The sequence below is a fragment of the Numenius arquata genome, chromosome 2 (assembly GCF_964106895.1).
Source record: "Numenius arquata chromosome 2, bNumArq3.hap1.1, whole genome shotgun sequence".
Lineage (NCBI taxonomy): Eukaryota > Metazoa > Chordata > Aves > Charadriiformes > Scolopacidae > Numenius > Numenius arquata.
Genome location: NC_133577.1, coordinates 33,186,304 through 33,322,133, shown reverse-complemented (window position 1 = coordinate 33,322,133; position 135,830 = coordinate 33,186,304). Strand labels below are relative to the sequence as shown.

The 135,830-nt window shown below is 47.2% G+C and overlaps 4 protein-coding genes and 1 non-coding gene across 6 annotated transcripts; 3 read left to right on the top strand and 2 right to left on the bottom strand.

Moving 5' to 3' along the window:
• The first annotated feature begins 36,934 nt into the window (after positions 1-36,934).
• CCDC167 (coiled-coil domain containing 167) lies at positions 36,935-49,688 on the top strand. The gene is given in 5 exon segments (XM_074168687.1): positions 36,935-36,967; positions 36,970-37,062; positions 44,184-44,278; positions 46,706-46,758; positions 48,879-49,688. Coding segments are annotated over 5 exon segments (378 nt in total). The 3' UTR covers positions 48,983-49,688.
• A 593-nt stretch (positions 49,689-50,281) lies between these two features.
• CMTR1 (cap methyltransferase 1) lies at positions 50,282-78,165 on the bottom strand. The gene is made up of 23 exons (XM_074168141.1): positions 78,000-78,165; positions 74,441-74,583; positions 71,550-71,708; positions 69,531-69,623; positions 68,722-68,793; positions 67,973-68,067; positions 67,796-67,868; positions 67,393-67,591; positions 64,855-64,973; positions 64,503-64,599; positions 63,101-63,233; positions 62,378-62,557; positions 61,916-61,972; positions 60,932-60,989; positions 60,209-60,277; positions 59,902-60,033; positions 59,287-59,409; positions 58,491-58,582; positions 57,785-57,853; positions 56,350-56,397; positions 55,679-55,791; positions 55,018-55,126; positions 50,282-53,240 (listed from the first exon to the last, which is right to left on the bottom strand). Exons 1-23 carry the CDS (start codon positions 78,127-78,129, stop codon positions 53,108-53,110), a joined length of 2,496 nt encoding a protein of 831 aa, XP_074024242.1. The 5' UTR covers positions 78,130-78,165; the 3' UTR covers positions 50,282-53,107.
• Positions 78,166-81,578: 3,413 nt separating this feature from the next.
• On the bottom strand, positions 81,579-95,645 carry RNF8 (ring finger protein 8). 2 transcript variants are annotated; one of them, XM_074161556.1, is made up of 8 exons: positions 95,544-95,628; positions 92,823-92,951; positions 90,538-91,278; positions 89,426-89,488; positions 88,045-88,134; positions 86,757-86,864; positions 85,561-85,772; positions 81,579-83,693 (listed from the first exon to the last, which is right to left on the bottom strand). In XM_074161556.1, exons 1-8 carry the CDS (start codon positions 95,625-95,627, stop codon positions 83,654-83,656), a joined length of 1,467 nt encoding a protein of 488 aa, XP_074017657.1. In that variant the 5' UTR covers position 95,628; the 3' UTR covers positions 81,579-83,653. The 2 variants fall into 2 exon arrangements, with proteins under 2 accessions (XP_074017657.1, XP_074017649.1); XM_074161548.1 differs by having other exon boundaries at positions 81,580-83,693; positions 85,568-85,772; positions 95,544-95,645.
• Positions 95,646-95,882: 237 nt separating this feature from the next.
• Positions 95,883-116,096, top strand: AARS2 (alanyl-tRNA synthetase 2, mitochondrial). Its single transcript, XM_074161534.1, has 22 exons — positions 95,883-96,107; positions 96,382-96,570; positions 97,243-97,388; positions 98,177-98,371; positions 98,895-99,039; positions 99,495-99,640; positions 99,947-100,055; positions 100,641-100,679; positions 102,589-102,700; positions 103,253-103,380; positions 104,088-104,238; positions 106,251-106,420; positions 107,416-107,529; positions 107,950-108,090; positions 108,726-108,863; positions 109,271-109,380; positions 110,504-110,612; positions 112,127-112,249; positions 113,172-113,282; positions 114,131-114,214; positions 114,360-114,470; positions 114,858-116,096. Exons 1-22 carry the CDS (start codon positions 95,883-95,885, stop codon positions 115,020-115,022), a joined length of 2,961 nt encoding a protein of 986 aa, XP_074017635.1. The 3' UTR covers positions 115,023-116,096.
• On the top strand, positions 101,733-101,819 carry TRNASTOP-UCA (transfer RNA opal suppressor (anticodon UCA)). The gene has a single exon. It is a non-coding gene; the product is annotated as a tRNA-Sec (tRNA).
• Positions 116,097-135,830: the final 19,734 nt, after the last annotated feature.

Sequence of the window (135,830 nt, the reverse complement as noted above, 5' to 3'; positions counted from 1 at the left end):
CTCTAATCCAGAAGCCATGTAACTGGGTTATCAAGGTGTGACACTTAATTTCCTAAGCCATGCTGAGGAGACAGGTGCAGGACAGCTGAAGCTCAGCGCCCTGCGAGCAGGGGTTAACACCAGGGGACAACTGGCTCAGGTGTAACCATGAGTGGAGAACTGAAAGTATATGCTCACATTCATCCACAAGAGACTGTGCAGACACCCCTATCCTGTGGATGTGCACTGGGATGAAGATTTTATCCTGCCTTACATGGGGCCTCTCACCCACTCAGTGGTGGAGATCAGAACATAATGCAAGAGTGGAGTTTCCGACAGGGAAAGTAGGTGTTTTAATGAATCACTTGAGATGCAGAGCCATGAATGTCCAGACATTCTTGGAGATGTTTTAATAAATAACAGTGAAGATAACAATTTAAACATTGTGAGCAGGAAATGCATTATTGAACATGCATAACACAGTACAAACTTAGAGCCCTTTCAAAGCCTTCAAAAAACAGCCAGGCAAAATTCAAATGAACGGAAGCAGACAGGCACATTTGTGCTTTAAAGGCTGTCTGTGGCTTCCAGAAAACAAGTGCTGCAACATTGACCTGCAGCAACTTTATATATTCATGTGCCTGCCTGCTCTCCTCACCACTCTACAGGAACATACTTGCCCCCCAGATGGGCAGAGAAGCAGGACACAGGTGCACGCCTGAGTTTTGTTTTTCTGCAGGCTGTGCACCAGCCCAGTCCACCCATCAGACAGAAAGAAGAGGTGTCAGGACCAGGGATGAGCACAGGTACTCGTTGGGAGCTGCCTCTGGGTCCAGTCTCTCTTTGTACCCACATAAATTTTGGCAGCTTAACATCCTCTGTAGAGGAGTTCCTCAGCTTCAAAGTCCCACAGATCTTCACTGCTTTGGGTCCATTTAGAGAAAAAAATATATTTTCACATTCCTTCTGACTTTATAGGATCTCCAGGCCCCTGCTGGATGATAAAGGCCACAGGGGGATCATTCTTGAGTCATTTTCAAAGGGAGGGAAGGGTTGATACCAAAAATTCAGGAGGGTAGGAAGGTTACTAATTGCATGCATACATCTGCAGGGCATGCTGACTTTGAAGAATGTCACTTTGATTGCACAGCCTCCTAGGACAGGGAAGGATCCAGTAGATGGTGTTCAAAAGAGCCACGGCCAAAGCAGGGAGCTCTGCTGCCCCTACAGCCAGTGCAGGACTAGAAGAAGAATTCAAGGTCTGCAAAAAGTGCCAACGGAGCTGGCTTACTATGCAACAGTGATGCCAAATTAGAGCATGATCCTCAGCTTAAGGTCCCAGTTTTAACGTCCAAAGGTCAGCGCAAAGTGCAGACCGAGATAATTAAAATTTTGCAGTAACACAAAGGGAGGGAAATTCCTGAAAACAGCTTGCGATCCCTCACTTTACTTTCTGATTTTTTAATGACTATAAAACATGACCTGAGTGATTTAACTCAACACCTGTCATCAGCGGAAATCTAAGAACCTTAATGAAACTGAGCCAGGCACACAATCTCTGTAAGTTTCCTGTTTGTATCTGCTACTACAGAAAAGCCACCTTTCCTTCCAGCCTTCTACTTTTAACCACATCATGCTGCTCTCTCCCTAGAGGAGGTGGAGGAGAAAGGGGACTGTGTCCACTAGAAGAAGGAGGAGCAGTGGATGCTGGAGTTTGGAGGTAAGGCACAAGGCAAGTGAGCTCAGGCACTGGATGGCTGTTTGTGGGGCCAGGGGAAAGAGGTGAGGTGAGAAGTCTGTACCCTGCTGGGCACCTCCAGCACAGAAATCAGCGTGACAGTCTCCTGTTGGATAAAGGCCTCTGATGCTACTGCTTTGTATCAGCACAGCTCTGGTCTGTTTGATATGTCCTAGAGGTTGGTTTCCAAGACTGGGTTACTAGATGGGCAAGATTTTAGAATCAGTCTCTAAAAGGTCACTGTCCCATTTAATAACAGCAGGGATGCTGGGGGTGGTAGCGCAGGGCAGCAAGTGAACATTAAGCTTCTTCAGCAAAGGCATAGTGTGCACAAGGCGTAGTAACTGCCTTCCTTGCAAATCCTACCAGAGGTCTCAGTGTTATCCTTCAAGCTTTCATAACTCATCCAGGGGTTTCTTGGAGCACTGCCTGTGGCCCAGCTGCATGCCTTCTCCTTCCTTTGCTCAGATAAACCATACTCCAGTGGCTGGAGCTAGATGGGCTTCCAACCACTTCTATTCCCAGTGGGAAATAAGGCCAGACTTCCAAAAGACAGGCACAAGGTCCCTGAGATGGACTTCTATCAGGTAATAGCTGGAAGGACCCCACACCGACTTTGATCCAAACAAATTTTTCCCAGACCCCTAGACCCCAACTTCCAGACAAGGATCTGCAACAATCCTCCATACACTTGAGGGTTTACAGCTGAAAACGCTGCTGTGGACACATAAAGCATAAAACAACTTGACCCCCAGCAGATTTCAGGTGCTGAGATGCCACTAGAAGCTCAGTTTCAAAGAAGCATGTCTGATTCACTCATGACATTGTTTCTTTTGAAATAATTTCTCCTTTGCTGGAAGGTTCAGAGCTGCCTTTTTTCAAATGCCATTTTGTATTCAAACCAGCCTCAGGATCCCTTGGTTTCTCATCAGAGTTGCTTGGTCGGACCGAGGCCTCCCCTGAGAGGTAAACAGATTCCCACAGTGGCAGCCCTGGTATTTGAAGCCTAGCCCTGCCATAGCCTTGCTTTCCACTGAATAGCTGAGGAAGTTTTTATTTAAACTTGATTTCTATTGCCAACGGCCCCACTGTCTGGGTTGACAGAGAATATTCCTCAAGTACCTACTGAAGCAGCAATCTCCGACATGCTCCCAAGACCTTATCTTTGCCAATTCTTTCTAGATGGGGCTTGATTTTCCTCTCACTTACACCTGCTTCACAGCAGGGTAACTCCACTAAAAAGACTCCTCATTTGCACCCACGGAAGGAAGAGAAGAATCGAGGCCATTCCCTGCAGGAAGAACGCACATAAAATACCAGCTGCACGATGTGCTATAAAAAAACAATCCCCTGACTGCTTCCACCATCTCAGCACAGAAACTCCTCTCTCCAGTGTTGTTTTTAATAAAACCTTATGAAAAGGAAACTGCCTTCCCGAGCCATCCCGCACAGACTCAGGAGAACCGTTGGGTTGGATCATGACAGTATAAACTGGTTTATTGCCAGAACAAGCAACAGATGCCAGCAGTGTGACACGGAGAGAGGATTTGGCAGTTTGTTCAAACACTCTGACAGCAGCAGGCATTTTAGACTCTGACAGATAAGAAATTGGCCAGCAAAATGCATTGATAGAGTATGTGGGCTGCAGAGTCTGCCCTGCCGCCTCCCTGAAATAATGCAGGACTGAGTCCAGCGAGAGCGTGAGGCTTTTGCAGGGTAGCAGGACTGCAGGATCCTGTACAGCCAATAACTTAGTTTCTGCAAGAAGTCATTGTTTAGGGAGACAGCATCTGCTGTATGTTTGTTTGGGGGTTTTCAGAGCTAGAAAATGGTTCATCACCATATTTCACAGGAGCAGAGCACTTTCTGAGCCTTTTCTTGTGTAGGCAGGTATTGATATTGTGATGATTGCCACTACAGAAACACGTCTCAGAGAGGGAGATGCTACCCCCAAACAGTGTAACGGGGCATTTCTCTGCTAGAGAGAGATGAATGGATTGGTGTAACTGTAAAAAAAGGAAGGCTGGAGTGAGAAATGGATAGATAGATAGATAGATACATACATACATACATACACACATACATACGTATATATGTACGTACATAGAGGCATTCCACCATCCTATTTGCCATGCTGGCTGGACAGCAGCACCTTGATTAGCATCTGTCTCCTTCTCACAGCCAGGTACCTACCAACACGGCCAGGAGATGGCACACAACTGGTTCATTAGGTCTTTCTGGCTTGAACCCATGTTTCCTTGTAAGCACAGAGCCTTACAGGGTTTGTAGTTGAGGCTTTAGATTCTCCTTTAGAAGTTCAGTCCCTTCTACCTGGGCTGGCCTGTATCTCCTGCAGTGCAACAAGGAGAGCCTGCATGGGTTCCAAGGCCTCATGGGAGGCACGAGGGCTGGTGTACATCTAGGTGGGAAGCTGGATCACTAGAGAAGAAGGACAGTGGGTTCTTAAACTACAGCTCAAAGGGGCGATGAAGCTGAGTGGGAAAATGCATTGTCCTACTGAACAGAATTGTATGGCATATCCATATGTTTGCCTTTTGACAAAAAAATGGCATAGTAGTTCAAAAGCTTCTCTGCTTCCCTCCAATATCCCCAGCTTCTATATTTCGCCTCTACCTGAGGATGTAAGCAACTGCTGAAATGTCAGAAGTCCCTGCAAATAGTGGATCATGGTTTTGCTTGGTGCCATGCTCTGCCACTGCTGGCAGAGGCTCTGCAACCACGTAGCACATCAGAAAAACATTTCCAAGAGAAACCAGCCCTTTCTTGTGGTGGGAACAGCATTTGAAGGAAGACCACCGCAAATCCAAACCCACACCCCTCCCTTTGGTACCAGACCATTGCTTTCCAAGTCTCTCTGCCCTTCCTAGAAAAATCTGCCAGCAGCTCTCTGCAGCAAAGCTGCTCCCAAGATCCCTTCCCCTTTCACATAGGCTGCAAACAGGCTCCTGTTCACGGTGGGGGCCTTATTTTTCCCCAGAACTGCAAGATGCAGAGCAGGAACGTCCAGGACAGCCTGTGCAGCCACTGCCCCATCTCTACCTGTGGCTGCCCTGGCACGCCTGAGAAACTCCAGTCTTCTCTGCAAACAGGTTCCCCACCCGTTTCCCAGGCTTTGCCAGAGGGCAAGTGGCATAGCCTGACACAACAGCAATGACAGCCAATTACCGGCTTTAAAAATTACCCCCCAGGTGAGTGGGCTGCCCAGCTGCTGTCAGACTGATTTCAGGTTAGGCTGGAAATTGTCAGCTGGCTGACAGAGGCCCTGGTTAGTCTTTGCTGCCTGAGAAGGATGTGCCAGTGCTCCCCACGCTGTGCTCTGCTCGTCTTTTATTCCCAGCCCCAGCATTCAGGAGGAGGTTTTAGAGGGGATCGGAGGGGAAATGCACAATGCCTTGCCAGCCATGGTGGGGAGAGGTGGAGAGCCTGCACCATGCTAGAGAGAGCAACCAGGCAGGGAGAAAAACCTCCTTCTGCCTGCGGCTAGGGCCAGCCAGTGCTGGGCATGTGCTGGGGAGCCTGGAAAGGGAAGAAGAGCTGAGGGCCAACAGGAGGGAGCTGCTCTTGGAAGGGTACGTGGGCAGAAATGGCACAGCGAGCCGTAGCCATGGGCAAGCAGAGGGAAGGTGGGTAGAGCAGCATGGGTAAGGCTGCAGCAACCACACAGCCAGAGCCCCCCAGCAGCCAGGCCCAAGGAGCTGGGGACAGGGATGTGTTGGCACAAAGCCCAGCACTGGCCCTAAAATGCAGGTGGCAGTGGTGCCATTGAACACCATATGAAAGAGAGCACCGGGTGTGCTTCACCAGGCATGAGGGACAAAGTGGGAAGGGGCTGAAACCACAGACATGGACAAATGACCCTTGTGGAGTGAGGCTTCCCAGAAGGGAGGTTTGGGGTGCCACGGGGGGAGCTGGGGCGTCAAAGATGTTTGGGATGGAGATGCTGAGGGGTAGAGCCACACACAGGGTACATGCCTTACGACACAGAGACTGAACCTCCTAACCCCCGGGGCTTAGGGTGCAGCAGCAGCCATGGAGGGAGCCCATGCAAGGACAGGGGCAGCCCTGCCAGCATCACCCACCTCCAGCTGGTGCCAGCACCCCTCCACCCTGACTGTCCCTTGCCCCAGCCCCAGCAGCAGCAACATGTCACATTTGCCGCGTGGGGTTTTCCATTTCAGACACTGTGATTCAACTTTTCTCTCCAGATAAAGTTATTAAGGCAAATTTGATCAAAATGACACATGGATTACAGTGTGTTGCAGACTCTAATTCTGTTTACTGTTCTGGGGGAATGGGCAATTATTACAAAAGCTGGGACAGAGTGTTTTTAATAACATTTCTTGTTAAGATTTAATTACAGGAAATTGTATTTTCTTAATCACTGAAAACTCAACTGCCTGGGAAATTTTTTTATATAATTTTGTTTGCAGTTTATTAAATCCTTAGGTTATTCCTTTTCTGAGGCTTTGTTTTAGTCACTTGCTAAGTGCTTCGTAACGTGTAGGAGCAGATTGCTCAGAAGCACAAAGAAACTAAAGGGAGCAGACTCTGGGAGGCAGGGCTGACCTTGGACAAAGCAGACTTCTGAGCAGGATTTAGAGGTCCTAAGGTATTTTTTAACAGGGGAAAAAAAAAAATCTAATTCCACCACTTTTCCCCCAAGACCTGCTTACCCTGCAGCCCAACTGATGTTAGTACCTGCAGCTTCCATGGCTGCTCCCTCGCTTCCTTCATTCCCCAGAGCACCCCTCTGAAGTAGGGGTGATTCAGGGGACTATCTAAAATAAGGGGCAACTTCTAAATCAACATGTTGGGGCAGCGGGATAAATGACCAGAGAGAGTGAATGGAGTCCCTGAAATACATGACAGGGAAGAGGAAAGAAGGGGGTGAATGATCCAGTGTCCTGAGCATTGGTGCGCCCCAAGCTGAGCTATCACCTCACAGACCACCCAGGGAGAGGGGTTGGGTCACTTTTCCCTGTCCCTGAGGGGTGAATGGACACACCAGAGCACCAGTCCCAAAGAGAAGTGCAAGATCTTAGCACTCAAACTGGCGGGGGGAGGGGGGGGCCTGCCAGGTCAAAGCGTCTGTCTTGCAGGGCTGCTGAGCACCCACTGCCCTTCTTGGTACCGGCTCAGGGAGATGCGGGTGAGAAGAGGCAATGACCCACCTGAAAACCATGTCTTTGTATAGGACCAAGATTTCTCCCCCACCTGCTACAGTAGCTGTGTCACCATTTCAATGCTGCAGCTCTTGGTAGGAAGAAGAACTGCTGATCCAAAAGGAGCCAACCAGCCACTTCAAAGAAAGAAAGCGGCAGATCTCTCAGCAAGGGCCCCCCAACCCTGGGCTCCCAGAGCCCCAGGCTCTGCTCCCAACCCGTCACAGGACTCAGGATACCAGGAGCTCTGTGCACCTGGGGTCTTGCCCAGCCCTGCTTTGAGCTCTGCCTGCACAGCAAGGACCTCCTGAGCAGCTTGTGCCTTGACTCTGGCCTGGCACTTCATGAAAGTAGATGTATCTCATGAAGTCCCTCTCCCTTTGCTAAAGATGAAGCTGTAGGGTGACATCTGAGTCCAGATAACTCGCAAATCCTAAAAGTGATGGGCAATCCATAGTCTGTAATCTGGATGTAGCCTAAGTCTGCCCTTAGACTTGCCAGGGTCTAGGTTGGACTGGGCAGATTTCAGTGCATTTGCCAAAGCCAGAGATATTTGCTGTCTCTTCTTATACCAGAATTAGGTGGGGGAGCATCAAATGAATGTAGGAAGTGACTGATTCAAAGCAAATAAGAAGTGGTGGTTCTTTCTACAATGCTTTGATAAGCTGTGGGACTCCTTGCCACAGGGTGTTGGAGATGCTCAACATCAACATGGATTTAAAAGGCAGTGAACCAAAGTCAAAGAAGACAAACCTATTGATAGCTTAACCAAGCAGCTCTGGTCAGAGGCCCTGAGCTGCAGATTGCTGGAAGCTGAGAGAGCATTTTGGAGAAGCTGCACTGCACACTTGTCTTCTTCTCTTTCTCTTCTCTTTCCAAGCATGCACCACCAGACACTGAGATGCTGAGCTGGACGGGCATCTGGCAAGATCCCATACACCTGCATGGGTTGTGAGCCCCTACACCTGCAGGGCATGAATGCCCTGTTGTGCCTACTCCACAGCAGCTGCCATTGAGCGCAAACCATCAGCTCTGCTCTGGTCGCTCCTGCACTTCCATCTCCACGGGAGCCACACATCCTCGTAAGCCTGGGGCAGACAGGACAAATGAAAATCCCTTAGCTCCAGGATTTGAGTTGAGGCAGAATTGGCAAGTTTATCAAACAGGGTTTTCCTCTTGGGCAGCCCAGTCTGGCAGCCCCATGGTCCCTGCTGCACTCTGCAGGACATCCATGACTTATGCCACTGGCAGGGAGCAGAGGACTGAGACAACTGCATGAAGGAGGGCAGAGGGGTGCATTTCTTCCATGCCCGGCTTGCTGTGGATGGCACTGCCAACTCCTCTTACCTTGTAACTATTTGCACTCCTTTTGACATATTGATACTCCCCCTCCGGCAGTCAAGCTTGGATGCTTTGACACATAGAGGTAAGGGTGAGGAGGGCTAACCTCTCCATCCCAACCCTTGCCGGACACTTTGCTAAGTGCTAAGACTTTTGGCTACCATCATTTTAGTACAGGGCCATAGTTTTATAAGACCGTCCCCATTGCACTTGCCTCTGATGATTCTGAGCACTGTCAGCCTCAGTTCAGATCTCACAGTTCTGTTCCTGCTCCAGGACAGTGACAATCAATGACTTGCCAGCTTTCCCAAAACACCATACCCTTTATTTCAGGATATAAGCACTGAAAAGAAACAATACCTATAAAGAAACACGCCAAACACTTGTGCCAAGCTTATCATGTAGTGTAGATCAGGCCCAGCAGATCCTGGTCAGGTTTGACATGAATACATCAGTTCCAGCTCTGGCTGTGTGTTTTTCAGTCAGGGCTGTTTCTTTAAACCTGTCACCATCTTTCGTTGCCTGGTTTCTTAAACCAGAGTAAGTAATTTGTCCCATGAGAAATTTCTCCTGTGTTTGCAGATTAGAGACTTGTATTAATTAAACAAGGTGGATCTCCCTTATTTGGGAGGGGCATGGAGAAACAAGGAGGCAGAGCCCCGCTGTCTCCATTATGCTGCGCATTGCTCGCTGCAGGTGGTAGGAGGGGAGAACAGCTTTGCAGCAGCTTAACTCCCTCCCTGGCTGCAGCCTGCTGCCCCACTCCCTTCCCTCTCTCCCCCTCTACTCTGTCCATCCTGTGGGGCTGAGGAGCCCAACGATACGTGGCACTGAGAGCACCGATGCAACAGTCTCTCCAGTCACTCCGTGTTTGCCTGGCACAGATCACATCTCAAGGTAATCGTCTTTGAAGCTTCCTTGCTTCTATGGTCTTGCATCTGTCACGAAGAGTATTTCCCATCTGCTGGGATTTGCTCTGGGTTCCCAGGACCCAGCTGATTCCTGCCTGCCTGCCCTCAATCAAGAGCAGTCACATCAGTCTCTAACCTGGCTTCAACTAATATCCCCAGGGCAGGACCTGTCGCAGAGAGCGCGTGGGCTTGCACACCATGAGTTTCAGCTGGGAACTCTGCAGATTACTTTGCAGAGGCCATGGCAGTCTAAGGTCTTAAAAGACATCCCCTCTGCCTCCAGACCTCGTGCTACTGGGCTCCTGTAACCCAAGAGGGGAGGCACATGCCATGCTGAGGACGGCCAGACGCAGACTTGTGTGATGCTCTGGGACATGCAATACCTGCAAACCCTTTGATTCCTCAAGATGGAAGGATGACATTAGGAGCAGCCGTGTTTCCAGACCAGGCACCGGTGTGGGGCTAGTGCTGAGGAACCTAGTGGCACCTGCACTGCAACATGGACACACTCCCCACATGCAATGTTGGCAATGATTTTCAACAAACTCTTAACTTTGTGGCTCCACCGAGTCTAGTCACAGTGGCCTTTCAGCATCCATTCCTATCCATCCTAACTAGTTCGTTCCTCAAGACTCACTGCCAGACAGCAGCGATCAGTCTCAGCACCTGTATCTTTGCTTTCTGGAGCCCAGGGAGGAAAGAGAAGTGCCTCTGAGAATGCAGCCTCCTCAGATGCTCTGGACTTGTGGGCTTCCCTCTGTGAAAAGCCTCACTGGGAGACTGCAGGCACGCAGCAACATCTACAGAAATTCAGGGTGTATTGCAAGTTCTATATAGAGCAGCAGAGCCAGCAGCAACAGGGAGCCAAATCAGCGCTCTTTTAATATACATCAGCTTTCCACATCACCACCTTCCCATGGCAGCCAGAAATGTGACAGACACATCTCAAGCACTGAGCAGTAATTAGAAAAGGCGAAACTCGGGTTTGTTTCCATATTTTGCTTATCAAAGCTCTGAAGCGAGGGAGGCTTTGGTGCAATGAGTCTTGGAATATTCCCTACAACCTCCTGAGTCTAAAGAAGCAGCAGCAGCTCAGCCTGCTTCCGTGAGAAAAGAGGAAGTGATGGGCTCAGTGTCACCAGTCCTTGGCACTGGCTGGTGCTGGACTCTTCCAAGGCAGACAGAAAGAAACCTATCGCTGGGGAGGTCTCTCCCACTTCAGTCAGCTTGTGTTACGTGTTGTGAGAAAAGCAAGAAGTTTGCCTCTTAGGGCTCTGTCATCCACACACTTTTGTCCACAGTGCTGCTGGTAGTTCAGGCTTAAAACACATGTAATGTCTGTGGGAGGTACCAAGCTTGGGACATCTCTTGTGTCCAGGCTTGACCCAGTTTAGGCACAATTTATCTACAATATAATAACAGCCTGTTGATCTGGCTGGGCCAGTCTCCCAGCCTAGGCTGGAGTTTATAATGCAGATAGTTGCCAAGCCTGGAGGGGCTTTGGGCTATGGCTAAGTGAGGGCACAGACAGGCTCCAGACCTGGTCCACTGAAATGTGGTTCACCTGCAGGTTGCTCTAGCAGGCACCACTGACCCTCGGGGCATATAGCTGAATCTTTGTTCTCCAGTTAAGTCCCTTCTGGGCTGAGCTAGGAGATGCAGCAGCATCCTGGGGTAAACCCATAGTCCTCACCTGGAAAGCTTTTGTGCCTTCTAGGCAGCCAAGGATTCAGAGAAGTGCTGAGTATGTGGCCAAGACCCTGCTGTGCATCCATCTTCTGAGAAGGCACCCAGAGCACCCCAATAGAGGTGCACCCCCTCACCTCCAAGTTGTGTGCCATGCTGCCTTCATAGGCTTCTTGGGAGGATCAAATCCAGCCAGGGCTGTTCAAGTTACAGCCCACTGAGGGGGAATCTACAGATTACTGGATGGATCTGCTCAGTGACCCTCTACCTGTCACTGTCACTGGCTTGCACTGGGGTAGCACTTTGAACAAGTCAGCCAGCAACACAGCCAGGAGTGAGCTCTGCAAATTGCAAACAGTGAGGGGGGAAACAGGAGGTGAATAAAGTGTTTGCTAGTGGACTCATTACCCCCTTTTTACTGACCGGAGGACTGGAACAACAAATGTGCCTGTCAGCCCTTGGTCAAGGAAAAGAAGTTAGCCCGGAACGCAAGCCCTCAAAAGCTCCTCCAGCCTTCTCCAGACAGCAGACACTGCCAGGCTCATGGGTTGCTCCCTCTGCACTCATGTGGTGCACGGGGAGGGCTGGCAGCTCTGAGCCGCCCTCCACTTCAACCTCCCACTTTGACAGGGGTCTCAGAGCAAGGCAAGGCTGGAGAAGGCTCTGAGCTAGGGCTGCAAGGGGGGGTCCCCAGTCCCCCTGTGTGAGCCTGGCCAGGCGGGACTCTGGTCATAGCCACAGAATGTCATTAGTGGCAGGAGTGATGCAAACAGGATCCTTTCTCATTTTTCAGATTCTGAGTGTTCCCAGCAGCGCTAGAAAGCTGAACCAAAAGCCGGCATTTCAGCCTCTCTTACCCTGCCTCACTGGCTGACCAGACCACGTACCACAGCTGGGAAAACTGAACGCACGCAGCGTATTCACAGAAAGGAGAGTATCTCTGAGTAATAGCTGTGAGCACAATGGCATCATCACTCTGAGCTGCAGCATTTGGGCTACGGCTGTGGTGGGTTTTTTGTTCGGCTGGGGAGATGCACTGTGACATTGCTGTTATCTATGACGCAGAGAGCAGAGTAGCACAGATCCCCAGCGTGTCACGGATCATTGTCTCCCAGCACAGACATCTTTCTGTTGTTCTTTCACAGCTGAAGCTGTCAGTAAAATACACACCTCCGTACTAAAGGAAAAAAGAAATTATCCTTCTCAGCTGATAGATACATCAGTGTTTTGTTGTTTCCTTTGGCTTGTGGTTAACTATGCCACAGCTCCTCCATTAGCCCAAAATAAGATGTAACATTGACCAGTACCTGAGGGCTGGGCTGGACACTAGGATGCACTGATCACATCCTTGCCTGGATGAAGGTACCTGAATTTCCTCTCTCTCCCTCCTGTGTTTATAAACTTCTAACAAGAAGAGTTTGGCTGCAGTGGCTGGCCTAGGGTTCATGGGAGAGGCTGGGGTGGGTATGTCCAGACTTGCCTGGAATCAGCTTCTCCCTTGGAAACCTTGGCTCTGTAATGTTCTGCGTCCTGCAGCAAGCTGGCTGGTCTTCAGGAGGCTTTGCACTGCGAGGCACGTGCCAAGTTCCATGTCAGGTGTATAGAGAGGCACAGCAAGGAGACGTAGGGACAACAGAGTCCTTGGAGTCAGCTTACAGGGATGTCCCTTGACCATCCTCTCCCCAAGCTCTCAGGACCCATACATCTCTACCTCTCTCCCTGCCAGCCTCCCCTCTGGGCAAGCTATTGACAAATCCAGGAGATCAAAGAAAGGTGGAAGAAGAGTGACCCACAAAGGGTGTGAGCCATCATGCCTGAGCAGGAAAATTCCAAGTGGGAATACAAACATTTCCTGGCGCAATGTGCAGAATGGGGGGCTTTAGCTCACTGCTTATGCTGTCAGAGTTCTACTTTTCTTAGCAGGTTGCCCAAAGGTGTGAAACTACTGAACAGAGACATTTTGCCAGAGAGCACCATTAAAGAATATCTGTATATTACAGGAATATTGGTATATTACAGAAAAGATAACCCTCCAAAACCAGAAAATAGTGATCTAGAAAAGGAACGAATATAAAACATAACACTGACCTGCTGATGCCAAGAGACCCTCTCTGAAGCTTCAGATTTGGAGAAATACCTTAAAAGGTGGATTTGTCCTTCTTGGCAGTTTAAAAATACAAGTTTGCAATTGAAATACCTGAGCCTAATCCCCTGCTCCTTCTGGCAAGCAAATGACCATATTCCTCTTATATGTTGACAAGCTCCTTCTTAAATCCCACTGGAGCTTTTTCTCCCCATTACATCTGCTGAGAAAATATTGCAGAACCTCCCTGCTTTCTGATGCTTACCAAGCCTTTTTCCTGCCTACTTTTATTTGTAAGCAGCCCTTCTGATGGCAGTTATAATTCCCGCTCTTTGCAGGAAATGCCTTATTTGAGAGGACTGGCCTTTCTCCTGACTGTATCATTTCCTCACAGTATCACAGAAGGGTTGAGGTTGGAAGGGACCTCTGGAAGTCATCTTGTCCAACCTCCTTGCTCAAGCAGGGCCACCCAGAGCTGGTGGCCCTGGACTGTGTCCAGGCAACTTTGGAATATCTCCAAGGATGGAGACTCCATCAGCTCTCTAGGCCATCTGTGCCACTGGTTAGTTACTCTCACAGTGAAAAAGTGTTTCCGGATGTTCAAGAACCTCCAGTTTGTGCTTATTGCCTCTTGTCCTGCCACTGGGAACCACTGAAAAGAGTCTTGCTCTGTCTCCTTTGCACCCTCCCTTCAGGTATTTGTACACACTGATGAAAAGCCAATCATAATTTTTCCCAGCCAATATGATGCGGTAGCACCCCCAGGATCTCTGTCTTCCTGACTGTTGCAAAGACTTGGACCACCAGCTTATAGCTGAGCTTTTCATAAGCAGTTTCTCAGACTTTCTGACACTGCATTTTATAGTATCAGACCTTATTACCTCTCTATTATTCCAGTCTTCAAAGTGACCCAATTTCTGCTGCACGGTATTCTGATCCTCTTCTGTCCTGCTGACATCTCCCACCTTTGTGTGAATATCAAATTCTTCCAGAGGACACCTATGCTTCCATTAGTGAAAATATTAGAACAGTCCTAAGATTCATCACTAAGAAACACCACTAGACCCTTCAGCTTGGTCAGTACACTCTTGTGAAACACACTCTGCTGTCATCTCCTCTTGAGCCAGTTTTTTACCCTAATTGTCAGCTCTACTGATCCCCAAATACTTCAGCTCCAGTGGTTTCTCAGTGGCATCGTATCAAAAATGTATTTGAAGCATAAATAGATCTCACACATCTCTTTTGTCTAGAAAATCAGCTGTCATCTCAAACAAAGATATCGGGTTGCTCTGCCACCATCCGCCCAGGGCAAAACCCATGTGTCATTGTATGACCTTTTCTATTTACCTCTGCTAACTTGTCCATCCTTCACAAGTTGCTCAAAAGCTTTAAATATTGCTGAGGTCAGACATAGCCATTTACATGCCCAGAGCACATTTATCGCCTTCATTAACTAGAGATACTACCTTTGCTAATCTCTAATCAGGTGTTATTCACAGTTTGAAGGATGTATCAAAGCTCCCTGTCAGCTGCTTGTCATTTGCATGCAAGTATTTCAGAGTTTGGAAAAGAAAATTACCTGTGCTTCTCAAACTGACCACATCCAGCATTTGAAGTTGGCTTCTACTCTTATGTGGTTGCTCGGCTGTCTGGTACCTGATGCTCTCAGCTGTCCATCTAAAGAAGGAGAACTTGCTGATAGTTTAATACAGCTACCTCTAGCCGAAAAGCAAATTGAGAAGGACAGGGGTAGGAATGAGAAGGCAGCAGCCCTGGTGTCTCGTGCCCAGCAGATGCAGGATGCTCAGAGACTCTCCCAGGTGGCACCAGGACTGCTTTTCCTACAGGCATCACCCACGGGTTTGGTCTAGGGCTTTCGGGAACTCCAGCACAGAAGGATATGTTTTAATTTATTCCCTGCATTAAGAAAGGTTGTTCAGCTGGCAGATGGGTAACTGTTGTGGTGAAAGGTTGTGCTAGAAATAAAGTAGGTTAGGAGTAGCAGATCAAATTAAGAGAAAAACATGTTAGTAGCTTGGCTGAGGAACAAATGAGGACAGCATGTAGCATCGACAGTTAAAATTAAACACACTGTCCTCATTTGTCCCTTAGCTTCCCAGGCAAGTTTCTTACATGTTGCTGCCAGATTATTTTCTATGCGCACACAGAAAGAAAGTCCAAAAAGTATCTGTACGATAATCCAGCTCTCCAGAAGTTGTGTCATCAGTATACGTCCTCAGGACACTGACTGTGTGCAGGCACTAGGTGGATGGGTATAAAAGATGTATCCTGCACTCTGCTGGGGATATAAGAACATGCCTTTATTTTATGGATTTTTCCCCCCCTCTGTACTAGAAATCCTGTTGAGCAAAGAAGCAGCTTCTGATGCTTGTTCAGTGCCTACAAAAATGGGCATTTCTAATGGCATTCACAAGGACTCTCATTTTTAAGTTTGACAGCTCTCTACATTTTTTTTTAATCTTTTCTTCTCTACATTCAAACCAACTTGACATCATGCAAAAGGGTGAAGATGTTCAGATACCATTGTCTGAGTTCGTACTCTGAGATTATATCAACGCTTTCTGTCATTATATCAATGACTATGTCCACTTAACACTTGATGTTAATAATCATTTTCCCATCTTAAAATCAGGCTGAACCCAGCATAAGAGTTCAAGGTAACATATTTTCCACATAGCGAAGCCATTCACTGCTCTAGTATGATGGCTCTGCGGGTTCCTAGCCTCCCTCGTCTGCTTCTCAGGGGGCTGTGGGGCCAGTGAGAACACCCTGGTTGCCCCAAGGTGTCTCAAGCAGTAGGAGGCATCTGTATTTTGGCAACTAAATCCCACTCTTGCCAATGCAGCCTACAGAGCTGCATGGCTCACCGTGTGGCTTTTCCCTCTGGGGAGCTGCATTGCCCTCCAGACTGTGCTGGCTGCCTCGACTCCATCTCTGCTGGCTGAAATGGGAGTGCTAAGCCCTTGCTTGGCACCAAACATTCAGTGCCTTCTCCATCCTACCCCTAACGATTAGGCAGTCCAAGCTGGATGAGCTCATTGCCTCGTGTGGAGCACTGCAGATGTTAGTATTAAACCATGTTTGCCCCATTTCCAGACAGGTTTGGCCACAGAGGCAGGCAGCTATGACACTGCTGATGTCTTGGTATGATTTAGACGTGATTAGACAACATGGATTATCTTCTGCCAGCAAGACAGAGTATATGTTTAAATGTCATACTAAGAGGTCTTAGACACATACATTAAAGTCCGTAGGTGTGACATTGCCAGGAAAAGGTAGGAGAAAATTCAGCTGGGGGTCATCTGAGTCACTGTTTAGAAACCACCATTGGATTTCTGATGTAGCAGCCTACAGGAATGGAGAAGGCTGCTGAGAGGCAGGTGGATACACATACAAAATCAGTACATTAGGAGGAAAAAGACTCATTTGACAGATAGTGAGCATGAGAAAATGAAAAGCAAATGGGATGCTAAAATGTTTTACGCTACATACTCATCATAGAGAAGGGGAGTTGTGTTTTTAATGAGCAAAGATGTATCATTTCACTTACCGAGCCTTCCAGCTGATGATAAAGAGACTTGCTTTAGAGCAGCAGGATTAAACAAGGTGCAGATATGGATTATAAATTGCTATGTACCAAATGTGAACAGATTGCCCTTAAATGTCATTCTTATGTAGATAAATCAATCCTAGTTGAAAAGAGCAGTTCAGCATCGGAGGAGGTGAAGGAAAAGGCAATGTATGTGTCTCCTCTTATACCTCATACAGGATCCAGTTTTACTGAGATCTGCCCCAGGCTTTATTCACCCATAAGGTGGTTTAAGGCCCTTGGCATGTGTGTCACCTTCTTTGGGGTGCTAAAGGAAGCTGGACAACAACAATCTCTTGTGCTAGCTCCTGAAGTAGCCCATGCAAAGCTTCTTCAGCCTCCTGCACCGGGGCTTGGAGGTACCATGGACCACCTCATGCCTTCAACAGGAATGACTTCTGTCTTACACCCCCAGCATTCACAGCACAGCATTTCCCTTGGCTTAGACCTCCAGAAAGCCCTTCAGCCCTCCACTTGAGTCAGTCACCAAATCCTGCAGTCCTCAAACCCTGAAGAACTTTTCTTCTCTGAGGCTCTTCCCCTCACCTCGTGAGATCTCACCACTACTGAAGGAAGCAAGAAATAAGACAGCAGCAGTCTGCAGACCCAGTAAGGAATTTGATGGAGTTTATCCTCCCTTTGCTCCCACTGTCTGAAATGCAGGTCCTGCCTAGGCACCAGCCTGCAGCAGTTCTGCTGCCCTGGGAGCTGACCTGGGGAAATGCTGGTCCTGAAAGCCTCATAGAGCACCCAAAAGCGATAGCAGAGACTCAGCCTTGAAGAAATGAGCTTTGCAATAAGGCAGTTTCCCTCCACAGCCTTTGTGCTGTCCTTGGGGATATAAAGAGGAGTAATGAGTGTAGGCCATCTGAGGCCTACATCTGGTGAGTACTGGTCTGCACCACCACTGGGGGACCACGACTGTTGGTCCATGGATCAAAACAGCTGGGAAATCTCCGTTTAAGGCATTGCCAGGAGCAGGAAGCACTGCCAAGAGTCAGCTGCAGGGAACTGAAAGGGACTGCTAGAGTGAAGAAAGACACTGCAGGGAAAGGTGATCTCTCCTCAGCATCCCTCTCAGTAAGAGGATGAGGCTAGACCAGGACCACTCTTTTCAGGCAAAATGGAAAAGGGATTGCAAAAGATTGAGAGGCTGAGAGAATAGGTGTAGGAACAACCTAGTACATCCACAGATCAGGAAGGCACTGAGCCTCAATGGTTCATCCAGGTCTTCTAATGCTTATGATATTTCATTAAAATAAGCTACTATGTTGAAGGAGGATTAGAGGGCAGTAAAAGCATATCTATCTTTAAAATTGGCATTAGTGGTGATCCTGGGAATTACAGACCAATGAGCCTTACCCCGAACTAGGCAAATTAGCTGAAAAGATAATTAAAGCGCAAAGAATAAAACATCTAGATGACAGCGGTGATATAACAGGAACAAACCAACACTGCTTTAGCAGAAGTATTCATGCCTCACACATCTACTAGGACGCTTTGTGCATGTCAGCAAAACAGCAGATAAAGGAAAAGTGAGGTGGTTTATCTGGACTTTCAAAAAGCCTCCATCCACACTCCTCACACTGACTGGCACCATTTGAAAGCAAAGCAGTCAAAAGTAAGATGTAAGGAGCTATTAAAGATTAAAAACAAGTTCAAAGAACTGCTAAAACACAATCAGTGGTCAATCTGGTGAGGGATTTCAAATGCAGCATCACCTATACGGGTAACAGAATTAACAAGTGATCACAGAGGCAAGAAGACTTTAGCAATCTCCTCCTCTCTTTATGTAACTCTATTATAAGAGTACCTCTGCCACCTCTTCAGATCACACAAGAGTGTCTGTGTTCATCAGTCCTGGAGGAAGCTGTGGAAAGCCAGTTGAGCCTGTGTTATCAGTCTTCACCCTTCTTCTGTAAATCCTATACTATTTAGCGGATAGGAAAAGGGAAAGAATGAAATCCTCACTTCCTGGAGACACACTGTATCCTGAGCATCTCAGCTTGCCTTCTCCCTATAGATTTTCAAACCACATGATTATGGAAAAGAAAGCTGGAAGCTGCATTTGTTAAGCATTTTAAAAACCCAGATAAAAGGACACTCAATGAAAAAAAAAAGTCTTTACAGCAACAGGACTTTGAAGCCAACTTCATTTTGGAGCTGCCTCCTGCCTTGTGATGTGTTGGGGGACCACAGCTGTGATGGTGCAGGACTCTAATGACAAATGCGAGTGGAGCACAGCAAGCAATGCTGATAGGAAGCACAGTTTTCCTTGCTAGATGTGGCACCGCAAAGGCTGTCCATGAGGCCAATGCCATCTGGGTGCCAAGGTCAACACAGCATCTAGGTACATAAAGGATGACATACAAAGAACAAAAGCCAGATAATGGCCTGTCCCTGCTCTGTCATTGTGTCACACAAATGCAGCCCTATTGGATTCTGTGGGATTGAAACCTGGGACACAAAGGGGTGAGTCCCATCTTCTGGGTTTGACTATGGCAGCTCTGCCTTCAAAATGACACAGTAGGAACAGAGTGTGTAGAAAAATTATTAGAAGCCAGTAAAGCCTTCTGAATGGGGAGGGTAGGGAGATTGAGGCAGGGTAATACAGAAAGAAGATGAATACAAGGGATGGAAAAAAAAGGTACAAAATAACATTGGACAGGCGGAAGTAAATCATTCCCTCATATAGGCTGCCCAATAGTACCAGAACAGAGGACATAAAATTAGAGTGAAAGGCAATGCATTTTGAACTGATCAAAGGACAGACTATTCTTACACAATGAATAATTAACCTGTGAAGTTCACTGCCACAGGATTTTAGCGGGGACAGAGGCTTAGCAGCATTCAGAACAGGAAAAACCATTGACATGAATAATGAAAATATCCACTGTTACACTTGACAGAATAAAATCACTCTGGAAGGGATTTTAACTCCTCCCGGCTCAGTGTAGGACCTCTGCTGCTTGACTAGGAGGGGAGAAAGAAGATGTCTCCTGTGCACATGCTCTGTTCTAGACTATGGATGCCCACCATGGTGGCTGCCACCTTCTTCCTGGTAAGAGAAAGAGGACAGATATCAGGCTGAGGGACAGCAGAGCCACTCTCATATGATAATTCCAGTGTTCTGGTAGAAAGGATTTTAATCGCTTTTCATTTCCATCTCTGCATTGTTTAGCCATCTGCCGGTTCCCAAGGCCTAAGAAGTCTGATGTCTCTAGAGCAAAGGAGAATTCAGCCTGTTTTCTGCCAGATGAGGCTGTTACTTTATCTCTTTGAAATCTGACCAAAGTGTCCCTCCTTGACAGAAAAGTTGGCCAGTTTTCAGCTAGTTATCTTGACATCACCCATACCTTTCTCTTTTTCACAGGAAAGCCAAAGTTATAAAATAAGTTCACTTATCTGAAGCTGTAGAGTAAATAGTTAGGTGCTAACGCCTCTTTAGTGGATTTACAGAGGAGACTGGACTTGCTTCTGTGATATTTTGCATTCAGTATTTACCCTTTCTCAGAACAGCTCAGCCTCATTTACTGTAGCTCACTGAAATCAGAATTGATGGCTCCCCATGAGACGTTTTGCATTACCCCTTCTTTCCAGAAGGAGTGAGTGTGTCAGAAGGGTATGGTTCACCATATATCCCAAAGAGAAAAGTTGTAACAGATCTCCTATGCCATCACACTAAGATCACCTTTCCCTGCCTAGGGCTGATCACATTTCAGCTCTTGCCTCTGTGGACCATGTTCCATTCCAAGAATGCAAAACATTTCATTAAGATTACCTAGGCAGCCCGACATGCCAAGGAAGCAGGTGGGTGAATACCATCTCCATTTGGAACTGAAAAATTAACATGTGAATTAAGCAGCATGTGTGAGCACAAAATGCAGATCCTTAAAACATCCCTGCAGAGCCTATAAGCTACAATTATTGCTCCATGAGCAGCTAAGAGCACAGCAATACATCAACCAGGCAACCCTCCACCTGCCTCCTTCCCCCTGCAGAGGATACTGCAGGCCTTTTCAGAGCATGCTGCCAGAGCCAGCCACCATGAAGAGCGCAGCTGGGGGAAATGGTGCTGCTGCCTTCCTTGCAATACCGTAGGTAACAGGCATAGCCGAGGCATGGCAAGCCCAAGTGTGGCGTCTACCTGTGCCCTTGGAGAAGCACTGAGGAATGACCTATTGTCACCAGCTCTTGTGTTCAGCTTGGTGGCTCCTGTGAGATTTGGGCTGGACGCCACTCAGAGCGCACCACTGGAGCTGAACCTGTTTCCCCCATGGGATGAGGAGTGTAAGAAACACCCTGAGGCTGGCTCAGTCACACCAAACCCCATCTAGCCAATTACCTTTGTTTCTGTATATTTAGTAAACTAATTTGGATTCTTTCTGTATGAACCCATCTAACCTTCCCTTGAACATAAGTAAAGTTTCAGCACACACAGCACCCCATGGCAAGGACTTCTATTGCTTAGCTACATGATGTGTGAAGAACAGATGTTTCCTCTTTTGAACCTGCTAGCTGTCAGCATGGCTTGATGAGCTCCTGGTTCTTGCATTGGACACGTGAGAAGTGGAAGACATTGAGAAGAGGCTGTGTTTCAGGCACTGCTTTCTGCTCTCAGGAGAGGACTTCAGAGGCTGAAGTGCATGTGCAAATCCCAGAGGAAGGCTGGGTTAGCTGTGACCTTCTCTCTTCCCATCAGAAAACCAAAGTGCCTAATCTGGGGCTCTGTGGGGCCAGGTGCTTCTAGGTGAGGTACCAATCAACTCATCTTTGCAGGTCCAGGCAAGTAGTAGATGCTTGCTTGCTCTCATGCACCAAGCACGACAGCACCCAGTAGCACTTTCTCCCAGGTATTGCTGAGGGATACACCAAGTCGCATCACAGGGTCACCCACACAGAACAAATCAAACCTATCTGATACTAGAGGGGAAAAAAAATAAAAATAAATAGAAAAAAAAAAAAACAAAACAAAACTAAAGGAAGGAACTAAGAGCAGAACGCAAAGCAAATAAAAAACAACCACTTGTGATGGGGTGCTAGTAAAATATTGGAAGAGATGCTGAACTTAGCCTCAAAGAACAGTATATACCAGGCATGGGAAATAGTCCAACACCCATGGGGGTTGTGATAAACCCAGGAAATTATTAATCTGTCTAAAGAAAAAGGAAGAAAGAGATAAAAATATTCCTCCTGCAGAGGATAAAGTGGTTTTTTTATAACTCAAGCAGCAAGGTATCAGTGCAGTTTTTGTGGATTACTATAGGCGATTATATACACGGCTAAGTAGGATGAAGTCAGAAGAGGGCTGATCGTCTTCTGGGAAGACATGAATTAAAGGGATTTTAGAAAATGAATAAAGAACTCTAGATAAGGGCTGTAATGGATCAGAGGATACTGCAGCCATGCGGTTGTTACATTAGGGTAAGAGCTACCTGGGGGAGATTTTCCAGCAGCAATTAACCCTTAGTCAGTCAACCTTTCTAAAGCAGGTAGCAAAGGCATGGTGCTGTTGCACTGCTTGCAGACTGAGACTGTCAGACCTTGAAATGCCCCTTCTTGGGCTTTCTTGTGTAGCCCCAGACAAAGGTGGACAGCTGAAACCTCCAGAAAGCTTGTCATTCATCCCCAGAGAAGATAGGGAAGAGCATTTATGGTTTCCTTCCCTCTGCCTTGCCTTGCATTAGATATGGCTGCAGTTCTTAAGGCCCGAGATCCAAAAGGCCGCTGGATTCTTCGCTAGCCACAGCCAGGCAAGAGACAAGCTCCTGGATTCTGACACTTATACCTACACCTTAGGATGTGAAATGAGCTTGCCAAATTCATTTCACACAGAAGCTGCCATGCATTCACCAGGCCTTAATAACATAGCTGACAAAGAATTTGCAAAATAGAAAATAGACTATTCCAAGAGAAGCTCAAAGACCTGAATCTCTTCTCACCTGAATAAAGCAGAGGACAATTAGCCTTTCCTTGCATGAAAGGTTACCTTTACTGAGCTTAGATAAGACTGGAAAAAGGTAAAGCAAATAACTTCCCACCTCCCTCCAGTGACTAAAACCCCACTATCCTTCACAGCAGTGCTTACGCTAGGTCTCAGGGCAACTACTCAAGCAGAGCCCCTGAAGAACAGATTCTGCGGACGCAGTGCTCAGCAAAAGGGCAGGTGAGAAACACTGTGTCTGTCACTGTGGAGGTGAGGAAGCCAAGAATCAAATGCCAGGAACATTTTCACAGGAGACACAAATCCTCCCAGCCAGCAGTGAGGAACAGAGCTCAGTGGGGAGGAGTGAAGGGAGCAGTCTTTCTAGCTAATGTGTGTGACTATCTCTGCAGCTGCATACGATACAAGGGATCAGCAGAAAGTCCTACAACTTGTTTTATGCATAAGGGATGAGCTACTTGTTTGTCTGTGCCTGTAAAGCTCTGAAAGAGCAACCTCCAGAGTGTCAACAAAAGAGTCATTGCCTGCTTCCCATCCACATGTCCCTCTCATAGCCAGGTTGAAGCATGGGCAGGGAGTCAAACCCACCTCAGACATATCCAGCCTCACCTGAAGATCAGTGCCTGGTCACCTGGAGAGTATATCCCTGCTCCCAGCACTCTGCCAATTAAAAGCACTCAATTTTATGTCTTTGCTGAGTAGGGGATTTGTCTGTTGTTTGTCTGCTGTTGAATGTGCTGGGTTTGCAGCTCACCAAATAGAGGCATGTTGGTAAGTCCCAAGCTTGCAGTGAGGAAAGAAAGGCTTGTACAAAGAACTTCGAGAGAGGCACCAGCCACCCAGTGACAGGGGGTTTTCTTGTCTTCTTCACTCCTCTTTCCTACTTTGACTGTCAGCAGAGGACCTTTCAAAGCATTCTGGTAGGCACTCAGTTCAGCCTGTCTTTCAATAGACAAAACAGCTTTACTCATCTCTGCCTCCAGCTTTCTGCCAGAGAAGGGCAGCCAAAGCTACTGCAGTTCAAGCAGAAGCAGACAGTTAGGGTCAGGATTTCCTACAGTCCCGCAAGCTGCTCCTACAGACTCTGGGGCGGTTGTCTCAGGACATGGCTGCAGATCACCCTGTGCTGCCTGTGTTCCCCCATTAGCCTGCTCTGAGCAAAGAGGGCTGGTCATTTCCCCCACCCTGGTGCCTCCAACCTATTCACCTGCTGCTTCGTGCTCTCCTGGCATCATGTAGGAAAAAACACTGTCCTTGTGCCTCAGTTTCCCCAGGTACAAAAGACTGATTATTTTTCTGCTGTGTTTCCCAAGGAGCTGCAACCCATTACTAATTAGTGTCTGCAAAACTCTTTCAAGCTCCTCAAAGGAAAGGTACAAAAGAAGGACTAAACATCATTAACAGCTTTATTTTACACACAGCAGAAAATTAATGAGGTGTTGGCTCCTCGTGAACTGCAACTACCATCCTGATGAGTAAATTGTGCTTTCATAGCAGGTATTGCCCACATCTGTGTTCCTGGAGTGCTACCATTTGGGATGTTATCCTCTGAAATGAACCGCTACCAGCTCCTGGTGTCTGCTCTCTTGCCAAGGCCTGTAGATCTGCCACGCACGGCTTTTCAGTTCATTTCCCTGGAGGTGCCTGGGATGCTGGTGACAGGAGACGGAGACTGGAGGGGGAAAGCCGGGAGATATTTCAAAGGGGTGAGGTGTCTGCTTCCAGGTTTCTGATAATAAATGGCAAGGGGAGGCACAAATGAGTTAATATCAGCCTCCGAATTGAATGACTCCGAGGTCTTCTCCAAGCAGCTCATCCAGAGTGTTTCTGTTACCAGTCCCCCCTTGTCGGGGCATTCAAATGGCAGCTTTGGGTCCCTGCTGTTTGCAGGGCTGGCAGCCACTCAGGGACTGCAAGAGAAGTCATAAAAAAATTGTTCTTGCTAATTTAAAAGTCAGGTCTCCCATTGAGCACATTTGGAGTTGGAAGGAGTGTTGCCTCAACGCAGACAGTTCACAGAGTGTGTCTTACCTCAGCTGGAGCGTACCTGCTGCCTTCATATGCCAAACATATGCCTGCTGAGGAAAAAGTGTTTCCTTCAGCAGAGACAAGGACACGGTAGGTCCCATCTGTGCCCCAGGCTCCTCCAGGACAACATGCCCAGGGCTGGGTGTTGGGGACTCCTCCTGCAGGTAGGCTCTGCAGCACCGTCTGCCCCCCAGGGCCCTTCTGCCCCCGTGGCGGGGAAGCACAAAGCCAAAGGGTTTGCAGCCACTGGTCCCTCTTCCCTGTTCTTTCACCCTGACATCAACTCACCCGCATGCTCCACTACTCCCCACAGACCCCCAGGGCTGCCAGGGAAAAAACAGGCAGGCTCAACACGGAGTTAGGGCTGCCACAAGCTGGTTTCTCCATCACACTCTCTTTTTATTGCCCACACACCGGGCACCACTGGATGCAGAGCACTTGGAAAAAGCTGTCAGCTGCCAGGGCTGCCCAAAGTCGGAACGGCCTGCACAGGAAAGTGCTCCTTTGGTGCACTCTGATGGATCTGCACATGGGAAATCCCAGAAGAACAGAGAACCCTTCCTGGGTTCCTTGTCTCCAATCCGCTGCAAGCTCTGCTGTTGTCAGAGACCTCCAGAGTCCAAAGAGTGAAGCAAGGGAACAAAATATTTATTCAGGGAAGGAACCAAATGACCTCCATCTGCAAATTTCCCCGCATGGGAAGCAACCCACCTCACAGGAGCAGGGTGGCAGGAATGCTCTGGGATTTAACACTTCCATGGTATTTCAATGTCTCCAATACCAGCCTGGGTTCTCCTTCTTTAAAGGAAGTTACAGCAACCCTAACACATCAGAGATTGGTGCTCTGGGCTGAGGTCTCAACAAGTTCCAGTGAGACACAGGTCAGTTTATCTGTAAAGCCCTCAAAAGAGCATCTGTGAGTGCGAGTGAGGTCAGTAAGGCATGGCGTTTGCTCGGTTGCATGTGAACTGAGACAAAGCACTCCCCTCTGAGATAAACTGCAGAGAGGAACATGTGTGGAAAACACCCGAGTGCTCTCCACCTGAGAGCAAAATATGGCTAAGCCATGTTTGTCAGTCTTAGCAGCAGCTGGTACACAAAATGGCTCTGTCTATTTGTTTCCCCTATAGATGTCTTCCTTTGTTTCATGGCACTTCTCCAGCCTTTTCCAAACTCTGACAGCATTTCTGGAGCAATACACTTGATGTCATTTCAAGAACTGACCTTTCAGGGTTGGAGCTAAGCAGTTTGGCTTATCTCATTCTCTCTCTAGGTTGTGAAATCTGGGAACAGTGGAGTCCTTTTGTAGAGTCATCAAAAAGAATTCAAATCCCACCTGCATGTGCCTCACACAGTTCAAATCCCAAATTAGAAAAGAAAATGTATGCCTTATGCTGCAGCCTCTTTGCTCTACTGCTTTCTTTCATGCCCTGGTGTCCTTACTACCTGCCAGTGCTGTGCTCACAGCCAAGGTGATGGCTGTGAGACACAGCCTGGAGCAGCACAGCCAGCTATATCTGGCCTCATCTTGGAGATGTGCGTGCTGCCCCAGGTTCAGAGCCATCAGAGGAGCATAGAGTGGTCATATTCTTCCTGGGAGAGGAATGAAACCAGCCAGGGCAGCTGCTTTATCCCTAATAGGTGAGGAATGTGCTCTAGTTGGAAAAGACGAACTTTTGGACATTTAAACCTTTTCTCAGGTCCGAGACACAAGTAGAGAGAATGGTGCTGATGTTTAACTTCTTTACATTAATCAGCCAGACAATCTGAGAAGAAAAGGTAATAAGGCTTCATACAGCCACAGCCTCTGCTGTCCACAGAAAGGAAAACTTGCAGCAAAGGCAACTCCCCTTTCACACCAGCATCCTGATGGTTGAGGTACCACCCTTGAAAGAAGGCAGGGGCACATAAAACGGTGCCTGAACTGCCTCCCAGCTGAGCTAAAAAGTCTCTCGGACTGTGTCCACATTGCTCTGTCAGACCAGCCTCCAGAATCAGCAACAAAAGGTATGTTCCTGTGTCCCACCAACAGAGCTTGGATACAGGACCCCATCCAACCTTTAGACTGTGTTTAACCTGTATGCACAAGTTCACACAATCTCCTAGAGGATTCCATACTTGAACACAGTTTGAATGGGCTAAAAAAAAATATACTGTCAGTCTTGAAGCAATGCTGGGAGGCTGGCTGTAAGGGGAGAGCTGGAATGGGCTCTCAGCAAGGGCACAGACCCTGTAAGCATCTCATCCAAGTGTGGGTTCAATCCCAGTTCCCAGTCAGTACTGCTCAGGCCCAAGGAAAGGCAACATTGTCCAGCACAGCTCACACCCAGTGGCCTTAGCCCAGCTCCCTGCATGGGACAGGAATACAGTTGATGCTTTTTGTCAGAAACAGTCTTCAGAGTTCACCCAGAGCTGGTTCACCTCAGCATGAAATGGAAAATCCTCAGTTCTCAGCACTGATTTCAGGAAGATGCCTATCTAGGGAGGTGCAGACCACAATCTTGCATGTGGAGGGAAGAGAACTGGGGGCAGTCCTCCACAGTCTGCTCTGATGCTCCCGCTTCAGGGACTTGCAAAAGCTAGAGGGGGTGCGAAACATCTCTGAAATAGGGACAGTCTTGCATTGCCAGGAAAAGGGAGGAAGTGGAAGCCTGCGCCTTGTGAAACACAGCCCTCTCTTGCTAGCAATTTCACGAGAAGTGTCTTCATGCTGTGTCAGAAGAATCCCAGCAGCAATTGACAGGGAGGATTTCAATCAGAAATCCATCTCCTGTAAGGACTGCTTTGGGGGCCGAATGGAGAAAGCAAGCTGCAATCTACTTTGTATTGCTGAGCAATAATGGGGCCAGCTCTGATGGAAAGCAGATGGAGAGAAAGTGAATATGGCCCCCAAACACTGGGGAGAGTGGAAACAATCAGAGCACTGACTGCCACAATACAGGCCAATGCCACTTCAACCAGCTGTGCAATAATTAGAGCCCCAGCTCTCTCTCCCCTCTACATGTGCCTCATGACATTCAGCCAGGGAGCAAACATTTTCCTGACCACAGACTAGATTTAAAACCACTTTGGCTGCAGCTTATCTCAACAAATAAAAGACCAGGACCTGGTCTGAGTGCATGACTGCTCAGCTATGTCTACAGACAACTTGTGCACAGCTGCTTTCATTCTCCCTGCAAGATTAGCACCCACTATACTCACAACCTGATGGATAAGTTGCTGTCTGACCATTGCTCTGTGTAGTGCCTAAACCAGAGCCATGGCAAGCTGGTCCAGCTGTTGCTACCACTGATGAGGCAGAAGCGAAGGGAATATCTGCAGGGCATTTGGGAAGGAAAGCAACAACTCAGTCACCATGCACATCCCACCTCCTCTTGCTGAACATAAGCAGCAAGCTTGCTTCTCCCAGGCTCTCCCTCTCAGGGCTGGCCTTCGCTCCACCACTCACTCCTGCCAGGATACATCCTGCTCTGCCTTGGAACCTCCACCAGCTGCCTACACTGGAGAGAAGCCTGGAGCTGCCTCTCAGCTGGTCAACTGGGGACAGCGTAACCCGGCCAGCTCTGCCCAGGCACGCTCCAAAAGCTGCCTTGCAGACATATCGCCTGCCTGTCTCAGGTTCCCGAAGTAGAAAACTGTGATCTTTTTTGATAATCTCTGCACTAAATGGAAATCTGGAACTGATTTTATTCCTCAAATCCCTGCCCTAGTAAGTTCAAGGTTCAAGAGACAACTGGAGGGAACACAAACCATGGTTAGGTTGGAGAAAGGTTGGAATATATCAACTGAAGTAACACAGGAATGGCTTCTTTGTGCCCAGAAGTATTTCTGACTGAAACAGAAGGAACACAGACGAATTTAAGGCCCCGGAGTACCCCATGAGGAGAGGAGTGGCATCCTGCTCTCCTCACCATGTGCCTTTCATTCTCCTTCCCCATCAGGCACACTGCTTCCCATGGGGTCCTCCTGAAGAAAGCGCACTGGCCAGACTGGACTCCCCACCCACCCCAGCACCTCTGTTCTTCCTGAAGAGCTTTGGAAGGCCACAGACACATCCCTGTGCAGTGAGGAAAACAGGACTGCAAAATCTCAGAAAGTTTTATATAACTGCAAAGCCGTTTCCCAGGAAGCAGTATTTGTGCCATCGTTTTATATTTCAAGCCTGTTCCAGTTCTTATCTTCTTTTTTTTTTTTTTTCCCAGCACTAGCAGCAGCAGTGTACTTAGCCTGGTAAATAATGCATACTGCTCTCACTGCTATGCAGACAGGCAAAGGCAGGTAGTGTATCAAAGAATAAAATTGTACAGCGAATTGCGGTGTAATAGCTGTAATTTAGTGCCCTGTGGGTGATCAGAGATTCAGAAAGTATCAGAGACCCGTGCTCTGCGCTGACTGGCAAGGTGACTGGAGATACAGCACAATGTTTGACCCTTGGATTGTTTCCAACCTAAGCGGAGACATAAAAAATTCAGGAGACCATGCTGTCTCCCAGCAAAATGGTTTGTGGGGTGGATAAATAGATGGATTTTGTGTGTACGCACACACAGTATATTTATGTGGGCGCACAGAGATAATCAAAGAAACACTGATCAAGACCCGGACTACTTATATAACAGAAATGCCTGGGGAAGCCGGGGGTGTATCTGGGTTGTTTTATATTGTCTGCTTGCAAGAATGAAGGGAAGTCTTCTTTAGGGCGCCAGCTGGATCCCAGCTCAGGAAATCTCAATTCATTTCACATGCAGGCTAGCGGCTAATGATGTGAATGTGTGTGTCTATCTGATTTCAGCTCTTTGGCCATCTCAGACTCGGGGGCATTCAGATTCCTTGCCAGTTTCCCATTTCTGGAGCTTTTGTCTCCACCAATCACCCAGGAAGGCATTTGAGAAAGCAGAAATGATAGCAAAAGAAATAATACTATTTTCAGACTCCCTAGTAGTCCCTTGACCAGAGGCAGTGAGCTCCACATTCCCTTGGAGCTCAGCAGAGACCTGGAAGGATATAATCACTCTCTTTCTACCTAAACAACACAAGAGCATGCAAGGATGCAGAGGTTGTCACCTCCCGTTTGCAGACATCTTAGTGTAGGAGTAAACTCCTTTCTAGGAGCAAACTCTTTTCATTTCCCTGCTTTGGGAGCCCTGAGCACCTCCCATCCTCACAAGCCTCTCTCCCATTGCCCACAGGAAACAAGAAGTGAAGGGTCAGCCACGTCCTCCTAGGAGCATGGGGCTTGCCCACAAGCAGCCAGCACCAAGCTAAGCAGGAGGGGCTTTGAAGCAGGAAGGTGACTGGGAAGGACAGTGCTTAGCATAAATACTAGGCACTTTCCTTTCAAAGAGCATCCTGCCATCCAGAAAACCACAGGACACATTAGAGGGCAAGTCCCTTACTGTCCCTGCAGATGGGGATGGACACAGCCTGACTCCACAGCAAGCTGTCTGAGAGAGGGAATACATTTACATGGCTGTCCTCTCTCACAGCAAGTGGCAGCTCTGTTTGGATAGGCCACGGCGCTCAGCAGCCTGTCCACCACATGACAGGCCTGCAGAAGAGACAGTGTAGGAAGAGGCACAGGTTTGGCTTCTCCCACCTCCATCAGCAAGGCTATGAAACCCTTGAGCACTACACTACTCTAACAGCACCTGGAATCTTGTAGGACAAACACCTCATGGGATCCGGATAGAGAACATGGCGCTTTTGACAAGCAGCAGATGTGGCTCAGCTTCTTCATGCCTTTCACAGCACCATCAACCAAAACTGGAGATCTTAATGCCCCTGGGACAAGGAGATGGCGAAATGCCACACATAAATTGAGTGGGAAAGTCAAGATGGAAACAGAAGAGAATTGGGCACTGGCCCATTAACTCCTAATGACTGACAGGCAAAGGAGGTACAGCAGGTGAAAATGGGGTGATTGGGGCAAGAACAGAGAATGCAGTCACCAGATGACTGAGCTAGAAACCAGCTGCCCAGCACGGGACCAGAAACACAGTGGCTGCCAGCACAGATGCATGTGTGAGCTCCATCTCACCAGGTCAGCCTCAACAGCCTAAATCTCTGCAGCCCATTTGCCAAATGAGTATTTTCTGTCTCCCCGGACCCTGTTCAAGGGGATCAATCTCCAAGAAACAGCTTAGGCTCTTCAGAATGTAGCTGAGGGACCCCAAGGTGAAAACATGGCTATAAAGCCGCTCACCCAATTTTGAAGTGGCATGGAAGTCCAGGGGGGTCTCCTCAAGGGACTTTCCAAGATCCCCGACACAGCTCAGAAGCAAACCTGTCCTGGGGAACTGCGACAGCCACATTTCTCCTCCCCTGATACTTGTCAAATGTTAAAAGCAGGGCACACTGTTCCACTCAGCCATGCCCTGATTCAGAAATACACAGCTCCTCGTGACTTCCTGGGAAACCAGCAGGACCCTGTACTGCCTCTGCGCCACAGCACCCGTCTCTGTGATGGATGCACCTCTCCTGGCTGCAGAATAAACTCGGCCACGGGGTTGTGGCCCCAATAACACAGCACTTCATAAAGCTGCTTGGGTCTCTCTCTGTTTTCCCAGATATTTATAAGGGACTCATCTCCACAATATATCTGAGCACTTGATCAGATATTTCTTCTTGTAACTGTGCTCTTACCCTTGCTCAATAGATAGGAACTATGCCCACACAGTTTCTTAGACCTTCAAGGTGATGCAGTATGTTTTTGAGAGGACGGCAATGCTTTCATAAAACAAAGAACATAAATGGCTGGGACAGGCCCCTAAAAATGCCCCGAAACTGGCACCTGACATAAGAAAACTTGGGCTGACATGTCCTGGGGGAACAGGCAGAGACTAAAGCAGAGGGGAATCTCCAGTTTTCAGTAATTCATTTGGGCAAATTGGTATCCCTGCTTCTAGGTTTTCAGAGTGGGACGCACCCGCTGGAGCCGTGGATTCATCTTAGATCACATCTCCAAAAGCCATTGCTCCAGTTCTCCCCCGTCCTCCAGACTAACACAGCACGATTTGGAGTTCAGCTTCATTCAGCATCAAAGTGAGATCTATGATTACACACTGTGCCTGGCTCTGTGAAAAGCAGGACTCCATCTGTTCCCACTGCAATTACTGCACTGCATGGACAGTCATGATCTTGCATGAGGCGCACAACTCCTCAGAGCCCCTCATGTTTGACCGAGGCATGTAGGACACAGGATTTCATCCAAACAGAATCTATTGATGAGGGCAGGCATCAGCCCTGGCTAGAGAATCCCTTCTTGGCCCAACTCTGCATTTCACCAGCGCCAGTTTTGTCTCAGGGTAGGTTGTTTTGATTAATTCCATTTAATTAATTCTATCATCTCAAGCTGTTCCCAGAATCTGTGTGGAGCCTGTCAAGGTGGGAGCAGAGAACATGATGCACACAAACCGAAGATGCAGTCAATTGGCTTCTCTATGTTTATCTTCCCAGAGGAAAAAAACCACCCCACCCTACAGGAGCATCTTTCAGCCTGTAGAAGTCTGACTGTTTTCTGTCGCTCTTCTGTTCCCTGGTAGCACTTAATTCTGCAATTGTCCCTGCTAGGGGCAGACTTGTCTGAAGCGGAATTTGTGTTCCCTGGTCATCGTCATAAAGATGCAATTTCATCCCTGCTTATAGGGCTTAGGGAGAAAGGAGGGAATTTATGTTTTGGTCCTATAGGAAGGAAGTGGGGGAAAAACAAAGCTCCACAGTTCAGTTCTAGCTCACAGCACCTCTCAGCTTGTTGTCTGACTCCATTGCATTCAGTTTTTTCTTCTTCTGGGAGGTCAACATACAAACTCCGCCCCTGGTGACGCTTCCTGCTTATTCCTTTGTGCTGGGAGTTGTCCTGTCCCAGGGATGGCCCATCCTTGGCTGCCCTCACCAGCAAGATGTTTCCTTCCACCTCTTCACGGGTGCAAGTATATGGACAGAGGAAGACTTGCCCTGCCTGCTCTCACCTTGGCTTTTCCTGGCAGGCAGGTTTCTCCCTTGATGTGGGGCAGTGACTTCCTTCCTTCTGTGACACCAGTGACCAAATGCATTTGGTACAGCTGGGAGGGGAGACATGGCACTGGGCTAGAGCTGGACACCCACTATGGTGGGGAAACCTGTTCTCAGAAGGTCCCTGGCCCCACCTATCTCATGTTTCATGAGGCATTGCCTGACAAGCTGGGTAAGGACATGCTTGGGGGATAGGGGACTGCTCCCCATAGTGTAGCCAAGTATAAGAGGTTAGGCCCCTGGATTCAGTGCTAGCCCAGCTACCTACTTGCTGTGGAGACTGGGTCAGATACTGCCTCACTCTTCACATCTATAAAGTGAGATGTCTGGCCTCAGCTTCCTCTCAGACGTGTCATAGGACTGATTCATTTGTGCTTACAAAGCACAGTGAATCTTGCAGATGGAGAAGGCAAAAAGAGGTAGGAAGGCAGTAAATCAGGAGTGCCCAGGAACATTCTCCTAGACACATCCTGCAAACTAGCACCGAATGGCTCACATCCATATTATTAAACTCTCTTCACCTCTTAAACAGAGTGACATGCAAAAGTCTATCGGGAATGGTCCTCTGGCTATGGTAACTGCCAAATCATGCCTGGAAATTGTCTGGGACAGTCCTAGTGGGACAAAGCCAAACCATGCTGGGGTGTGCTGACACTTAATTCTGATGATTGAGTCAGTACTCTGGGAACGTTTCCTGACGTTGTTTAATTTACTAGTAAAGACTTAATTACTAGTGAAGACTTAATGTCTGTTCTATTAAATTACCCTCCAAGTCAGCACTGCCCTGATAAAAATCAGCAAGTGCCCCTAAACCTTCTTGAAAATGTTGATTCCTCAGCCCTCAGTCATTACCTTTCCATCTCCTCAGTGTATGTGGAACAAATTATTAAATAATCAATTTGTTATCACTTAAAGATAATCAGGTGATAAGAAAAAGCCAGCAGAGAGAAAGCCAAGAACAAATCATGTCACACCAGTTAATTTTCTTTGCCACAGTAATTGGAATAGTGGAGAGAGCTGGTGCAGCAATGCAGGCTATCTTGATGCATAGTAAGGCTTTTTGAAACAATCCTGTATGATATTTGTCAAGCATCTGCACTCTGAAACTAGTTATCACTAGTTGCAGTCAGACAAGGAGGACTTAACAGAGATCGGTCCCAGAGGTGCCTGGCCAGATCTATTAACTAGTTTCCTCAATGAATTAGATGATGAAATAAAGTATGTTTACAAAACACACGACTAGAAGAGCTTGCAAGACCGAAGCCAGGATAGGAAAAATTGATCTTGGCAAATTGGATAAATGGCTCATAATCAGTCAGCTAAAATTCCATTAAAATGGTTCAAAATACTGCCCTGAGAAGGAGAAAAAATTAAATGCACCAGTAAAGAAATGGGGAACAGCTGGCTAGACCACAGCACTGAAGAAATAGATTGAGGAGTTACAGGGCCATGAACCAAATATGAATTGCCATTGTGAAGGTATTGCATAAAAAGGCAAATTTAATTCTTGGCGGTATTACTAGGGCATGCTACCTATAAGACAAAGGAAGTAACTTTCTGCTTTCTCAATATCCTCAAGTTAGAGAGGCTCGGTGTGACAGGCTTAGTCTAGATTTGGACTGGAGCAAGGTAACAAACAGTGTAAGAGGTGCAAAACGCATAGTGTTGAAAGAAGCGGATTGAGTCTAGCAGGGAGAAAACAGAAGAGGGAATATGATAACAGACCTCAAATATATAAGGTTATTATAAGAAAGATGCTGACCAATTGTTCCCCATGTCTCCTGAGAATAGGTCAAGATGCAACAAACTCAATTGGGTTATGAAGAGGAGGGAAACCTTCCCAGCTGTCTGTCAACGAGCAGTGTAACAGGTACCAAGGAGGTGGTGGCATCTCTGGCATGTGTTAAGGGCAGGTAAGGCAAACATCTGTTTTGGTGTTGTCAGTGTCTGATCCCATCTCTGGGCAAAATTCTGAATGTTCCTTTCAGACTGACACTTGTGTAATTTTTATTTTCTAACATCACTTCATCACTCATTTTGGCTGCAGGGATGTGACCCCCAACACTGCAGGGACAGCTTAATCAGAGACCCTGGGCAGTCTCATCAGGGCCTTATCCAGCCTCATTACTGGATATGTTATTTGTGTTCTCCTGTACGTCATCACATCCTGCACCTTCCCCTTACATGCTTTATGTTAGACCATCCCATTCAAGAGATTACTAAAAACTATTTCATTCTTTTCCTCTCACCCCTCTTGCACAAGGTTTGTTCCATAACCTGATTGCTCTCACAGCTAGAAACTTCTGATTTCCAGCTTTAATATGCTTGTGGCCAGTCAGCAGCCACTTGATATGGAGTAGTTCAAATTAATACTCATGTCTGTGTATATTCTGAAATACAAAAGCTGATGTCATTGCATGTGAAAAACTTCCAGACCTGTTCTTCAGGTTTCAAGAAGGAAAAGATTACAAACTTGCTGAAGAAAAGGAACAGTTTTTCTTTCTTGTGTCAACACATAGATGACCTGAATGATACCACAAAAGAAACAAAGATGTAACACAGGGAAGGCCAAAGAGAGGGTTCCAGCTGAGGGCAGAATCAGGAGACCCAAGACCAGGTGACAGGCATAACGATGTTACCAGCTTAGTGTATTCAGGAGGGCCAGGAAGAGTAATATATGAACAGAAAACTACTGCTTGCAATGGTGAGAATAGCAGCTTGCTTGTAAGGGAGGAACCAGTTCCCCTTCCCAAAAGATGTGACAACAAAGGTGACACTTGTCTGCCTGCAAAATAGTATATGTATATCTCTCTGTGGAGAAGTGTGTATGTAAGAATTGACAGTCCTCCCCTGAATCAATACTCACCTTTGTAAAGGAGAAAATGTTTTCTGCTGAACTGATGGCTATTTCATCCCATTGCAAACCATAACAGATGGGTTTTCTTCAAACCTCTATGCATTTTAAGATTGCATTTACACTCACTAAGCAAGTCTTCTTTCTAAGACGAGAAAAAAATAACATTCTCCCACTTCTTCATTTTCTCCACCTGCCCCTGGTGCTGTGCTTTCCTAGGGCTGCTGCCTGGGTCTTACTCAGTTTCTTTACTGCCTTCTGACTGAGCTGCTTCTGCTTGGAAAAGTTATCTGTGTCTCACCTTGGAGGCAGGAGTTCTGGCTCCTTTGGGTTCAGCAGTGTAGGCTCCATAACATACAGTCAAGTACCAGATTGAGAAGCAGAGAAAAGTACAGCTATCCCTCAATTTCTCCAGAGAGAAAATGAGACTGATGCTGTTACCAACACAGGCCACCTCCTGTAGTAAAAATGTAGGTTTTTTTTTTTTTTTTTGAAAGAAAAGTGAAACACAAATTAGGTGTTAGTACTATCACTCCTTCTATGATAGGCATCTGCACTCCTGCCATCCTAGCAAAATTTCAGGCAGCAGAGTGTATTTAAGCTAAAATGAAAATTCAGTCTGTGTTTCTAATAAATGTTGCTGCTGCCCAACCTTCCATTTTTTGGTTAGCAAATAGCTCTTCCATTCTCTGTCATGTAGCAGTCAAGTCCTATGTCATACCCTGAAGACAGATGCATTTCAGTGGTGTTTCTTGCTGCTTCTTTTTTTTTTTTTTTTTAATACAAGACAGCAGTGTTTCACAAAAAGCTTTCTTGGGTCAGGACAAAAGCTTCCATGCATATGTAACGTTCTGATTAGCATCTTGCTAATGGTAAGTGTGCACAAAGCACTGTCTCCTGGTAGTTCAAGCAGCTAGCTTTTCCTCCAGCTGCTTTAGCATAAAGCTGGTGTTTGGGAAGGAAGGCCCAAGGATAACCAGAAATTCTCAGTGATTGTACCTCAGAGCAAAACGGTGGTCCTGTTGGTGCCTTGCTTTTCTGAGAGATTGGCTTCTTCCTAGGTGAGCCCCGGCCCCCAGCAATGCAAGACCTGGGCTGGAGTGGCCTGAGCAGTGCAGAAGCTTGGAGCTGGCTCTCCTTGGGGGAAAACCAACTGATCAGCCCAAACTTGCACTCTGACATGCCCAGAGGACATGCCTGGCTGGAGAGCACACTGGAAACCCCTGCCAGTAGCTCCCCCCGAGGGAACAGGGGTCTCTGAAGGGTGGAGAGGCAGGTCCAAGAGGTCCTACTGCAGCTTCGGAGCCTGCTGGTCATTCCCCAGCCGTCCCTCATCCGCCACCATTAGATCAGGCAGAGCTGACTGCGGGCAGCGCATGCACAAAGCAGCGTCTGCAGCTCTGAGGGCCGTGTGCCACCCTGCCGTACGTCCTCGGCTGTCTTCAAGCCATGCCAAAAGGGGCTCACACAGCCAGAGCCGCCGTCGCCGCCGCCATCATCCCCGAAGGCTGCCGGGCAGAAGCGCCCTCACCAAGATGGCGGCCGCCCCACAGCGCAACCCCTCACCAAGATGGCAGCGGCCGCGCGGACGTGGCCGCGCTCGGGCGGTGGCGTGGAGCGACGGATTGCGCATGCGCAGCTGCCGTCGGGCCGGGGACCATGGGCAGGAGGCGAGAGGGGCTAAGCGTGGCCCGGGAGGTGAGGGGGGGGCGGTGGCGCCGCCGCGGGGCACGGACGGGTTGGGCTTGTCGGGAGTGAGGCGAGGCATTTCACAAGAGAGTGGTGGATGTTGGGGAGCGGGGGTTCAGGAACACCGTTCTGGCTAGGCTGTGTTGCACTAGTGCTAGGCCCTGGCCGCCATCTTGGCGTGCGAGGGTGGCGGAGGAGGCAGAGGTGGCATCGGCTCGCACTGGAAAGCTCGGTGCCCGGGCTTCTTCCCATGCCTTGCACTGAGCAATGGCTTTTGGTGCCCTTTGAGCCAGTGCGGGGAGAGGCAGTGCGAGGCGGTAAGTGCCTGCACCCATGGAGGCTGCTGTGGCAAGCTCCTGCCCCTTGCTAGCAAATCTGTGCACAGCCTGGTCTTTGTGCGCGGTGGTGAAAGTCAGCAACGTGCTGGGCACAGGCTGCTGCTTTTGAGGAACCCAGCAATAAACGAGCACGTGAAGTGCCTGTAAAACACAGCAAGGAGAAGGGAAAAAGACTGGTTTTTAAGAGTATGCCTTCCTTCTAAAGTTGCCTTTTTTATTGTTGTGCTTGGGTGTTTCATAATCTCCTAAGTGGTAAGAGGCCTGCTGGTAAGCTTTGTTTAAGCCTTATATTTGCATTAACAGTCTGAGTCATGTTAGTTAAGGTCCCTCCGAAGCATACTTAATTCTGGCTCCTGCACTGAACAGTGCTGTCTGGACTGATTCAGAGGAGGCAGTGGAGAGGCTGTAGTTCAAGTCTGTGGGTTGTGGATTCTTTGGGGACAGCAAAAACCTGAACCTTCCTGACAAATGGCTGAAATGGGGAAGAGTTGGTCCATTGAATCTCACTGGTCACCTGTTTGTCCTGAAGTCTTCTAGATGAGCATGTGTGCAGCAGACCAGGATAGCCAGGGTAGAAAGGCCAGGGAAAGAACTTGGGGCTTGTCATATATGCTTCATCAGCCAGTAGTGTAAAGGTGAGTGTCCTACTGTATCATATGAATGGGAGTGCAGTTTATATTAGTTTTCTGGTCTATTTCATCTTGTTAGGCTTTCATTAGAGAAATAGACATTTCTGGGCACTCTAACCCAAATATAACCACTCCAAAGGGAGTCCAGAGGGGAGTGTGCTGTTGAGATGTGATAGACAAGGAGAATTGAGATAGTAGGGTCTACCTTACAACAAGAGAGGTGGTAAAAAGGGTGAGCCTTTCAGGGACCTGCTGGTCACAGAATAAAAACGGACTGATTTTAGCTGCCACAGCAAGTTCCTGTGAAGTGTTTGGGGACTTGTGGTATCTTTAGGTTTTGGGGTTTTTTTTTCAGAAGTTGTCATGGTAGAATGCAGTACTTTTGAAAGGATTGTAGAACTATTCTTCCTCAGTGTTATAAATGAAAATTTAACCTCTCACTGCAAAGATACTACTTATAGACAGAATTCTTCCCCTTGCAGTGACGAGAAGGGTACTGAATAGAAGCTAGGGAGGAAGAAAACAAAATCCCTTTAAGCCAGAGGTAGAGAGGGCTGTGTTTTAGGTGTCAGAAATGCGTGACAACCAAGGTATTGATTTCATAATTTAAACTTTCATTCAGTTCAGTATTACCTTTTGAGCTGTTATGATTGTAAAGAAAACTTTCCAAATGAATCTTAATATGACATGATGCATGGCTAGCTTTGAAAGGCCTAATCTAGGCAGAGTCATGCTTGTTTAACTGAAGTCATGATGCTAAATGAATGCAATTTTCTATATAGACACTTATCAGATTAGCTTGCACTTACAAATTGCAGGTGTAATTGATGTGACCTGGTTTAAACTGATATAAATGTGTCTCCATAATGTGGTGGTGGTTTAAATTCATGCCACTTCTCCTTTCATATAGCTTTGTAGTCTTTTGACAGGCAGCCAGCCCCATTGACAGTGCTGAGCTGCACAGAACTTTCTTGATGAAACTCATCAGGAAAATGAAACTGGGAAGACTGGTCCATTTTGTAGGAAAACAGTGAAAATGGAACGATCTTAAGAGAGTGACAAGGATTATCAAAGGTGTGGAAAACTTCTCTGCAAGAAACAGCGAAGCATACCAGGTCCTTTTAAGCTTGAAAACATGACTGCAAGGGGACCTGGTATAGGTCTATATCCTCTGTATGCTATTTGTAGTTCTAAACAAAGAATGAACATTCACTGTCAATTCAAAACTAGGGCTATCAAATAAAACCAGCAGCTGACAAGCTCAGAACAAACAGGAGGGGGTGGTTCTTACCATAATCTGTGGCTGTGCTGTGAAACTCCCTGCCACAGGATGTTGTAGCCTTTAAAAATATAGTTGTGGCTCAGACAACAACTGGAAAAGGAATTAATGAAAGAAAAAAAGTGGGGCTATTAAATACAAAGAGAAACATCCTGTGCTCAGACAATGCCTGAGCTGCAAAATGGTCAAGTGCGTGTTTGGAGAAAGTATTGTTCATGTGTATTGCTGCTTCTGACAAGGCAGTGGCTGATCAGTGTCTATGCAAGAGCATAAAGAATAGGGAAAAGGCCAATGTAGTCTTTACTCAGTAAAGCTGTTTTCAGAAAGCTGTGGGTGGTGCTGTGTGGTCATGTCTGTGTGCTGTCCTGCAAAGCCACTGGTCTGAGCTGAGGCAGGGTGGGAAGACTAACTGGGTAGTCTCTGCAAGGCTGAAGGAGGAGATGCAGGTAGGATCCAGCCCTTTATCCTTTACTGACACAGAGGGTTGATCTGCAGGGTTTATCTTAGACTTTGCTGGTGGATCATCCTCTATTGCGTAGTAGCTTGCCTGGTAAATATTTCCAAGCACGCTGCAGGCACAGCATCTGCAAAATGATTTGCCAGCATGCAAAAATGATTCCAAGAGCATGGTGAAAATGGAACTGTGTCCATGAACCGCAAGTTAGCATTTGAATTTAAACAAAACTCATCTCTGCTGGACTGATTTTAATAATCCAGCCAAATTTGTGGATGCAGGAACCACTAATTCTTCTATGAAAAGAACTGCTCAAGTGTGCTGGCAGGTGACAAGGCATGAGAAGACTGCTCAGGGAAGGATTTTTTTTATTTGCCCCCACCTCTTCAGCTGGCTTTGATCTGTTTTATGAGGGTCAGAAGAAGAAAACCTCATTACCTAACACTGTTGGATGTCGACGTATGTGTGATATGGCTCTTTGCCAGTATCTTAATTAGGGAATTCATAAAAGCGGAGGGTGGATGCCAGTTCTTGAAAAGCGCTTTTAGCCTTTCCGCTGGAAAGAAAGCTTTTATTAATTCATTACAAAATGTATTAAAAGGGATCTAGCTCAACTCTGTAAGCAAAGCTGCTTCCTTTTCTCTTTGTCTCTGCCTTTATATGAGCCATTTCGGGCTCCCTGCCCAAGATGGTCCCAACAAATGAGATTTGTAATAAGCATGTAAGTCAGTTTGGATTGAAATCCGCTCCAGGTTTCTGGTTTAAAAAGGTCTCCAGATTGCGAGCAAGTGTTGCCAGAATTCAACAAAAATGGCTCAATGCCTTTTCATACCTTGTGGAGCAAGGGAGGCATCTGGTCTTAGATCCCCATGTGTGTCCAAAGCTGCTGGGACTTGACTTTCTGGAGTGGCTCTTGAGGAGCAGAAGGGCAGCTCTGTGTGCCCTGAGCTGCTGCCTGGATGCAAATCACCTGTTTCACTTGCCCGTTTTAACTGACAGTACTTTAAAATGTTGCTGTGAGTGGAGTCCTGTGTCCCTGCTACAAGCCACATGAACCTGAGGAGTTGTCATGTCAAAACTTCACCTCTGTCCCAGAGGATCCTCTTCATGGAAAGGAGAGCCAGAAAGAGCAATGGTTTGTCTTCACAACTTACACGCCACTGTGCTGAGATTGCCACTAAAAAGATAAGCCAACGTGAAGTGCACTGATAGGTCAGCTAAGTGAGCCTGGCTCTTTGTTTTCATGCGGGCTTCTAGTCGGCTTAGGTACATACCCCAACTAACCTTCTCACCTAATCTAATTAGTTAGTGGGAGGGAAAGCTTTCCATCCACCACAAGCTCAGGTGCGGACCTGCTTCTAGGGTTGCTCTCCTGGACAGCTGCTGCAGGGAATTATGCCAAAGCTCTACAGGTTTTCTTGTGCTACAGTTTTACAGGCTACAGTCCCCCTGGGAGTTTCCTAAGCAGTCCAGAGAGCAATCAGTAATTCCCAGGCATTACTCTGATTTCTCCGTCTGCTTATTTTCTGTTTCTCTCTTTCCTTTGCCCTGCAGTGAAGAGTTACTCGGGTGGCAGAGCTGCTGAGAGACTCCTAGCTTGCAGGAACAGATCCCAAATCCTAAGTGAGGCAATGGCACTGACATATCAAGATAGTGCTCTGCCCATAGTTTGGGTCAGTCTCTGAGGCTCCTTCTATAAATGAGTCACCTGCAGGAGGCAGATAATATTGTCCTAATTTATAAGTAGGGAAGGTGAGGCACAGTAAATGGATAACATCTGGGAATCCTCACTCTTGTCCTTCCTTATAGCCCCTAATGCCTCAGACTAGGCTGAAGAGAAGAAATAGTGAGATTTTGGACGAAAAATATTTTGTTTATTCAGCAATCTGTTCCTCCTTCCTTGCTTTTTTTTTTTTTTTATTATTATTTTCTGTCCCTTGTGCCCCCAGCTCAGCAAAGCTGATGGTGCAGTTCTAGGGCATGTAGTTTATTAGCAAATTACTGCTCTCCAGCAGGGGACCCAAACTTTGGTCTTGATTTAAGAGCAGTAAAACCAGTTGAAACTTTTAAAGTATTATGTGGAATCTGGAGATTTTTAGTCAGCAGAAAGTACAAGCATTGGCAGAGTTGGGCGGAATACCCTCTTATTATGTCTCATGAAATGACAGAAATATGGGCAGAGAATCTACTAGTGAGAACAACTGCAAACTGAGCAGGAGGAGCAGTTCTGGAGAGGACAGGAAGTGCGATGATACAGATAATTTAGTGGTGGGTTGGCAGCTGACTAACAAAAGTTGTCATTAAATTGTATTATTTCACATGATTTTTAAACACGTTTCAGAGAAGGCATAGTGCGTTGTATGAAGTTTACTGGCTAAGGAGGAGCCGGGTAACACATGCTGAAGTACCTCATGCTGTGTGTGTACGTATGTGGGGGTGTCCAACAGATGAGGGAGCAGAGACATTGTCATTTGCAAATGGTAGGAGATAGTAATTTTTAAACTGGACTGGATGGACACCCCACCTCCACTGCACTCAAATTAACTTGCTGATAAGCAGGGCCAGAGCTGATGTGGGTGAAGCCCTTAGTTGGCCTTGAAGTAGAGTGGGGCAGTGCATCTCACTGACTGTGCTGTAGTGGATCACAGGTAGTGATGAGCACTTGGAATTAACATTCCTAACTGGCACAGCTGGATATGGAGGAGAACAATTATCTTTGCCCTGATCAAATGCATTTTCAGCTAACATGGTTCAAAAATACCCGTGTCCCCATCCAGACAAACCCAAGCATTGCCAAACACAGAAGTGCCATTCTCTGTGCCCTGGGATCAGGTCATGTGCCTTGGTGCTCTCCCTTGGGCTCAGAGGAAGCTGTGCAGGTGCTTCTGGGAAGCTTGGCATCTCAACAGCCCCAGCAGAGTTGCCTAATAGCAAGAGACTTGGAAATTGCTATCTGGTAAGATACAAAGATTTATTTGAGCCTTGTTGTAGGTGGCCCCCTCCCCAGCGCTATACTCTGCTTCTTTCAGTGAGACTGTTCACCTGACTGGCTGAACCCCTTTTTGCAGCCTGCTTTGCTCTCCTCTTTACATCAAGCTTCTTCTCCCATCCTGCTTATTTATAACACTTGCCTGCCTTTCCTGAGCAGAAGGTGTGAGATTGCTAATGAGCTCAGGACAGAGCTGATCCCCAAAGTAGCAATAATTAGGGATCACTACCTTTGATTTTGTTTCCCACATCACTGTTTATGGGAGTGTTTGTGCTCTGGGCCACCTCTGAGGCTGATGTCCAAGCAGCTGGTGTCTCATTCCACCTCGGTACTTTACTTGGGACCGTGCTGCCTCATAGCTTCTGGTCTGTGAAAGCTCCCTCCACAGAGAGGCCTGCTGCCAGCCACCTAACTGGCCTTGGCCTTGCTTGGAGAACCAGACACAGCAGGAATGTTGCACCGAGTAGCCTAAAAGAGAGGTCATTGCCACCTCAGGGCACCAAGGCCGCTTTCTTTCAGGCTAGGATATTTTGTTCATATTATCTGATTAGTCCCACTGTTGCCCTGCTGGAAGCAAGCCTGAAAGACAAACTTCTCCTAAAGGTGTCTACACTCTGGTTGCCAGGCAGAAAAGAGGAATGATTCCCAGAACTGTTGTCTGTGGTAGGATTCCCTCCTGGGCAACCTGTTTGCACACAAGTCAATCAGCCCTCTTTTACTTATCCACAGTTACTCTCCTCCACAGGAAGACACAGCGGGGAAGGGTGGCTGTTAGGGAACCTGACGAGGAGGCACAAGGAGATGACCAGTGTTTTTCTGCACAGTAACATGTTGTTTCCAAAACTTGGTGCAGGTCGAAGGTGTGGAGGTGATGGAGAATGCTCTTTTGAGCATACTGTGCAGACTGCTGTTGTAGATTTAGCAGGTAAATGAGATGGTAGATATCAGTGTCTCTCCTCTGTCCCCTCTTCACCCAAGCAGACAGCTGAGGGTGCTTTGTAGTCACGTCCCATGAACTTCTCCATCCATTCATAGCACTAAATTAAGACCTTGTCCCTCAGGCTTTGGCCAAGGCCAGGCATTCTCATTTTATCCTCTTTCAATTGCATAAAGATGACTTAGATCACATCTTTGCTTGTGGAGCCACATGCAAAGAAACTAGAACAGGCTGGAACAGGATCACATCTTAGCAAAAAGGTGCTGGCCATCTATGTGAGTGGGAGTGTTAGACCTGGCTTGGCTGTGTCTGGGATTACACACTAGGGTATAATACATGCTGATCTGGGAGGTGATGGGCTCTGTACTGTCAGCACAGAGCTGGGGCTGTTCATCCCTTGATTTGGGGAGGAAGGGGGTGGAGTGGCTGAGCTGCCACCCTTCCCATCTGAGTGAGGGTGGATCCATATTAGCTGGGAGAGGAAATGACTGGTGTGTTTTTCAGATTGATGGACTGGAGGAGAAGCTGGCACGTTGCAGACAGAGCATGGAGGAGATGGATCTTAAACTGCGCAGGGAGAAACTCAGCCCTGAAGGAAGGTATTGTTGACACCTCCTTTCACAGCTGTGGCTGTGCACTTCAGGTAGCTGTCATCCTGCTGTAGTACTGAGCAACAGCTCTTGAAGGGATGAGAATGTGTGGTTCGCCATGACAAGACTCTCTTCCCCCAGCTTGGAACTTGCTTGGGGAGCTTGCCAGGGTGCAAAGTTCAGTGTTACATGGGGAGAGCTTTATCTTATAAACAGCCTTTCTCCAGCCTGCACCACAACCAGCCAAGCAGTGCCTGAAATTTGCCAGTTTATTTGCAGAGCTGGCTCCTGGTCTGGTAGGAAACAGCTCTATGAGTCTGGCAAAGGTTCACTGCACGCTGCTACTCAAGCCTTGCCAAAGCTCCCCAAGTTCAGTCAGGGGAGATGGGCAACAGCTACTACTGAGGGCTAATCCAGGCTGGGATGGAACTGGAAAGGGGCTGAGGGAAGTTATTCTCTGTGCCTGTGTTGCAAACGTGTCTAGATGTAGGGATGCAGTGACACACTGGCTTTCCTTGGGAAAGGGAAGAGGGACAATTGCCCTGAAATCTGTCACTGACATAGAAGAGGCAACTGTAGTCTTCTAGAGCTGGGACTTAAGCAAGGACTTTGACTTGGATTTTGTAGCAGATACAGGCAGAACCTGCTTTTTTGTCTGGAGTGTGAAGCAAGACATTCTAGATCAACCAGCTGATTCTCAGATCTCTCTGCTTGAGGACATTCTTCCAGTCACCAATATCCTACTGCTCTGCTCTAGCAAAAAAGGCTGGGAAGCTTAGTTGTAGGCCCAGGGAGCAGTCCTGTTGGTCCCAGTGTCTGCTCTACAGTATTGTCCTAAGAACCCAGTTAGAAATGATCCTAGCAGTGGTGACATCTCCACACCCTGATTCTTACCAGCCTCAGCTTAACTTCTTTGTTCCTCCTTTCCATTCTCTTCCCCGCCAGCTTTACTGGGGGTTTATATTCCCATCCATATTTGGACAGGGTCCTCTCTCCTCCTGTCCTTCATCTCTCTAGTTCCTTATCTCAACAGTCCTTTTCTAGGCCTAAATTCTTCTTATGTTTACTGTGTTCTTTATCTGGTACTTAGGTGGCCAGCAACCAAACCTACAGTTGTGGTAGCTTGACAACAGAATATATCTGTATGATTTCTCTGAAATATAGAGCCTAGAGCAAAGAATTAGGAATAAGGATTCCTGGGACCTTTTCTGAATTTTACAACTTGTATGGAGATGGAAATAGAAATTCTGTTGCCCTAATCCAGACCATTCAAAAAACCCTGGAGGAAGGTACCATGATCAAAATTACTGATTCATTGAGTCGTACGCAAAGGAGAGCTCTGCTTTCCCATTTTGAAGTTCAGTTGTCATGGTTTCTTCATGTCTCATTCTCAAAGCCTCCTCCCTTGACTCTTCACAAGGCAAGTTTTGAAGTAGCAGCTTGGTCATGTTGGTAAATCTGTCTTCTCACCTCCTCCTGGCTGCATTCCACATTGCCTTTCCCCGGTTGCCTTTGAGAGCCCTTTCCTCTCCTGCTGCTCTGATGTGGCTTGCTTTCTTGCCATCCCTTACTTAACTAGCTGTACACATAGATTTGGATCTCTTTCCTCTTACAGGTTCTTGCTCTGCCCCAAGGGGAACAACAAACTGTGTTACACTTACTGCCTGCTCAGTCTAATCTGAACTGGGAGATAATTTGTTAGTGCATGTTTATTTATATGCACACAGTCTGGAAGGAGTGACCGCGTCCTCGCTGCTGTAATGGAAACGCTGCTTTCAGGCAATTTGTTTTGCATTTATATTTTAAACTGTGTTTAATTAATCATCTTGTGCAGTTTAAGACAAGGGCTGGGTTGGCCTGACCTATTCTTTATTGTTATTATCCTGAGTCTTTGGTCTAATAACAGATTGTTTAACTGGTTGTTACTGGGTTTGGATTCAGCTTGTTTCCGTGAATTGACCAATTTGTGTTTATTGGATACCTCTGAGAAAGGGATCCCAGCTTCAATTGGTGTGAAGAATTAGTGTTCCAGCACTGAGCCACATGTGCTGGAGGGGCACAGAATCCTGTAGAGTGTGTAAGGACCCTGCCCCATCCCGTAGCTGTAGCAGAACTTCCTACTCCACCTAAGGAACAGAGAGAGCAGAGGCCTCTCTGACACACAGACCCCTTTCTACCTTGCTTGCATACACTAACACTGTCCTGAAAGGAGAGACATGAAGCCATTTGGGGGAAGAAAAAGTAATCTAAAATTGCCACATCTCTTCTTTTGCACAGCTGGGGGTTTCTAAGCTGTCACCTTTCCACAGTGAAAGGTGAGGGACTCATTCTGTAAGCAGATATCCTCGGCAGTGGGACAGTCTCTCTTCCATCATATAAGCAAAGAAATAGACTGTGTTGTGCCTCGCAGGTAATGAGCTCCTCTTCTCATTACAGAAAGTCACTGGAGAGAGAGAGAAACTTACTAATGACCAAAGCTGACAACTATGGTAAGAACTTCATTAAAAATGGTCCCTCTGGGCTGGATGGGATCAGTGCTGCAGCTTAGCTTCGTCTTCAAGCTCCTGCCACCTCTGACTTCTGCCTTTGAATTTAAGTTCAACCAAAGGGAGCTAGACTGAGGGAAATCTACTCAGCATATTATAATAGGAGTCTGGATCCTCATGCTTGAGCTGTGGTATCATAGCAAAAAAACCCCAAGCATCAGCTAATGAGGGGGGAAAGATTTCCCTTTCACATACCCCATATTACCAGTCTTTAGAAAATCTTAGCCATCAGATTGACTTGAGTGGCCTTTTAACACACACACACACCCCCTTTTTTTTTTTTTTTTTTGTTTTTAATAGAGGTTTGGTAAGCAAGCTGGCGAGTGCTGCCTGGGGTGTAGTGAAGTATACCTTCCTTGGGAAGTCTCACTGCATCAGTTTCTGGGGCTGTTCAGAACACGAGCATAGGGACGCACACGAGCACATACTGATGTGCTACCTCCGGTTCCAGAGAGACAGGGTCTTTCCTTGCTGCAAGTCCTGCTGTAGACAGTTAAAATGAGAGTCCCTCTGAGCTACCACACGTTTGACAGCACTGCCATTCCGCTGGGGATGCTGCCTTGCATGTCTTCAGGCTCCTGGTGTTGATCAGTGTGTTAACTGCTTGACAGCACTCTGCAGCAGTGTAAGCACCAGAGCTCACACAAGGGAAAGCAGCAGAAGTGTTCTTCTAGGCCTGGAGAGTTGAAAGCTGAGGCATGGCCAGCAAATTTAAAATTTTACCTTATGTTAAAGGACTATTTCCAGAAGACTAACAGTTATTTAAACAGATTCAAAGCTGTTCCCTAAGGGCCTACCACTAGAGAATGGCAGGGCAGAAGAATGCACGTTGCCACCCTTTTACCAGCAGTTAGCCATCACTGCTGGCATCAACAGAGCAGTCTGCCAGGCTGCTTAGACAGCAGCAACAGCCTTACCTAATGATGATGGCTGCTCCTCCTGGAACAGAAGAGACAGTGCATACAGCCTTCTTAGATCACTGCTATGGCCTCTGATTAAATCTCTGCTTACTCCAGCTGACACACCTGAGGCCATGAACTGCAGTGCCAGTGGCATTGCTCCATCAGTTTAAGCGGACACTGCTGTGCTTGGAGTTATGTGTCCTCTGGCCCCTACTACCTCCTCTGTAGCCTTGCAGATTCAAGCAGCTTGCTCTGTGGCTGCATGAGAATGCTTGTACCACATGGAAGAACAGGGGCAGAAAGAAGAGCTAAAAGCCTCTTTTGGCACCAGTTTGGGAACCTGCGGCACCAGGGCATCCCCTCTGGAGGCTGTTAGTGGAAACTCTGGAGGCAGTGACTGGTGCAGTCACTACAGCAGAATTCAGCAGCAAGAGCAGTTGCTGTAGGCCTCACTTCCTGCCTATACCATCACGCAAAGTCTTGTGGAACAGAAATAGCAAGAATGGGGCTCTCATCTTTGGTAAAGGGAACCGAAAAGAACTGGAGATCAGAAGGACTCTATGCTTTTGGTAGCCACTTCCTTTCTCTCTCTGCATCTGTGTTTCTTCTTTTGTAGGCCAGGAAAAATGACCTGTCTAAGAAGCTGCAGACCCCAACAGAACGGGTGTCCAGGCTTACACTTAGTCCACACTCATCCTTCTGGGGCACAAGGAAGCCCAGATTCTGCAACATTCAAAGGTGGCCACAGTTGTATTTAAGTAAATTTAAGCATTAGGAAAAGGTGCTGAGCTGTTATGTCTAGAAGACAGTAAAAATAGCTCTCTACCCCTCTGTCTTCTTCATTCTCTTAGGGAACAAGCAATTATTCTAATGACCCATTCTGTCCTTGGAAGGGTCCCAGAACAAGGTCATTTGCAAACAGGAACAGGTCTGGCACTGAAGTATTCCAAAGCACAGCGACTGAGGTAGATTGACAGAATGAGAGAGTTTGCAAATGAAAGGGTCCTGCTAGTTACTTCCTGTTCTGAGCATCTTATTAGCAGCTTTGAATACTGATCCCAAAAGAGTGGCCAAGGTAGTATTGTGCTTTTAAGACTGTTTTGAAAGATGTAGCTGCAATAGGAAGAACATTCACAAGCAAGGCTTTTGTTTGTTTCCCAGAGAAAGAACTGAGTGTGCTTCGTAAGGAAAATCGCAAGAATGCAGCCCTTGCTGTGGCCATGGGGTTACTGATGGCTCTTATTTACGCCTGCTGGACAATGTGATTGCACTCGAGAATTCTCCCTGCTGACCAAATGACCCTCCTGCAAGGAGCTCTTCCTCATCTCGCCACTGTGCCTCCCCCAGGGATGAGGATCAGCATTTCAAATAGCTGTTCCTGTTTATCCTCTCCAAGCCTCGTTGTAGGGAAGCTTTTTCTCTGAGAACTGAGGGGGACAGGAGACAACCCAGAAATCACAGAACACTTGCGGTTGGAAATCAGGTCAAGCAGAGCTCAAGGTGGTGCTGTCTTACCCAAAATGCAGTCAAGACCATCCAGCCTGAAGTAGGAAGACGATACCTTCTCCCTTTTGAGGAGGACCTCTGTGGTTGCAGACAAGTGCTCTTTGCCCAGCCCAGTCGGAATACATCCCACCTTCTTGGTTCCTGTGACTCAGCCATAAGCTGAAGGGACACCAAGCTCTAAACTCCACCTGTCACCAGAGCTGAGTGAAACAGATGTTTTCTCTTCCACACTAACTTACAGGACCAAAGGAATCCTATGCCCTCCACCAAACAGATGGGAGGTAGGTATCTCTTTTTCTCCAACTTGAGATCTGTGGGCTTGAACTTTGAGAAGTCTCCAGTGCATCAGAGCATGGTAGCCATTTTGTGCCTCTGAGAATCAACACTTGCAGAAGAGAATTTACAGTTAACCACCGGGGATGGATGTGCCCCTGCAGGGCTTTAAATAAAATAATTTGACCTTGTAACTTCTGTTTTTCTTTCTTTCTTTCCTGTTCTGTAACATACCTCTCAGCCACTGCTTTCTCATCCTACCCTCTCCCTGCTGGCACACACTGCACCACACTAAGCCTAGACTGGGTTAGGCACTTAATATCCCTTGTCGGTGCAGTCTCAACAGTAGGTTATTGGTCTGTTGTCGCCTGGAATCTACACGACTATTTGCTTCCTTTGAATGGAAAATCAGCCTAGCATGCTGCAGAGGAGCACTGGAGACTGTCGTCTGTAGTCCCCTCTCATTCTGATCCAGTGACACACACTAGAGATAGCCCTGTTCTAGGTGAACCTGCTTTGGCAGGGGCATTGGCCTAGATTATCTCCAAAGGTCCCTTCCAGTCCCTACAATTCTGTGATTCTAAGTGTGCTCCAACTTGCCAGGAAAGCGTTTAAAATGGGACTGCCTTGAAAATTTAATTTATGCAAAGCATTTCTCTGTCACCACACTGACACACTGCTGGCCAGAATTTTGTGGGAAGCAAAGTAAACAAGCACTGCTGTGAACTAAAGGGGCTGTATTGGTAATAAAGACAATGAAAGCAGAGAAGTCAACACAAAATGATACACAGCCTAATATCGATACATTGTGCAATTAATGTACACAAACATTCCCTTCAGCAAGACCTCCCTCACCCCCCTTCCTAACATCATCCCTCCCCATTTCCCCTGCAGCAGGGAAGCAGGTAGCATGGTGGTTCATGCTTGCCTTCTTGAAGGAGGATTCAGAATCAAGGTTCAGTGCATCAAAAATAAAATTAAAAATAAAAGCAAATTAAAATCGGGAGGAGCTGGAGACAACTGGGTAAACAGAAAGTGTCTGTTCATAAAAACTAGCCTGCAGCTAAGCAGTGTTTTTTTGTTCCCTCAGAGGCCTACACTCACCCTAGTGTACTTCCTAGTCACCCTTCTGTCTGCCAGCCCGCAGGAGACCTGAGTGGAGGACACAACACTTAGCAAAGAAGCATCGCAAAGGGAGCAGCATGCTTTACTGGCATTGGAACAGCCTCGAGGTGGTCCAAAGTGCCAGAACTCAAATTACTGGTTGGTTTAAAAAGCCAACTGAAGAGGCCTGGAAACCACACAGTTGGATGTTCTTTATTCCCTACTGGGAAAGATTCCTCCTCACCCTTCATGGAAGTGCCTTTGCCGAAAGAAAACTGCCAGTGACAGGCCTCTTGGTTTTTGGGGGAAAAGGGCCACCATTTCTTCAAACATGTTTTACTGATGCTTTAGAGCAGAGGGAGTCTACAGGTCAGCAAGAGGATGCATTAACAGCATGCCATCCCTCAACTGCCGTGGTAGACCTAACTCTGTCTGGGGACTAATAACCACCAATGTGGAAAAAACAAGTTTGACACACTTCGCTTTTGGCCAGTGCTTCAGAAGAAACAGAATAGCTGCCCTGCACAATATTTGGGGCTACCTATTTGAAAGCTAGCCTCCCGAGCTTTGCCTCATCCAGTTTCCATTGACCAACAGACCATGCCAACTTCCGTGCTGCTCCTTTAGCCAGGGCGTGGTTCTGCAGTGATCAAGCCTGCATATACGTTTGGGTTTTGTTTTTTTTTTTTTGCAAGGAGTTACACCTGCTAAGTTCATTTATACCAAACTGTAGAGAATTAATACATGGGGATATGGAGACAATTTGCTTGTGAAGACATAGAAGTGCTCCAAGCTCAGAGAGTGCAGTGCAGCCTACTTGTAGGATGACACTCAGCCACGTGCTGAGAATGAGCACAAAACCTACACATAATACTGGGCAGCAGAGGGTGGAGGTGGGACTTCTGCAACACGCCATCCTTGTTCTGGCTCCTTTGGGTGGGGTGGAAGGCACCCATGCACCTACAAGTGAAATTTTCCATGTCTTGCTACATAAAGCTTGTTCAAATCGTACATATGGGTGTGGAGAGAAAGAAAAAAGAATCTAAATGACTGCTATAGATTCTAGAAGAACTATAGCTTTCTTTAAGGCACAGTTCAACAACCCCTAAATCAGTTTCCTCCCTTCCGCCAAGCTCTTTAAAAACAAGCCAAGAACAAAATAAAAAGGGCAATTTTGCTGCTTGGCCAAAAGCAGTCAACTGTCAACTGTGTGTTATCTTCTGATTTATGTGGAAGACCTGGCTAAAGTGCCACGGAAGCTAGAAGTGAAGGTAAAACATGCAACAGAAGACAACTTCGAGCCCAGCACAATGCTTGGAGAAGTCTGTTGACATACCATGCTGAGAATTTCACAGCTCTGTGCCTTCACTCCAGATGCAGCTCTAGGGCCAATGAGACATGGAGAGTTTCAAATCCCACTCTGAGACTTAAAAGGCAAGTCTGGTAGCCTTTCCAGTGGGCATAGTCAGGGGACAGGATTTCTTCTGACTAACCAACATGGTCAAAGTCAAGATCTCTTTTCACTGAAGCCCTGGGGCTTTTTAACAAAGTCAGATGTTCCATGATTTCCTCCAAAGACCTCCGGCATCCCAACCTTCCTGTGTCTTCCCTCCCACTTCTGCTCTCTTCCCTAAAAATTTGGGTAACAGTGTCGAGTACCAAGAATCAAAGCACCTTGGTCTCAGAAGTACCATGAGGCATAGACACGTTCACAAATTAACCACAGGCTGCTGGCTCAGAATCAGTCATTGACCTGGAGAAGGGAAGTCCTTGTCACAGCAGCTTCTAGAGGTCTGAGGAAGCCCTGGCACTCAGCACATCAAACCTGTGCCAGGAACTCTACTCATCACCCGCACTGGTCTTTGTCCAACAGAATACCATCACATAGGAATTGCCAGCGGCCAGCCAAGTGCCTTGATGAGCAGAAGTGTCGGAGACACCATCAAGAATACATACTCGCATCCCAAAGCTAGCATTCCCCAATGAGTTAACACCCTCCACAGGGTAGTGTAGGCCTTTGACAAGGCCGAGGAGACAGCTGCCAGGAACAACGCAGGGCTGCTTCAGTGTGCTGTTGCCCAGCTCTGCCACCAAGTCAGCTCTGTTCCTTCCCACACTGCCAGGGAAGCACAAGCCTGGAGAGTTCTGGCACACACACAGCTAGCTCCACAAACCTCGCTGAATGTTTGAACAGGAGCAAAAAAAGCTGCCAGCCCCTTGGCCGCATGCATGCAGTAGGTCAGGACAAAAGGGCGTTAGGCCTTGGCTCCAGGAGTCACTGTAGGTACTCCGGCAGCAGGCGCTACCTGGGCCGTACTCTTATATACACTGCCAGGGTAGAGCCTCGTCCTGTGCCTTCTGCATACCATCCCCTGGTTAGATCATCTCCAGGAAATCAGCTCTAGAGAAGACCAGGATAGAAGTTGTGGAGCCTCCCCGCAGTCTCGTCACTCCCTGAAGAATCCAAGCTGGGCTCAGCTTCCCCTGCATCCCTCAAGAGAGCAGACTTAGGGATAGTGTGCTTGGATGAAAGACAGGACATCCTCCTTTGATAGCTTCTCTGGATCTTGCCTTTTCTGAGAGTCGTGCACTTTGACACCTTCCCCCCACTCCCAGAAGAGGCGGCTGTAATGGCAGACACTGTGGGCAGAGAGGAGAGCAAGATTAGTTTGGCAGGGGAGGGGGAAGGAAAACACTGTCATCCTAGCCACGAAGTGCACTACAGAGACAGCTACCTCTGCAACGGGAGCCACACAGAGATATTCTATCCAAGGGTCATCTTAGAAAAAGACCAGTGCATTCATTCACCTTACAATCTCTGCAGCCCTTAAGGTACAGCAACTTCCAAGCCTAAGAGATTTCCATGGAAACAAACTTAAGTCGAGCTTCACTCAAGATTCAGTTCAGTATCTGCTGGAAGGAGACAGGTCATTAGGGAAAACCTACCTCCCCCCAAGTTTTTGAGAGGATGAAACTGTCATTGCAGGCAATGGAAAGGCCTTAATGAAGAATTTAGAAAGTCTGCCAGCAGCAGCAAGGAGCAATCTAATCACTCACCACAAACCTACTAGAATCAGTAATAGCTGTCCTATGGAGCTTTGCAAATGAACAACACTTCATGCTGTACAAAACTGGCTCGGATCATCCCCTCTTCCCCCTCGTGTGAAATAACCGAGCTCCACTTGGCTGCTGAGAGTTCTGGTCCTACAACGCCATCTCTCACTCCATCCATCAAGCACAGCCCTTCCTCACTGCATCAACGCAGTCGCAGTCATAATGACAACAGAGCTGCTAATTACTACTGACACAGCAGCCTTTAGTTTTGTACAATTACTGACACTTAATATTCATAGCTTATTTAGTGCTACTGTTCTAACAAAGCAGTACTAGCATAGCGACAAGAGCACATGTCAATGGCTAATTACAGACACATTAGTACTCACTAACCACAATACAACACATCCCTTCTGGAGTCCCACAGGAGCACTCCCTCCACCTCCTCAACCATTCATGCAGGTTCATGCTGGCCTACTTCCGAGTACATACATAGAACTAACCCCATCCTGACACATGGCGGGGAAAAACATCACGTGCTTTTACAGTTCTAAGTGTGTCCTTCCATTTAGCTGGTTAAGGAAAGCTTAAGGACTCTTAAGAACACTGCTGTAAGGTAGGTAAGGAGATTCAAAGCGAGAAAATCCAGACCCCTGTTCTGTATCAAGCTGTCACTCAGAGGCACAGTCCTGAGTAGTGGTGGTGGAGGGCATCTCTTGAGACTACTTGAGAGCAGGGTGTGCAGAACATCTCCACCCATGAGCCCAGGGGTGTCACACAGCCTCAGGATCTGCTGTACTTAAGACCTGGCCTTAGCCTAGTACTCAAAAGATACAGATGGGGTTCAGCAGCCACAGTGCTAATGACTGTCCAATGACAAGCCATTCCATCCTTTCCCAAAGAGCTGCTGCTTTTCTCTCTCACTCTCTTTAAACAGCTCCCAGCTACCTACAGGTTAGTCCAGAGCCTGGGCTAAATGAACTGGGATTTGCTTTTAAATTAGCAATTTCCAAGCAAGCATCTTAAAATAGAGATGCAGCAAATTACAGTTGCTGGGTTCAATTTCCACATCCCTGTGTGCAGGGAGGTTCAGTAACTAGTACTTTGCTGCAGGTAGGGAAACAAAATTGTGAGATGTGTATTATTCATAGCAATTATTGCAAAATCCACGAATCCAGATCAGCAGTTTCCTAAAAGTCTGAGAAGGCGCTGGTTTCTGCAGCACACCCTGCTGGTGACCAAGCTGCGCTTGCATTGCAAGCGACCGCAAGGACAGCACAGCACGCCTGAACTCCCTTCCAAATACACACATGCACTCACACACCGCTATCCTTCCATAGCCGCAGCCCTGGCTTGTACTCACTGAAAGGGTGCGATGGATTCAGAAGGGAGCTCATATGTCGCTTGCTTGGTCATTTTGTTGAAGAAGAATTTCCTCTTGGAGTTTTTGCTGTATGCCATTGTCCAGGGATCTTGCAGAAGAGTCACAGAGATCAGATAGAAAATGGAAAGGAGAAAAAAAGCACAGTATAAATACACATACAGTGCAAGCAGGTAGGAGGAATCTATAAGAAGAACTGTGATCCTGCTCTTAACTCCTTTTCCCTTCCCTCCGCCAAGACGACCTGCTTTCCAAGCTGTTCTCTATTCACTGAGAGAACTCCCTTCTCACTGCATTTAAAAGTTGACATTCCAAATAGGGTATTTCCACATAATATTACTCTGGAAAATATCTTCTTGATGAAAAAGTATGATCTCATTAAAAAAGAAAGTTGCCAGTCATGTAAATAAATGGAATTATCTGAACAATAGCGAATCAACCCCCAACAGAGAAACCTATCATAAATACCCTAAACCTTATCGAAATCCAAGCTACCCTCATTACATGCAAACAGTTAACCTCTAGGCACTGGAATACTGCCATTAATTTTTTACCAAGTTACAACAGGCGCGAGCCCGGTCAATACTTTTTACTTGAAGACACAAAGAAAAGTTAAATAAGAGCAGGGACTCTCTCTTCCTACCGTTCACAGTCCGTACGATGTAGAGCCCTGTGGGCACAAAATGCCGGTCATCTCGGCCAGTGTAGGATAGCCGGGGTACTCCCCCTGAACTCTTGATGACTTTCATCTCTAACCTAAATGTTGAGAGAAGGCAGTGATAGAGATTTCCTTTACCATCCTCTTGCACACAATGTGCTACCTGTACACCCTCTCCAGAGTGTCACAGTGAAAACTGGCAGCACCACATATGACAGGACAAAATCATCACATCCTGGAGAATTCCGTTTCTTGCCTCCCCAACATGACTAGAGAAACCAGCCAGAGCTGTCTACATCAGGCAGCAAATCAAGTGTTGTAATGAAGGATCTGTGATGATCTACCACACTTAATTCAAACGAGGTTCCCATTTCAGGTATGAAATCTTAATCTTTCAAGCCACTGACACTTCTGCACACAAACTCAAGCGCCGTTGCTACTCCTACTGTTGTAAAGTGGATTGGCCACATCTACAGCATTAGAACTCAGCAGGATGATGCTCTGAGTCGGCAGCATCTCAGAATGCTGCACGGGCTCTAACAGCTTTCTCCAGGACTCCTCAAGCATATAGATCAGCACATCCTTCCCACTCCTGTGCATTGGTGGCTGGCAACCTCAGCAGGCCCTGAAGTCTCTCATTTGTGCTCGTCACTTACCTCACAAAAATCTTCTCCATTTCCTCCAATCTGTACACTTCCTTCACTCTGGGGGGGAAAAGAAAAAAGTGATTAAAAAAAAAAATTTAGACTGTCCTCTTTTTGTCCCAGCTACGGGGAGCAGTCAGACAGTTCATTTTGTACAGTGGGAGGTGGTCAGGCATGACTGAGGTTCACCCTTCTCAATCTGCTCCAGTGCCTTATTTCTCCTGGCTTGAGAAAACCTGGCACCTGCATGCTCATGGCTGGGTTGCTGTAAGCTGCACAGGAGCATCCTCACTGGTAAGCTATGGATTTTTACCTCAGGCTGAGCATACAGAAGAGGAAGAACAATGAAAGTCTCAGGTGCTTTTGTTTTCCCATGAGGTAAATTCACTAAGGTTGGCCCCAGGCAGGTTCTGGCCTCATCATACTGGCCTCACAGTAAAACTAAACTGCCTGATCTTCACCGTTATTATCCTCAGGGATGCCACAAACTCACTAGCTACCCTGAGGTAAAAACAGCTTTTTTTTTTTTTTTTTTTTATGAGTAAAGATGATTTGGAATCATCATTCTTACCATTATGTCAAACTGCTGCTCTTTTTGTTGTTTTGTTGAGACCCAGAAAGACGATCAGAAAATTTCAAAAGCACTGCCTCTGATCTGACACCTCAGCCACCCATTTTCCACACATCGGTACAAGCATCAGGCTTCAAATACCACTGTTTGAACACCTTTTCACGACAGCAAAGGACCCTTCTACAACCCATTTCTACAGCTCTTCTCACTTCACCTTCAGCCCTCCACATTTTGAGTTCTTCCAGTTACTGCAACTGTCTTTCCCTCTCTCCAGCTTCTCTCACAGTATCACAGCACTTCTAGCTTCTGGAACAGAAGCTTTTTGTCCACAACACCTATCTGATACACAGCACAATGATACCTTTATGCTCCACTGTAGCAGAATTAGTTAAATGGAAGGTCAGGAGGCAACCAAAGCTGAAGCTCTTTTTCAGGAACTTCCTTGGGATTGTAACTAAAGCCTTCTTCTCAGGCTAACCATTTAGAGATTGTAAATGCTGGTCAGCACTTCATTTAATCTAGTAAAAGTCAGCATCTCTGTACCGCTGCTGACCCTTCAGGGCCAACAAGGACACAGAAGCCTTTGCAATGATTAAGGTAATTGGGCTTTAGACCTACTATAGCACATATTTGAAATCAGCACCAGCCAATCCACCTATGATGAAAACATGACTGACTGATATGTGACAGGAACGTACAGCTTCTCCACTAACAACCTTTTCTTAGATATTTGAAGGGCTTTTAGCCTCTTTCCATTGAACATAACAGAACTATGAATTTCAGCTTGAAATTTAACTCTGCTTCAGCTCCTTATCTTCATCCTCCAGCACACTGAAACCAAAGCATGCCAGGCTGAGGGAAGGAGTTGCCACTCACCGGATGGGGTTCATATCTGGCCGGCTAGGTTTAGAAACAGCTTTGACAAACTTCTCTGCCAGCTGAATCCTGAATGAAAAAGGAAGGAGAATCCAGCAACTTAGCAAGATCTTTGGCACAGCAGGTAGATAGGTAACAGTTTCAGCAGAATAACTGATTAGACACTTCAGTACACACACACTGCCTCCACTGCTAGCCAAACGGGTACTGAGCAAGACTTTTTTCACTCTGCTCTCCCAGTTCAGTGCCCAGTGATACTGGCTATTATCCATTAGAAACGGGTCTCCATAGCTTCCTCCACAAGTCCACATGCTGCTGAACACATATATCAATCAGGAGGAAAGTAGGACTACTAGAGACATCGTGTCCCCGAGGAAGGAAATAAATAGAAGGGTTCATTCCTTTTCCCTCCGCCAGTTATCAGCTATGCTCATTCATATTCCCAGGATGCTCCGTTTACCCAGACTGTGCCCAGCTCACCCCAGACTAAGAAAGAAGCTAGACCTGCCCTCATTCACACAGAAGGTAGGGTTAGAAAAGGCTATCCACGGTACACTTCAGAGCAGGTTCATTCACAGTTCATCTTTACAGCAGTGTTTCAGCTGAATGCACTTGTCTCCCTGTGCTCGGCATTCTGCTGTTAGTGTGAACTTTGTTTGCAGTCGCTGGTACCCATGTACAAGAAGCTTCTCCAGATCCTACATACCTCTGGTTGAAATGCTGCTTTCGAACGTCATTGCCATTCAGCACCAAGACATCAAGGATGTGTATGGCACTGATTTTTCGCTGGGCTTTCCCCTAGGGAGGGTAATACAGAGACTTACTACTCAGATTGTTATTTCAGCTTTGATTTATAGCCTGTTTTTTGACAGGACATCATTCTCTTCTAGCAAGAAAGCACCTTTCCAGATATTAAAAGCACAAATTCCCTGCTGCCCAATGTACAGTAACATGCCACCCTCCTATAAGTGGTGTATTTTAACTACACAGTTCTGTCTCAGGGGAGGGAGAGAGGGCTGCCCTTACCAGCTCTCCGTGCCTGATCAGGTACCACAGCACAAAGCACAGTGCACTACAGCATTCTCATCCAAGGTGCCAGAGGACAGGCAGACTCCCAGGCAGCGATACCTTACACTGTGAATATATCAGGAGAATCTTTTCCCCAAAGCCTGCAATCACTACTGAGCAGTTATGTACCCAAAGAGCCACAGAATACACGAAGTCATGTTGGCAATGTCATCTACTGCTGCACGTAGGGCAAGAGCAGCATATCACATCTAAAGCGTTTCCAAAATAATGTTAAAAGCTCATATCTCTAGCACTAGACAGAAAGAAGGAACTGAATCCAAAATAGTTTCTCTAAAAATCATATACAAAAAAACTTGCACCTGGCACAGATGGAAAATTTGTTCTACAGTAACTGCAGTATAAATCTGCAGTATTCTGCAGAAACTGCTCATTATATTTGCAGCCAGTTGGTAAGGGAGAGAATAGCCTCCTACCTCTCCTTTCAGCTCATGAACAATCTCTACAGAGAGAAGGGTATCTCGTGGCAGCTCAGTTTTCAAATCCAGCTTTGTCCAGCGGTCTGACTGGCGACCATCCCAGGTGTAGATCTGTGATTTCTGTGTGTAGAAGGCAGAGTCAGATTCAGCCAAAGCTTCATGAGGCCAGGGGTGGAGGGAAGACCTCTGACTAATGGTAGAACAGCACTCAGAATCTTTTTGTCCTAGACTGTCACAGGCAGTTTCTTTGTCAGAAGTTTTAAGGAAGAACCTTAATCTCTACAGCAAAGAACAAAAACACTGATTCTAATCTGCCAGTGACTTTTCATACCTGCACAAAGAACCAGAAATAGAACAGCTTTAAAAGGACAGCAAAGATAATTAGAGACACTAGCAAGAGTACAGGTCACTGTGTAGGCTGCGATTACAAAACCAGGGTTAATTAGTGTGAAAAGCAGTGAAGTCAGAAGAAACATGAAATTAATAGCAGTCTCAGGGACTGCTGATGGGGATCCTTTCTGGCTTTTGAGGAAAGGATGGAATGAAACTGCAAGGCAGAATAGTAGCATTGAAATGAACCAGCAAAACTCCCAGTCTGTTCTCAACACTTACCCCTAGACCCAAGAGGAATTTCTGCTCACTTCCAGACACCATACACCGGTAATCTAACACTTGGCGAATTTTCTCTAGCGTACTGGAATTCAGAGGAGTGGGTTTGTAACTGAAGGTATCAATGTCCGTGCCCTAAAGAGCAAAAATATGGAAAAGGCAAATTAGACACAATACATCAACAGGTAGGTATATGCAACTTCTACATGAAACGGTAATCCAGGACTACCTTCTTCATCTTTTAATTTCTATGGGGAAAAGTTCTACTTGTATGAAAGGACTCAGAACAAGCTTCTGGGTAAGGTCTCACCTGGATCAGCTCAAAGAACTTGGACTTGGGATCTGAAGATGAAGGAGCAACACGAGCCTGATCAGGAATCTGAGAACAAATCCAAACAATTGATAACATGCATTATTCTTTGGCACATTCATAGGAACCTTTCTAGTTTCAACACATGACAGAACATCCTGCCCCCTGAAACTCCTCTGCTTTTGGGAATCCAGTCGCTGGAGAGGTCATCGGACAAATAAAAGGTCTGACATGTTTTGCAAATTTAACGTAGGCATACCACATCTCACAGGAAACAACAGGCAACTTCAGAAAGTTTCAGGCTAAGTTTTTGCTTTTATGCACGTTTCAGTGAAATACTATTTCATCAAAGACAAAGAATTAGCCTGTGAAACTGCCATATCTATGGCCCCACTGTAGTCAAAAGCTCAGGAAACAGAAACTGCAGACTCATAAAACAACCCTTTAGAGAGCTCTGCTGCTTGGGAACTAGGTGCTGAGTTCACTCTGTGCACGATGAAATATTCTCAACTGCAGCAAAGAAGCCTGCTCAGTTAAGCCATACACTTAATTAATCAGAAACATCCTGTTTGCTTACATAAACGGCTTGAAATGGTCTCTGACTTTCCCACAAGACAACATATTAAACCTCTGACTAGAAAGTCCTATCTGTACTGCAGCTCCATTCTTGTTTCACCACAGCAAGGACACCTTCACGACCTCCCTGTTTGGCAGCTTGCTTACCCCCCATAGCTGGAGACACTCCTTTCGGATTTCAGCCTGCCGTGGCTCAATCAGTGTCCTAGAGAAAGACAGGAGACTGTTAAGACGGTGAAACCTCCTCACTCTTGCAGCATTGCATATTCCAGCCTTATAAAACTTGCATCTTTCAGCGTCTGGCTTGGGAATGACAAACACACTCTTCATCTACAGGTTACACAAAAGAGGATGCTGTTTTTCCTTCTCACCCTCCACCCACCTCCAATCCCTCCATTTAGCTTTGTTTCATGGTCTGCACTACTCCGTCCCATGAAAGTACCACTGGGCATCAATATTTTCAAGAAGTTATGTATTAGTATGAACTTATGCTTATCCAAGAGCTGTGTACACAGCCCCGTTTACAAATAGCTGTGAAGACCTGCTGAAGGCCACACAAAAACCAGCATCAATGTTAGGATTAACTCTTAGATACTTATCGGCTACCAAAACTTACTCAATTTTCTACTATGACACTCTCTGAATGACACTTGAACAGAAAAGTCATGCCAGGGAAACAGCTACACATTGCAATGGCTTTAGTTTTACACAAGAGATTCACGTCATAAGCTTTAGGTAATTCTAGAGATGTAACTTAGGTGCTTTGAATTGCCCGCAGAAAATGAAGAGCTGTGAACCACACCCAGCTTAGATGGCTACTATAGAATTGAACATACCCGCTGGGAGTTACTTTTCTGCTTACATTCCTGCTAAGAAGAATGCATGGAAGCCTTCTCAACAAGGGGGATAATAGACCATCAACTTTCAGGACGCTTCAGCCACTCACACATTTCTGCAAATAACTTGGGCAGAGATACAAAACTAAGCTACCTAAAAGCACTATTCACTTTCCTGGCTCCAAGGGCCAAGCCAAGTACCAGCTCAAATCAAGAACACATTAAAGAAGGGCAAAGCAATTTATTTACAGTAGGTTAAGTCAGTCCCCACCAAAAGGCAGAGGGGTATACTCACGTGTCTTGAACAAAGGCACGAATTTTGGCTAGTGCCTTTATCTGAACTTTGCAGTGGCTGAAATAGAGGACAAGCTTCAGTCAGTGAGCAAGTTAATCATCACCAAATTGTTCTACGTTCAAAACAAGAAAGAGTGCTAGGACAACAAGAGGAAGCCAGTCTGATCCTCAGAGCAGTGATGGATCATTGCCAACATGATTCAAAGTGACAGCAAGACCATTGGAAAGAACCAGGCAGTAGCCTCCTTTCCTTTCTACACAGTACTCAGAGGACAGTTACTAACAGTATACATTATTTCTCTCTGCACAGGGTCCCTCTGCTCTGCTAAGCCTCTCAGGGACCAAAAGCAGAGCAGTATAGCACCATCAACAAGTCCCTCCATGAGTGCAAGAAGCTACAAGTGAAAGTCATGTTGGTTAACCCGCCTAGAGCGAGCAGCCCTCATTGCCCACAGGCACTCACTTTTCATTGGACTGGACAATGTAATCGTAGAAATCCTGGTCGCCTTTGATCACACTCAATGGGACAACAAAATTCACATCCAAATCAGTGTTGCGCAGCTGGTTGAGTCTGATGTTCACCATGAAGAGATAGTCCCGCACATCATCAATACCTAGCTTTAATCCTTTGCATATCACATACCTGCAGAGCAAGGCAGACACATCATGTGGGTTCAGTTCTTCTACACAGACAACTTTCCTGCCACACGCTCATTATCAGGACAGTTTCCCAAATCCCAGGAATTCTTTCTTCCTGAGGAAGGTGCAATCTCACCTATCACAAAGTCATTATACATTTTCTACACTCAGGAAAGACTTAGAAACTCAACCCTATTGAATAGCCCCATAGATCTCCCTCAAGTAGTAAATTAATTCTGCTAAACTCGAAAGATACAATGATAACACACATAATATGCTCTAGCTTTGTTGGAACCATAGCAGTTTCATGAAAATCAGAATTTGTTATATATTTAGTTCCAATGCTTTCTCCCCAGAAGAGTAATTTGGCAAATATCTTCTTTAACTTCTCAAACGTAATTTGCTAAGCATCTAAAATGCTTTCTCCTCCAAGACAGTTGCGAATTGAGGCAGGTCACAGAACTTCCACTGCACTTACCAAATCCATGTATCACTGCACTTAGAGGACAGGGTTTCTTTAATAGCCCCTCCTGCTCAAAAATCTCACCTCTCTGAGTTAGCAGGGCGGCTTGTCACAGGTTTAAAGATGCACACTCGCTCAAAGCAGCAATACAGCAGATAAACAAGTCCCACACTGAATGGAGTAAACAGGTCAAAGGTTTTGCAGACAAAATGTCCTCCTGGAAAAAAAGAGAGGAAGCACACCGGTACCAGAAGATTATAAGGAAACAGTGAGATACCAGGCACCTCAATAACTTTGTCCTCTGCAGAACTGGTGAGAGTGTTTCTGTACAATTAAACAGATTAAAGATTTTAGATTTTAGATTAAAAATCTAAAATACATTCATGAAGCAGGTCAATGGGGCTCCATGCACCATCTTCCCTCTATCTCTGCAAAGAGAAAAGCATTTCCCCAACCAGTATCAAATCAATGTGTGTTCTGTCTCATGAGCAAACTTTCTATCTACGCCCCATTCTCCCCTTCCAGGCCCAGACTGTGCCCTCTGGCATGGCAGCATGCTATGCAAAAGCCTCTACAGAAAAGGACCTCTGATATCTGCAACAGGAACCCCCAGGCTGGAGGAGAAAACTAACAGATGTTACCTAAACAGAGTAACTCACCATCTAGAAAGAAAAAAAGTCTGTCACCCTTTGCCTCCAAACAGGATTCCCAATTTCCCCAAGCAAAAAGCAGTCAGTCTTACAGAACTATTATCTACCCAGACAGGAAAGACTTAAAGAAGGTTGCTCCTTTTACCATATCACATTTGAGACTATTGCTAAGTAGATCATTGCCTCAGGTACTTTTAAACATAGGGCACAAGGTAAGCAATAACATAATGAATGGTTTTATCTTCTGCATCAGTGTCAAAAGCCAACTCAACTCAGCAAAAGAGAGAAGCCATCAAAACTAGATAGAGCTGTAATGTCCATCATTTGGCAACGAGGTACAGCTAAGGCAATGTGAGATATCACCTTACTCTGATCAGAGGTGTCAGATTTAAAGGAGAAAAGCTGCAAGTTAGAGGGAAGGATGAACTGGGTAAGCACCACTCTTTTTCAACCAGCCTGCCAGAATATTCGGGAAGCGGTTGGTTCAGCTAGTGCCATAAAACTCTGATATACTGTCCAGTTATCACACTAGTGACCTTAGCCCAAGACAGCTACATAACACAACACATTGTAAGAGCTTCAAACTAATGCATTTTACCTCATGCTTTTAATTAAAAGCAAAATAGACATAGATAATCTGATTTTTCTGATTTTTCTAAGTTCTCTTAAGTTTGTGACAATCATTGCAGGATATATGCATACGTGCTCAATTCTGGGCAACTCAGCCTTGCTGCAGAGCAGACTTCGTGGCACATTAATAACAATTGTACATCATCCTTCTGCAATGCCACCCACACCTTAGAGAAGGAGGAAGAAGATTAATGGATAAAACATACCTGTCCGGACAATAGACAGCGCTGTAAGGAACTGGCAAAGCATGAGCTGTTTGCTTAGGATTTCTTGCAGATTCTCCTGACCTTCCACTGAGAAACCCTGCAAAGCACATAGCATGTGATTAGTATCTCCAAAAATCTGTTGGTTAAGCAAAGGATTCTGTACAGCTAAATAACGAATCATGATAATTCCTGGTTTTTTAAGACAGAAAACACTGCCACCAGGAATTTTTAAGGCAAGCGTTGAAGAATTTCACATTGTAACTATGGACACATGTCAAACATCCTACTACATTCAGACTGAGGTATCAGTTTTGGTCATTAGTGCAGGAATTAAAAAAAAAAATGGACCAACCCCATCAGCCATTAAGAAATGCACTCCCTTGCGATCAGTATTGTCCAAAACAAAATTCCGGAAAGCAGTAATGTTCTCTGGGCGAGTGATGTCTCCATCTCCATCAATCCCTCCCTCTCCTAAGGGGAAGAGACGAGACAATTACTAGCATGTTTCCAAGTACAGACAAGAAATCAGCATGTGCAGGTGATCTATTGTATTCAATAAACATTTAGTCAGACATTACACACATCTTGATAGGCAAATAAGCAATAACACATTCCCTTGCTCACGACCAAAGATGCTTGTTAATTTAGGAAAATTATTCAGATTGTGTGGTCAGGGCTAAACAAAGCCATATAATAACCATGCTAAAATTATGAGTTGTACGTTAGCCTCAGCAAAAGACAAATAATTCACTGCCCTCCCCTGAGATGAGGACTACATGATGACATAATATTGCACAGATCATTGTAAAATCATGTTATTACAGCAAAATTATTTCTATTCTGCATTGACAACCTTCTACTAAGAATTTAAATCGTTCCAAAGAAACACAGTACTCTATTTCCAAACACAATGTGATCTGGAATTTAAAAAGGAACCTCCCCCCCAAAAAAACAATCCTGCCAACAAGTTTATAAAGGGAGTAGGGAAAAGGAAATAGGGTTTGTGCATGAATGTTCGTACAATATTCCCATATGGCTCTTTTTAAAGAGAGGTACATTGTCCTCCAGGCTAGTGTTTTAGAAAGCTAGTCTAAGGTGTATTCTACAGCTCACCAACTCTGACTTTGAGGAAGCCTGAACTTCTATTTAGTATTAGTCCCTATAAATCTTCTACAACTACAGCTTCTATTAACTGAACTGGAGGACTAGAAAGCAGCAGAGATCAGGATGCATGATAGTGCTTTGATAACTAAATTCCTCATCAATCATCCTGTCAGTAAGTGAAGTGATGCTAGAATTTGTTACCGTTCTTCACAACACAAATATCACAGCAGTCTACTTCCTTCCCATCACTTGAAGGGAGTTTGTACACATCTCACTAGACTTTATAGCGTTACAGACAGAAAGGGATCAAGAAAATGCATCAAAGTCATTGAGCTATTCATTTCTCCAGGTATCTCCATAAGAACACCAGTTTGCAATGAGTTATGAAGATCCAAATGCTGCAGCCCTTAGAACAATGTGTTTATCTGCCTTGCTGCCCTTGCCATGAACCTTCTCTTTAACAGATATAATCCTGAACTGCTAACCATTCTCTGAGAGTTCATGGTCAGGTGTCAAAAGTGGCAGTCAACAAGAGTCAGAGTGGTGGAAGGAAAAAAGAAAAAAAACACAAAGCACAACAATGGAAAAGCAAACCCTCTTTCCTATAAGACAGTCATGCTCAAGTTTCCTACAGTCTGAAATAAGAAGCAGGAATACTAGCAATCCTTGTATTTCCCTTCCTATTTCTAGAGGTTATGCAGATAGAGGACTCAAGCATTATTAGCAAGCTTAGCAGGTTACCTTCCAATGAGGTGAGATGCAGCAATTGCCTGTGTATGCCTGCTTAGTCTGTCTCAAAGCAAGGTAAAACATGTTAGCTTAAACCTCTTTGGATTAAGAATCTCATTTAGTCACAGATACAGCCGCTAGCCCAAATCTGTTTTATTTATTTTTACTGAGAGCCCACAACAAATTATAACAGAGCTAGTGAGGTCTGATACAGTAGCATACTGCCAGTCAGGCAAGTAAGGTTTCTGTCTCTGGCTCTGCTAACAGATCTCTGGGCAAGCCAGGGGTCTGGAGCACCTCCCCTGTGAGGACACACCGAGAGAGCTGAGGTTGTTCAGCCTGGAGAAGACAAAGCTCTGGGGAGACCTTATAGCAGCCTTCCAGTACCCTAGACGGGGCCTACAGGAAAGATGGGGAGGGACTCTTTAGCAGGGAGTGTAGTGATAGGATGAGGGGTAACAGTTTTAAGGTGAAAGAGGGGAGGTTTAGATGAGATATTAGGAAGAAATTCTTTACTGTGAGGGTGGTGAGGCACTGGAACAGGTTGCCCAGGGAAGTTGTGGATGCCCCTTCCCTGGAAGTGTTCAAGGACAGGCTGGATGGGGCTTTGAGCAACCTGGTCTAGAAGGAGGTGCCTCTGCCCATGGCAGGGGGGCTGGAACTCGATGATCTTTAAGGTCCCTTCCAACCATTCTATAAGTCATCTCACTCACTGTGTTTCAAGCTGACATCAGTGAAGTGGGAAAAATATTGTCAAGCAATCTTAAAGGACTCTACAATTTTCAGATAAGCAAAGCACTCAAGTATCAACTATTACAATGGGAAACACATTCCCAGGGCAGACTGGAAATAAGTGCAGAAATGTGACTTGATTTGCAAGCTCACCAATCTCAACTCCTTTCTCAGATAACAGCCCCCTTCTACCTTGCAAAATAGTTCTCTGTGCACAGGCTTCTCTTAGATCCCCACGCTGGTATCAATACCAGCCCTGCTCCCAATACAGAGTCTGCAGCATAAGCAAAAACATCAGGTAACACTCAATGCAGGCACTACATACCATAATAAGGTTCAAAGAGCTCACTGGAAGCAGAATAGAAGTCCTCTAGTTTAAAATCATTTGGTCCTTTCAAGGTCATGCCAAATCCTTTCGCGTGCCACTTCCGCCTCCACAAGACGTACTCAGAGAAGCCTCCGGGACCAGCGCACACATCAGCAAAGTAAAGCAGCTCTGCATCTCGCTCCTTTATCAAGGGCCTCTGCAAAAGGAAACTGAGGAAGTTCTACTGACCCAGTAACAGCTCCCATCAGTCAAAAGACATACACCATAAACTGCACTACTCAGAGAAGTCTCTTTCAAGCACCTGGTTTCCCAGCTAGTATCCTAAGGATTCTCCTTTCTCCCCACCTTCTCCATTCTCTGAGAAAGCAGTGCTGTTTGAAAGTTAACTAGAGGCCCTCACCCCATGGAAGTCCTTAGGGTTTGTAAACATGTAGTCAAAGACATGGTCCATATTTGCCATCTTCATTGCAGCCCTGTGAAAACATAAATAGGGACCTATTAATTTTCAACCCTGGCTCCCAAGGCTGAAAGTGGACATAAATGGGAAAGGGACTACATTACCAGAAATTCTGCAAACCTGTTCAGGAAGAAAACTCCACGGATCATCTCATAAGGGTTAGACCTTGTTCGAGCTCGACGCATTTCTTCTCCATCCAGCTCATCAAATACACTCTGCACAAACAGAAACAAAATTGAGCTGAACCCGGCAAGGCTTGAAGGATAGATAGGCATGAGCATTTCCTATCCTCATGCTTCTCTCTCCTTCGACAGAAAACTCTGTGCAGGGTTTGGTTCACCAATACAGAATCTTTTTCTGTCACACCACAATACTCACTCCTCTTCTAAGCCACCCCAGTTATTTAGCAAATTTAGTAACACTGAAGAATTCTGTACTGGTAGCTCCATAGCCTGATAATGTGGTCAGCCACCTCAAAAGCAGTCCCAGCCTAAGGCATTTCTCTCACACATATACACACATTCACATTCTGCTGCAATTTACAAGAGCATGGTAAAATCTAGAAGGAAAGATGGAACACACAAGAAAAGAAAGGAAGCTTATTTCCTTAGCTTATTCAAGTCTTCAGCCTTTCAGTTGGACTAAAAAAGAGAGACTGTTTTCATTCATCTCTTCGAAGGCTGAGGTGCAGAACAGGTTGCTGAACAGACAGTAACAACCAGGATGTGAGGTCATACCAGTGACATGGAGGTGAAAGAGGATGTTCTGAGCTCTTGCCAATCACCTAATTAAACTACTCAATCCTCTTCAATTATTTGTTTCACTTGCTTCCCCAAAACTTCAGTTCCTCTCTAAAGAAGGGAACTCACCTTGCACTGTAGGACATTACGTAAAAGCTCTTCTTTACAGAACTCTGTTTCATCTTCAATCACCATCTTCCTCTGAAACAGGACAAGAACATAGATAACAATTAGCAAACATGGTATCAGTCATTTTAGAATGCAACATGTACCAGTAACAGATGGAGGATGCCAACCACATACTAGGCTGTATTAGCAAAAGCGTAACCATCAGGCTGAGGAATTATTTTCCCGTTAGGCATCTTGAGACCATGTGTGGAATACTGCATCCAGTTTAGCACTCCCCAGTACAAGACAGACATACTGAAGCAAGCTCAGCATGAAGACCACCTAGATGACAAGGGTGCAGAAGCTCTTCGTGTATGAGGAAAGACTGAGATACAGTTTGTTCAGAAAGGAAAGAGGGAGATCCTATTGCTGTCTCTAAGTATCTAATGGCAGAAAATAGAGAAGATTGATCTAGACTATTAGAGATGGACAGCAACAGGAAAAGAAGCAATGGACACAAGCTGCAACACAAAAAATGCCAATGAGCCACAAGGAAATTTACTTTTGTCAAATGGGTTATATCAAACACTGAAACAGATGCCCGAACAGGTTGTGAAATTTCCATCCTTGGAGATACTCAAAATTCAACCAAACAAGGCGTTGAGCAACCTGATGTAGACGGACCTGCTTTAAGCAGGAAGCTGCACTAGCAATCTCCACAGGTTCCCTCCAGCTTAGGTTATTCTAAAACTCTTTGACAAAGCAATTGTTTCAGGCTGAGTAGTCCTGCGTCGCTTTAGGCTGGAAAGTACCGAGATCTAAAAAATTACCTTCCCCACAGTCATCCACTCCTTCAGCTCCTGGGCATCAGGGATTTCCGTGGTACACTCGAGGCACCAGTCCACCTCCTCGTAGGCACTGGGCTGCAAACACAAGACATGGGAAGAGTCAAAGATGTTTTTGCTAGCAAAATATAATGACTAATTGCTCCCCAAAAGTTTGCCTCCCAATCCTAGCATAAAGGGTTATGCCGTAACTTTACAGCCAACCATAGAGGTTTTTTCTCCTAGTCTAAAAGATGTCTTAATTGTTTGGATTTTAGATTTTAAAAAACAACAAAAAAAAAAACCACAACAAAAAAACCCAAGCCAAAAATCAAATAAAACCACTCCACCACAAAAAAAACCACCCAAACCACTTTTCTCTCATTAGAGGAAATAAGAGATAAATAATCAAGACAAAGAAAAAGCCTAGTACTCTTAAGGTACATTTTAGAGATGCTGCAAAAGAGACAGTTGCCAAAAAAAACCACACTTCCTGATGGTGCTTTACACATTCTTTCTCCCAGTTCTTTCTCACAGATCCCTCATTCCACAGTTTAATTCAGGCTTCGAACAATTTTTATAATCTTGGGAAGGAATTCCTACAGCAGTTAAGATCAATGTGATGCTACTCTCCACAAAGAGAGGCTGCTAAGTTCTACTAACCTTCTTATATTTATTATAGTAGTATCATCCACATGAGTTAATCACACTATTAACTGCTGTGAGCTGTAGAAACACACTGGAAAATGAGACCTAAACCAATGAGCCTACAGGACAATAGGCTCAATGAGTCTCAATGAACAACCTCTGCCATATTTTCAACTGCTGAAAGCAATTCAAAGAATGGCGAGCAAAGTACTATAACATGCACCATACATGACTTGACAAGCATTGCTACCCTTCCTCAACACAGAAAGGACATGGACCTGTTGGAACGGGTCCAGCGGAGGGCCACAAAGATTATCAGAGGGATGGAGCACCTCTCCTATGAAGACAGGCTGAGAGAGCTGGGGTTGTTCAGCCTGGAGAAGAGAAGGCTCCGGGGAGACCTCATAGCAGCCTTCCAATATCTGAAGGGAGCCTACAGGAGAGCTGGCAAGGGACTCTTTGTCAGGAAGCGTAGTGTGTGTAGTGTAGTGACAGGACAAGGGGTAATGGTTTTAAATTGGAAGAGGGGAGATTTAGATGAGATATTAGGAGGAAATTCTTTACTGTGAGGGTGGTGAAGCACTGGAACAGGTTGCCCAAGGAAATTGTGGATGCCCCATCCCTGGAAGTGTTTAAGGCCAGGCTGGATGGGGCTTTGAGCAACCTGCTCTAGTGGAGGCGTCCCTGCCCATGGCAGGGGGGTTGGAACTCGATGATCTTTAAGGTCCCTTTCAACTCTAACCATTCTATGATTCTATGATTAATTAGCAATGGCTGTGACCTTCTGGCTTACTCTACAGCTGCCAGATCCTTAGGATTCAGTGTTTTGGTTTGTTTTGTTCTTTTTAAATACAAACATACAGCAGCTATTTCACACCAAATAGTATCAAAACTGGGCTTTACTTTCCTGACAACATCTATTTCCCAATGTTCTTCCCTGTTGAAGAGCTTGACAAGACACAGGAACAGACACCTTAGCATTTTATTTGGGACTATTAAACACACTCAGAAAAAAAAAATAATAAAAATTACCTAGACAGGCATGAAAAATGATATACAAAATGAAAATGGTAAAACTAAAAGAGCTTGATAACAATTTTCTATTGCATTCTTAGGAATAGAGAATTGCAAACTCAGAAAACAAATCCTACAGACCACAGCAACAATCCATCTGAAACCAATTTTGTGCCAGAACATTAATACATGTGACAGAAAACAAGTTTTGCCATGCTGTTATGGGACAAAATAAGGCCTGGGTCTACCCAGCAGAGCCACTTAATAGGTAGGCAGTTTTAGCAGACACCACTAAACTCCATTCCCAGAGGGCAAATCCTGAAAACAGCAACAGAACAGAGATTCAAACCAGGAAGTACTTACCTCTGGCTCATCCTGCCAATCAATATTGAGCTCCCCATCAAATCCTTTGAGGGTCAGCCCAAAGCCTCTCCTTCCCTTCTGATTGGAGGCCTCAACAATATCCTTCCTGCCTTGACCATATTTTCCCAGACCTTCTCCTTCTCGGAATCCCATCTTGGCCTATAAAAAAAGCAAAGGGAGCACACTGAGGCAAGTGGACTTGCGTTTATGTACTACTACTGGGGTCAAAGACTAGCAGGGAAAACGGCACATCACCCTGAATTGACTTGAAGGCATTGAGCATTTTTAATCTCAGTTGTGGCTTTCAGGACTTAGTATTAAGTTCACTTCATTGAGCCAGGACACATAAAAACTAGATCTGAGGAATGATGTTTGAGATGACAGCAAATTACAAAAGGTTCAGTAATTCGGGAACAGCCTGCTCATAGCGAGAAGCAGTGAGGAGCCTGGAGCCATTCATCAGAGCGTTCAGTAAGCATGGAAGGTTCATAAAACAAAAGATGCTAGCACAGGAAAAAAATCATGTTGTGATCATGCACTTACGCACATTTCAAGCATCAGTTAAAACTTGACCTAAAACTCAGAGGAAGAATGCAAGACATGCTGCTCCTGAAACAGTCTCTTCTCTTCGGTTAAAAGAAATATGTTAATTAACAGCTAGTTTTTCAGGCTTTTCTCTTCATAAACTTTAGCAACAAGATAACAACAACAAAAAGCATGAATGTAATCAATTTCAATCCCTCCAGTACATCTACAAGAAAATAAGTAAATAAAAGACTTAATCCTTAAGTTTCACTTTGAGTGAATGTTATCCACATACTCCTTCCTGTGAGAAGCAACAAAAACATTGTTTATTACCAATCTGTATGAGAAGCAATGCAAGAACACATGAAAAGTTTTACACAAAGGTACATGGTGTTCTCCCATGGCCTTTGCTACCTGGCTACCTGAATCAGACCTTGAAATATACACACCAAATGTGACAGCCACTGAGCCTGTTACACACTGGTTTTCTGAAGACAGAATTTTGAACATCTAGTAATCAAGGACTATTTTCATTTTACTTACCTAATGCTACCAAGTCATTCATCCAGACTTGATAGCACAACAGTCTTTACATTCAAATTTATGAGGCCTTAGAAATAAAACCCTCCCAAACTCAATAGTAAGAGCTCCTGTATTGTGGCGATTGAAATCGGCCTTAATTGGCTCAGGAGAAAACTCTCCAAGTGAAAGAGTCTTGTGCTAGAATCAGCCAGCCCAGTACCAAAAATGCACATGGACAGATTCTGAATGATCAGCAACAGGATTTATCTACAGAGAGGTACATTCAGCAACTCTCAGCCTCTGGATCCCATGGAGTTTTGAATTCAACAACAGCTGAAAGTTTTCATGTAGAGGTGTGATCCTGCTGGTCAGCAGCATTCCACCTCCTTGACTGGAGGTGTATCTCCCTGTTCCCACTCCTAGGAGTAGCTACCACTTCCCAGTTTCTAGCAGAAGACTGAAATTTCACTCGGCAAAGGCAGGTATGAGCTGGCCTACCACCATGGAAAGACTGCTGACCCCTGCTCCTGTGAGTACAGTACCAGCACGAAACAAAAGGAGACCTGAATTCAGTCCCTCATTGAGTCCCAAATTTCCTCTCACATTTCAAGTAATACACTACACATCTCATCATTGTCCTGGTTTGGGGTGGAGCAGACCCAACTTTGTTCAGTGAGAGAGGCTCCTGCTGATACTTGTTGCTGTGGTGACCAGGGTCAGCTGACTTGGTGGCTTACCCCATGGAGGGATCCCACCTGTGAGGAGGTGTGGACAGGTCAGATGACCCAAACCGACCAATAGGGTCTTCCAGTCTGGAACTTTCCCAGGGCCTGCCAGTGACATCCCCCTGGGAGCTTGATATAGTTTTGTCTATATTTTTATATATAAATATATATAGTATCTATTTAATTATTTCCTTTTTATTTCATTATTAATATTTCATTAAAGTAGCTTAGTTTTTTTCTAAACACATAAACCTCTTTCTCTCTCTTCTTCCTCTCCTTGGAGCGAGACACCCACACTGCAACATCTGCTGCCCTTGGAAATAACATTTTCTTTCTCTGTTATCAATAATGGAAATTCTTTCAGGATTATGAGATACTTGCGATACCAGTGACAAAGTTTACATCAGGAAATAAGTGTAACAGCATGCACCAAAAGCGACAACTCTTCTCTACAGCCTACTATTGCCTTTAAACTCTGGAGAAAGTTTCCAAATTTGGGACTACCATGAGATGGAGACAGTCTATTTTCTTTGCACTTCCTGAAAGTACTTTCTTCCCCACACTAACACTGTGCAGTCAAGGGGGTGGTGATCACCTTCAAAGTTCAGTTGTCACATTCGCTATTGTTCACAACTTCCTGCTTTTCCAAGAAATTTCTGGCCCTACATAAAGCAGAGTGGCACTACTTGAAAGAAAAAGAAATACCTTAATTATTAAGGTAATAATTCTACAAGGGTATGCCAGCCAGACTCCAAGACCAAACAAATTAATATCAATCACAGAATTTGTTAAGGCCTTTCTTACAAGGCATTTGTTAACTCAAGCATTGCAAAAAAACATGGTAGGACTCTTCTTTCAAGCTCAGCAAGCTGCCTGACCCAGAGATCCTGCCCTTCACATTCACCTCCCTGCTCCAAGGCCTTGAACATGAATCAACTTTCTTTTTTAACAGGTCTCCTTCAGCCAAGCTGTCTCAGCCTCCCTCAGTTGCTCAGCAGCTGGCTCAAAGAAGGAGAGGACCCTGCCACAAGGAGGATCAGAATCTCTTAAAACAGACTGGTCTTGTCATTTAGCTCTTATCAGGTTTTAACAGTTTGCTCCAAAACTATTTTGACCTACCATAAGCTTTTGGGAGACACTGTTATACATTGAGTAGCGAGATGATGTACCCTCCACAAGAGAGTCTTGTTTGAACTCATTGCTGAAGACTGGTCTTTTTTCATCGCTCTCACTGTCAGACCCACTGCTGCTACTGGAAGACTCTGAAAACAACAAAAAGAAAGTGAGAAAAGTGAGTATGAATATGAAAAGAATATATGGAATAAAGTCATCTCAGTAATCACATTAAGAACTATACAGTGTGACTCATTAAATCCTCTCAGCAGATAAGTAAGACAGGACACTTCAGTATCTCACACACGCTATGGGAAGTACACAGCTCTAATATAAAATAACCAGTAGTTGGTTCCACAGGGTATCTGCCCCTTTGACTCGGAGAGGTTGTGTGTGTCCCTGAGACAATGGATCCCAGCCCCCCCCAAAGGGCCGGGCAAACCCCATTACAGCAGCAGAGCAGGCCACAGCATGACCACAATAGTACACTGGTGTGCCTCACCTTTGCAATGATCCTGAGGAGCTGAGAAAGTCCACAAAGATTCTCTCCCAAGAATAATGATAATTACCGACATCTTGATAAAACATACTGGATTTTCCTCAGTTTCCTACCTAACTACAGGTGTAAATGCATGCCTAAGTTTAACAAAAACCCGTATAAAGTACACGGGCATCTACCAAATGGCCAACACTGCAGAAAGAAGAGAGTCGAATCCCTTAGTCCCAATACTAAACTTCAGTTTGACCCCCACTAGCCACCTCAGTAGCAAGGATCCACAAGTTCCCTACAGCAAATGAGACAGTTTTTCACTTCTACAGTTTATTGCTGCATATAAACCCAAGTGAAAGATAATGTCAGAAGACACCAATCTAGTTTAAAAATAACCCAACAGAGATGAAGGTTTGAGGAAGAAGTTAATCAAGTCAATGGTCCAATCAAGGTAATATGTTCCACCATACACAGCAGGCACTCAAAATAGACTTATTTTTGCTTGAAAGTCACCCGAGACAGATGCAGCAGAGCCTTCACAGGCAAACGATGAAGCTCTGTCTCTGCCCAATTCCACCCTGGGATCTACCTGGGATGATGGCCTGTATGAGCCATATACTCCTTGCTGCTGCTCTACCGTTGCAAGACACCCAAGCCTATTTGCTCTGGGCTAGATGAAATTGGGATTCGGGCAGGAATCATGATAGTCAGTCATTTGTCTAACAGCCTGCTCTGCACCAGGTGGGTAGCGAGGGAGGCCCTACAACCCACTGAGTCCTTCTGCTTCTCCTCGGGTAATATCACTACTAGGATGAAGCAACAGCACATATTTCCTTCCTGAGATTTGCAAAGCACCACATCAATCAGACTAAAGTTACTGCTGTGGGAAAGGCCATATGGACTACTGGAGCAGTGATCCAGCAAGCACAGCCACATGCTTCATTGCTGTGCACGCTCCTTGTTCTCTGCCTCTTGAGCCTCCCTTGTCTGCTGAGTGCTAGAAATCACTCTGTGCTACTTCATACAACTAGAAGTTGAACTGCGTAAATTGCCCAGAGACAGTGCAGAACACTTATGTCAGCAGAATTAATCTTTTGCTGTTTATCACTTAAAAAGGAATTATTTAGCTTCATAGAAGCGTTAACAAAAGACATTATAATTACCTAGAAAGAAGGATTGAACTTCTCTTACATTTTTCTGATATAAGAAAAAACACAGATTATCTCTCTCCCAGCTCACAGATCTCTGTATTTTCCTGTTAGAGAAAACTGAGCATCAGTAAAGTAAAAGGAAATAGCTGGAAAATTCGTAAAGAAAGGCCATTACAAGAAAGTGAAAATGAAAGACACCGTAGTTTTAACTACAACTGTAGTTAAAACCCTTTCAATGTGTGCTCAATCCTTGTTGCTTAACTATCTGCTTTTAAGATTCAGGACTTGTGTTCCCCCATAATCACTATGCTAGAGTTTTACAGTATTGACCTTTGAGGCTTCCAGATCGAGACAAAGGCGGCTATGATTTCATTTGTGTTTGCAATATTATATACCCATCTTAATTTTCAAACATCTGTCACACAAGCTACATGCCTCTCTCCTTCATGAAGTTCATAGATACGAACAGGAGATTTTGCTTTAGTGTCAGTTACTGCTTTCTACTTCTCTAATACACAGCTTCAATTAACTTTGCTGCCTGCTTTTGAACTGTGTCTTATTTTCCAGAGGCTCAGAATGTGCCTCAAACACAACACCCGCTACATGAATCCCAAAAAAGTCCCTTCACAACTCTTCTTGCTTTTAACATTTGTTGGGCCTTGCTCAGCTGAGATCAGATCTCAAACCACTTCTCTCCCCCAAACTTCTTTCTTTCATCAGAAACTACAATGTGTGTAACAGACTAAGAAACAATTAACCCTACTCAAAATGTTGTCCTTGAACTGTATCAACTTGTTTCTTAAACACTAAAGACTCACAGACTATTTTGACCCGTACATGAACTCAATCAAAAGGCAGGGAAAAAAAATTAAAAAACATTGGTTTTAATTTTTTAGCTCAGTGCTGAGTGCACACAGCATTCTCTACCCCAGCTCCTACACCCTGCACCTCTAACCTCCTCACCCACCTCCAGCCTTGCCAGACAGGTACATGCACCATACCCTGTCACTACGACTACTCCCAAACTAACCCACTCATCTTCCATACACACCCCCTTCCATTTTCACAAGATGAAGGCTTCTTTATGTGTTCAGGCCCTTTCTCACTAACACTTTATGACCACAGGAAAACCCAAGACTCAGAAGTAGCAGGCGTGATCATGAAGCAACCTGAAATACCATCCTGGGAGAGTTAAAAGCGCCCCACAACAATGATACCAATTGTGTAGGGCACTGGCCTCATCTTTGGTAGACCCCAAGCTCCAGGTGACAAAGCGCACTCCAACTTGAAAAAAAGTAGGCAATTAATTTAGTTAACCCTGGAACAGTTTTTCTTTCTGAAACCAAACACCTGTGAGCTCTCACAACTCCTCTCTCCCCACAGAAAATCATACTGAGTCAGCAAAAGAGAAGGTGCTACAAAATACAAGTTCCAATCAACCCGCCCTTTGTATTCATCTCAATTTCTCCCATTCACAAAAATGCAATACTGATTTTTTTATTTTTATTTTTTCAACAATGAGGGATCATGATGTTTCTTTATGGCACAACACCCACAACTCCTCACTACTGAAAGTTTCCAAACCAGAAATAACTGCTGAGACTGAGAAGATTAATGCTGCTCATATATTACAAGAATCTTTACAGCTTTGGACCATGCACTTGTCATCTACTCCAAGTTCTATTTTCTATGTCTGAATTCATACAATTCCCAGACAAAACTGTTTACATAAGATTTTAAAAAAAGCTTAAAAAAAAAGTCACATCAATCCAAGGTTGTTAAAAGAAATAACGTAGGTTTTCTCCTAAAGAGAGAGTATGCCCTTGAAGTTCAGGCTATCAATTAGGATTTAGGAAACATGGCTTCAATTCCTAGTTATTATTTAAATTCCCTGCAGCAGTATATACCTTATCTTCAACCTTACCTTGAGTAGCATGGTTACTGAATTGAGTTTCATCATCTGAAGTAGAACTGAGGGTTAATCCCAAGTCTTCTATCCTCTTCTTCTGCTTCTTTTGGGGGCTGTTAAATTCAGGTTCTGTCCTTCTCTTCATTTTTGCTGAAAGAAGATGATCACACTAGCTAAACATTAAGCAAGGTAACTTTCTCCTACATGCTGAAGAGTAAGGAGCAGCAGCATGGTGGCACAGATAATTTTATGGACTATTCAGTATTATGCTTCTCAATTTACGTTTGTTTTAGGTAAGTAGTATTGTCTTCTTTTGAACCTACCTTTTTTAATAGCTATTCTAACAAAACAAACACGAATCTACACAGAAGCTTCCCTATTACTGATGACTTGAATTTCAAATAATTTCTACAACCTACTTATCATTAAACACTTGTAGATGAAAACAACCCAGACGTCAGCACTTAGATAACTTAAATATATGACAGTTGGTTACTGCTACAGAATAAAAGATTCGTTTTACCCAAACACATACACACAAAAAAAACTAAGATCAATCTAATGGCGAACATGCAAGGTGGAACCAATTTTTCACAAGAGACATAGAACATCTCTGACCTCACCTCTGCAAATGTTAATTAATAAAAGAGCTTTCCTACATGACTTCCATATCAGAACTTCAGTAAATATGTGTGCTCAAGCTGGAGGGTATTTGTGTTTTTCACCAGGAATCACTGGCAAGATATCAAGCTTCTGGATGTGGCTGATAAACTTTGAATAAACCCAGAGAAAGGACTAACATATAAAATGGAGTTTATAGGAACTAAGTGGGAAGGCCTGCAGAGGACAAGAACCAAGGAACAGGAAAGCAGGTAAAAATTAAAAGGCATAGATACAGGGAGCACTAGCTAAGCCTCACTGCTATTGATAGCAAGCAATAAAAACTTATTGGTGTTTATTACACTACATAGGAACGCTGAGCTAGAAAAGATGTCCTGGGGCACTGATTCGAAACCTCTGTCATCAAACTTATTTCCACCAACATATACAGGTCAGCTTAAGACCAATTCCTTTACTCATCCCCATGACTCCAACTGCAAAATCATCCCACAACTTCACTGCACTATGGCTAAGAAATCTTTCCCCTTCCACTAGAAGCTCATTCAAAGCCAACTCACGTTTATCTGCTCTTGTGTCAATTTAGGGTTGTTTCGGTGATTTTTTTTTTTTCCCTTGCTTGCTTATTTCTAACAAACCGAGAGCAATTTTCTATTTCTTCCGAGGTATGAGGTCAACACACTCTTAGTTCACCCCTCCTAGCTTCCTCTCACGACTCCCCACCCTCCCAACCCCACAAAGGGTCCCTCCGCGCCTCCGTTTTCCCGCTAGATTTCAAAACTACTCGAAAATAACGGCAGCTTAAACGGCACCCCGTCCCTCAGGCGACACGCAACTGAGAGGAAAAAGCCCTTCAGCAACACAAAACCCCGAGGGGGCCCGGCCCACGGCTCGCCTGGCCTCTGGTACCGGGAGCGGGGGGGGCCACCCCCCCGCTCCCGGTACCAGAGGCCAGGCGAGCCGTGGGCCGGGCCCCCTCAGATCGAGTAGCACTCACGGCAGGAGGAGGCGGCAGAGCGGTGACAGGCGTGTTGCTCGGTCCGTCTCCCGAAGGCCCGGCGGCGGGTGAGCCGGACCGTTCCTCCTCCGCCGACGGCGGCGGTTTCGTTTCCCCGCTCGGAGCCGCCGCTGTCACCGCCCCTTCGCCCGCGGGTCCTCCTCAGCCCGCCGGCGCGCGGCAGTGACGCACCGCCCGCGGCCCCAACCCGGAAGTAACCCCTCCTCCCGGTCGCTAAGCAACGCCGGCGGCGCGGCGGCGGGCCTAGGCCCGCCCTTCCCCGCTCTGCCCTGCCCGCTGCGAGGGCAGCGGCCTCAGGGCCCGCCGCGCTGAGGAAGCAGGTAACCGGCGGCCTCAGTCCTTCCCGATGGAGGTGAGGTTAGGGGTGCATAGGGGTGAAAATATATTGAAATTCTACGTAAAGTGTTTTATATATATATACACACACACTTTTTGCAAATAGATTGTGTATAAACAATGTATATAAATTGTGATCACACACCTCCACGGGGAGGTGAGGTGGGGGTGCACGGGGTGAAAATATATTGAAATTCTATGCAAAATGTTATGTATCCACATATAATTTTTGTAAATATATTGTGTATAAAAATGTATATAAAGTGTATGAAAATGTATACAAAGCTTATTAAAAAAAAGTATATAAAGTGTGTTAACGCACAGGTAGTTCAACCACTGCCTTAAAAGCAGTACTTTCTTAGAAAAACAGCTTTTTTCCTGCTTCTGAAGGAGACAAACTTTTAGCAGCTCCCTCACCGTGGGGGTGACGGTGGGCAGCACGCCCCCATCCCTTCTCAGGGCCCTGCCCTGACGCTGGCTGGAGATGTCACTATGCCTGGTGGCACTGCAGGTTTCCTATGGAGAAGCCTATAAGCCTGCTCACCACCAGGCGCTTCACCATTAACTAACTACAGCTCCGTTCCCTGAGCAGAGCCACAGCAGGTTTTGTAAGGCCCGTGATGATAGAGTTTTTCATGCAATAAAAGCCTAATACATGTCTACAGATAATTTGTCAATTATTTTCAAATGTTAATTGAGCTATCTTGTACTTCGCGTTAAGCTTGAAACCCAGGGGCATACAGCTTAGTACACAGGCATGAATGTTTAATCTTAAAAAATAAACGTGATAACCCCAAGGGACAGGAATATACTATTTGGGAAGTGTAGTTTATGATTTATCTAGTCGCTGTAGAGTATGCATCTAAATATATGAAGTTATGGCAATAGGAAGTGGCAGGAGGGAAGGACTATGAGCAGGAAGCAAAATATTGACTAGTCAGAGCCTATCTGAAAAAAATCAAAACCCCACATTGAGGGGGGGACACAGCTGGATTATTAAAGTGCATGTTACATGTTTTGCAAAGTTAAATGATAGCTGTTGCTAGAGCTCACCAAGCACTAATGTGGTAGACTACCCATGCAAGAGAAAAGCAACTGTCAGACTGATCTTGGAATCCATAGATCTGCAGGAGTTAAACAGCACACCAGCCCTCTGTCATGGTCCTGTTCTGCAATCCATTAGCATTCCTTCCCAGTTATTCCTGCTGATGTTGATAAACAATATATTACTCTGAAATTTTTTGATTATCACACTACGTGACATCTCCAAGGGGACATTGAGATGTACAATCAAGTAGAAGAAAGGATCCAGACCTCAGACCAAGGGAAAGCATAGTATTGGAAATACAGACATCTTTTGCATAAACTCAACAGTTCAGCTGACTTTTTTTTATGCCTAGTCATCGGCTCTGTATCTGATAGTAGTTTTACTGAGGAACTTAGTGAACTGGGAAGAGAGCTCTGCTTTTGTCAGTGAAATGCTTTTGCAAGTGAACAGTATTATTACTTAACCTCTCTCCTTCGACCTTTACACACAATGCACCTACCCATAAGAGTGGAAAAGGTTTGGTATACTGCTTATGTTCTTCATATTCTAGTGAAAAGAGGACACGCACAGAAATCACACTGAAGAATTACTCTGTTACTAGGAGAAGCATTATCCTTCTCTGCAATATGCATAAACACCAACATAACAAAATAAATATATTTAGCAAAATGAAACAAGCAAAAAAAGCACAGCAACATGGAAGAGATACACAGTAGAAGAATTTGCAGTCCTAGGTAGCCAGAGTATTTTCCTCCTACTCCTCTTCATCAGGAATGCCTGTTCCAACGTCAGCCTATTTCACAAGTGTTTTGAGGAACCCTCTTCTCTCAGACATCCTAGAGAACATATATTCACAAAAGAAACTTTTATGATCATATATAGAAAATTAATATTAAAAGGGATAGAGGAAAACTCAAGATGTTTGAGTTGAGTCTCTTTCACAAAAGAAACCTTACACTAAGATTTTAAGAAAGTTGCCTGGCCCACAGATCAGACCTACCTCCCTTGTTTAAGTCCTACCAATCAAATCTGTCAGAATGCACTGCTTCCTTAGGACAGCATCAGCATTCACGCACCTCTTTAGTGGGATCTTTCTTTAGTGGAAGAAGGTAAGAGGTACAATTGTATCTACTAAATTACTGTTAGGGTAGCCACAGGTTTGAAGAGTTGAGTTGCCTTTTATCAATTCCTGAATACACAAGTCTTTCAAAGAACTTTAGAATAGTCACACTGCTTACAGCAATTAAAACACAAAGCAAAGTCATGAAAATGAGATAGTCTGTGTTTTCTCAAAAAAAAAAAAAAAATCAAAGAAAACTAGGAGAAAGATATTCGTATCAGTTGTACCAAGGAAGACTAATGCAGAAATGGATTTATATTTTTCTTCTTCAACAAAATAAACACAGAAAGTACAAATAGCTGAAGAAATATTACGGATGAGAAGGCCTTCCCCCATCCTCTTCTCACAGTGTAAAACAGTCCTTTCCATGTAACAGCTAAGTCAAAAGTATATGCTACTGAACATGGAACTTCATAGACAAAGTCATGATAGGGCGAGGCAAGACTTGCTCAGTCTCTTCAGGATGAGCGATTTGCTGTGAGGGTAGTACAACCCACGGCTCAACAGCAATGTTTTGTAAACAGTAAAACTGAATGCTTCCTTCTGTGCCTTGTGGTTGCCTACAGATGCTGCTTTCCTACCCTGCCAACAGGATATTTCACTAATTCAGATAGCAGCATTTCTGAAGAGGCAGAGGTTCCTCTCCGCTGCTACACGTGTTTCTGAAGTCATTGCTAGTATCTTCTGGATGCGCTGCTTCCAAATTCTAAAACCCTTCATGCAAAAGCCTGAAGAGGGAACATAGCAAACATACTATATGAAAAGAGCACCAGCTAAGGAATTCTGGAAGATTTAATCTTCTCCATCCCTATCTAACACAAAATGAGTAACATCAAAAGAGCAAAGGAATGGCCAGCAGCTCTGATTACAATGCACTTAAGCTGGCAGGGTCCATAACCTACCCTTTGTTTCCTTTACTGCCAGAGGCCTGGGAAGACTCTAGCTGCCATATGAAAAGAGGAAAACCCACATTGGCACTTTTTGCTGATATACCTCTCCTGCCTGCTGGTGGGGATGGCCAAGTTCTCAAATAGGTTGGGCCACTCCCTCTGCTGCCTGAAATAAGGGAAGCTGATGTACACATTTAAACATGTCATTCACCAGGGAAAGGGCAGCAATGCATACAAACTATTACATTACACCAAATAGGTCACGAGCGATCATGGAAGCCTGGGTTTTTTATGTCAGCTATCCAGCAAAATGACAGTTGGTTCTCTCACAATCCCAGTTTTGTTTTAGAGATCAAGCTTCTGTACATTCATTTAAAAAATGAGGTCTTTTTTTCCAAATGCTGCCAGTTTTCAGCTCTAGCCTCTTCATAGAATCTCTCAGATGTCCGGTCCACTCATCCAGCAGTAGTCAACCAAACACCATGAGGTTGTTCTGGGCAGCACACAGGCAAACGAGTCTGCAGTAATAGTTTTTAGATAATGTAGTAGCTTTCATTATAGTAAGAATCCTCCTCAGAGTCCTCACTGTCACAACTGCTCATCAAAAAGATGGAGGAGATGGAAGAAATGATGCTGCCATCATTGTCCATGGCTGGTTTCACCAACGCATTCTGTTTCTCTGCATTTAAAATACACAGATACAAAAGTTAGCAGTGACCACTGTACCCACAAAGGCTGCTAAATTACTAGTTCTCTTTGAAACATAGCCTCTCACTGTCAGTTTGCAATAGGTCTGTCAAGCTGCAGGGCATAAGCCTTATTCCTTTCAGTTTTCAGCATTAAAAATCTAAAGGGCTTTTTTGGTTTGTTTTCTTAAGTTTCCTATATGCCTTTTCTTCTTAAGATAGCACAGATGAGAAGGAGACATTCTCCATCCCTTCACTGGCACACAACTAGCAATGGAAGCGGCTGTTACAGTGCCTTGCCAGGTAAGAAAGAGGGAATGAACAAAATGTGGTAAGGAGCCCTTGAACAATGGTTGCTCAGGACATTTATAGCCCCTTAATGGTTAAAACCCCCATACACTTAAGAGGGCGAGCTGTCCTATTGGTGCCTGTTATACTAAGGCTCTCGGAAAGGCTTCTTGGGAAGCTCTGACTGAACTTCCCAAGTGCCACTTGCACTATTATTTCTCTTTCAGCCGATTTCTTCTTAGGAATTCATGTTACACGGTTATCTTCATCTCAATCAATGTTTCCATCATTGAATAAAAAGACCACACAGAAACAATTCATCCTTCCTCCTGAAGTGTGTCATGGTGAAGCTAAACTATTTCCTACTAACTAATAATAATTTTAAATAATTAGAGCATCTATCACATGTGAAGGTAGGCTATGAGCTTTTTTCCTTTTTGTTCAAACAAGCACGAAGACCACTGGTTTGCCACACAGAAGTGAAGTGGGCTCCAACAAAAGCACCACTTCATCCCATCACCATTATCTACCTGATGAGACACTTCGCTAGTGCTATGGCATACCCTGCAGATTTGTGTGTTACACAAGAGCAGCGTCAGTTCTGCAGAGGTGACAGCAACTCACGAAGCCGAGTTGGGCAGCCTCTGAGCAATTTCCTGAGGGAATCAGACTGAATGGTTAAATAAGTGACAATTTTGGATGTGAACTAATACTGCTTAGCGATGTCACTCTATGTCACAGTGGAGAATCTGAAATGTTCCAAAAACACCTTTCATTAGGTAAAAGGCTTGACACATTGCAAAATGAAGGAACATGCATTCACCTCTACAAGGGGAAAACAAGACAATTACTTAAGGGAACACAGCAATAGAAATTTGTTAAGGGGCAGCAGGAAGAGACTTCTACATTTCTGCACCTAGATACCAGTGTCATGTGCTCTGGAAACAAATTTGTAAAAGGGAAGCAGAATAGGAATACTCGATACTAGAGTTTTACTTACAGCTGTCACCACCATGCACAGTCTTTTAGCTACAACTAGGCAAGAGGTTACGCATTTAAGTCACAGTGGTCAATTCCCTAAAAATTAACATGGCAAAGCAACTACCAGTTCAGCCACACACTTACATGACACGTTGACATTCCCTTCAGAGATTTCCTACATAGTTGAGCACACAGAAGAGGATTCAGAGTTTCTCGTCAGGCACTCCTCTGCTGAGTTTTTGCAATAATGCAGTCAATAGCTTAATCAAAAGGTGCCTGGTAAAGTTTTCAAGGCCCATTCTCTATAGTTTTGCTTTTATTTGTTGATCTCTTTGAAACAGCATAACCTTTAGTATGGTTAAGCTGTCCTGCTCGACTGGGCCATTCATACTGACCTGTTTTTCCAAACTTTTAATTAATTTTATTATTTTTTTTATGTTCAGTAAAGCTAGTTACACAAAATACCTTAAAATTAATTTTCTAGTGTTTCTGCTGCATTCCCTGAGCATCTCCTTGGTATATAGGTGCCAAAGAAAGTTGTACAAAATAGATGGAATGAGAGATTGTACTCATCATGCCACATCCACCCACCTCTCACCTTTCCGCTCTCTGATAAGGGTCAGGCGATGCTCTTTCATTGCCACATCCAGTTTTTCTACCATCCTGTCAATGCAGTTATCCAGCACCAGAGAGCGTGTCTTTGATTTGATCTCCTGCCTGCAGATAGGGCACTCCACTTTACGTTTCGTCCACTCATTGATACAGTAGGAACAGAAGCTGTGCGCACAGTTCAGAGTGACTGCCTGCGGAATTTGAGGGAAGAATACATATCAGTGCATGCTCACACAAGCATTGTCAAAAAAATCCCCCACTGAAGTCAGAAAAAGGTAGATGAACATTTCCTTTAAGGGAAGAGGAGGAAGCCCAAAGCCCCCATCTTTAGCCTTTGTAGGGGTTACACATAAAATAACTTTCCCGTGCCAGAGTGCGGACAAGTTTTACAAGTTGGTTAATGGATTCAGTGTAGATCATAGCAAGTCAAAAACATGGACAGAAAGAATTAACTCTAAGTTTCTCCAATTTGAAAATAATTAAATTATGGAAAAACTCTGATACTACAGAATAGCATCTTAAATCACTAAGAAACCAGAAATTAAAACTTCAGATAGCTCTTAAATCATTATAACAACACATCAGGGAGTAGTAATGACTGTAATGAAACTGAAGTTCTAGCAAAACACGAACAGAAATAACACTCTACATTTCAGGCATAGCCTGCCTGCCTACCTGCTAATTCTAGAATCAAATGGAAGTAGGTCAGTTTATCCTTCTCAAAGAAATTTATCTGAATGATATAAACAGTTCGGGACTTGAGTAAACACTGTACCTCCCCTCCTTTGCTAACCTCTTCCTATATCTAAACCTGAAGCAGTCCAATCCTCATCAACTTAAAGCAAGGTCCACTATAAAATGATTCTTCCCCAACCAGGCTATCAGCAGCAGCTCAGAGCAGCAGTGCAAAATCACCCAAAACTGCTGCAAGCCTATATGCATTTTAGGATTAAGCACTCATCTCTATGCAGGTAGGGACATTAAAGCTGAACTTGCTGCCCAGAAGAGTTAGGGCTGACAGAATGGGTTTCTGGATCAGTCCTTACCCAGAACTCACTGCTGCAACTGTTAAACTAGCAAAGTAAAGAAATAAGCTTCACTATTACTTTAATAGAACTAGTGAAAGCTTCTCAAGTCTTTTCTTTACTAGCAAACCCATATCAGTTTAAACATACCTCAATAAAGTGCTCAGAACAGATCGTGCACTGCAACTCATTCTCCAACACGTCATTCATCTGATTCAACACCTCTTCTTTTTGGGCTCTCACCTTTTCCTTCTCCTCCTAATGGGAAAGTACGTATGGTCATGTATCAACAAGAACAAGGTTTTACTCAACACAATATTGGCAGGAAGTGCCTGTGCAGGGGAAAGTAGTACATGTAGAAAAACATAAAACTGCAAGTCTCCACATGTCACGTCTGTGTCTATTACATACCCAGATCTGCAACCTCTCTCCACTTTGTAGTCATGGCACTTTTGAGAATATTCCTATGCACCATAGAGAACTTAACAAGCAAGAACAGCAGCCCTTACCAAAATTGCCTTCAGCCTAAAGAAACCACCAGCTGGATCAATCTTTTCAGAATCTCTTTCAACCCCTTCATGGAATGAGTTTGGCTTAAGTCAACAGAACAGTTCTTTGATGTAAAGAGCAAAACACCCAACAAAATACCTCAAACACTTAAAAAAGGAATCATAAGAATTTAAAACATTTACTTGCATTTAACTGCCCAATAATATTTTTTTTTGTTTGGAGTTAAATTAGGCTCCTAGGTACCGCCTTTTCCTTCTAAAAATAACAGAGAAATTCTTCCAATTGAAGCTATACTTGAAAAAGCAAGTTGCAAAGACAACATAAAAAACAAACCATAAAGCAAACAGCCAGAGGTGCATAATGTTCTAATTTCCAGGACTAAGACACAGGACAAGACCTCCTTAATTATTTTTCCACTCATCACCTTGTGTCAAGGGCAGGAAGAAATGTGGCTTATCTCATTCATTATTCAAATTCCATGTTGTTTCAGTCCTACGCTCTCTTGTGGGGCTGCTGGAACACTGCAGTTCTACCTGAGTGCACTCTAACTGAAAATGAAGCCCCTCACTTTTCAAACACACTCTTCTTCTTCTTTTTTTTTTTTTTTTTTTTTTTTTTTTTTTTTTTTTTTTTAAAGAAAGGGTGGAATGGGCCCACTTCTGCACAACACACAATTCAGGTTCAGGGCTTTCTTTATGATTGAGAAAGATCTAGTAATGACTGCTCAATACTACTTTATGAAGAGAGCAAGGTGTACCCTCCCTCCCCCAATCGTGGAAACTAGAGTCAGCTGCCACCTCAAAATGCAGGAGTTTTTCAGTACAGGAGGCACAGTACAGTCAAGGCAAATGATAAATTAACCATTTCCTCTGCTGCAGTGTATCATGTTTCACTTATGAATAAAACTAAGAATTCAGTTATACCTTACCTTGGTTTCTTCCAGTTCTTTATTCTTGGCTCGAATTATCTCCTCAAAATCTTTTTTACTACGGCTCAGTTCTTCCATCAAAGCATGATGCTGTAACAATATCATCCCAGAAATTAGAAGAGTGCCATTATCAGCTATCCTATTAAATACACATGGCTGTAATCACGAGGTTCAGCATACTCATTTCTCCTAATCTCCTCCTAAAAAAACCAACACATGTCTATATAAATTGGAGTGTTAAGGCAGTTTAGCCTTAAAATTGGAATGTAGCGCCAGTTATTTATGACCTTCCCAGTGTCATGGCACTTCTCATTCCCTCTCCCAGTGTTGGAAAGTAATGGAAGATTGGCGAGGAGGACTGTAAACACGCTCAAGTGACTCACATGTGGGATGCTGGAAAACACATATATCACACTAATTGTTGCTTAGTTCTGTGTGCTCAACAAGTAGAACATCTGCATCTAGATAACATAGGCCTGGGATGGACTCAGGGGCACCTTATCGAACACGCCTGAGATTCCTGCCCTGCTGTTGAAGAGATCAAAGCACAGTGGAAAACTCTGCCTGCCAGAATCCTTGAAATACAGGCCCAAACAGCAAGTGTGAACTCTCTCACGCTCTCACTCCCTTGCTAACAAGGGCTCTCTTGCTAATAAGGACTCTCTCTCGCTCCACAGTGCCTGCATCCCCTGCTTGTCTGCCTCTGCCCAGGTGCTGCTTCAGAGGTTCCCCGATCCATGAGGTATTGAGATTAAATTTGTTTTTTGCCCTTAATCCGTGGTTTTGTGGTTGTTCCTGCATTCTGCCTGCATCGGCTCACACACCCAGGTTACTCTTTCACTTCAGTTAGGTTTTACAGTCACCATTTTGAGTGAGAGACATTTGAGTATCAAGGGATATTTGACACATAAGGATCACAAAAACCTGTCACTATATGCAGGGTTACCTGAAGCTGTTTTCAGATTAGCTTTCCAAAAGCAAAGACCTTTTGGAAAGAAGCTAGGGAACCTAAGCGTGTGGCAATCTCTTACAAAAACATTCCTAAACAAGAGTTAAAATTGCCAAAACAACTACCCCAAAACAGATACCTAGCAGACCAACCTCACAAAAAAAAGCCCACCAGCCGAAGGACCAAATTCAAGTAAAAATCACTGCAGCTATTTAATGCTTTCAATGTGAATGCATATTCTCACAATATTTGCTGGCAAATAGCAGGTCCCACAAAGGGAGGTCTGCCACTTTCTGACAGAAATTTGGTCTGTAGATGAAAATATGCACCAGAGGCAAAGTCCTAGAATTGTACCAAGAGGCCACAGCACTAAGACACACTTAAGTATCTGAGATTCACAGTTAGACCAAATCCAGACTCATAACCACTTGCCTCTTGCAGGACCTGGGCCAGTTGCTCCTTCAGATTCTCTTCCCCATGTTGCCAGGTTACTCCCTGAGGGGAAAAAAAAAAAAACCAAACCACAACAAAATAAGACCTTTTTGCTGGAGGAAAACTCTTAGAGAAAGGAAAAGGAAAAGCAAACAAACAAAAAGACATGAAGAAAGCAAGGAACAGAAAATTACTACTTTGCAGTGTCTCTTTAGAGGATATGCTTAAAGAAACAATGCTGGTTTTCAGGAAACCCTGGGATGTCCCACTCTAGTGTTACATGGGTACAACAGAAATTAGAGCCATCATTTACTGTGAAGAGTTAAAATGGATATATCAGTTACAGTTACATACTTGGAACACCTACATGCTATTCTAGCTGTGAAGGAACCAGCACATTCATAGCAGCAAAGAGGTCAGCAACAACTCAAACATGAGAAAAAACCTGCAACTCTTATCTTTAAGCACATTCAAAGATACCTACAGCTCCAGCTGAACTTCCCCACATGCCCCATGCACGCAACTCCAGACTTTCTGTACTTCTGATAGAGGTACCTCGCCTTTAGCAGCACACTTTAAAGGAAGTAGCTGATAAATCATGAAACTCATTCCAAGATGAATTCTTACTTCCTTTAAACCAGATTTTGAGCAAACTTAAGTAGAAAGACTTCAGTTTGTTATCTAAAAAACCTACTTATCAACATACTGCTTGAAGACACTTACAGATTGCAAGAAAGATTTTTTTTTTTTTTTGAAAGTATGATTAAGTCTCCTTCCCTGCAGGGATTAAGGCATCCAATAGTTCACTTGCTTGGAAAGGGAACTGATTAACCATGTAACTGGACATTAATTCAGCCATATACTAGAGAAAAATTCACACTTATGGTGAATATTTTTCAACTTGTCCTCTCTGTAATCACAGAAGATCAGACAGAGACTTGTGGGGTTTTTTAATTAAAATTTTTTAAATTTTAAATTTTTTTTTAATTAAAAATAAATTAGCTTTTTTTAAAACTAAAATGCACTTTTTTACTCACTGAAATTATTTACTATCTTGCTATAATGAACCTGTTTGTAAAAAAAATAGGCCAAAAAGTTTATCACTGTTATACCTCTAGCTTCTGCTGCTCTTTAGAGAATGTCCTTTCCAGCTCTTCCACCTGCTGCTGATGATGTTCTTGTTCCAAGCACAGCTGGTCCTGCAACTCCCGCAGCTCCTGCTCCATTGCCAGGATCTCCTTCTGAGCACACTTCCTGCGCTTCTGCTTCACATTCAGAACTGCTGTCTGTTTCTCCTGCACTTTCACCTTCAACTTCATTATGTCTACTAGAGTTTTCCTCAGCATTTCCAAGCCAGTCCATGACTCTGCAAGACCAGAGCTTTTCTGGTCCTTATGGGTGACAGACACAGCTTTCTCAGAGCGCACAGGGCTACTACGCACTGGACCACTATCCTGCTCGCTTGGTCCAGGAGAAGGCAGCTTGACATGCATCTTCCCTGTTAACTGTTTGGCCTCTTCTACCTTTCCACATGATTCACCCAGAGGTTCATTGCCACAGGACACTCTGTCTCTTTTGGATCTGGAGTTTGAAGGGCCTTCTGATCCAGATGTCTCTGATTCCTCCAAACTAAATTTACGTTTAGTTCTTGAACTCTTAGCTTTTCCCAGGTCATTCCTTTGGGCTAAAAAGGGTCTGATTTTCTCCCATTCCTCCTTAATTACTTCATACTCATATTCAGCAGTCTCTTTGTTTTCCAAAGGCACTCCCAACTGAATACGGTCTCCTTCAGTGATAGGATAGGCTTTTGAGGGATCCAGGCGTTGTTTATTAAGCCAGACTCCATTTAGACTCTGCAAATGAACAGAGAATCAGCAAAATTTAATATGCAGTTACAGAATCCTCTGCAAGTTATTTCTGGCAACTGTAAACATATCCAACCTCTTCAGTGTGGCAATCAGACCAAGCCATCTCTTTAAATAAATCTTGCAATATCCAATTTATTGGCTTCGTGTCCCATTTATTACAGTTACTGCATTATATTATTTACCTTACATTATTCCTGCATTACAGATTTTGTGTACAAGGACTAGGAACAACATTAATTTATATACTCGTGCAGAAGGACAACAATGAACTCTAAGGGGAAAAAAAACTGCCAAAAAGCTTCAGAGGAAATAAGAACTAACCAACAGAAAGGAAAGACTCTGCAGTAGATCACTGTCAAAAACATACAATATTGCAGTAATTATTCTTGACTTTTAATGTCACCTGAAATCCTAGAAGAAACTGGAAAAGAAAAAGCAGCATAGCTTATACTGCTTAAAGAAAAAAGACAGTTCTCCATAAATACAAGGAGAATATAAACAAGGAAAATATTCTTCTAGAGATAACGTTCAAAGCAGAACAAGGGGTTTGAAAAGGCACTAGCTCATGATATAGTTTTAAAAAACAGCAAAACTGATCAAGATGAACTGCAGAATCATTAACAACTGATGTATCTCAAAGCAATTCAATGAAACAACTTCAAAAACTGGTAGCAGTGATAACACAGAGGAAGTGTTAGTAGCTAATGCACCATAGATGTCTCCAATCATGCAAAAACCATTAAGTTTTTCGACTTTATACAAGTTCTGCAACAGAGTATTGTTAAGAGCATTGTAATTTTAATAGTAGCCACTCCATTCCTTTCTGACTAATCTGCTGTTGACCCAAACATCCTTCAAATCTTCATGACATGTTGAACATTCTTTGTTCTACCAGTGCTGTTTTAAAGCAAGTTACCGATTTTACAGTAACATTCCAGTTTTCAGCCTGAATGAGAAAGTGGAGAGATCATGATATAAAAAACCCCACATTTCTGAAGTCAAAGTGAGACCTAGCTGAGGAGTCTGATGTGAGTACTTTATTCTAATCAGCTGAGGAAGACTTTCAGAAGAAACTTGTTTGAACAAAACATTAAGCATGTTTTTTCAAACAACAGATTCTTGTTGTAGTTGATTATAATTAAAGCAATTGTGTCACTACATTATCCTTTCATTAGCAGGACAAGAAGATCATCCTTTTGAATACTACCAAAATACACACGAAATTTTTTATTTAAGAAAGCAACATAAAACAGGTTCACAGACTGCAAAGTGCTCTTGGTGAGACTACAGTTGTCTGAAAAATGCTAAACCAAGGCACAAATCTACATTCAGAAGGCAATACGGTTTCATCCCAATTGCAGCAGACTGAAGCTTCCTGATGGAAGTACACAACAGGCAAGACACATTCCCATGGACCTTCTGTCACACTTAATACCATATTATATCATAGCCTATACATTGTTTGAGTCCAAACAGGGCATTCACTTCAGTGAATCTCAGAGTACAAAGTCTTTAATCAGTCTCTGTACCTTGTTATCCTTGACAGTCCACTGCCCTTCTGCATTTTGCTGGAAAACACAGTGCTTACGAGAGATCATCAAGGGACAGGTTTTTGACACCAGCTGGTACGTGAGATCTAATCCTCGGCCTATAGTTACCTAAAAATAAAGGAGTTTAGTAACTGCAGTCAGCAACAACATGGTTAATTCAGTTTATGTCATTTCAATTTAAGTACAGCATCTTATAGCTATTTCCCAAGAATTTGTGATAATATGATTAACTTTTTTTTTGCTTTTAAATTCAAGAATGGATAGAAAATGGAAACCTACAAAGTTTGAAGTATTCTCTTTCTCTCCCATTGAGGAAAATTGGATTGCTCTAAGGCGGGTTACAGCCTTGTTTTCATGGAAAACTTCCTCAGCAGCAAAGCTGCTCAAATCCACTCTCAATCCATCCATGTCCCACCTTAGCAATTACCTAACTAAACACCATTTCTTCAAACCAGTACAATTGTTTGTGGGTCTCAAGATTACTTCTTGCTCTCTTCTTTCATTAGTTGCATATGTTCAACTGTCTGTGAACAAGATGCAGGAAAAAATAGCCCAGAAAATTGCCTTAAAAAAACGAGCATTTAACCATGCCCAAAACGCACAATACATTTGTAAATCACACCGTCAATCTTATGGCTCAGAAACTGAGCTACATGCAGTTCATAACCAGTAGTGAAAGTGATCTAAATAATCTGATTAGAATCTAATAGCATCTTCTGGAAAAAGGGACATAATTTAATTGTACCATTTCACAGTATCTTATTAAATCTGATCTAATTGCAGACTGCCATTTAAAGCACAGCTCTACTCTCTCCCCTTCACTGCCTCCTTTGCAAGATCTGATAATCATACACACTATTCTTATTCATCTGTGTGTTGCACAAGTTTTCAGTCAGCTTATCGCGCCTTTAGACAACTGCATGGATCCAACGTAATATAGCAGGAACACACAGCCAGAAAAAGCAGGACAAACACCTTTTGGCAGAAGTCCACAGTTAAATCAGGTGAAGAATATTATAAAAGTGCAGTCTAGTTTTTATGCCTTGGATGAAGGCTGTCCTCCTTTTCCCCTGCAATCCCAACTCATTTGTGTCATACCTTCTAGTTCCTACATGGATGTAGGAACTTTCCATCTTTCCAAGACAGAAAGATGCTGCTGTCAAGAAAAGTTCATTGACTACACATTACCTGAGCAGGTCTCACCTTGAGTTTAAAGCAAAAACTCAGACTCCCGTGTCAACTAAATGCAAGGAAGCAAATTTAACCATGTTTGGTTCCTACCTCTTAAATGCTTCATAGATATTAGTATTCTATCAACATGGATTGCACGCGTAAGAAGTACAGGCAGATTCAGCTATCAGCTCAGCTTTGCACTTCTCCCTGCAGTTGCAACCCAAATGCCTAACCCATGTGAACTGTTATTCATGCCCGGTGAGTGCCCTCACACACTAGAAGAGCGAGACCAAGTAGGGCCACTCACAAAACTTCCCTTTGATCAACTTCACTGAGCAAACTGGGGGAGGGGGCCGAGACATGACCACTTGCCAGCTAGAGCTGGCTGCTGCCCACAGCAGTCCTGGCAGACCCTGGCACATCTCCAGGCCCCAGCAGTGCAGTCTGGCGTGGACATTTAAATGCCCAGTGAAAGCAGCCCGTGCTGACATGCTAGACTGTGGCCTGGCAAGCCTGCAGTACCAGGATGTCATCAGTCTCCCTGTTGCCTGTGACAAGGACTGTAGCGCTGTGCAGACAATCAGAGTAATAACACCTTGAACAAGATTCTCTGCACAATTAGCAGAGCCCTGTTTTGCAGATGTATTACCTCAAGCCCTTCACTGAGCATGCCCACGCACCTCATGGCCTCAGATCCATGATGGAAGAATAACAAAACTATAGATTTGCTTGAAGAGCTACCTGGCATTGCAAGATGAGAGCGGTACCTTTTGCAATGCGTCAGCACAAAGGGATTGAGCACAGCACGAACCCACAACACCCAACTGCCCAATGCCAACCACTGGAACAGCAACCCCTTGACAGCACCCCAGCCTCTGCACGGGCGTTTGCCTGCTGGGACTAAGGGACAGGGTACAAGGACCTATTTGGGCTTTTCAGTTCAAAACCAGGATCACTGAAAAAGAGCTATTTCTGTACCACACCGCAACACACCTGAAGCAGACTTAAAACACGACGGCGTTTACACCCGAGTCACTTAAGCCACAAACCCCAAAATACCTTATGCACCATTAACCTCACTAAAGCATCACCCCGCTAATTAGGCTAAGGATTTCCCACCACCGCTGACGCTACCGTCACACCAACAGCTCCTACGTAAACACGAGATCGCGTTAAAAGAGACGAACGGCGGGAGCCTCGGCAGGTCGGACCCTCGCGCTCCCTCTCCCTCCCGCCCCTGCCCGCGGCAGCGCTCCGCCGAGCCACCCTTCGGGGGAAGCGGGCCTTGCACCGGGGAGAACGGCCAGCTCCTCCCCGCAACCATTAACGACCGCCGCTCGTTAACCGAGACGGGGCTGCTTCTTCCTCCTGAGAGGCGCCCGGAGACCGCGGCACAAAGCGCACCGACAGCCGCGCGGCACGGACTTTCACAGGGCTCCGGCCGACCAGCACCGGTAACGCCCCCTACCCCGGGCGGCCCCCTGCGAGGGGCCGGAGGCCGCGAAGGTCCCGGCCCGGCCCCCTCACCTGTGTGCCGGCCTCCAGCAGGAGCCAGTCGCTGCTGGCCCCGACCCGGCGGAGGCACCAGGCCAAGCCCCCCCGCGCCGCCATGGTGTCCGCCCGCCCGCCCGCCGCGACAGGCGGGAGCAATCGCTGCGGCGGTACCGGCGCTCTCGCGAGACGAGCAGCGGAGCGGCGCTCAACAGCCCAGCTAATCAAACCCCGAGCACGAGAAGGCGCTACGCATGCGCAGGAGGAGCCGGGCACTGTAGCGAGCCCTCTACGATCCCGCCAGTCCCTCCGGCTACCTGCGCTTCACCCCGCCCCTTTCCGGAAGCCGCCACCCCACTTCCGCTCTCGACCAGGATGGCGGCGGCCGGCCGGTTGCGGCGGCGGCTGCTGCTGGCGGTGCCGTGGCAATGGCGCTGCAGCCCCCGCCGCGGGGGAAGCGGGTGCCCGCAGGCGGAGCAGGTCCGCGCCGCCTTCCTCCGCTTCTTTCAGGAGCGCCACGGCCACCGCCGCCTGCCCTCCGCCCCCGTACGGCCCCGCGGCGACCCGCGGCTCCTCTTCGTCAACGCGGGCATGAACCAGGTGCTCCCCCTACCCTGCTTCCACCGACCTGTCTCCGGCCCGGGGCTATACCTCGCCGCCGCAGGTCCCCTCTACCGGCTTCCCAGCGCCTCCTCGAAGGAGGGCGGCCCGTCTCGGAGTGACCCCGTTCACTGGGCGCTCCTGCGGTGGCCCTCCGGCCCTCCCCATTTGCCTGTGGCAGCGCCGAGTCTGCCTTTCGGGAGCCCCGGGCGCAGACACCCCCACGCGTTGGGTGGCATCGAGCAATAGCGGGTGTCTCTGCCTCGATTTCTAGTTCAAGCCCATTTTCCTGGGCACAGTGCACCCCCGGAGCGAGCTGGCACAGCACCGGCGGGTGGTGAACAGCCAGAAGTGCGTGCGTGCAGGAGGGAAGCACAACGACTTGGAGGACGTGGGCCGAGATACTTACCATCACACCTTCTTTGAGATGCTGGGGAACTGGTCCTTTGGGGATTACTTTAAGGTGAGATGACAGGAGCAAACCCTCTCCAGGGGGAAATGCAGCCTTTCTTTCGGAGCTGTGCTGTAGCGCCACAGGACTGTCTGCAGAAGGCATCTTGGTAAGCTCCAAATTAGTTCTTGGGAGCTCTGTGGCCTGGAGCAGAGATAGTCAGCTGGTGTGCTGAATCACTAAACGTGCCCTGCAGACTCTTAAAGCGCTCAGCCTTTCAAAGCTGTGAACAACACGTACCAAAGTTCTCTGCAGGAATGCCAGTTGACTATTTAATAAGGTGAAAAGAGGCTAGTGGTTCACTTGGCGCTTGTAACTAGAAAGTTTGAAAAGGGAAAAAGGATAAAGGATGCTAATTCTTTTGCTAGTGAATGCATTTCTTTCCTTAGAAAGAAAATAATCCATGTAACTGCTGGTAAGCATGTGGGCATAGACCATGCTGTGATCCTGAGGGTCTCAATAATTTAGGAGTGTCAGTTTTCCACAGGCAGCGGTGAGCTGTCTCACTTACCTGACTCACCCGACTCACCCTCATCGTGCTCTGTGCAATAAGCCTTAAAATTGGAAAGGGAGAGAGCAGCTGAAATAAACTTCTTTGGTGATTGACTCCCATTCTAAAGAGCTTTCCTGCATCATTGTGCATCCTGGGTTACTGTGCTTCATTTATGTTCCCTGCCTGCTCAGGAGGAGGCATGTAGCATGGCCTGGGAGCTCTTGACAGAGGTCTACGAGATCCCCAAAGATCGTCTCTATGTCACCTATTTTGGCGGAGACTCCTCGCTGGGGCTGAGCGCCGATGAGGAGTGCAGGGATGTGTGGCTCCGCCTGGGGTAAGTGTGTTAGAGGAGAGGTACTGAGCAGCAGATGCTGATACCTCAGTCTCCATAGTCTCCCATTTGTTTTTTAGTTCATGGAATCAGATATAGGGGCCAAAAGTTGTTTTTTAAACTCATTTCATTTCTGGTTTGTAAAAGTCAGCTGGGCTCTGAACACTCTGGGGCACTTGGCCTTTAAGCTGTTTCTCAGATGTTATCAGTCTGGGGGGCTGTGTACGTAGGACTGGCTCACCTGGATGAAGTACGTGAAGGTTCTCTGATCCTTTGCCTCCTCTCCGTTATGAGCTGTGGAGAATACGTTCTTCTCTGAAAGCTAACAACGGCTGCTTCGCTGTGAGGATGAAGCTGTTGCTGAGAGCACTGCTGTGATTTGGGAGCTTGTTGCATGCTGTTTGTGGGCTTTGAACCCAAGTCAGCCAGCTCTATGCCACTCTTGGCGTTTAGCCCTGTCTGTTGTGATCAGGTCTTAGCTTTGCTGGAATTCCCTCCTAGGAGGGAGGTGGCTCCACAGACCCAGTGGGGAGCCTGTATCCGCCATCAGGAGCCAGACTGAGTTTGCCAGCCATTCCCGGCAGTGAGTAGGATCCTGTCTGGTTTGGTGCAGCTTGTTCCTGCTAAGGAGAGTAATTCTCTTTGAAAAGAAATAAAGGCATCCTAATGTGTTTGGTTAATGAGTTTGTAGTAGTCAGAAAGGATTCCTCCCAACTTTCTGTGTGATCTAGGCTACTGTGTGCTTTGTGTACGTGCCCCAGAGCTGCCACCTCTGTTGTTTGCTTTTGCAGGGTGCCTGCCAGTCACGTGCTTCCTTTTCCATTGAAGGACAACTTCTGGGAGATGGGAGACACAGGTCCCTGTGGTCCCTGCACAGAGATCCACTATGACCACGTGGGTGGTGGCAGAAATGCTGCGGCACTGGTGAACCAGGGCAGCCCCGATGTAGTGGAGATCTGGAACCTCGTTTTCATGCAGTACAACAGGTACCAGGCATCTGGTCTGAACTCACGAGTCTGACTCCAAAATCACGCGTGTATAGTCTTGGACATCTCACTGCTTTCCAGGAGGTGGCAGTACAGGAGCAAGAGGGAAGCTATGGAGATGTGTCCAGTGTGCCTCTTGTTCCCGGTTGCTTTATTTGTCCTGTCCTCCTTCAACCTCTGCTGCCTATTCTCCCTCACTGCTGCGTCCCAGAGGTCTATTGAGGTCTGCAGCAGCCTGGAGAAACCTGCTGGGAAGGAGGAGAAGGCTTGGGCCCATGTTCAGGGGAATGCCTTTTTCCCTGTGTTACAGTCTGTCCTGACTACCTGATGGTCAGATCCTGGCTGCCTGACAGTGCCGGGGCAGGCTGCTGTTAGTCTTGTCTATGAGCTTCCTTTTGTTGTCATCTGCTGTTTCCATCCCCTGTCACTGTCCTGTTCTCTTTGACTCGCCTGCTTCTTTTCTTTGTCCCTGAACTGACCCTTGCTTCTCTTTTGCCTTTTATGTTTCCTGGCTGGCTGGCAGAGAGGTGGAGGGGAATCTGCTTCCCTTGCCGCAGCACCACGTGGATACAGGAATGGGCCTGGAAAGGCTGGTGGCAATTCTGCAGAACAAACGCTCCAACTACGACACAGATCTCTTCACTCCCATCTTGGATGCCATTCACAAGGTGACGATGCTTCTGCTCAGAGTCATGGCTAAGAAAAAGCTCCTTGAATGCAGACTTCTTGCCTGGTACCATAGTACAGCCTTCTCTACACATGTCACTGTGCGGTATTTTGAGACAGGAGGTATGTCCAGCCAGGTCCACAGCAGCGTTCTGGGGAAAGCGGGGAGGATTCCAGGTTGGAAATCAGCAGTGCTGGGATATCAGCACTGCTGATCTGGTTTTCCTCCAAACTTTCTTAAATTCCTCAGTGCAAGGGCATTGGCTGACCTGTCTTAGGTACGGAAGTCTTGGTCTATAATGCTGTGGAATGATTTCATGATTATATCTTAGGTGTACAAGGTTCAGAGGTAGTTGAGAATCATGATATCAAGTGTAACTGGCTGCTTCTTGCATTGAAACTTTTTCTTTTGCAGCCGTTAATTTCTGCTGATCTGGCTCCTTACTTTTTCTTTTAGGGCTGTGGGGGGCCCCCATACCAAGGTCTGGTCGGGGATGCTGATGTTGGGCATGTGAATATGGCCTACCGTGTGGTGGCAGATCACGTGCGCGCCTTGTGCGTGTGCATCACTGATGGCATCTACCCAGGCTTCTCCGGAGCAGAGTAAGGACATAAGGAAATGGCATGGAGTGGAGCAAGTTTGGTCTAGAAAGGAATATGGACAGCCAGAGGGAGAGGTTCTGGTGTGAGCCCAAGATAGGGAGTGCATGAGCTTTGGGGAGGCAAGAAGGTGAGAGCCTGGAAGAGGTTCCAGCCTGTAGGCTTATTCTTGGATAGGTGTAGAGCGTGGGGAGGAGCTGGATTGTGTCGATAGATGAGGCCAGAGGAGCTGTGTTGGGGGTGTGCTGGATGTGGGAGCTGGGCAGGAATGCTCACGTGGCTGCCTGGGGAATCCTGCTCTGCTTTCAGACTGGTGCTGCGTCGGATCCTGCGCAGGGCTGTCCGCTTTTGCTCTGAAGTCCTTCACGCTCCACCTGGGCTCCTGGCCACCCTGGTACCTACTGTAGTGGAAGTGCTGGTGAGTGAAAACTGCTACCTCAGGGGTGAAAAAAAAGAGTGAAAAAACGTGTCCTATTCAGCCCCATGTCCCTTTCCTGTACACTGTCAGGAGACAACTGTGGATGCAAAGGAGCTCCGGGAGGGTGTATCTAGTGCTATATATCACAGCAGTAAAAAATCTCTTGTTTCCTGATCTTTTGTGATGGGAGGGAGGGGGCCTAGTGTGACCAGGGATGCAGTCAGCACGTGTGTGTGTAAGTGTATGCAAGTGCACATTGTTGTTTCCTGGGGGTAGTGGCTTCCAAGCTGTCATATCTGGTTAAAGCCATCTGAAATTGGTCTGTGTGACTACTAACAGCATCCTAAAAAACAGTGCTTTCTTCCTATTGTGAATGGATGCGTTTGCCAGCAGATGCTGTGCAGGGGCGGGTCACAGGGAAATAGCCAGGATATGGTAGCTGCAAGTCCACGTGTGATTCTCCCCCTGTGCATCTGTCCCTGGGGCTCCCTTAATGCTCGCCTGCCTGAGAAACCTCTGTAATTCTTGTGGCATGCTGCGAGAAGATGCTGAGGATGTTGTAACTAATGGAGGCTCACCCCACAGGGAGATGCCTATCCAGAGCTGACGAAGAATGCAGACCAGGTGAGCAACGTGGAATTCCCTGGAGAGAAACCCCCTCTCTCATTATCTTTGTGAGGCGCTGCTCTCAGGGGCAGAAGTCAGCCCTTCCTTGGGACTCAGCTGGAGGAGTTTGCATAGCCGCCTCCGTAACCATGTTCCCGTGGGTGGGCTGAGATTTGCTGGGAACATGTTTTTATCCTGGGCACAAGAAGTATCTGTGGCAGATTTCCTTGTGGGAGCTCTACTAGATCCTTACCAGGGACTGTTTGTTCTGGTACAAGGCAGCTGTTGCGCTGAAAAAGCTAGGGTAATTCCTTTGTTGAGTGCAAGTACAGCCTGTCCTAGCATGGGTACCTTTTTTCCAGAGTGGATTGGTGATTTAAGGCTAGTCCTGGCTTGCTGACATCTCCTGCAACGAGCAATTTCTCTGGCTGTTCCAGCCATGCAATTTTAATTGGGTCACAGACACGAATGTCTGGCAGGGAGCATTTGTCAGCCTCCAGCCTTCCCTAGGTGGCTGGTCACTATTTCCTTGACAGGAATGGTGGCAGGAGGCACAATGACTTTGGCGCTGTTTAGTAATGCATTGTAGCTGTGGGGTGGTGGATACTTGCAGAACAAAAAGGCTGGTTTGAGCGGTGTCCTGGTTTGGGGCAGAGCAAAGCCAACTCTCTGTTCAGTGACAGAGGCTCCTGCTGATACTTATTGCTGTGGCAACCACGGTCAGCTGACTTGCTGGTTTACCCCAAGGAGGGGATGCACCTGTGGGGAGGTGTGGACAGGTCAGGTGACCCAAACTGACTGATCAGGTATTCCATCCCATCTACCATACTCAGTATAAAAGCTGAGGGATCAAAGAGGCTAGGTTGGCTTCTTCTTCAAGGGCTCTTTTTCTTCAATGACTGATGTCTGAGGAGGACCCTGTCAGCTTGTCCACCTCTGATCCTGATCCATGCGTTCCTGAATCAAGATCCCATCCATCACTGAGGCCAGTCTGGAGCTTTCCCAGTGCCTGACAGTGACATCTCCCTGGGAGCATTGGCCAACCCGGCCCAAACCACAACAGATGAATTGTCCCGGATGAGCCTCAGTGGGCTGGGGTGCAGGCCTCAAACCTGTAGCTGTATAGCCACAGAGTGCTTCATTTCCACCTTCTGGGTGCCAGTTGACCAGTTGTGGTTTGGGCCAGGTTGGCCAACGACCAGGTGACAGATGCTCTCCACCACCTTTCACTCTAAGGAGAGGAAGAAGGGAGATAAAGAGATTTATGAGTTTAGAAAGAACCTAAACTATTTTAATGAAATATTAATAATAAAATTAAAAAGGAAATAACGAATTAGATAGAATATATGTACAAATGTGTACAAAACCATATCAAGCTCCAAGGGAGATGTCACTGACAGGCACTGGGAAAGCTCCAGACTGGCTTCAGTGACGGATGGGAACTGGATTGTGGATCTTGATTCAGGAACGCATGGATCAGGATCAGAGGTGGACAAACTGACAGAGTCCTCCTCAGACATCAGTCACTGAAGAAGCCCAGCCATTGAAGAAGAAGCCAACCTAGCCTCCTTGATCCCTCAGCTTTTATACTGAGTATGGTAGATGGGATGGAATACCTGATCAGTCAGTTTGGGTCACCTGACCTGTCCACACCTCCCCACAGGTGCATCCCCTCCTTGGGGTAAACCAGCAAGTCAGCTGACCGTGGTTGCCACAGCAATAAGTATCAGCAGGAGCCTCTGTCACTGAACAGAGACTTGGCTTTGCTCCACCCCAAACCAGGACAAGCAGACACAGCACCCTGTTAGACACCTACTTGATGTGCTTTGAGCTGACTGTAGCAGGGAGTCCAGTGGTAGCAGGGCTGAGCTGAGCTGGGGACCTCCCTGAGGCATTGCGGCTAACCCTTCTTCTGATCCTTGGGCAGATCATGGATATCATCAATGAGAACGAGGCGGCTTTTCTGTCCTCCCTTGAGCGTGGGAGGCGCATCATCGAGCGGACAGTGCAGCAGATGGAGCCCTCCACAAATTTCCCAGGTGAGTCTAGCTCCTCTGACAAGTTGCACTCAAAGATGGCTTGATCCAGGCCCTCTCAAGCATTGCTGTCAAAACTCTGGTGGATGTCTGCCTCCCCCACATGTTTTCAGTGACCTTCTAGCCCTGAGCAGAGGAGCAGACATTGCTCCTTTCTTCAGATTACAATTGTTTGCTAGAACTTTATTATCACAACAAACTAGGCACCAGGGAAGTTAGAAGCATTACCTTGCTGCCTTAGTGACTTGTTAACTGGGTCCTTACAGGACATAGCTGAAACAAGGAGCTCAGGACCTAACCAGAGCAGCTGCCTGTCTAGATGTGCTGCACTGAATTTTAACAGGGGTGGGGCTGTGGGGCGTCATTAATACACAGTCCTGCACAAGAACTACTGCATGGCTTCTCTTCCCTTCCCCATTACCAGTGCAGTTACACATATTGCAGGTGAATGCAGTTACCAAGGCATACACTAGATTGATCCCATCCAAACAAATCTTGAGATGCCTTTGCTTTCTGTGTTCACACAGAGTTCATGTCCTCCTTTATGTCCTACAGCTGAAGTAGCCTGGTCTCTCTATGGGAATTTGGGATTCCCTCTGGATCTGATTGACTTAATGCTTGAAGAAAAGGGAATCAGTTTGGATTCAGCTGCTTTTAATGAACTTGCTCTGGAAGATGCAAAGGTAAGAAGGAGACCATGTTGTCAGAATTCAGAGCCTTCCCTCTTTCCTGTGAGCATGGAGGCAGAATTCCTTTCACTACTGAGGCTCTTCGGGTGCACCACAGGGCCTTGTGCCTTTTCCCTGAAGGGGAAGTGGGTCTGAAACAGCAGTATGGTCACAATGCCTTTGCTTGTGGGTGTGGGACTGAGAACTACTGGCTGGTGATTCTCTTCAGATCAGTAGAAATGCTTTATGGTGATGACCGTTGCTAGAGAGGAGGTTATCGTAGAATTATACAGGTTAGGAATGTCCTCTGTCAGTCATGTGTTCCAACTCCTCACACAAAGCAGAAGCAGCTTAGCCCAAAGCACAAGTGATTTATGAAGTTTACAAAATCTCCTTGGTCTCTGTAGTGCTGGAAGACTTGCACTGTCCACCCTGTGCAGTAATCAGTTCAAAGGCTTGCTCTCCTGAGCTTTAACGGCCTGGAAGTTTCACAGCCAGCTGTGCTGGGAGGGTTGTGTTTGGTGTTGCTTATGGCCTGCCTCAAGGCTAATACAGGGTGGTATTGAGTGCTTGTGGGGTTTGAAGGAATGGGGTTGGTTTAGCAGTAGCCTCCATCAGCCTGGAGGAAGGTGGAACAAGTTGTTCCTAGCCTTATAGTTCCTGTTATTGGTTTGAGTGCCCCCAGGTATCTTCCATCTAACTGTGCCTTTGCTCTGCTGCAGCGGAAGGCTGGTGGCCCACAGGCAGGACAGCTGGATGACAGAAACACATGCCTTGATGTGCACTCACTGGCTCAGCTGCAAAGCAACGATGTGCCTACTACTGATGATTCTCCAAAGTACGCCTACACGCTTGGGCAGCATGGGCAGTACGGTAAGTGGCCAGGTCCCGTCTGCAAGGCAAGCTCTGCCTGAGGGCACTGGAATACCTCACAAGGCTTCTTTTACTGCGTAACCTCATGCATGCAGAACACGTACTTTGTGGTTCAAACCTGCCCAGCTTGCTGCCTCATCTTTTCTCTGCACTGTACCTCATCCCAAAGCAGGTGCTTTTCTTACTGCTGTTGGTGTGTCCCCGGGAAGGCTCTGGGCTGGTGACAAGGCTGTGGGCTCTGGGTTGGTATTACTGTGCAGTGGTGAAGCCAGGACTATTGATTTCTGCTAGAGGTAATTCTCTCACCAGCAATTACTCTTTTGGGTGTGAATGCTAGGGAGAATGAGGAATAATTATGCAAAGGCTTTAGGCAGTTGTTTAAAGTAGTGCATTTGCTGTTTCTCTGTCAGACCACTAGATGCCAGTGCAGGCTCTTTATCAGTTAGGGTAACTGGGGTTGCTGATGCTCTAGGGAAAGCATAAAGCTAAACCACAGAGAGTAAGAGGTGGTGTGGCTGTCACAAACAATTAGAGATAGCTGTGTACAGCCAGTTCCCTCTTACCCAGCATGCTGGGGGCAACCCACACTGAGCAGAAAGTGAGGCAATTCAAACTATATATACTACAGCAAGAGCATAATGGAGGGGAAAAAAACCCAGCAGTGACACTGGCTGGAATTTCCAAACTAGCACTGTCCCACCTCCTCAGTCACTGAATCATGGAATAATTGAGGTTGGAGGGGATCTCTGGATGTTCAGTCTCTTGATCAAAGGAACATCAGCTTCTCAGTCAGATCAAGTTGCTTAGAGCTTTGTCCATTTAAGTTTTCAATATATTTAAGGACAGAGATCCCACGGCCTCTCTGCGCCCTGTTCCAGTTCTTTATCATCTTAGTGTGAAAAGTTTCTTTGCTTATGTACACCAGAATTTCCTGTACTCTAGATGTAGTCTCACAAATGCTAAATAGGGATGAATAATCACTTTCCTTGACCTGCTGGCTACAGCCCAGCAGGCAGGCAGTCTTCCTTGCTGCAAGGGTACCCTGATGACTTGTGTTCAACTTGCTCCTGAGGATCACAAGGTTTCTGTCAATCCATTTCTGTAGCCTGCTGAGATGCCTCTGAAAAGCAGCTATGCTCTTCAATATATCAACCGGTCCCCACAAATTTATTGCCATACACAAGCAGGATATGGGTACATCCTATCTTGTCATGGATAGTCATTAATAAAGATGTTAAATGATTTGGGCCCTAATATCAGCCACCAAGTAGCTTTACCGGTAACTGAGTATCAGTTGAACATTGAACTGTTGAGCAATGCTGTGTGGGGCCAACTGTCCAGACAGTTATACACCCACCTTATGGTCCACCTGCCCAGTCCATGTCACAGGAATTTGGCTACAAGGAGGCTACAGGAGAGCACGTCAGAAACTTGCTACATCAAGGAAGGTGAAACCCCTGTCTTCCCTGGTCCATCAAGTCAGTCATCTCTCCATAGAAAGCAGTCAGGTTGGCCAAGCATGCCGTGTAGCAAGATGCAGACATGTATGTGATATATCTTAGAATCATAGAATGGTTTGCGTTGGAAGGAACCTTAAAGATCATCTAGTTCCAACCCTCCTGCCATGGGCAGGGATACCTCCTGCTAGACCAGGTTGCTCAAAGCCTCATCCAGCCTGGCCTTGAACACCTCCAGGGATGGGGCATCCACAACTTCTCTGGGCAATCTTGCTCTATCAGGCTCACGTGGAGCCCGATTGGGTGTCCCGGCCTGGTTGCCTGCTACCCAGCAGGTCTATCACTGGGTAAGTGAGGGTTGACTTGGTTCCAAATAACAGATCCTTTGTCCTTTCGGCCCATAGCTGTTCCTCTCCTACCAAGGCAAAGGAAGGTGCCAGCTTTCAGTAGAGACTGGGTGTTGGAAGGGTTGGCATGGGGAAGTGACCCCTCCTTTCCCGTTGCAATCTTACAGGGTGTATGCACTAATTGCTGCAATATTCTTCTCCCTGACAGAGTTCAGCCCATGCCAGGCCACTGTCCTGATGCTGTACAGAGATCAGTCTCTCCAGAAGGAGGTTGGGGCAGGGCAACGCTGTGGTGTCATCTTGGACAGGACTAACTTCTATGCAGAGCAGGGTGGGCAAGCCTGTGACCAAGGCTACATGATACGCTTAGGACAGCAGGTGAGACACTTTGGCGCCTGAACCCAAGGCCACCATGGATGCTGAGGCCAGGCAGACTTCCCCAAGTGATGGGCTGTTTTACTCTGTTAATTTGCAAGCTGCTGACTCCTGATAGTTCCCTTGGCTTTGCCTTGCGGATGGGAGAGTGAGGGAGAAGTAGCAGTAACTTCAGAGGTGGACCTGCTGCTCTGGTTGCCTTTCTCAGCGCTGTGCAATTTCTTCTTGCTGGGGAATGCTGTAAAGTCATCTTTAATGTGCTGCACTCTTGCCAGCTGAGGTTGCAATGCAGAGAGAAGGCAATCAATGATGAGAGCCCACAAGCTGAGTAACTTGTCTCTTGCCAGTCCTGGGCAGTTAACTGCAAGCAGTGCCCAACCTGAAACCCAGTTCAAAAGCTCTTTTCCTCCCTAAAAGCATCAGGACCTCCACCTTTGCAGCATGTTCTTAAGTCTTGCCAGAGGGAGAGCTTTCACCCTCTCCTAGGAAGTTACATGGAGTGCAGCTTTATCTCCCCCCCACACTCTAGCTCTTGAGAATCACCTGTGGACATTGATGCTGCCTTTTTAGCCTTGCAGAATGTGATAGTGCCTTGCTCAGCACTTCTCAAGCTGAAGCAGGGATCAAGTTTCTCTTGCCAGCCCAATGAGGCAGAAATGGCACCTTGGATGCCTGAGACAGGTGCCTTGGCAGCTGCTGTCCATTTTCTCATGGACAAGTATCTTCGTTAGGAAAATTCATCAGCATGGGTGGTGTTGCTGCCCCTCCGCTGCAAGCTGACAGCCTCAACATGTTGTACAGTGAGTGGCTGGATGCAGGGAAGGCTTGAGGCCCTCTGGTTGCATTGGCAGTAAGTTTGTCCCTGCTTTTCCCACACCATTGCTGTCTTTTAGAGATCAATGAGGTCTGTGTTTCCTAGCTGGATCAAGCAGGCACCTGTCACACGTCTTTGGATGTTCCCTGCGTCCTAACTCATCTTTCTGTCTCTCTTTGCTCAGGACATACTATTCCCTGTAGAATCGGTTCGACTCTGTGGTGGTTACGTGATCCATGAGGTCACTGCTGTGGAAACCCTGCATGCCGGGGACCAAGTGCAGCTCTTTGTGGATGAGGTGATAACTCATTGCTCTTAACTTTTTCCTGGGCTTGCCTTGAGAGTCTAGTGATGTCCTGAGTAACCTGGGCCCAGCAGAGACTTGTCCCTTGTATTCCTCAGACTGCTTTTCATTGTACTGTGTAATGGGAAGGAGACCTCATAAGTAACTCTGTAATCTTCTGTGAGCCATTTGTCTGTCCAGAAGTATCCAGCCTACCCTTTGCTGTTTTACAGAGGTGATCCCATGGGAAAAGAAGTTAAATCTGCCCTGTGACATAAATTCATCTGACAGCTGTGCTACCCGTTGTTTTTGTCTTCCATCTTTTCCCATCCCCTTACATGCAGCCTTTCCCTTATCTCTTCATGCCATCCTCTGCTCCTCCCAAGCTGTGAAGCACCCAGCACTCCCTGACAACTTGTCTGTACTTTCTTTCAGGCCCAGCGACTAGCCTGCATGATGAACCACACCGCTACCCACCTGCTGAACTTTGCACTCCGCCACATCCTGGGTGACAACACAGAGCAACGAGGGTCCCATGTGACGGCAGAGCGGCTACGCTTTGACTTTGATACCAAGGTGACTCTGGGCTTCTGTTTTCTTGTTCTCAGCGGTACCAACTTCCCAGTACTGGCCTTCCCTCCAAGGGTTTTTCTCCTCTCACCATAATGGCTTCTTTAGAGACAGGTCATGTTTTATCTGAGCATTGAAACTTGGCCCTCTGGATGCGACTGGTGCTGCTTTGCATTGACCTGACTCTGAGCAGGGCTTGCTGAGGGGATGGATGGGTATCAGAAGGGAAATGACTTAACAAGGCCAATGATTATGGGGTTGACCTGTGTAAAGGGGTCTCCAAGAGATTCACCAGCTTGGCTATGTCTGATGTCTGTGCTCGTCATCCAGGTGAGAGGGGTTAGGAAACAAAAGCTGTTGGGTCAGGCTGAGTACTGGCCCTGGTAGTCTGTCACTCATTGCAGCGTCTGTCTTGAAGAGTTTGGTTGATGCTCTAAGATAAAAATCCTTATCCCTTATGGTAGGAGGAGACAAGAGGGTCACAATGCTCACAATTCCCTTTTACAAGGAGGGAAGATGAGATGCAGGGGGAGAGTGGTACGCCCAAGCTGCGCTTCCTGGGGTCCCTGCCGCAGTTCTCCCTCCTTTGTTTTGTACCTCTCAGGAGGCTTCTCCTGAAGATGGCTGATTTACTTCCTCAGGGCCCTGTGACTGTGGAGCAGCTGCAGCAAGTGGAGCAAGTGGTCCAGGATATGATCAAACGAAATGAGGTTGTGCATATGGCTGAGGTCCCCCTCACACTGGCAAGAAGAGTTCAGGGACTCCGTGCAGTGGATGAGGTATGACAGGATGGCAGGGCACATCTTCATGAGCCTTCTCCTTCAGCAGGAATCATCTAGGTCACAAGAAGTGTTGATGCAAGAGGTTTCTGCAAAGGAATGGACTCCCAAAACTCATGAAGGAAAATAGGACAGAGATGAGATCTCAGGAGTGCTGTGTTGTAAAACATGGAGGCTGGCGATGCATAGGCTTTTTGCTCATTTATTTGCACCAAAAGCTTGTATTGTCACCCAGTTGTTTCTTTCTCCCCACGGTGGCTGGTTGTGGGGAGAAGCAGTGCTGTCCCTGACTCTGGGGCTGCTCTAGAACGGGAAAAGTGAGGCAGAGACCTGAAGCCATGTAGTTAGTCTGGAAGTGCCCCTGCAGGACCATGTTGTTAGCTGCTGATCCCTATCTCCTCTGTCAGGGGTATCCAGATCCAGTGAGGATAGTGTCCCTGGGGGTCCCTGTGGAGACTGTGCTGACCCGCGACTCTGAGGCTGCAATGCAGACCTCTGTGGAGCTCTGCTGTGGGACGTAAGTGACTTTTACTTGCAGTCAGAATGTGTGTTTGTGGGCACTGATGGCTGAGGTAGAGACATTATTGCAAGCTCCACTCCCTGTCCCTGTGCAACTAAGTTTCATCACTGGAAAGATCTTGTGAGGACAGGATAGGCTAGTTATGAAGCTTTGGAAGTCCCAAGGTGAGAAAACTTCAGTGAAAGGCAAAGCATTTTTCCTTGCTTCCTAGTCTGAAACCAACCTGGAAGCTGCAGGGCACCATCAGAGTGTGGGAAAGGGCCTGTCACACCAGAGTTGCAGTGCTTTGGCTTTGCAGGAGAGCTGGGGACCCAGCAGGAGACTGAGATGGTTGTGAGATCTTGAGACTGCTCTGGTTATTTTAATTAATTATCTTCGCCCTTTTCTACTTTTAGCAGTAATGAGAGTAGAAGAGCTAATCAATCTTAGGACAATGCTGACACACACAAAAAAACCCAGGAACAAATTGGCCTTTGAGCAGATACAGCTGAAAATGAGCAAGTTTCTAGTCATGAGATCATTCTTGTGGGAGTAGTGGGACAAGAAACTGCATAGGAGTGGAAATGATCAGTTCTTGTGAAGGTGTCTGAAATGATTACTTGTGGTAACAGAACCTGAGACACTGTAGTTGTTTTCATATCCAGTGTTGAATAGCCAAGAAGGAAAGGGGAGGTTGTCAGTGCCCTGTGACTGCACAACTACCCTGTGACTGGAATCTCCTTGCCAGTCTGTGAGCTGGCCTGACAAGAGAGTGGTGGAGTTGGGAGGAAAAAATTTCTTTCTACAAAGTTCAGTAGCTGCTGAGTAGAAGAGAAAAATCCCAATTCTTCCCCCTACTGAAGAAAAGGAGAGGAAAGTGAGGCAGAACTTGGCTGTTTTGCACGATTTGACAGCAGCCTGCTGGGCAGGTAGCATAGAGGTTCCTCTGGAGTAGCCTCAACTCTTCTGTCTCTTGCCTGACAGGGAGCCATCAGGATTTTAGGAATGGGAAAGGATTGAAGCTATTGGGGTTGGGGAGGGGCTGCTGGACTTGAGACTTGCCTAAAAGGAAAGCAAACTTCCTGATTTCTGTTCCCAGAGAGCAGCTTGTTTTCTGTCCTGTTCTCTGCCTACTTTGCAGGCACCTTCTACAAACAGGAGCTATAGAAGATCTGGCCATCATCAGTGAGCGTCAGCTTGTTAAAGGGATTAGCCGTGTCATTGCAGTGACAGGGGGACAAGCCAAACAGGTAAGAAAGGAGGAACTGAGGTTTCTGCCTTGTGAAGGTAATGCCAGAAGGACCCAACTTTGTAGGTTCCTGCTTAGACATTTAGCTTCCCTCTGCTTTGCCTGGAGCCTCCCTGCTATGCCTGGTCTGGCTTTCTCCTTCACCCCTGAACCCAGCTCTGCTGCCGTACCTCACTGTTCACCTCCATTCCCCCCATACTAGACTCCCATCTCCTTGACCTTCATTCCTCCTTTCGGACCCCCTTTTCCAAAATAAGAACTTGGCACAAAATATCAGGAAGTCTCTAGACTATAAATTTCAGGCCCCAGGTAGGTATTTAAAGGTGTGATCCTTTGTGCTTTCATTTCACCTTCTGCTCACCTCCTGCCTATCACAGTTGGATTTTCACTTTATGGTTCTAGGGCTCTGGCCTCATTCTTACAACCCTTTTTGCTTCTTTTCTTTAGTCTTTTTCCTGCTAAACTGTGGTTCTGGCCTGGATGGGTCTGTATAAAAAGTAAGCAACCTATTATTGTGTCCAGGAGATCGCTCTGTCCTTTGAATATCTGGAAGTGTCAGGGCCCTGCAGCCTTGCCTGCTTCCTTTAAGGCTGCAGTTAGAGTAGAGTGACTCACTGTCAGTGGAACTGGGAAAATGAAAGGCAAAGCCCACCCCTGCAAATCTGTTGCTTTTTGGCTGGCTGTCCCCTGTGCATCTGTGTCCCTAGCAAGGCTTTTCTTGGTGCAGAGGGAATGAAAAGCTGCAGGGCACATCTGCATGCTTTGGTGGAAGTGCTGACCTGGAGAGCCCCCGAGAGGAGCTCTGTGTGTGTGCGTTAATCAGACAAGGGAGACTGCAGCCATGAGGGAGTGACTTGAAAGAAGGGATGTATATCCTAGCTAGGCAGAGCAGTCCTCACTGTCCACAGCTTTTCTTATATATTCTCTGCTGTCCTGGTCTAGCAGGACCATCATGGGCACAAAGATCTGGCAGAAAGGAAATGCTCCAAACCATAAGGATTTTCACAGTGAAAAAAAGCTTGTATTGGTTTTTTATTAACCAATACAATTGGTGTTGGGGAAGGCACTAAGAAACACACCAAGACCAGCTGAACTGGACCTCAGGAAATGTACTTGAACAACTAGTGAGTTTTCTTTAGTTTTAGTGTTTCTTTTGTTTCTTCAGTTGTTAGTTTCAAGATTGCATTAGTTAATGAAAAAAGAGCACTAAGAAGTAAATGGGGCTCCCAAGTTTTTTTTTCATTGAAATCCTCATGATTTGGTGTGAGATACTGAGGAAACAGCTTGGTCCCCTGGGTGTGACCATCTAGTGTTGGTTGTAAATCTAGAGTGGAACATTCTATTCCAGATTCTCTTGGGGACAGTAATTCTTAAAGCCGCTGCCTGTAGGTGTCTTCCCACTGCATGCGGAGCAATACTTCAGTGGTTGTGACCCTGCTGCTTCCCCACTTTCAGCATCCCTGTTCATTCTTTCTATTGCCGCATTTGAAGTGCTCTCTCCCTCCTCTTCTCCAGGCCCGGGAAGTAGGCCAGTGCTTGGCTATGGAAGTGGACTCTGTCTCCCTACGAATGAAGCAGAGGAGCACCTCTATTCCTGAGATGCAGAACCTCTCCAAAGAAGTGGGCCAGTTGACCAAAGTAAGGATTACACTCCTGTACAGAAAGGTCCCAGTGTGAGATCTATACACTTGAAGCACATGATGTCTTCCCTACCAGGTTGTTGTGATTTAACCACAGGCAGCAGCTAGGACCACGCAGCCACTCTTGCAGTTCTCCTTCTTCCCCCAAGAAGGGCAGGGGGAAGAGGGAGAAAAGGAGGGGAAAGGGAAACTAAAAATTTCATGGGGTGAGATAAAGACAGTTTAATAACAGAAAAGGAAAATAACAATAATAATAATGACACAAGTCACTCTCACCACCTGGTGAGTTGGTACCTTTCCGAGCAGTGATCGCGGATTTCCAACCTGCAGCCAACTCCCATTTATATACTGAGCATGACGTCTGTGGTGCAGAATATTCCATTGGCCATTCCATGGTTCTGTCTATGTTCCTTCTCAGCTTCTGTAGGAAGCTGAAAAGAGTTCTTGGAAAGCATAAACATCACCTAGCAACAACTAAAACAGTATGCATTGCTGACATTCCTTTCACAGCAATCACTAGAGATAAAATTAATTCTTTCCCGGCTGAGACCAGAACACAGGTTCGCATCTTACCATAGTCAATAGCAAGGGCATGTTGCTACCTGCTGGTGCCGCTTTGGTCCCAAAGATTTCAACTGGTGTCTAGGGGCCTCTGTTGCAGATGACCTGCTCTCAGAGGGAATGTGAGAGAAGACAGTGGTGGGGAGGATAAAACAGTGAAAATGGGTTCCCAGGCTTTTCCCGTCTTTTGATGCCCAGCTGAAAAGAGAAAGCTACACACCACAGTGACTGGCTGACCTGATCACACAGGGGTATAAGAGGGTCTGGGAGGAGGCCAGGCTCCAGCTTGACCTCCCAGAGAACTAGCAGTTTATTTCTAGGTACAGTTTAGTGTCCTTACACAGCAAATTGTCTTGCAGGTGGTGGCTAACACTGCAATGCCCCAGTGGCAAAGAAAAGAACTACAGACTGTCCTCAAAGCACTTCAGCGAACAGCCAACACAGCCATCAAGAAACTGGAGATGCAGCAGGTACTGTGGCAGCAGCACACTCACTTGCAGCCTGCTAATAGCACTGTGTGGCAAACGCCAGTGGATTTGGTGTCTGTCACACTTTGCAGCCACTCAGTTGCTAGGGTCCCATTAGAGGGCAGAAGAAGGCAGGTACAATCACACACGGTGCAACACAAGCCCTGTGTTGGGCTGATTTCACTGGCCATCATTTAAAACGCAGTGAATGAATGACTGGGCTTTTGACACCTGCAGAATTCCCTGTCTCTCTGCCTGTGCGGATGGAGAGTCCTATATTGGCAGTTTTGGCAAACACCAACAGGTAGATAGGCATCACTTTGGTGTTTATACATGGGGAAGATGAGGTAGCCCTGAAAATGGGCTTTACAAGGTCACACAGTAAGACAGTGGCAGGACAGAGCCTTTCTCCCTGCCATGTGGGTATTGTTCTGGCTTCCCACTGCACTTGTGTCTTGCTAATTTATGTGATTACATTAAAAGCCCTTTGGAAATGGTTATTTGTGACTTAATGTTCTAGCAAGAGCTATTATTTTCTTAAAGCAGGAGCCTGCATGAGACATGACACCCTGTGTAGGTCCAGGAGAGGGGCTGGGGCCCAAACGGGTCACTGTCTATTCCACTTTTGAAAGCAGTTCATCTCTGCTTGCTTTTGAGGAAGGAGGGTTGTAGAGGTCTTCATGTGAATATTTCACTCTGCTGATCTTACTTCTGCTCACGTACATCCCCTCTCTGTCCCACAGAGCAGCACTTCCATTCCCTAAGTACATATGTTGTATACATAATACCCCCATCCAGCCCACCTTTTGCCACCTGTAGCTCCCTGAAGTGCCGTGTGTTTCCTCCTCCAGGCTGAAGAGAAGGCACAAAGCCTGCTAGCAAAACATTGCAACCAGCCTGTCATCATTGATACTGTCCCAGCTGACTCCCTCTCTGTGAGTAACTCACATTACTTGTTGGCCCAGTTGTACCTCATAGAGCAAGAGGGAGCTGCTGGGCACATTTTCTGCTGCATGATAGTTCTGGGGTGGTTTTTTTTTTTTTCTGTAGCCTCACCCATCTTCTCCCTGCCTCTCCTAGATCCTAATGAAGGTAGTGAACCAGCTGTGTGACAAGTCTCCTGGCACCTCAGTCCTGCTGCTCAGCCCTCAGGTTTCTGGTGAGGTGCTGTGTGCCTGCCAGGTGTCTAAGGTAAGCAGAACACTTGCAGAGACACAGGGAACCTGCCTGCAAAGGGGGACTGGATCCACTGCTCAGCAGGTCCCAGTTGAGGCTTTTCCTGTGATTCTGCTCGGTGATGGTTAATCATGGAGGGGTAGGACCTGAGATGACCATACTGGGACCAGATATGTTTTCAATCTATGGGCACAGATATCCCTGGGTGCTCCAGGCTGCGTTTGCCCAGGGGCAGGACACAGCATTAATGTGTAAGCTCAGCCTTTGCGGTTTTCCTGGTCATGACTGCCTCAGGTGGGTGAGGGCCCAGGCTGCATAACAAGAGAACGTTGTAACCTTTCTTCCTCCAGACTGTAGAGTGCTCCACAGTCCAAATTACTTTGCTCTGTGTCTCCTCCCCAGAATTGCCTCCCGGTGTTCTCCGCTGCTGACTGGGCTGTGGCTGTCTGTACGCAGATGGAAGGGAAGGCAGGAGGCTCTCCCATCGTCGCTAAGGGCAGTGGAAATGCCAAGGGCATGCAGGGAGCCCTGTCTGCTGCACTGGAGTTCGCTCAGAGCAAACTCTGAAGTAACTGTGATGCTTTGGTGGCAGGACAGCTGTATGCAGCCCAGCTGCAAGCTGCGTGGACACTTGGTGCAGAGCACGTGTTACACTCTGCTGATCTGAAAGGTTTAGCAGCTCTCACACTGAACATTGTCACAACCGCTGCATTGGACCATTTGGCTTCTGGCCATCAGGGATCAGCAGAGACCCCACTTCCAATCTTGCTTACGGAATGATACTGTCCGTTCTCAGCATGGACATATGGGGGATGAGTCTTGGAAAGCATCAGTTGCAGCAACAAATCCTACTTCTGAACAGTGCGGTTCTTGTGACAAGACCAGCACCAAGAGGCTCCACAAGAGCATGGGGAGATGGCACAGCGTTATCCTGAAGCCATTAAACGGTAGAGAGTGTTTGATCCTCTGATGTCTCTTGTTAGCTGCATTTTTTTTTTCCTGCTCTGGTCTGGAAAAGGGGTTTGTTCTGTCCCTGTAGCCCCACAACTCAGCATACACAGTCCTACACACAGTGAGCAGTCCTATCCTACTGCAAAACTCGGGACACTGCTCTGATTAAAAATGCTACTATAATTTATAAAGGGGGAGAGAAGCCCCACCTCCCTGCCTGCACACTCAGCTTTTTCAGCCTATGCTTGTTACACTGTGCAATGAGCAGTGCCAAAGCCAGTCCTCAGTACTGAAGCACAGAGGGAACAAAATCATCCCAGCCTCTACCTCTTTACTTTGGATGAATGTCCTTATCCTTGTTTCCTCCTGCTACTCCTTGTAACTCCTTCCTTCTCACACTGCCTCCTGGCTTCTTAGCAGCACCTACCTGAAAACTGACCTGGTGAGTTGTGTGAATGGGGACTTTTGCTGCGTTGCAGCATGGAACTCCCTGCAGCAGGACACTTAACCATGAGGTGAGCAGCTCTCCCTCCTGAACTGGTCGCTTTTCACAAGCGCTAGCAGACACAGGAAACTCAACTCATAAAGACTTTTCAGACTTCATTGTTAGAGTGATATCTAGAGCTCTTAGACAAAGCGCGGTTATTTTAGATACTGTATTGACCTAAATAAAGAGAGATCACAAACAGTAGGTGATGCAAAGGTGCAACAGACTGTGATACAAGCAGGTTTCACCCTGTGAGCATCAAGGGCAGCCTGCCAGGGATGAATTTCACCAGCAGGTAGGGCTGCCTGGCACTGTGGAGGAGGTAGTAGCTGTCTGCTTTTGGGGAGAGGGGGAGGAGGGCTGGAAGCACAGGGATGCTGTGATGCATGGGGAGCAGGAAATGGCTGTCACATAGATAAGGATTGGTGAAGAGGATCTAGTGGGGAATGGCTCTGTTTCCTAATGAGAGACTTCCTCCACTTTTCTTAGCTGTCTGCGTGACGGGGAGAGGGGGAATAGCTGCTGTCAGCAGAGCCTCCTCTCCCTTCTCTCTTCAGTGAACAGCTCACCTGGGGAAAAAGGGAGCTGGACTTACACGTATTGCTAGAGGACAAGGGGTTTTCGTTCCTATCTCATATTTGGTCCCTAAGGCTTCTCGTCTTTGTGAAGTTCTGGGAAGCTAGTTTTGTGCTTGGCTAAGTGCCTGATATAAGTACAAGGACTTGGGGGCAGAAGGAATGAGAAGACTTTAGGGGCTGGTGATACTCCCCACTGTCTTCCTCTGCTCTCCTAAAGCACTGGGCAGCTACCAGTTGCAGCAGGACTGCAGACCTTAGTCGTTCAGTAAATGCCACTTCCAGCCAGAGAGCTTAAAGCGGGGCTTGTTGCAAAGGGGGCTGTGAGACAAGGTCGCTGTGCCCCTGCCCCTGCTGCCAGGAGTTAGCCATCAGAGGGGTGCACAGGCCCCTTCCTCTCATGGCCCTGCCAGGGGGGCAGGTTGCTGCGCACTGCAGACCCTGCCGGCGTTCCCACACCTTGCAGCAGAGCAGCTCAGTGCTTTATCGAAATTCTTTTCACTTCTGAACGTAAAGATGCTCATAACATCTCTGCAAGGAACCTGAGCACAGGGTGGGAGCTGGAACATCCAGACCAGCACTTCGGGGACTTTGTGACAACACTGAAGAGGGTACATGGAGTCCCAGGGGATGATTCTTGCTGTCTATCAAAAGCAGCGTTGGTGCCTGGTGTTGCACAGCTCCTGTCTTTCACTTGGGCCACAGTGGTGCCAGGTTCGGGGAGGGGAAGAGGTGCTCTGTTTTATTGGGAAACCATTTTCCAGGGTGCTTTCTTGTTACTGTATTAATAGCTGCTACAGGAGATGATGTCTCCTTGTGGTATTGGAGAGGAGGAGGAGAGGCATGCTGGGTTGAGCTGGTCCTGCACCGTGCTCCAAAAGCAGAGCCTGAGTTTGCCAGCAACAACCGTATAAAATTAGGCCCCTTTGGCCTGATTTTTTAGCTTAAAAACCACTGATCCCTTGTAAACTTTTGCCCAGCCGCTTAAGGGGCAGGTGTCTGTGCGCTAACCTTCAAGGTAATGCTTTCACTGACGGGGAAGTTGAGCCCCCCTCGTCATTCCCCTGGAGGTCCAAGGGCTGCTGCTGCAGAGGCAACTGGAGCGGTCGCCCTTGAGGCCCTTGGAAGAAAGTCTATCTCTGCTGTGGGAGCTGTTGGGCACTCAGCACTGTGCCATGAGCGAGCAGCAAAGGCCTGATGGCTCAGCACCCCAGCTCTGCTCTCCTCTCCCATGGAAAAGTGGCTCCCTGCTCTCAGGGTGACAGACCCAGCCCTGCAGTGAGAAATAAGCCCCCACCCCCCCAAGCAGGGGCACTAGGGGAAGGCTTAAGGATCCTGCAGCCAATTCCAGGCCACTTGGGGAACCAAAAGGTGTTGGTTACGTGACAGCAGTTACAGCTTAGCCAAGGGATGGCGGAAGGTGGGCAATGGGAAAGGCCCACCACAACCTTACCCTGCGCACGCCAGCCAGCAAGGGTTACAGGGCTCCTAAAGCAGAGTAGGGCTGTCAGTCTGGCCATCCTACATGAGGTCTGTGAGTGGTCTCAGGTGACCTCTGCAGCCAGGCTTTCCAGAAGGCAGCCCAGGGTGGCAGGAGGCCACTGAGGAGCAAGTCCCCACAGCTCATCAAACAGCTCTGGAGGTGGTGGCAGCAGCACATTTTTGAGCTGGGAGCACTCAACCACCTGCACAGCCTTTCCCAGCTTTTCTGTGCCCACAGCTACCTGCGGGGTCAGCTGAAAGACCTGCCCAGGCTGGAGGGAGTTGTTCTACCACAGCCACGCACCATGTGGGATCAGGCCAGTCCTACACCATCTCCACACCACTTTGGTATCCACCTTCATCAACTTCTGCACCTCCAGGAGGAACCACACCCCCTTCTCTGGCACCTGCAGCAGCCTCAGCACCCTCTGCACCCAGGAGTGCTTGCATCTTCTGCACCGCCTTCCTATAGATGTTAAAAACTGCCTGGTCAGCCTGCTGGCTCTTCTCCTGCCTCAGCCAGGGCAGTCTTGGGGGAACCTTCCAGCTTGGTCCCTGTTTTCTTTCTCTTCTTTTGCTGCTCTGGGTAGTATTTCCTTTCCTCTTTCTGAGCCTGCAAGGATTTAAGTGGGTCATCGGTGAAGTCACAGCATAACCAAGTCATGATCTTACTAGATCTCATAAGCTCAGTAGCATTAAACCTGCTCTGTAATTGAAGGACAAAAAAGAATCTTATCCTAGAAATTTTTTTTTTTTTTTGTGGAGGCTTCTGTGGTGCCCATATCACCCCAGGCTGGTAAAGTGGGTTAATGCAGTAGAAATGCTGGGTTTTGAGCCATGGCTCAAAAATGTCCTGTCTTCCCCTCTCCCTGCTGCAGAAGGACAATGCATTCGTGTCCCGTGCTGCAGCCACAGTAGCTGCCAGGTTTCTGCCTGGGGACACCCCATGTTTCAGTGTTGGGTCAAGTGATGCTCAGCTGGGAGGGCTTAGGTGAATGAAACATGAGTTTTAAATGTAGTACTCCAGCAAAAAGAGCAGCCTACATTCCCTCACAGTCATCAAAGATCTAAGGTGTGCCCAGTACCCTGGGCAGGAAGCGGGAAACTAATTAAAGAGACAATGTGGGTTTTTTTCTGTGAACAGGTGCTGTCAGTTTGGCAACACCTCTGTAAGTCCAGATGGACCCTGAGGTCCCTTAGGGGCACGTGCAATGCAAGGACTTGCCAGGCCAGTCCCAAGAAACTACCTGACTTCGGCAAAAGGGGAGCAGAAAGTACACACTTGTGTCTTCTTGCCTGCTTTGCTCCAGGATCTTCACTCTTGGTAGCCTGGGCTGCAGAGGGAGAGGCTGGCACGCAGCGCCTGCGAGAAGCCCAGCTCTCCCTGGGCACCCCCACCGTCCCCAGGCCTGGCTGCTGTAGGGACCTGAGGTGCTGACCCCCGGGTCCCATGGGACTCCCTGCAGGAGGGTGCTGGGATCGTAGTGGTGGTAGCAGAGTTGAGCCACGCAGAGGATGCCAAATGCATGCTGAGCCACAGGCTCAAAAGCCGTGAGGCTTCTTGGTCCCTCGTGGCTGGAGCTGAGCATCTCCTGGAGATGCTGAATGTAATGCAGCATGTCCAAGCCCAGCTGTGCAGGGAGGGAGAGCAGCTCAGGGGCTGGTGCATGGAACCAGGGCTCAGCTCCTCCCCTGGGACACCCCATCTCTGCCACCGGTGCCTGCAGGAGGTGGCCAGTGGGCCACGAGGAACAGGCGGGATCTCCCCAGCACCCATCGGCCACCACTACCCCCTTGCCCCGGGCATAGAAGCAGTAAGCACTTTCCCAGCTTGTAGCCGAGCATGGCAGTGAGCCCCTCGGTCCCCAGGCTGAGGCACATCCCTGGGGACCAGCCCATCAGCAGGGAGAGGCAACAGATCCCCTGCATGTGAGGGAACACCCTCGTGTACCAGCACCCGCCTCCCAAGCACCCAGCAAAAGAATTCACATCTGCACTTACACAGACCTCCCTTCACATGATTTCAGGTGTGATTTCCCTCACACCAACTGGAAACAGGTTGCCCAGAGAAGAATGAGACCAGAATAGTCACATTCAACATCAAGCTGGATTGGGCTTTGAGCAACCTTATCTAGTTGAAGATATCCCTGCCCATTGCAGGGGGGTTGGACTAGGTGACCTTTAAAGGTCCCTTCCAACCCAAACTATTCTACGATTCTGTGTTGTGATAGTGGGCACCAAACTAGTCACATCACACGGGTACACACCTGTAACCCAGAAGCCCACACATCCACGTACATCCATGTTTCTGGGTTACACTTGTCAGCTCTCACCATCACATACACCACCTTCCACACAGGTTCCTGCAGCATCCAGGCACCCACGCTGAGCAGCACACACGCATGGGCAGCCCCTGCATGGCACACACAAGGCTGCAGTGGTGAACCCATGAACCCAGAGCACTTGTGGCAAGGCAGGACATCCCATCCCTCGGGAGAAGCTCATGGCCACCTTGAGCTGATGCTGCTACGTATCTTCTGCATTCCAGCTGCCTGGGAAAGGAGCGTACTAGAGGTTTTCAGCTGAGGGACAGGCAGCATGTAGGGAGCACGGGCAGGGCAGGAGCAGCCCCGTGGCTGGATCACCCCTCCAGCCCTGGGCCCCTGGCACCCAGGAAGCACTGCAAGCGTGCCAAGAGCCCGCAGAGGCAGGAGAGGCATTGCAGGGGGAATCCCAGCAGCTCATCTTTGGTGCCTGCCCTTCATGGCTAGCCAGTTCCCTGGGTGAGAGCACTGGTGCCTTGCAGGCAGCTCCTCAGCTTGGATTGCAGCTGGGCTTTCCCTGCCGCTGGCTGAGAGGAGCGATTTGCTCAGCTACAACCCGAGCTCCTCCAGAAAAGGCTGGGAAAACCCATGGGCCTAGGAGAAGATTCACACTCCCCCTCTATCCTCCCCATCAACAGAACCACCACCATCCCAACTGTCACCAGGAGCACGCTGCTACTGAACCCACCCTCCTGACCAGGGCACAGCCCACTGGAGGGAAATTGAAGGATGAATTTTGATTTATTTATGCCATTCTGGGCCTTAGCCTACCAGAGGGTGGCTGGTAGGGGCTCAGGACATCAGCACAGAGGGTGTGCCACTGAGGCTATCATGGTGTCACCTAGTCTGCATCCAGACCCACCATCCAGAGAGTCACACACCACTACATCCACCATGCATTGCAGAGCCCCTCACCCTCCGTCATGCAACCAGAGCAGGCTCCCAGGGGGAAGATGAGCAAAGCTACACCCACAACCAGCCCCAGGCTTTGGGGTGCAGCTGCCCACCATGTGTAATGGCTTCCTTGAGACTGGAGAGGGGATGGAAGGAGACCCTGTCTTGCAGGGTCTGCTGTGGGGGAGACTGGAAGGAGCTCGATCTCACCTGGGTCTGTATTGCACCCAGCGCCTGTCTGTCGCTTTTGCAAGCTGGGGGCTTCAGGCTAAGTTGTGAAGTCCTACCACCCACAATCACTTAAGACTCCCATGGGGGCTGTCAGCCTTGAAGTCCTGCTGCAATTCCAGTCCAAAACCCTTCCTGTGTCTTCAGCTGGCTGTGAGATCCCTATCCCAGAGCTGTTGTCATCAGACTGTCTGTTCTTTCTGAGACGCCCCACCCCAAGCCTACTGCAAAAGTCCCTGAGGCTACTCAGACACTGGGTTACTATTCCAGTCCCTGACCAAGATCCCGGCATCTCCTTATAGTCCTTGCCCAGCCTTGTTTCATGCACTTCCCTCCTGCTTTGCATCAGAGGTCACCTGGGCTTGAGCTCCAGGAACAGGAAGATAAATCTGAGTCTACGTAGACCTTCTTTTCACATGGTGAGGAATTATTTACACTCGGGTTGGGATTTGCTGCTCTACTAATTTTGTTGTCTCCTCGTTTGCCTGTTTGTCCCACATTTCAGATGGTGTTCCCTCCCTCCCCCTTCCTTCCCTTGCTGCCCCCACATGAGAGTGCCTTTCCTCCCTACTCCTCCTCCTCCTCCCTGCTGGCCTGGATAGGCAGCTGCAAGAAGCTGCACAAGGAAGATAATCCACCAACTCAAATATCACCGAGTTTTACGGAGAAAGGGGGAAAGAGATGCAAAACTAAATGACCTTTAAAGCAACCAAGCTCTTGGGTTCCCTCCCCCACCCATAAGCGTCTCCTCTGCTCCACTGTAACCTTCTCCTCTCTGTCCCAGCATTTATTTATAAGCACTATCAATAATTAAAAAGCTGCCCGCCTGCCTGCTCACCACGGCTGCAGTGTTGACAGAGGCATCTCTGATGTTTCCTGGCTCAGCCTGGCTGCTTTGCTCCCTTGGGCTTTTAATTTTCTTCCCCTGCCTTGTTAGAAAGACAGGAATCACCCTCCTGGAAGGGACGGGAGGTCTGTCCTGGCCCTCCTCACCAGAAGAGCTCCCTGCAGCAGGCTGGTCTTCCCGAGAGTGACCCGAGACCTGCTGGCGCTCACAGCCCCACAGCAGCAGCAGCACGGGGTAGGATGTCTGGGTTGTCCCTGCTACGGGCACCACTGCTCCCTGCCAGAGTCAGAGACTCCCTTGTCCACATCTGAGACCTGGGGAGCTCCAATATGGGAGCTCCTTGCTGAGAAAAGCATTTCTCAAGCAATGGCTCCTTGCTGAGAAAACTGCAAGCAAGGCTGGAGCCCCCAGCCCCAGGGCAGCAGCATCACCCCAGCCACCCGGCCAGGGAGATGGAAGAAGGAGAGACCCACCAAGCTGTGCAGTCAAAAAGCACAGTCAGGCAGAATGAGTTGGCCCTAGCAAGTGGAGCTGGAGGCCTTAGAGGGATACAGCTGGGCTTAGAAATCCAGGATGGAAGGCTTTACACCGGCCTGGAGGGAGCACCGCAGGGCATAACCCGGGAACAGGCTGGGCACAGAGGCAAGAGCTGGGCTTCGCACATCACTGGCACTTTGGAAGTCCTTGGGAACACTCTGGGTAGCTCTTCATGGGTTCAAAAGCACCCTTGCAGGCATCAGGAGAGCTCTGGCCCTTGAACAAACCTTCAAGCATGTGGTTTCCAGGCAGCCCAGCTCAGAAGCTGCAAGCCGAGCCTGCAGCGTGGCAGGGCTGAGTCCAGCTCCCTTTGCCAGCATGATCCTGATGTGATGTTGGGGGGCAGAGGGAAGCCTGACCTGCGACACTGCGGGTACGGCAGACCTGCAGACAAGCAGTGGCAGATAGCTGCAGCCCGAGGCATTCGGCAGCGTGTACGCAGTTTTCCCCATCACACAGTGCAGTGCCTTGGGCTCCCCTGCTCCACCGGGAAAGCACTGAAAGGGAACCCAAAAGGGGCCAGGGCTCTGCTGTGATCCCCGCACCCCACTGCGGGACTGGGGAGTGCCTGGAAGCCAGGCATAGCAGCAGCGGGAAGTGGATCTGTCACAGAGCGTGGCTCTGGAAGGATGGTGATGGCAGCTGGCAGCTCCCCAGCCCTGCCAGCACCGGGCTCCGCTGGGGTGAGAAGAGGGCACCAAAGGACAGTGTCAACTCAGCAGCCCTCGACGCTCAAGCTCCCAGGCTGTCCTATCCCATCAGTGTCCGACTCCCACCACGGCGACTGCCCCAACATCGTCCTTGCTGCGACTGGGTGAACTGGGTCCTCCTCTTCCCCCCGGCTAGCTGTCCCACACCAGACCCTGCAACTCTTCATGCAGGATGTACAGAGCTGCTGCTGGGGGACACCAAGGTTTTCAGAGATGGAAAAGGCAACTTCTTCCCCAGGTACCCCCACCTCCCTCACCCATGCAGTCCAGCTGGCTCAGGGGTGCTGGAAGAGCTCACCCCACTGCTCTCCCTCTTCTGTGGGTCAGACTCTGAGGAGCATCCCCAGCCTTCAAGGGAAGAGGTGGATCCCTGCAAGGGGTATCGAGTGTCCCTCTGCAAAGTGTATCACAGCCAAGCTGGCCTCGGAGGTAAGCCAAGCAGGGATGATGCCATCATTTCAAATACAAAGCCTCTGGACCTTGGAGCTGCTTTCTGGTGGCCACATGAGGGAAAGACACTGCACTGCCTGCCCTGGGCTTTTCAAAATCTCCCTGTGCACTGCCTGTGCTGCAGGACCTGATGCCCCCCGCCGTGTCCCTCCAGAGCACTTATTCCTGTTGCCAGCATCTTGGGTTTATCAAAGCATGGCTTGATAACAGGGAGAGGTAGAAATTGGAGCGGGCTAGGGGATGACACAGAGTCACAAGCTAAAACGCAAAAGCATGGACCACCCCAGGGAAAAAAGAGACCACGCAAAACCAATAGAGTATCTCCATGAGAGTGCTGGAAAACAGCCTCCCACTAACTCTCATCCCCAGCCTGGGAAGGGAAAAGCTTCACACCTGCTCTGAATGTTGTGAAGGCTGCAACAAGCCCAGACAGGAATAGAAGTCACTAACTAGATGCTTTCCCTCCTCCAAGCAAAAGCACAGCCAGCTCTCCTCTCCCGCATGGCACCCAGCTTGGCTCACGCACCCGCTGCCAGGTTTGTCAAGCGAGGTGACACGGTCCACGTTGGAGAGCCCTGCAGCCGGTGGCCAAGTGTGCAGGGCAGGGAGGAACATGGCCAGCACAGCTGAGGGGAGCTGGCCACAGGACACGATGGCACCCCGTGTCACAGGAATAGAGGTGCAGAGGAGGAGGGCTAGTAAAAGCGTGCAGTGACCAGCGTTTCCATATTAATTACCTCCTTCATGGCCTGACCTGCTGCAGCTAGTCCTGTTTCTGTGCATGTCTCCTCCTGGACTCTACTGAGGGAGATGTCTTCCCCTTCCTCTCCAAGGAGATGAGTGCCAGCGACCTGGCAGTGGGGGGAAACATGCTCCAGGGACAGGATTTGTGGGGACTGCCATGACACAGTAGTGGCAGTGGAGACCCATCCCTGGGTATCAAGAAGAGCCAGCAGAAAGTGTCAGAGTCCCTCCAGGAAAGGGTGACTCCAGGAAAGACCACCCAGTTCTGAGCCAAAAGCAGCGGGTCATGTGCTAACCCACCCATCTGAAGCAGAAGGGCTGGGAATATCTGAGCAAATATAATCGGTGAGGGTGACAGAGCACTGGAACAGGCTGCCCAGGGAGGTCGTGGAGTCCCCTTCTCTGGAGATTTTCAAGACACGCCTGGATGCAGTCCTGAGTAACGTGCTCTGGGCAATCCTGCTTCAGCAGGGGAGTTGGACTAGATGATCTCTAGAGGTCCCTTCCAACTCTGACAAGTCCGTGATCCGTGATTCCATGAAATCCTCCCTGAGTCCTTTTTGCTGCCCAAACACAGCCCCATGCTCCCAGCAGGGCTCATAAATAGGACATTTCTGCTGCCCACAGCCTCTGAGTCACGCTTTCTGGCAGGACAGTTGCTCTGCTTTTCCCCTTCTCCTTCTCCTTTCAATAAGAGGGAACTGGGGCCTTGTCCTGCCCAAGAGGGTCTTGCTAAACCTTCAGACGCATGCTTTGCAGGCAGGGAACTCCCCAGTGTGGTGAGCAACCCCAACTGAACAAGAAATTTTCCAACAAATAAGGAAGGAAGCGGGGGCAACAGAGCATGGAGGAAGCAGCAGCTGTGGTCATGTCCTAGACATTGCTTCTTAATTATAGCATAGCCTGGGAGCTGGGCACAGGGGAGAGCTGCAGAGCAGGTCCTCTCTTCCCTGGCACCGCTTGGTCTGGGGTGCTGCCAGCAGGTTCCATGTCAATCCCACCGCGACTGGGACTGAAGACCAGGGAAGTTGGGGCAAACGCGGCAGCCTGAAATCTGGCTGTGCTGGTTCTCTGCCTCTTTTCTGTAGATTGAAGGGTGGAGAAAAAGGGAGGAGAGCCTGGCACAGCTCCTGCCGGAGCCTGGTTTGCCATCTGGCATTTGGATGCAACGCGAGGGACTGAGTGGGAGGCAGCAGAGGGACCTGAGTCTTCTGGCCTGACGTTGGCGGGATCTCAGAACGAGGGAAGGAAAGAGGGCTCCAGCGGCAAGGAGAGAGGCGTTTGCAAATGGGAGTCCTGGGCACAGATCCTGCCCACAGAAAGTTTTTCATGATTCAGACAAAAACATATGATCTGGAAAAAAAAATAAATTAAAAACTAAGAAGAGGCAAACAAACTGTCTCACCTGGGGAGCTTCAGCTTGGCAGGATGAGGCAGTGTGTCCACCCTTTTCCTCTCACCCTGCTACAAGCAGCAAGGGTCACTGTGGTGGAAAGTGTTGCCAGCTCCTGAGCTGAACCAAGCAGGGATATATCCAAGTTTAGGGGGAGCAGCAAGGATTTGTTAAGACACTGTGCCTGTTCAGGTGGCCAGGAAAGCACAGAGGCGGGGTTAGCAAAGTGCAGGCTTCGCAAGCATCTTGGCCAAACACCAGGGCAGAGGGTGTCCTGCCCCAGAGCCAGAGTCTGGGATGTACAGGAAAGATTTAACAGCCATCCACCTTTGCCTCCATCTTCCTGGGATGTGATTGCTGGGAGGCACAGCCTCAGTGGATGAAGAAAACCTCCTGCACTATTTTTATCTCTGAGTTAAAGTAACCTGGATGAAAGAAACCTTCCTGCTTCAGAGTTCAGGCCAGAGGTGGACTGGCATAAGAAGGAGAAAAACATCCCCCCTGGGCAGGTCGTATCCTGACTAACCCCACGGCAGCTGGGCTGTGTCCTGTGGGAGATGGGGGACAAGTCCAGGTGTATCCAGGGGCTGGCTTGCAGCTGAGGAAGGATTCCCCTTTTCACAGACCTTGCTGCAATGCATGGTGGTAGGGTTGCCAACCTCAATGACAGGTCAGGTCCCCTGTCTTGTTTCTTTAATTAGCCTCAAAAAGAGAGCGTCCAATCCACCTGCACCCTCAAGCTTCGGTGGGATCTTTTATCCCACCTCCCCGCAGGGCTCCTGTTTGCAGCCAGGGTGAGACAAACTCCTGCAGCTCACCAGCTGGCAGGCTGTGCCTCCTCCCCTGTGCCCAGCATCCATGGGCAAAGCCTGCGGGATGTCCCGGGGAGATGAGCTTCCGCTCCCGCTGCCAAGCCCTGCTCCCCACAGAGCCAGCGCAGGCAGCAGATGGGCCAGTCTCTCCTTGCCGGCACAGGCAAGGGGGCTGGAAGGTAGGAGGTGGAACCAAATCCAGTCTAATTAAGGGTAATTACCATTCATCCCAGGAAGCCGTAGGAGACAGAGCCCACATTTTCCCTGTCTATTAATAGCTGTCAGCAGCTGCACGGTTCCTGCTGGGACCCAGGGAGAGTGGAAAGCTTTGGGAGGAGCTGCAGCACAGGGAGCATCCTGCTCCCCAGTCCCTCAGCACTGGCTGTGCAGGGGGCTTTCTCCTCCTTCTAGGATGCCGTTTCTTTTGCTGCTTCCCGCAGGAATCCAGGAGATGCTGGCTGCTTTCAAGCAGTGTTTTCCAGCAAGAGCTGCAGGGAGCCAGCCAAAGGAGGGCCTGGAAACGGCTTTGGAGCCAGTCCCTGCTCCTCAGCATCCTCAATTTGCTGAGTCCTCCCAGTTTTGGCAACTTTCTGTGCTCTTCATTGAAAGGCCATCTGCACAAGAGGACTCCCTCAGCGCCAAGGACAAACCTCACCGGCTCCTGCCCTAGTGAATCCCTTTGGTGTCAGGCAGACATCAAACACCAACTGCCTCCTCTCAAACCTGACCTTCAGCTGTGCCTGTGGTTCTTCCCCCCGGAGAGATGAACCACATCTGACAGATGGGGGTTGCCTCGCTGAAGGCATCAGCTAGAGAAACTGCCCTACAGGGCATGAAGGACTCAAATAAAATGATATCCTGACCTGGTATGGTGACTTCTGGCCATCACAGCGTGATGTGAGGACAAAGGGGGCGCAGGAGATGCACTAGCAGAGCTGACTGAGTAGATACGTGCACAGAGGGTGGGATTTTTTCTCCTTCCACCCCTGCCACCTCCAGCTGCCACTGCAAACAAACAGCCTGCTGCTTGCTGTGGGCAAAAACCTCACCAGATGCATTTGTGCAGCCCCACAGAGACAGCTGGTACTAGTGCCACGCCACCAGGGAGAAACCAAGAAACAGATTAGAGGAGAGGAGAGCTGCTTGGCTGCGGGGTGTCTTGGTGGCCAGGCAAAGGAGGCTGCAGGAGGGAAAGGTACCTTTTGTGTGCCTGGGCAGTGTCCTCTTCTGCTCTGGCACTAGGCAATGCCTGGCAATAGTCCCTCTCCCAGCAACACCCAGCACAGTTTCACCACCGGTGGCTCCACAGCTGTCAGCAACCCCTGCGCTCAGAGCTGCTGGGGTGAGGGTTCCCCTTGGGTTCCCTTCTCTCAGCTACTAAGCTTGAAGTGGAAGATGTTTAGATTGAGAGGAGCCACATCCAGCATCTTCCTTAAGAGGAGCAAAGCTCTTCTTATTGCTGGAGCCTGTTGCTGAAGGAAACCAGGACAGCTGCAGAGAAGAGAAACTTAAAAGTGGAAGTTTGGGTCAAAAGAGGGAGCTCCCCAGGCCAAACAGGGACAGGCAACTTGGTCTTCAATTTCTGCAGGTCCCTGCAGCACATGGGCTGCTTACAGGCCACCAGTCTCTCTCCCTGGATGATCTTCAGCAAGCGCAGCCTGCAGTGCTAGGAAAGACCATTTGGGGATGGAGCGGAGGTTTGGATCTCTGACAAAGCCTAAGCTTCTGCTGTCCCAGGTTGCCAAGGTTTAAGCTGGGCCAGCCACTAAATGAATGGCAGATGTTTTCATAACCCCTCTCCCGCCCAGGAGGAGAGAGAATAGGGGGGAGAGACTTATGAATTGAGAAAAATCTAAACCAGTTTCAATTAAATATTAATAAAAAGTTAATAATATTAATAAGAAGATAATGAAATATATACAAATATATACAAACCAAATATCGAGCTCCCAGGATGATGATCACATTTCCAGCAGGCAATGAGAGAATCCCAGGCTGGACTCAGCAGCAGATGGAAACTGGATACAGGAACACATGGATTGGAGCCAAAGGCAGAAGAACAGACAGCATCCTCCTTGGATGTCAGCCATTGAAGAAGAGAGGGTTGATTCCTTTGATCCCTCAGCTTTTATACTGAGCGTGATGCAGATGAGATGGAATACCTGTTGGTCAGTTTTGGGTCTCCTGTCCTGTCCGCTCCTCCCCAGAGGTGTGACCCCTCTATGTTTTTTGACTTCCAACCCTCCAAGATGGCACATAGCAAAGTTAGCTGACCTCAGTTGCTACTGGAATAAGTATAAGCAATAGCCTCTCTGCATACCATTCCTTGGTATTAACTATAAACATTAGAGGTTATCGCTGCTCAAAGCAGACACTGTCTGAAAAACATACTGTTAATTTCAGAGAGTGCAGTTAGTTAGGAGAGACTTAACTGAAAAGTAAAATTACTGAAAAGAGAATTGGTTTTGTTCTGCCTCAAACCAGGACACAGCTCTAGAAATCGTACCCAGTTGTGAGCTTAATTCAGGCAGGTATCAAGGAATCACGGAATTGTCAGAGTTGGAAGGGACTTCTAGAGATCATCTAGTCCAACTCCCCTGCTAAAGCAGGATTTCCTATAGCACATTACTCAGGACTGCATCAAGGCATGTAAAGCAAAGAATTTCCCTTTCTCCCTTTCCCAGGGTGATATGGTGCCGCCTTTATCCCCACATGGCTCATCTCCCAGCAAGTCCTTACAAACACCCTCAAAGAGACAAAGAAATCAGAGTGGGAGAAGACAGGCAGGATAACATGCTTCATGCCTGGGACACTAAAAAAGGTTGTCACTCTACAGTCAGAGCCCTGTCTCCAGAACAGCACCTAAATCTTCACATCAGCAACAGAGGATGCCCTGTGGGATATGTTCCCCACACACAAGGCACTGCAAGACCCAGCTCCTTTCCTATTTATTTGTTGTAATATGAAGTTCGACTACTGTTACACTGTCCTCAAACTCCAAGCAAAGACGGTGGAGCTGATAATGCACAACAGCACCATAGGTGCTGTCTGGGGGAAATCTGAGACCCCTGAAGGGATACAGAGGGCAGCTGGAATTTGCTGGTAGGATGATGCTCTAGTCACTATGGCCAAGAAGCAGTGCTTTCCCTCATCCCCTCCCTCAGATGTGGACATGGGGAGTGGGAATGAATATGGGTGTTTTACCCTCCACACTGTCAGCCACTCCATAGCATTTGAGGAGTAACTGCCACTGCACACCCCGCTGGAAACACATGCTAATATTTACATGCATGGAAATAAACAGTAAGGTAGATAAAGAGTTAACAGAGCCATTTTTTTCAGGTACGGCTACTTGTTTTCAGCGCATAAGTCAACACCTGATTGCATCCAGTTCAACACTTGACTGCAATACTTGGACAATAGCGTCTCCAGGAACCAATGACTCTGGGCAGACACAGCTGGACTCCATTGGACCGTGAAGTTTTCAAAGCATGATATTTGCATTATATTAGCTGTGAGGTGGGATAAAGAGTTCCCTGTTGCTGGTTTGTTGAAGGCCCTGCTCAGAAATTGAGCACAAATGTGGATGCAACTCAGGGTGGCTACTTCTGTGGATCTGGTTTGTCTATCTCCTTTGCTACTCAGGAGTCAAACTGAAGACATGCATGGAAATCAGTGCAAGAGAAAATATTACTAGTTTTACATTGCTCTCATTTCTGCTTTTCAAGATCTTGAAAGCTCTGAAGATGTGTTCCCAGGAATGACATGGTCAGCGTGGGGCCAGTGTTTGTGAAGGGTTTTGCAAGGCTTCTGATGCCCCCACAGTGTTAAACACCAGCCTGACTCATAGGTGGTGTCAGTCTTCTGTGGAGTTGAGTGACAGAATCAGGCCACACCTAGAAAATAAGTACATTGCTGCCAAAGTCTAACTCCCCATCTTTGAAACTCACAAAGGAGGCCTCAAAATCCTGATCCTTTTTTTTCAATCTATGCATCTTTGCACTTACTGTTTCGTTGCTGAGCCTTTCGGGTAATCTTGGATCACATTTATAACATCTTCTTCACAACCAGGAGATATATTCTATATAAAAGTCAGTGCAGCTTCCCCAAAATGCCAGCTATCATGGGACTTGCAGGACTATCATGAGACATGGCACCAGTATTATGATTGTTCCCACAGGGCACAGGCTGGATGCGCTCATCATGTGCCCGCTACTGAGCACATCAGCATTTTGAAGGAGCCAGAGAGACACGTTTCAGTCTGAAAATCTACTGATGAATACCAAAATGCTCAGAGCTGAGAAATGGGAAAGAGGAGACGCGCGTTTTCGTCCCTTTGTTTACTCTCTATATTCCACAGCATTATGTGTGCAGGCAGTGCTATGCCGAGGATTGGGGGATTTTCCCCTGCTCTACAGGAGGGTGCTCACTAGCAGAATGAAAAAAAGAGCAGACCAAGGAGGAGGGAGATGGGCACGCAGCAGAGGGATCAAGATCTTCTTGCTGTCAGCGGAGTTCTCAGATTTGCTCTCCCCCCTCCTCGGACCTGCCTGTGATCTGTCACTCAGGGGTAACGTCCCCAAAATGTCAGGCCTTGAAGCAAGGCAGTTTCAGGCACCGACAGCGTATCTTTACCAAGTAAGTTGTTGTGAATATTGGTGAGCTTTACAATACAGATGTGCAACAAAACAAGTATCCTGATCACAGCAAAGCATTCACCATTGGAGTACTGGTAGCCATTCACAGAGCAGAGCTTGCCCCGTTCTCTCCATGCTGCCGAGACGCCACAGCAGCTGCCAGCGCTGGAGAGGACAGGGCCTTGGCAAATGTCCCCACCAGCACCCCTGGAGAAGCAACGTGGGCCAGGGTGGGGTGGGAGGAACATTGTGTTTAGCTCACGTGCTAAATCTGTGTGGAAAAAAAGGGCTTCCACCGTTGTCCCAAGTCTGGGTTCTTTTAACCCGGTGTGCAAAAAGCCAATATACACACAGAGGTGAGATTAGGTGGTTCATCCACAAAGCTAGCGCCCCTCCATTAGCACGCGGTAAAGCATTTAGGCCTTTAGAGCAACTTGTCAAGCAATAGTTATCAGTACTTTTGACAGTTATGTTTAGTCATCCTCATTCCCATTGGTTCTTGCCGTGCCTCATATCCACTTACTGTCACAGTGTCCTCTCTTTGTGCTACCCATGCTCCGTGAGGAGGGGGCTTTTGTGAGGAGGGGGCTTTCCCTACACGAGGGTGTATTTACAATGTTAATGATGATAGTTCACATGAACTTCTTCTTTGGCCTTGTTAGCAATTCTGTTCCCTTTGTGCTTACCTCGGTATTCTCATATTTGGGCTAATTTCTGGTATCCTTCTGTTCCTTCTCCAGGAAGTTCCTTCTCCACATCTTGTTAACTATTTACAGTGGTTAATTGTACCCTTTACTTCTAGTACCTCTCCAACACCACCACGGCCCAGCACTGGGTTCCAGCAGCTCCGGTGGGGCCCCGTGACGAGGGAGCACCATCCCAAACCCCATCCCTCTGCCTTCCCGCTGTTCCTCGCCAACCCCACCCACCCCGGTAGCCCGCCGACCCTGTGCCCGCCGGTGCGGAGCACGGGCCGCTGCTCGGGCTCTGCTGGGGACCCACCCGCGACCCCTACTCTCACCACGTGCGGCCAGCTCACCCACGAGCCCCCACGCATCCCCCCAACCGGCTGCCACGCGTGCCCGGACCCGGAGGGGCTCCCCATATCCCGTTTTCCCTCGCCCCGCCCCCGTTACCGCCCCGGCAACGGCCGCGTCCCCGGCGACCGGCGGCGGAGGGGGAGGGCCGGCCGGGCTAATGATTCTTAATCAAGCGGCCGGGCTAATGAGTTTCCTTCCCTCTCGAGGGCTCTGGAGAGGAGCTTCGCTGGGAGGAGGGAGCGTAAGGTCGCGCTACCGGCGTTGCAGGGGGGTGGGACGGGGGGGATGGCGGGGGGCTGGGGTGTCCGGCAGCAGCCAGATGTTTGCCTGGCCTCCCCCGGGGGCTGACAGGACAGAGCCAGCTGTGCAGAGTGGCCAGAGCTGCAGTGGGCAATGCCCGGCCCCCCAAGTGCTTGTTGTGTTTCTGAAGCCCCCGTTGGGCTTCGCCTGGGCAGGGGTCTGGCGCGTTGGGTTATGCAGGACCACAGTGTTGGTTGGCCATTGGCACCGCCTGGATTACAGCGATGACATTAACCGTATTCCCAAACGGCCGGCTGGACTCATTTTGCCCAATATCCCGCTACAGACAAATTCCATTATATCTGAAGATAAATAGATTTCTCATTTGGCATGCTGCTTTTTTTTTTTTTTTTTCCCCTTACTTAAAACCCATTGCAGAGACTCGGCCCCTCCATGAGCCTGCAAAATCCCACCCTAATGCATACTTAGCACCAGCCTTTCGAAGCGCAAGGGAGTGTCACAGGTCTGTGCAGGTGACAGCGGGATCAGCGGTGTTAGCCAGCACTCGGGATCGCTTGCCAACGGCTCCGCTAGCCCATCTGCGGTAGAGATGCAAAGGCCAGGACGCCTGCAGAACAGCTGGCATTTTCAGGGCGCTGCTGCAGTGACATGAGAGCTTCCTGGGGAGACTGAGCTTCAGTGTGAAGGCGATCTCAACTGGGGCATAACCATCTTCAGAAAGATTTTCTCCTGCACTTATAAACTCTTCAGTAAACACAGTATTTACACTTGCTCCATTTCTTGGATCACCGTACTGCTGGTAGGAGGCATCAGGCAAAGGTCACTGGTTTCCACACAGCTCCTCTTTTTTGGTCTCTCTGGGTTTTGGCGTAAATCAAAAGAGCAGAAATCTTTTATTTACAGATCAAAACAGGTTCAACTGAAGAAGGTTTGTTAGGCAAACTAAGTAGCGGCATAAATTGGCTGTGTGAGTGGATTTCTGTTGGCTTTTTCCTAGGAAGGGAAGTTTGTTTTCTTATTTTTTTAGAAGTGTTAGTATCATTTACCTTTTGGCCTAAGCTGGGTGTTAAATGACATAAACTGGGAATTTACTACGTGACCCCACTCATTGCACATCATTTAATAAAGCCTTTTTAGCGTGACTGATGTGTATGTAGGGTGGGTGGGAAGGAGCATGCATTAACGCTGTTGACTTGGCTTATTGACAGTGAATTACAACGCTTTGCCGGTGTTTAAATACGTGCTCAGCAAACCCGGCCCTGGGAGCTGGCTTGGGGTGTTAGCTCCAGCTGGGTGAGACCCCTGCAGCCAAGGCGGAGGGGATGCAGCGGTGAAAGAGGCTCTTCCCCTGGCGGGCTGCATCCCAGTGGGGTGTGCTTACTGCGGTGGGGGCGGTGGGAATGGATGCAGTGGGAGCGGTGACTCAGCGGCAGACTCAGCCCCCCCCCCCCCCAGGCACCGCAGGCGTGGGGTTGATTCAGACGCCTTGCGGGCTGGCTGTCGCACGCCGGCAGCCTCGCTCTTGCGGGATTCACGCCAAATGCCGAGTGGGGATGGCAGAGTCAGCAGAGCTGACATGGTGCAGAGCTCAGGTCGGGGGAGAGCTCCTCAGCAGCCGGCGGGACACAGGCACCCCGAGGTGTCTGCCTCTCCTTTGGGGCCATCCTACTTTGGGGCTGGTCCACAGCTGGGAGGCTCACACGGGCTGACCTCCTGCTGCAGGCAAGCTTCATCCAATGTATGGAAGGGCTGCACTGCTTCTAGAGCTGGGTTTTGACTCTGCCTGAGGGCAGCTGTGTCTCCCACCTGGTCTCCAAGAGCCCCTTTGGCAGTCCCACATGTGCCATGGGTTATGTACCTTCTAAAAATTGATCTGCCTTTGGTAAATTGGCAATCAGACCCTCTGCTGGAACGCAGCCATGAAATAATCCTACACCACCAATGCTGCACTGGCTTTCCCCAAGAGCTGGCCTTTAATGATTGCTTCCAAAAGGTCAGGAAAGCCATCAGAAGCTCCAATTAGCTGTGCCTGGCCTGGAGGACAGCATGGCACAGATGCTTTTTGAATAGGACGAAGGACTGAGCAAGGAGAAAACATTTTTCCCAGTCACTTCTCTGTTAATGCCACCTCACTGCCATCCAGCTGTGCTTTGCCCTTCTGCTGAAACCCATCAGGCACCAAGAGCTGGGTTTCAGCTGGGTCAGTGTGCTGTGGAGAATCAGGCCTCTTCTTTTGCCCCTCAATGATAGCCCGCCATTACAGCACCTTCCTTTGGGGGCAGGGAGCTTCACAGAGAAAGGACTCCCAGTCCTCACAACTGCCTATCACCCATTCCTTCTCCTTCCACACCCACCCTTCTTCAGACCAGGCTCCCTGTTTTTAATACAGCCTTTGCCTTTGTCATCCATACACCAGTGCCTCCCAGGAAATACAGCTTCCCTGCCCTTGGTGCCCTTCATCCTCCCGCTTTGTGCTGGGGGATGCCCTGCCACTGCCATCTCCACCCTTTCCCGACTCTCGTTCTGAAACGGTTACTCTCTTCTCAGAACTGCTTCAAGTGCATTAGAAAAAGCCTTTGCTGACACGTGCTGCAGTGCAGTGTGAATCATTTTGTTCCTCTCTTCTAGTTCTTGGTATTTCACAGATCTCCTCTCTCCCCCCTTTTGCAGGTTCCTTTGCAGGCCCTTCTTCAGATGTCTTCTGGAGGGGGAAGGACCAGAGAGAGGAATGCTGGCAAAGCCAGATACAATGCTTTCAGGGAGAGAGGGGCTTATACTGACCCAGGCAGCGCAAACTGGGAGGGCAGAGGAGAAGGGAGCAGCCTGGTGCAGGGGAAGGACGTAAGATATTTATGTTTATTTGTTTTAAGCACTGTCTGTCTCACACCCTTCACAAAGGGGGAGCTGTTTGGGATCAAAGCACTGTTCAGCTGAGGGATGTTGCGGCAGTTGGCTTCTGTGCAGGATGTTATCACAGCAACCTTTTGACTCTGCTGTGGTACA

Coding starts and splice junctions, on each gene's coding strand:
- AARS2 (XM_074161534.1), top strand. CDS start 95,883: ATGGCGGCGGCCGGCCGGTTGCGGCGGCGGCTGCTGCTGGCGGTGCCG. Junction 96,571..97,242: donor CCTTTGGGGATTACTTTAAG/GTGAGATGACAG, acceptor CTGCCTGCTCAG/GAGGAGGCATGTAGCATGGC. Junction 99,040..99,494: donor TCTTGGATGCCATTCACAAG/GTGACGATGCTT, acceptor TTTTTCTTTTAG/GGCTGTGGGGGGCCCCCATA.
- CMTR1 (XM_074168141.1), bottom strand. CDS start 78,129: ATGAAGAGAAGGACAGAACCTGAATTTAACAGCCCCCAAAAGAAGCAG. Junction 60,278..60,931: donor AGTGTCTCCAGCTATGGGGG/GTAAGCAAGCTG, acceptor ATTTGTTCTCAG/ATTCCTGATCAGGCTCGTGT. Junction 56,398..57,784: donor CCAGATATGAACCCCATCCG/GTGAGTGGCAAC, acceptor TTTCCCCCCCAG/AGTGAAGGAAGTGTACAGAT.
- RNF8 (XM_074161548.1), bottom strand. CDS start 95,627: ATGGCGGCGCGGGGGGGCTTGGCCTGGTGCCTCCGCCGGGTCGGGGCC. Junction 92,952..95,543: donor TGCTGGAGGCCGGCACACAG/GTGAGGGGGCCG, acceptor CTTTATTTTTAG/GTAACTATAGGCCGAGGATT. Junction 85,773..86,756: donor GTTCTGAGCACTTTATTGAG/GTATGTTTAAAC, acceptor CAAATTCCGCAG/GCAGTCACTCTGAACTGTGC.